This window comes from Scomber japonicus, chromosome 4 (assembly GCF_027409825.1).
Source record: "Scomber japonicus isolate fScoJap1 chromosome 4, fScoJap1.pri, whole genome shotgun sequence".
NCBI lineage: Eukaryota > Metazoa > Chordata > Actinopteri > Scombriformes > Scombridae > Scomber > Scomber japonicus.
Genome location: NC_070581.1, coordinates 17,074,563 through 17,181,818, shown reverse-complemented (window position 1 = coordinate 17,181,818; position 107,256 = coordinate 17,074,563). Strand labels below are relative to the sequence as shown.

Sequence of the window (107,256 nt, the reverse complement as noted above, 5' to 3'; positions counted from 1 at the left end):
ACACTCTTGCTCTATCCTGGTTGCCATGACAACAGGGTCTCCACACAGCATCCCCCCTTGTACATACAAATTCAGTTATTCACACACATGGACACTAACGGGTTTGCGGTATCACTTACATATGCCCACGCACGTACACTCATTTGCTGGTGCACACTGACAGGCTGTCCCTCAAACACATACACACACACACACACACACACACACACACACACATTCATGTGAAAGAATTACACATACTGGATGTCTTCACATCTGTATGTACACATAGCCTACTTAAATCAATATTTGCAACATGCCCAATTCATTATTGCCACGTTGACGTGACACCAACAACATCATAAATGGTGTTCCAGGACCATCAATGCAACTGACCAATCACGCTGTTATGATGACATAGCTTTATGACTTGGGGAAAAATGTTGTAATCTATTGTACTCAGAACTCAGAAAAAACAACTTCCAACAAGGAAAAGTACAAGGAAACCGTCATTCAAATCGGAATTCGAAGTCAGAAACTCAGGCAAGATCCATCTAGCCGAGTTCTCAGACAGAAACAGACCTAATGTCACAACAATATGACGGCAGAAACAGTGAGCAGCAAGTAGAATTACATTTTCATCAATTTTTTATTAATGTGGTTTTTGTGTTATTAAACATGCTGTAATAATTTTGTAGTTGCCATTTTCATTCAGCTAATTTGTGGTTGATGTCTTCGCGAGCATACGGTACTACTCCTCCCATCTGTTTTAAAGCTTTTTATATCTCTTAAATCAATGTTTCTTTTCACTAATGGCACTGTTTCATTGAAATAGGTCCTGAGTAGATGCTTGTGAAGTTCAGAGGCTTGCCATACACATACAGTGTGCTGCGGGCGTCTATGTCTTACCGAGCAGATACACCGGGACAAATTTAGACATTAATTATGATGTCATAGGAACAACACCAGCTCAGTAATATCAGATTGTGTGTGGACACATATGGCATACAAGAAACACCCAGACTTGGCAGAAAGTGTTAAAATCACATTCAAACTTATCCAACTTGAAGTGATGATAAAAAAAAACAGAAGCACATGATTCCCAAAGCCCTTCACAATTCTCTACTCTTGCTTTCTCTCTCCTTTGTACACCAATAAATGTGTGCAGTCATCCCTCCCATTGCCAAGACTACAAAAGGAGCTACCTCTGGCGTGATTTATTTATTGATGTTTTTCCCCTTAAGACACAATGGCAATGGTAGAATAAAAGAAGTGGTGAATAATTCAAGAAGAAGGGAGTGGACTCATTAAGACATCCGTGAGGGATGGAGAAAGAGAGGAGAGGTGGATGGAGGGAGGAAAGGACGGAGGAAGGAAGGAAAAATGAATGAGAAAGAAGGGCAACACCGATGGGAGATCAAAGGCGGGCTTGACAACAAAGTCTGCAATAAAAGTCTAAGAAATTCAATGAAAGTCCAAACAAAGAGAGAACAAGGGTGGAAAGAATAAATAGAAAGGCGTGAAATGTGATTTTTAAAAAAGGTGAGTGACAAAGAAAGCAAATTGTGAAGTGAAAAGAGAAAGATATGGTCATGGGATCACTGACCAGTAAAAGCTCTGTAATCATTAAAACAGGGGTGTTACCCTAATGTAATAGTGTATCAGATTCCCTGTGTGTGTGTGTGTGTGTGTGTGTGTGTGTGTGTGTGTGTGTGTGTGTGTGTGTGTGTGTGTGTGTGTGTGTGTGTTGGTGTGCATGTGAGTCCATGTGTGTTACTCTCTGTATCAGTAAAGATCAGCCTGTGTGTCAGCAGGTCAGCTAATCTCTCTTGTCAGCTAATGGAGCTAGTCTTGCAGATGGAGTGCTGTCTCCAGCTCTCTCTGCTTCTAGCATGTTAGCCGCTCACTTAAGCCCATAACTGATAAGGTAATTTGTTTATGGCTTCAGTCATTTGGTCACATGAAATGAAGATGTATGGCATAAATGGGAAAAAAAATGGAGCAGAATGGCCATTTTGTGCATTTATATTGGTCAAATTGTAGACTTTTATTTTGGAAGATTAAATAGATCCAACATGTGGGCAGTGCTGTTATATTTAATTTGAATTTCAGTAAATTGCATTGCAGTAAATATGGTAACAAAGCACACTGTTCAAGCAAAAAATAAAACACAGACAATAACAAGTGGTAAATGAAAAACATATCTGCATGTATACATTGTATGTTCGCACACGCAAAGCAAAAGTCTCCTTGCACTGCTGTACTCCTGCCTGTGGGCACCATTTGCTTCATTAGCAGCAGCATCAGTCATACCGCACAAAGCACGCTAATTACGGACACACCATTGGTGTCATGCAGAAAGTATAACATGTGATGCATACAAATACCCCTATGTACTCTACCCATCCTTGCAGGCACATTGTTATGCACTCTGGGTACAGCAGAAACATTTAATAATGAATACATGCAGGTTATGAAGATAATTTTGTGCAGCAGTAAAGCGTAGTGTCCATACAGTACAGAGTTAATGTCATTTGGCCGAGTAAAGATGGGCAATCATTACATCATGAAATTACGTGGAAGAGCTATTAGGAGTGACCTTCTCTCTTTCCCCTCCCTGCTTCCTTTTCTGTCTCCTGTCTGCTTTGTCTTACCCTCCCTGCTTTCTCTCTCTCTTTATCTCTCTCACTCAGCCTCTCCCATTTTCTCGTCCTACTCTGGAGCCAACAGCCTTGCTTGTGTTTTTTTTATTTATTATTTTGTCAAGAATTTTGACCTTCAATTACACTTTCTGTTTTTTCTACCTTTCTGATGACAAACAATGTTTCGGAAGTGAAGCTTAGTGGAAGTTTTTCAGTAAACGTGTTTTTCATGCAGCCAGTCATTCCTCAGAGGGATAAAATAGAGGGAGATCAGTTGGGTCAAAAGGAAATTTTCCTGTGTCTGCGTGTGTGTGTGTGTGTGTGTACTAGCACAGCCCTCGGGAATCAAAATGGAGCCAGACTGGCCAGTAGGAAGAAGCTGACATCGGTATAGTATCCATCAGTTTTAGCCCTGAAACCAGATGCAGTAGTTTAACACTCTTAGAGATGACAAATCAGCTACAACAACATAAACACTATGCAACAGCACCGTAGGGAAATCATCCACTGTAGCAGATGCTTGAATATCTATACCCTTGCATATATATAACAGCACAAATCATGACTTTATGGTGTTTTTTTCTCCATACGGGCAGCCAGGCATAAATAGCAGAAACCAGTGTAAAGCAAAAAAGCCTTAAAGAGAAAGCTAAAAATACCTCATGAGCCTCAGGTTTGAATGTATATCTACATTGTGTTTGTGTCTGGGTTGCATCAAGTGTGCAGATGGGGGTAGTTCTGTGTCAGTTGTTGCAGGTAGTAATGTCTGATGAAGGGTTGTGCAGTCCAGCATTCAGCAGACAGAGAGGAGAAGGAGGGAGTGGTCCCTCGGGTCAGGTGATAAGTGGCCCATATAGCGCTGGAGGACACAGCTGCCAGCGGCTCGTGTGACACGCAAGGACACGTGGCCACCTCCTCAGGGAGAGCAGACATGCCACACCCTGAAAAGAGGGGCGGAGTGTGTATACGTGACCTACGACCTCCATCACAACAGGTTAGATACTATTCCAGAGAGAAAAGCACTTACTGAAGAGACATCAGATCTAAAATTTGCCTATTGTGAAACTGTGACATGTCTGTTTTTCCTAGTCTGTGTCTATTTTCCAGGTTGTTAAACACAGATGCCTTTTTTTCTCATAGTTATTAAAAAAGGTAATAATTGCCTCAAAGCTTCCTTGCAAACAGCATATTGCTAAGATTTAGACTTAGTAACATTTGTCAAGGTCTCTTTAGGTTGGATGTAATCCTGTCTTTTCACCACTTCAGGGAAATGAGCTGCTGGCAAGGCAAGGTCACACTCAGTGCTTTGCTAACACATTTGCATGGAAGAGCCCCAGAGGCTCAACAACTGTGGGAAAGTGGCTGGATTTCCTTTTTAGCCTTGTGGAGACATGACAGAGTCACACATGAAATTACAAATAGCTCATGACTGAAAACAAACAGACAGGCTTGCACCAATGCATGTACAGCACAAACACACACCAGTGATGCTATCATTGTTTCATTAATCAAAGCAATACATTTTCAACTAGAAAAACTAATCAAAACAGGTCTTAAAACAGCACATGAATAACCAGTTGACTGATTTGCGGTTTTTGCACAACAGCTCACAGAATCTGGTGATTGGCATCTTTAAAATGATTAACCAGCTCCGACAACAGCTTCTTGGCAATCCCATTAACTTTGTTAGAAGTTGCAAAAGCAGCACTTCCCCTTAAGTGCTCCTCATCTAATCAAATACAAGGTCTTCTGGGGATGAGGCAGGAGATGTAATGCTCCTAAACAGTTACTAAATGCCTATGGAGTGCAAAAGGAGTGGAAAGAGAGGGGCGATGGTGGGTGTATGGACAAGATGAAAAGAGCAGAAAAAACAGGATGGAGGATGGAAACAATTGGAGGACGATCGCTCTACCTCCTGAGTCACAGCCGCTCTGTTGTCTAGGTGTCAGTGTTTTCTCTCTACTGTGTTTGCCATAATCAAGCTTTCTGAACTTCTAACGTCAGCAAAATTCCAGTGATGGAGTTAAGGGGAATTCATTTGCATTACACAAATCTACATTTTCATCTTCATTAATCACTTCTCTTTATGAACAGACTCTCTACTAATCACTCACAGTGGTAAATGAGTTCATATAAACATTGGGCCAGATGCAAGAAACACTCGTATGCACAGAATCTTTCTTAAATCATGCGCACAAGTGATTTACGAGGATTTGACGCATTCACCAATTTTCTCGTATTTTGGATTTTCTCTTAGGTACGAACAAAATGTACGAGTGGGGCACACCTGTTGTACCTGTCACGCACAACCAACCTGTCGTTCTCCAAAGCAGTAAGACATGATTGTTGCTGTCATCTAATGGCAGTGTGGCAACGATATCATGTCTTGGGAGAACTACATTTTAGCTGAGTACCACTTAACAGAGAAATGAATAATGTCGATTGGCAGGCTGAGTGAATATTATTGTCAGTATTTTAGAGAACCCTCCGCAAAGAAATGTACAAATCAGGGGCGCCCATGTCTTATTGAGGAGAGTCAAGCTCCCCCTGGCTCCCCTGTAGTTCACACCCTGAGTAATGGATTATGTCCCATTTATTAAATTGCACTTCTGAATCCATAATCATGGTGACATTACTCTGATTGAAAAAGTATTACGTTACTTTAGTATAAAGTAGTAGGCTATTTATCGATTTAGGTAGATATATCAGTCATTGGAATTGATAATTGAAACTATGATATAATGCAAGCTTACAATAGGAATAGCCGATACATATTAGCGGCTGAAACTATAAGCGACTTGTCCACTGTTACTTTTCCACAACACAAACTGACTATTTGTTAATTAATTTTATTAATTTAATTGAAATATTGGTGATCGAAGTTATAGTTTAGCTCCCAGGCTGATGACTCCCCTATCAGGACACACGTTCATTTAGAACAGGTGGGATTCATCATGTCATTTATGACTGTTTCCTGGTGATACGAGTGTTTGGTGAATCTGACGTGGCACACTCGTAAAGGTCCACCTCACGAAAAAAGTACATTGAATTTAAGAAAAAACGAACGATGTTCTTGCATCTGGCCCACTGACAATTACATTCTAGAAATTCTCTGTTTTACATTTCAGAAGTAACGGTAGTTAACGGGTAGGAAATGTGCTTATAACTGCAGTGTATTCCGTACATACTTTGTTTTGTTTTTAACTCTACAAAGAAATATAAGTGTGTGCACTGGCTCAGAAATCTATGCCCCATTGGAGCTGCTGTTTGTCTCTACATCAGCTTGTTTCTGTCTCTCTCATCTCTCTGTGTCGTCAGCACACAGGCAAAACAGCAAAGCTCAGATATGTGAACACACACACAAACACAGCAGCTCAGACCTGCACACACACACACACACACACACACACACTTACATGTTCATGCCACGACAGACTGAAGGTTGGTTAGGGTAATTGTCAGTTTAAGGGTATTTGCCTACCATTCAAATAGGGATGAGTTGGGGTAAAAGACAGCAGAGGGACATGGGAAACAATTTGCATGGTGATATGGCTACCGGGTTTGATGCATGGCCAGATTATTGTGTGTGTCTGTGTGTGTGTGTGTGTGTGTGTGTGTGTGTGTGTGTGTGTGTGTGTGTGTGTGTGCGTGTGTGCATGTGTGTGTGTATGGCTATCATTATAGGAACCAATTTGAGTTTTATGAAAGTGAGGACATTTCGTCCTCATTTTCTGACACACCTTCAAAAGGCTGTTTGAGGATTCAGACTTTAGGGTGAAGGTTAGAACAGGGCTTAGGCTCAGTTTAAGGTAAAGGTTAGGGTCAGGCATTAAGTTGGAATGATTATGTCCTCACTAAGATAGCTATACCGACTTGATTGTGTGTGTGTGCGTGTGTGTGTGTGTGCGTGTGTGTGCGTGTGTGTGTGTTTAGGTGTGTGTGTGTGTGCGTCTCCATCTAGGTGTCAATACCCCTGCCTCCCTCCACACCCTGCTATCACCATGACAACCTCCTGACTCCAGCTCAGCCGTGCACTGTAAATATTTCTCTCCCCTCCCCCCTCCAACAAGTCCCCTCCCCACCCCACACACACCCCTCCTCTCTCTCTCTCTCTCTCTCTATCTCTCTCTCTCTCTCTTTCGCTCCTCTCGCTCTCTGTCATCTATCTGCACTTTATACTTTCCACCTTCATCTCATGTCTCCTGTGTCTCCATCTCTTGCTCTTTCCCCATCTCTGGCTTTCTCCAGCTCCCCTGTTATGTCTACATGCTACCCGTACTTGAAAGAATTTCTCCTTCCTGACTGGCGTCTTTGCCGAAAGTGTCTCTCTTATTTGCACTCCACTCTCTCACTCTCTTTTACTTTTGTTCTCTATACTCTGCTCCCTACTGATTGCCTCTCACTCCTTATATCAGTATAAAACTTCTCTTTTTCTCCCCCTGAACTCATTTACTCCACCCCACCCGCCCTGTCTTCCTCTACTTCCCTATAGAAAGAAGCTTATGGAACACTGTCATCCATCTGTCCTGCACTTCATCTTCATTACATCTACCCAGCCTCGATCATACACAAACTAATTACAGGTAGTATTCTATCAACCTCTACCTTCAACTCTTATCAAGCCTGGAAGAGACTGTCCTGTCTGAGGGGAAATTTGCAGTCTGGCACAGCATCAATACAATCCCTCGACCCTAAGTGACTGACTAACTCCCATCGCATCTGTTATCATTATCATCAGTAAACCATTTCTTCTCTGTAACTAAATCCAATCATTACCAATGGAGTCCACGGTGGAGATCTATTTGAGGCAGAGCAGCTTGTGCTCTCCAACAGAGGGCCAGACTCCATCAAAGGCTGAACTGTTATCTGAGGCACGCAGCCCCGTCCCTGCTGCAGACCCCTGTCTCTGCAAATCCCCCTCCCCACATCTCTACATAGCTCTGGCCCCTCTACGCACCAGTGTATAGTGGTGCAAAGAGATCAAGGACGTGACATTTTCCGGAACGAACAACAATTTTTTGCAAGGCGCAATATGAAAGAGAGTAAACAGACAACCTGTTCCGTCTCGCCTTTGTTTGCATCAGTCTGCTCGTGTGTCATTTCCCAAGCAGACAGTGAAAGGGAGTGACAAGTATATCTGCCTTAATATTATCTTTTCCAGGAGGCAGACAGAGTGAATATAAGTGAGGATGCTGTTTCATCTCTTCCTATTTATATTGTTATGCAGAGTTTCACTTCTCCCCTTCTTCCTCAATACCCTCCTCCTGCATCATCTTTCTCCCCCAAACCCTCCTCTTCCTCCTGGGGTATTGCCTCCCGTACACTGAAGGCCCAGCTGTGGCCACAGCTCCACCGCAGTCTCTCATCTCTCTTTCCCTCCCATGTTGCTTCAGTTATGAGAAATGACAGAAACAGCTCGGCCCCAATTCCAGAGAGAGGGAGAGAGAGATGGGGGGAGAGAGAGACAGATAGAAACACATAGAGGGGCCATTGGGATACAGAGGAAGCTGTGGTGACCTTTCCCTGCGGCTAAAGAACCAGTTGATGAGCTTTTCATAGGGAGTTAGGCCAATAAGGTCTGACAATCCACATATATACTGTACACACCCACAAAACAAAGATGCCTGTGGCCAGCTGCTTGATACTAATAGTCAAATAGATGAGCAACATATTGCACACAGACACATTCAGATCGAGATAATATACCTTTGGTGATATTCTAGTAACCCATGCTATAGTGGAAGAAATCTAAATAATCTTTACCCCATGATAGTGTGACTTTAAATATGCTGATGATGCTGGTTCCTATATAGGACATTGACACAGCATGTCAGCAACTTCTGCCAACTAGCACAAGCCAAACAAACACTTTTTGCATGACAACTTTTTGCATGACAACATTTCTCCTCAGAGACTGTTTTCCTTTATTTGAACTGAAGGGAGGAACCAGGTTTTTTGACACTTGTGGAGGCAGACGGGCCCCACAGGCAGGCTGAAGGGGACAAAAACACAGGGAACAGTGTGTATGACGGACGTACAGCTATAGTAACAGCCCTGTCATCTAGCATTTACTGTTGGCTTGTTGTCCCCCTCTGAACTACAGGCTGGTCAAAACAGCGTTCACTACGCTGTCATGAATAAAACACAAAGTGTCTGGGCTGCTGGAATGAGGAGTGAGGGAAAAGGATGAGGAAAGTAAGAATGCATGGAGGGGAGGAGAGGAGAGAAAATTAAAAGAAAAAGGCAAGCAAGTATAAATAATGGATGATATATTGGCATCCACTGACAATCATCGCAGCAGTTAGGACATGCAGGTTTTATCCTGTCAGTCCGTTCTCAAGGCAGTTCTACTATTTCTGTTTGGGATTGTGTTCCTCTTTTGTGTTATGTTTAATTAATGTCACAGCCTGAGTAGACATGAGCTACGTGTATATGCATGTGTATGTCTGTGTGTGGGTTTCTGGGCTTGGCAAGTGTGCATTTGCCTCTGCACACACTGACATTTTAATCGCTGCAGGATCTCTGTTGTCCTTTACCCTCCCACCTCTCTCAGATCCCTGTATCTTTCTCTCTCCATCTTCCCACATTACCCTCCCATCTTAACCTCCACCCTCTCACACTTCCAGCCTGTCGCCCCAAGCAGGATCACACTTTAATGGTACAATCAACAATTATTAAAAGGTTACTGTTAATAAACGTCCTTTCTTTCTCTCCCAGCATTCCACACTTTCTCTCATGTGTTCCCAGCCCCACCCAACCTTATGAGGCTCAGAGGATGAGATCTTTACCTATGTGTATAATTGCCTCGTTAAGCATGTTAACAATGTCCAGACCCCCTGTCTTTTCTCTCTAGCTTTTCTCTTTATCTCCATGTGGTTTGTTTTCTGCTCTTATCGCTTTTCATCTTAATGTGACATCTGCACCCCTGAATGAATCTATTTTTGCATCTTGTTGCTTCTGTTTTTTGTCTCAGGGATTGCACCTTTTGTCTTTTCATCATATTAACAAGAGGCCTCACCCCATGTCTCCTTATGACTTCCTGCTACATCAGTCAGTCTTCTCTTTGGCTGTTATTTTATCAAATGATTTATAAAAAATCGTTACACCAAAGAGTGCCCTAGTATGACCACAAAAACACAATTGCTCAATTCTTCCTGCTGTGCCACAGAGCATGATGGCTGATGTAAACAGACAGTTTTCGAGCTAAATATAGACTCTCATTATTGCAGCTTGGGCCCTGTGTGAGGCTCTCTGTAGCGCCATGCCCAATTACCCCTGATCAATTCACTTCAACAACTCCAACACCGACTTTATTTAAAAACATATTCACAAGAGGCTAACAAGAAGAGATTCACAGACAGCACCCACCTCAGGTGTGCAGGCTTGCATGGCCTAATTTACTCAGGCTATGAGAAGATAAGGATGGATGAAGAAAAGGATGTAGGTCACAAATGGTGAGGAAAACAACATTATAGGTTGTATGAAACTTTACTTCACTGTGTAAGGTCTCCCTGACATTCAAATAATTTGCAACTCGGATGTACTAAGATGTAATGAGATGAAGGGCGTGGTTATTTTTCCAATCCAATTATGATTAACAAGTATGGAGAGCGTGGAACTAAATGTGACATCACAGATAAAATAACACCAATTTCAGTGCCAATAATGGTGATTGGGATTATGTTAATGAGAAATCTGTGGGGCCATAATAATGTTTGAGCATGTGGTATTTCATCACGGTTGGCTATTTAAATGTTTCAGCATCAATTCATGGATTCTACACATCTGTGTAATTATACACATTATAATGTATAATCATTTACATTTCAAAAGAGGCTCTGGCCATTCAGAAAGGAAGGAAGAAAGTGAACATGACTGTTGTTACTCATGAAAACAAACTTAAAGAGCATCTGTCTCCACTGTTGTCTCTGACATTTCTTTACTCCTTGACATTTTCTGTCTCTCTATCTGTACTTGAATCTCTCTCCTGCTGCTCATAATCAATGTTCCTTCTCTGTACTTCTTTTCTTACGACCCCCCCTCTTTGTCTCCAGGCCTCTTGTCTGACATTACCGTGTTTTAACCTTGTGTGCCCCTCATCTGCTCTCCTCCAACCGGCGCCTGCTCAGATGTTGTGGGCGTAGTGTGTAATAGGATGGCACAGTAGGTGCGATTAAATTAGGCCAGTGTATGGGGATTACAGCCCACTCAAAACCTGATCCCCTCCCACTCTGTGTAATCCAACCCTAATGAATATATCATGGCTTACACAGCAGATAAAGCACCTGCAAAGAACTACAGTCACAACACAACTGAGATATCAAGAGTAGACAAAAACAAACAGGCTTACTAACACCTGCCGTACTTTAGGATGCAGGGTCCGTATGGATGCTGTATGGATGCTTGTGTTTCATTACCCATCTATTTCAGTTATGGTTCATTCAAGTGAAGTGTAGGTATGGAGCAGGGAAGAGCCAACTGAAACAAAATCAATAAACTTGAATGTAAACACTCCAAATAAATGTGTGCCCAACCACACTGTGTTTACACATGTTGGACAATCATGCCTGCCTCACAGTCAGTGTAAAGCAGTCACATTCAATTCAGCATACTTACTCTAAAGAGCCTAACACTCATCTTATTTCTCATTTTCTAACTAGCCTATGTGTACTTCTATGTCTTGCAATCTTTTTTAATGACACAACACACACAAGACATACAGGCATCACTATCTAATACTTCCAGTGCAACAGTTATGGCCAAGCACTGCAACTCTATTGACTATGAGAGTGCACAAAAAAAGTCAAAATACAGAAGTTCAGTTTTCAAAAACTGAGCTGAAGGGTGAAAGTCATACCAAGGAGATATCTTCAGAGGGAAACACAGAAAAACACAGATGAAGAAGAAATTTCAACACTAGGCCTATTGGAATAGCCCTGTCAGAAGTCTTGACAGAACAGTATGATGCAACTTAAAGCAAAGCATCAGTGCTGAGATAGCCCAAAGCAGCGCGATGCCTCCCAGTTTCATTAAAAATGCAGCCGGCCTCTCAGCAACAAATCAATAAATTAGTAAACCAATGCTGTCATGTCCCCTTAATAAACAGCCTGTGCAATCAAAGCCAGAAAGGGACAATGAAACAAAGTATCACATTATTGCCATTGGTGTCAGAGATGTAGTGCTTCACAAATAACAATATTAGTTTAGAGTAGATTGAAACAAATGTATTTATGGATTGTCAAAAAACATTTGAAAGCATCATAAAGACAGAGATAAGGTGACATCATTTTACCATTGACTAATTATGTAATTCTGCCATCGTTGGTTGTTTTTTCCACAACTAAAAGTGGCAGCTCAGTAGTTTGATTTTGGGATAAAACAATCCACCAAATATATTTTTTCATTGGGAAGAGTTGCTTGCTGTAAGACTGAAGAGCTGAAAGTTCAGAACTTTCTAGTTAATTAAGCTAGTTCAGGAGTAGCTCTTTATCTCCTCACATAATCTAACTTTACTGTTAGTATTAGATTATAACTTCACATTTATCAGCTAGCACTATATCTTATGCAAGATAGCTACACATTTTATTATTTATGTCTTATTTAGATTTGCTAAAATGACAATGAACTACATACAAAAAACAAAGGTTACAATAACATGACATGTTGCATATAGGATTTCTAGCCAAGGCTGATTTGCAACCCCTGTCCCTGGTCAGGCTTTTCTGCTTTAAAATAGTCATGGCATATCATCATCACTAAAATAAGAGGCAAATTAAAAGCAATAACTTTCTATGAAGCAGAAAAGGTAGACATAACCTAATTTTGAAAGACTTTTTACCCAGAAGCCATTAAACGTACAGACAGACTCTTGTCATTAGAAATAAAAGGTAATAACTGAATAATGTAGTTAATTCTTTCATGAGGGCATCTCACTGGCCATTGTTAGAAAAGTGACTCATACACACACACACAAATGCACATAGAAGCTTCATTGATAATCAGAATACTTCATAGAGACAGATACATGCAATTGTGGAAAACACTGAACAGAGGGTCAATTTAGCATAATTATAGACACTGATGTGGACAATAGAGCTTCTTTCACAAAACTGACATGGATCCAGCATTCATGACGCTAAGGGGAATTCTCTGTTGCAGAGACAAAGACATAATTTTGTCAGAGAGACAGAAAAAAAAAACATGTGAGCATCAAGGTCAGGCATGGAGTTTCATATCTCACCTTATTTGCATTTAGTCTTTGCTGCTGCTTTCCATGTTTTAAAATATGGGCACTAAAGAAATTTCATTTACAGAATTAGAAAACTTTTGTACAACAATACTGAATGAGATAGATTTGTTTAAGTAAGACAGAATATGTCTTTTTAAAGATTTCCCTCATTTAAAGATATTTTTCTACAATATCGAGGTCCTTTTTATTATTGGTTAGGCAGTAATTGATTTCTCTGCTGGTTTCAAGTAATATCCACTATGGGGTTCCACTTTTGTAATCTTAACTGCCAATATCATATGTGTTACCCAAGGGAATTTGACAATTTCTCCTCTTTCATACCATCACTCCTGAAAGCTGTAATAAGGTAATTCACTCTGCCAAATTAAATTCATTTCCATACATGACGCCTCTGTTTGTGCCCTAGTCGCCATCACAGCTTCAATTGTATAATTGGGTTGGATTTATGAGTCTTTGTCTGAGAGCCTCTTTCTGGGAAGGCCAATAGAAGCCTCAGTCATTATTTTGATTAAGATCCCGGTGCGTGCTTCTCTGTCTACCACTGTATGAATACTGATATAACAAGTGAAACCAAAGTACTGCACAGCGGGAAGAGTAGGGGAAAGAAATAGATACATGAACCAGGGGCAGCAAAGGAAGAATGGATCACTTAGGTTGGCAGGTTTGCTGCTAAGTCTAAAAAGAGAGAACAGGACTCTTCAGTGATGAATGGAACAACATTGTGCGGAGAAATTGCCGTGACAATCCTCTTCCGCTTTGTCTCATCTTCCAACAGCTTTTATCCCTCCATCTCCATACCACCTTGGCTGGCTTTTAAATCAATCCTTTCCATCTTTAAGTTTTCCTCCCTGCCTGCCTCAACTCACCTCTGCAAATATCATTCTACCCCTTTTGCTACCCTCCTTCCCTCCTCCTCAATTCTCTATAATCATTTACCCGTGGCTAGCCTGTCAATCCATCTGACCCTTAGCTCCCTAAATCACCACAATGTATTCTCCACCAAACCCTGACAGCGTGTCTACACGATCCCCCACTTGACACTCAGTGGGCTGACTCCCATCTGCACAGTCTAAATCAAACAGCCTCCAAGCTGCAGCTGGGGAGGGGGGGTTGGGGGGGACTGGCTCTCCATTTTGACAGCATCCTGGAGGTGCACATGTATTTGCACGCACACACATGCACGGCATCGAAAAGACGTGCACACAGTGGAAGATAAACTCAAGGGAGTTCACTCATAAGCCTTTGAATCTGCGCTTGTGAGTTTGTAACTTTACAACTATTATTCTCAAAGGAGGAAACAATCATTGTTGACAATTCAGTCAAAGTGATAGCGCTCACGCTTAACCCTTGTTTTACCTCATCTTCTCTTTAATGGCTGGATCCCCAGAAAGTGGCGGTTGCAGTCTTTGATCAGTAGCAGACGCTTAAGTAATCAGGCCAGCTAGGCAACATTAGAGAATCTTTAATTTGGTGCACTGCAACAGGAGCTCTGCAGTGTATTTGCAGAGTGTTGATGTGTGTTGCAGAAGCTGTGGATTTACAAATGTGTTTATGCTCACATATCCATGTTTGTTGAGCAGGAAGACTGTGGCAAAGGTGCCCTGAGGCTATAAAAGGTGGCTGAGGAGCAAAAGGCTACTGCAGTGCTGCTCTTCTCCTAGTGTTGCTCCTAACTGGCAGATTGAGAGCAGATCCGTCCTCTCCTCCTACACAACACCAGCTCTCCACTTCATCTGTAGAACTAAAAGGCATTTGGAAACAGGCCAATATCTGCCTAACATTATCATCCCATAAAAATTAACGCAGTAAACACATCTGGTGATACATTTCCTCTCACTTTTACTCATAATCTTCTTCAATCATAATCAGAGTAATTATCTGTGAATAATCTTCCCTTTAATCTTTCTGCCTTTCATTTTATGGTTCCTTCTTTTTTTCTAAGGCCCATCCTCCCTTATGACCTTGCCCTTTTCTATATCCTAGTTGATCCCTCCTTCCCTCTCTCTCTATTCCCTTCAGTATCTATAGCAGTGAACATGCAATAAAGGACGCGAAGTGCTTTGCCTTTGAAAAGAGAGTCCATCTTCTTACACTTCTCCTTTATCTCCTCCCCTGTCTTTCCACTCTCTTTTCATTGCAGATACCTGTCTTTCTGTCCTTCTCTCTCTTCACATAAATCCCTCTTTCCATCCATCTCTTTGATGGAACAGCTCAATTAACCAGCCAGCGTCAGAGGGGAGATTACATTCTGCACCATACTGTAGCGAGGGTAATCATACACTCGGAGTCTAGCCAGCTACTTCAACAACATCCCTGCTACACTAGCAGCTGCCAGCGCCGTCTAGAGATCCGACTGCCACTGCCGTACAAACCTTACTGCATTAAGTAGTATGATAATATGACCAGCAGTGTGTCTCTGGAGCATTGTTGCCACAGAGCACGCACACAAACATTCATTCATGCATTCACACCCTCTTCAGCAGCAGCTGTATCTTAATCTATTGTGTGTATGTGTGCAGTGCAGTATGTTTATGGATGTTGTACAGATGGTAACAAGTCATTGTCAAGCGCAGAGCCTTCCCTCCCCTCCAGTCCCTCGAATGGGTTCATCTGGGACAAGCTGCGGGCTACTGAGGCATGGAGGAAGAAAGAGCAGGTTCACTACACTACTAGCACACACATGCACTTGCACAGTATGAACAGATGAAGATATAGACATACCCACACACGTAGATACCATTGTGAATTTCTTTATGTTTGTGCAAGATATGAGCACATGATGTGAAAGGACAAGGCATACATGAACATCCCACAGAAACACTCACTGCCTTTAGCAGCTGCTTCTGGCAATTCAGTTGTCTACATCATTAACACAACTGGTGGAATATTGTCTATTTTCTGCCATTGGGTAGAACAGATGTCTAACAGGCCGCAGAGGGTGACAGCAGACATCTGGATGGCATGCAGCCAGGTGAGTGCCTCCTTTCCACAGGCACACCTCCACAGTCTGCTGCGAGCACTGCCCCACCCTTATTTTCATTTCCTCTGATATCTCCTTCTGTGTAAATATCCCTTTCACACTCTATCTCCTGTTGATATCTGAATCTCAATATCTTTCTTTCTTTGCTTTCTTTTCAGCCACCTGCTTCTCTTTCTCTCCCTTACCCCCAAAGATCTGTAGTTTAAGGTTATTCAGCTCTGTCATTGCCCCAGCAAAACAGACCTACTGCAGCTGCAGGCGATAAGATTGGTAGCCTAGAAAATTGTTGTAGTCTGCTCCGCTGTGTTGTTCACCATAAAGCTGAGCTTCATCCTCCACATCAATAAAAAAAACTGTAGCAGTACATTGCAATCATGGGCTGTACTTAACATTAAGCTACTCAGCTATTAGCTGGGGGAGGGGAATGTGAGGAGAAAACGAATATTCATATTAAAGTAGGATGGAAGAGGAATATGTGAAGCAAAGCACAGAATTTGCCTGAGAAATTACCCTCTGCTTGCAAAAAAAAGGAACGATGCAATCATGTTAGTAAAGCAGCAGATTTAAAGAACATTTGCATTATGTATTTTTCATTGTCAATACAATTTTGCTTTAAATGTATAGAGATGCAAAATATTTAAAGTGTAGTTCGGTACAATTGCAATAAAAAGACATATTGCATTTAGTTTTCAAAAATACCACAAATACCAACTTTAGACAAAAACATTGTAAAATCTCAAAGAGCAAGTTCAAGGCAATATTTTAGTGAAATCGTGACCAATAAACTGCTCAGTGAGGCTGTACAGTGGCACACAATACTGCTGTATATTCAATATTAATGTCAGAGGAGACCCTGTTGCATGCAATGCTCTCAGTGTTCATTCAGCAAGATAAATACGTGAAAACAATAGAAAATAAGCATTTTCTCTAAAAGCCATGTGCACCAACAGGTTATCCAAGACACTTTTGCCTTCAATACTCCGAATGTCTTTACACAACTTAAAGTAATGCAGCACTATGGTGGAGTATAATCAACCACAGCCCGACAACTGCTCAAATAAAGGAGTGTTTTGTCAATTGTCTCATTCTTTTTTGTGATGAAAGTGATGAAATAGCTGTAATTTTATAGTTTTCCTAAATACTAACATGCATGATGAGATTAGAATAAATTTCCATAGAAAGGTTCATGAATAAAAAGCCATTAAAGCGATTCACATGAACCAGGCTGTCATCTTTTACTGCCAGTGAAAGATGAGGCAAAGGTGCGATTCCATAACAAGCCACCTCCACCTAGCAGCCTAATTAATCCTCTCACCTGCTCTTTTTCTGTTTAATGACACTCTGTCCGTCTCATCACAAAAAGCTCCTCTTACCTCCGAAGGGATGCTCCGTTCCTCTGTCAACTCCTTGCGTCCTTTTTTCCCCCACGTCTCTCTTCCTTATCTACTTGTGCCTTTTTCCTCCTCTTCTCTATGAAATTGATTGTGCCCCTCTCTTCTCTGCTGATGCTGCAGTGATAGAAAAACACACCCTCCTTTGGCCGCTCTCTCTCTCTACCTCCCTGACTCTCATTGGCTGCCTGTTAGAGGTGACATCACCCATCTTCTCAGTCTGCCTCCCTCCCTCTTCTGCTCTTCCCTCCCTCCCTCGTTCTCTCTTCACCTCACTCTCTGTGGATTCTGACCATTCCTTTATTGTACCCTCCTCCCCCTCCTCCGCCTCCTCCTCCCTGTTCTCTACCCATCCCTCTGTCCTCTCTGTCTCTTGCCCCTCCCTGTTTAAAGTCTGGACTATAGGTCCAGCCGTTGTTATTACTGCTTTTACATTCATTCATGCAGTGCCGAGCATAATAATGCACGCTGAACATTAGCATAGAGCATATAGCCTATGGCCCTTCACCACTACTTCTCCCCTCTCCTCTTGCACCAATCTAAGAGCTAATACACCACAGAGGTGAAATAATGGCCATATACGGTTTTGTGTTAGTAATCCCTACGCTCCACCGGGCTCAACTTTCATAAGCTCTTTTAATTTATTCTGCCAGTAAACCATTGACCGAGCTTCAGTTCATTATAATCCAAGACATGACTGGGATGAACATTACGTAATGCATGGTGAATAAAAATGTGTCTGAGATGTGGCAAAGATGCACTGATACCAGGGTAATAAGGGTTGGGGGGGGGGGGGGGTTAGGGGTTGTCTGACTGCTTTTGCTGTTGTGACAAGATAACAAATGTGTTAAATGTCATCAGGTGACTGTGATCCAGCACACATAATGATATGTAGAGATCTTTCACTTTACATGTTTTTTTAATCTCTTGGCAAACCTGATCACTGTGAAGTTAGATTACGCCTAAAGTCCAGCAATACAAAACTGAATATTTTTAGTTTTTAAAGTGCTGTAGGAATTGGCACCACTTGAGATTTTAAACCTCCTCTGTTCCTATTACACCGCCAAATCCCCCTGAGATGTTCTTAACAATTACGTGTTCTTTCCATTGTTTTCTGCAGACTGTGGAATGGTTTACCCATCTCTGTTTTGATTTTCAAATAATGTCTCAAGATGGCTATTTTTTACTCATTTAAAAAATTGTTTCTATTAAATGTATTTGAGTAAAAAAAACGTTTTTTTTAAAATCAAGTTTTCTTTTGGTATTTTCATTAGCCACACTAGCAACATGACTCTGTGAACGTCAATGTCAATCTGTTGGTTATTTGGTCTACATCAACTCTCAACAACTGCTAGATGGATTGTGATGAAATTTCATACAGACATTCATGGTTACCAGAGGATGAATCTTAATGGCTGGTGATCTTTTGACTTATCGTCTAGCGCCACCATGAGGTTGAAATTTGTAGTCTTGAATGAAATGTCTTGCCTACTATTGGACATATTGACATCAAATTTGATTTGTTCCCCTCAAGATGAATGCTAATAATTTTGGTTAGCTTTTCATATAGAACAATCAACTGGTCAAAAGTATGCCAACACATTGAACTAAAACAAGCAGCACGGTAAACATTTTACCATCTTTACATCAGCATGTTCAAATCTGAATTTTGCAGAGATTATTAGCCAACCTGCGGCACACTCCTTTCAAGTAGCTCACAGCAAGAACATGCTCAGACTTGCTAACAGCATCTATTCTGACTCCTTGCATGTGTTTTATATGGACTTCTGCCTTTTGACAGGCAATTTAGAGTCCTTCAATATTAAATGCAACAGGCTGACGACTGCTTTTATGCATCAGATCTGAAACCAGAGGATCAAATTTGTCATGTATGATTGTTATGTAATCTGACAATAAAGTCATATCGTATATTTACATTGTCACTGTAACATGTTGACTTTAGCATTTAGAACAAAGCACCACTGTATATCTAAATATAGCCTCACATGAGTCTGTTTTTGCAGCTGTAAAGTCAGCTGACTCATCAGGTGATAAAGGTAATTAAACACCAGAGACACAGTATTCTTCTGCCTTTAATAAATCACTAAAGCGTATGCATTCAGGCTCCCTGAGCTCTGCAGCAAGTGAAGGGCACAATGAACAGCTCACACAAACATTTTATGAATTCAGCCTCTGCTCAACACAACTATCAACACAAGCACCTTGTCACACATCACTCTGCAGACATTTGTTTAGATTATCAATAACAATTCCATATATGGTGTCATGTTATGGCACATTTTGCATGGCGTCCAGTTCTTGCATTTAGTTCTTGTTTTCCAATGACCACTTTGAATCAAGGTCACCATGTATCATGAACATAAGATAACCTTTTCTGTTTCTTCTTTCCTAACATACAAACAAGGTGCAAGAAATCTTTTTGCTTAAAACAGAACAATCTGCTTAGAGCATATAAAAGGTTATAGATAAGGTTGAGTGCTTCACGTTCCTTTAAAAGCAAAAGTGATCAGTTAAATATGCTTCTATAATAAATTAATGATCATCAATACATGCAGTAATTTCTCCAACAGTACACTGTCAGTTTTTCCTCCATAAGTCGCTACATAGCCATGAGCTAGAATAAAGATTATTTGTTTTACACAGCAAGCGAGTGAACCGGCGACGAAATCTTGCGTGAAACTGATATAGTATATTCCAAACCAATCAAATTATTGAGGGGCTAGCTAGTGTTTAGGGGTGGGAGATGGCTGCGAAATTTCATCCAGATAGAGACAGAGCGAGCGATTTTTTGAGGGGTGGGCGTCATCACTGGACAGGGCAATGTCACTTGCCGCCTGTCAGGAAAGGCTGATTGAAAACTCATGCATTGTAATCACTTGTTCTCGCTCATGTCGCTGTATGTCAGGATGCGGTGTAATGGTTTTTAGCTTCATTAAAGCACTTTGGAAAGTTTATTTGGGCTCTTGCAAATATCATTCATCTGGTCAAAATCTACCTCAACTGTACTTTAGCAAATGTTAGCACAATAACACAGTAAACTAAAATAATTAACATGGTAAAATACCTGCTTCTGCATGTTCACATTGTCATGAGCATGTGGCAATGTTGACATTAGTGCTTAGCATAAAGCACCAATGCACAGCCTCACAGAGTCACTAGATAGCACCTAGTTTGAATATTATTTGCTTTCATTTTAAGTATCTAATTCACTTTATTGTAAAGCACTTTTGACAAAATGTGTGTGCCATATAGATACATAGACACATAGCACTCGATCTGTTGCAGACAGATTGGTGGTAACTCCTCCAAAATTTCACAAGCATAGTAATCATTAATGTACAGATAGAAATTTGATCTGCTCCTGAAAAAAAGTAGGAGAAAGAAAAGCAAAGAAAGGCTAGGGTCCGAAACACATCAACACTCATCCCACATTTGTTCCTAAAACTAACATACTCAGTCCAGCTCAGGTAATTGGGGCAGCACCATCAGGTCCAGTCAGAAAACCCCTTTTCCCAGTGAGCTTCTGCAGTTTGTCTTTGTGCCTCTCCAACCTGAGGGTGCCAGCGTGCCCATCTGCCATTGCGTGCTTGAGGACCTGCCAGGCATGCAGACAAAAGCTGCTGTGGGAGCGTACACCATGGGAATAATGATTGATGATGCCAGTTTAAATAGGTGAGAACCTCTGCCATTATCCTCAGGAGAGGCTGGACGGCTGAAGAAAGGCTGAGAGTTCAGGGTCATAACTGTGGCTGGATGGACGCCATGAATGGAGACAAAAACTGGGTGAGATATAAGAGCATAGCATCTCATGGACATGGCCATGCTTAATTAATCTAAAAAGAAAGAAAGAGGAAAGAAATAAAAACATTAATGTAAAATGATTTGAAAAATAGAAATAGCAGTAATTTTAAAATAGTAAGAATAGTACCTAGTAAAAGTAGCTGATAGAAAAGCTAGTTAAAGGTTAAAGTGAAGAGATAAGTTTTTAGCTTACTTTTAAAAACATTTAGCAAGCTGGCTGATATTTATCGGTAATTTTTTCCATAGTTTTGGGGCGTAATTGACAAAGGCTGCATCCCTGATTTTCTTTCTGCTGTTACTGGAAACCTCCAATAAACTAGCAGCAGATGATCGCAGCTTTCTTGAAGGCATATATATAACAAGAAAGTTAGCCATGTAGCTGGGTCCTAGCCGGTCCTAGCCCATTAAGGGCTTTGTATACTGTATGTCAGGAGGACTTTAAAGTCAATTCTGAAAGTTAAAGGAGCACCTAAAACTGAACTAATGTATTATATCTTATCTTTTTAATAAACTAAAGCACTTGTGATCAACCATGTTGTGTTTAAGGTGCTATATAAATAAAGTTGAAGTCTATCTGTGTTTTTTCTTTTTTTGGGAGGCCAGTAAAAAGTGCATTACATGAATTGAGTCAGCTTGAGAGACAGGCATGTATCAGTTTTTCTGCATCTTTTTGATTTATGAATGGTCATACTTTGTGTTTAGTCACCTTGTTAATGTAAGACATGAAACTTTAATCTGATTCTCAGATAATACAAATACTTGTGACCTCAGATTTAATCCATGGAGTTAATTTCCCCAGATTATTGTACTGTGTTTCTTTTAGTTTTGCGGCCAACAAGAAGGATCTCAGTTTTGTCCTCATTTAACTTTAAGAAATGATTCCTCATCCATTTATTTATTGCCAGAAGACAGGCAATAATGGAGTTTATGGCTGCATCATTATTTGGTTCAGTGGAGATGTACAGTTGTGTATCATCTGCATAACTATGGAAACATACGTTATCCTCTCTAATGTCACCAAGTACCAGCATGTAGAGTGAGATTAATAAAGGACTGAGGCAGCTTCCCTGTGGAACCCCATAGCAGTTTTCATGTTCCTCAGACACATGATTTCCAAGACTTATGTAGAAGTTTCTCCTTTTGATGTATGTTTTGAACCAGTTTAACACACAGTCAGAGAGACTGAGCCATTTTTCAAGACGATTGATTAGGATATCGTGGTCAGTTATATCAAAATCTGCACTTAGGTCTAACAGGATAAGAATTGAGACTTTATTTACATCATGACCAACAATCAAATATGCAACACAAAGGAGATCTTTCACATGAGAAAACTATTATTAATTCTCTGTCTGGTTCATTTTATTTTCACAGTCAAGCTATTAAAACAAAAGCCAAAGCTATATAGAGGCAAGTGGAGGATGGAGGAAAATTAGCATCCAGCTTGTAGGAAGCCTCACTCAGGCCGATCAATAGAGATAGCGTCTTTCCTTGTGATTGAAAGGACCCTAGCAGGAGAGAAAATCCACCTCAATCCCTGACCTCTGTAGTATAAACTCATCTGTGAGGAGATACCTACCTCAGCTGTCACCCCCTCGTACTACTGGCCAAACTCTCACTTAAAGCCATTCATCTGTGAGAGACTTCTTACTTGCCCTTGCAAAAGCTCTCTGCTCATTTCCCGGTCAGCTCGACTCGACTGTAAGTGAGTCAGCTGGCAAAGTGGCAGGAGAGATGGAATGATATATGTGGAGGAAGACGGGAGCAGGGGGAGTGGGGGGCTATGAATGAACAACTTAAGGTCCGGACTTGCAGGAAAAACAGATGCAGTCAGCAAAAGGCAGAGAGACAGTTCCATCAGCTTAAAAGCGAGGGGAGAGAGGCAATATAGTAAATGGCTGCAGTGTGGGTGTGGAGGCTGAGAACAAGAGGAAAAGAGAGATGGAGAACACAACACACACAAAGGGAGAATAGAGGATAATGTGTCACAGAGGATGGGGCTGTGGTCACACAGATATATACAGACAGGTGTCACAAAAAGCTAGAAAATGAATGTTGTCATGCCCTCAAAGGTCTATTGGATCTGCGGGAAAATAAAATAAAAATCTTGTAAAATCAGGCTGTATAGGTACATAGAGGAAAGATGAAAAGAGACAACAGAGACTGATGCAACATCTGCAGCATTGGTGGAATCTGGCTGCAACGGAGGATTTACAGTTAAGAGTGATGTAAAGACTGTAATGAAATGTTTTATCTTAAGATATGTTTATGATTTAAAAGAGTGTCTGCACTATGTGTACTGTGACAGTTTAGAGAATTAAGTTAAATCTTTGTAGAGAAAAGGAAGCTGAGAAGTCTGTGATCAGTATTGATCACCTGACCAACAATGATTGGCTAACACAAACTGTTACAATGCAACAACACCTGTTGCTCCACTTGACTTGTTATTCTGCAACAAATCCTGCTCATACGCAGGAACTCAAAGATATCTCATTGATTGCACAGCTTTCTTCTGGAGGAGAATGGTGACTACTAAGACACGGAGAAGAGAACCAGAGTGAAGCGTGAACTCTCTTCTTCTTTTTTTCTTTTGGCTGTTTTAATCTTATTAAACCAACAAAACAGACAAGAACAGAAAACACAACATGAACAGAGGAACAGACACAAGCATCCAACTGTCCCCCGAAAACATACACAATGCCAAAGCAAGAATAGATACACAACCAGACAAAACACACAAAGCACAAAAAAGTACACAAATGCAGAGCTGAATAAATAAACCAGTTTAAGAAGAAAGGCAAAAGGAAAATAGAAAGACACACATGCTATCAGTTTACTACACGGTACATCAGATAATCAATTATCATTATTAATCAAATTGTTGTTCATAATTTGAACTCGCATTACTAACAGATCAAGAGAGTGTAGACTTTACTCCATAACACCAAACACTTTATCAAAACATTGGACTACTATGATAATAAAAGCTCCAGGATTCAACCTCAGAAGATTATTTATTTTTGACCATTAGACAATTTTTGACTTGTTCTAAGTCCAGCTTTATTATTCAGTGTCAGGAGGTTGTACAACAACTTTAAGACAAAATTAGACAAAATTATATTTGTTATTTGTTCTTCTTTTATGTTTTTGATTTGCAATTAGACATTGCAAAGATCTCAGACAGTTCAGATTGGTGGTCACACCTCCTCCACTCCAGTGCTCAACACTGGAGGCCACTATAGTTGTGTGCTTAATCCCTCCCTCCTATTCACTCTGTACAGCCATGACCTCAACCCCCTACATGGAGAGAACTCTGTTAAAGTGGGCGACACCACCACCATTGTCCGGATTTCAAACAACGATGAGTCTTATTATCGGGAGGAAATCAACAATCTTGCAGAATGGTGCACAGAGAACAACCTTCTGCTCAATATCACGAAAACCAAGCAGGTGATTGTTGATTTTAGAAAAAAGGAGGCAAAGACACACATCCCTGTCAACATCAGTGGAGCTGAGGTGGAGTAGGTGAACAGTTTTAGGCTCCTGGGAATTAGCATCAGAGAGAACCTGTCATGAACATCATACACCTCCACCCTGTAAAGAGAGCTCAGAAACAATTGTATTTCTTAAGAAAATGTATGAAAGCAAACTCCCATCTCAAGTTCTTGTTAACTTTTACAGAGAAGCAATAGACAGCATCCTGACTGGAAACACAAATCCTCATGAAATGTGCATTGCCCTAGACACAAAGGCTTTTCAGCAGATGACTAAAACCTCCCAGAACATCATTGGTACCCATCTAACGAGCATCAGTGATATCTGTGAGGGGAGGTGCCTGCACAGAGCACAAAGGATGCAAAGGATACAAATACCCACCCCAGCCACAGCCTGTTGATCCTGCTGCTGTCTGGCAGGAGATACAGAAATATCTGCTGTCGTACCACCAGACTACAGAGCAGCTTCTTTCCTCAGGCTGTGAGACTCCTCAATTCATCCTCTGCACAATATAAGACATTTGTTTCATGACTTATTATTTATTAATCAATTTATATAATCGCTGTTTTTGTGCTGAGCATAAAGGGACAACAAACTTAATTTCATTATACAATCTTGTATTATGATTCTTGTAATATTAATCTTTTTTAATGTCTGTTGTTCTCTGTTTCTGCATTATTAAAAAAAGCATATAAACCTTAGTTGAAGCTGCCAAGTGTTATACTATAAACTATAAAGTAAACTTGACATAAAAGGGCTCAAATCAAAGAAAATGTCCAGACAGTGTTTCTACAAAGGCTCTGTATGGTTGCTCCAAAAATCAATATTCTTCTGGCAGCAAAATAGCCCGGTTAACCATAGCTGCTTTAAAATGGGCGCTGGTCTGGACTAGTGCTGAAAAGTCACTGTTAGTGGTTTGTTTATTTGGTCATTTATGGAGAAAAAATAGACTAAATACTGGATTACTTAACTTCAGTAATCTTTAAAGTAAGAGACTGAGAACAGAAGTCATCGAACAGCCAACTGGGATCTTCATTGATGACACAGCAGAACACTGCAGACATCAATGAGACATCAACAGCAGAATAGTAAAACAGCAAAACAGCTCCACACCGCGTGTGGGTGTCATTTGTTAACACACAATGTGTTCCAGTCAAGATTCGGTTTCCTGGAATAAACAACTTTTCTGTTCCAGTCAAGATTCGGTTTCCTGGAATAAACAACTTTTCTCGTAAGTGTTGGCATCTGATCTCTTTTGGGGATACCAATATGGTAAAAACAACTCCTTACCAGGCTTGTTACAACATCCCCAAACTGGAACAATTATTGACCTTTCGCGTTTCTTGTTGTTTTCATATTTAATTTATAATGCACACATATCTGCCTCTACAGGTCCTGACTCCTGCTTGAGAAATGTGAGGATTTCCTGTTTGTCTCTGGGTTTGTTTTTTTTTGTTTTTAAAAAAAATCATAGACCTTTTCCACAGCAGAAGTTTTGACTTGTTACTGTAGCTACAGCAGTGCTGTTAATAACATTAACAATGCTTTATTCAAGTGCCCTAGTAGGCAGTGTGACAGTGAGCCAGCATGCTGAACAGGCTAAATGGAATTAAGCCATCATTCATTTCATTATTCACATCTGTGATTTTATACTGTGACATGTCAAAAAAGGCCTATTGTAAGTTGAAACTCTTTTGCTTTCAGCTGACACAGCAAGCTCACAATAAGCCTTTAGTCACAGGAGGCTTTTTCTTTTTTACTGGAACACTTGTTATTGGTAACCCTGTGCCTTTCAGGATGTGACAAGTCAATATGTCTCCTGTGGGGAAAAGCCTATTGGCTCAGATAATTTACAATTAACATTTTTCAATATTTATTGAATGATTAAACACAACAAAAAGTGAGAATGTGTCACGAGTGTTGAAGAGATGCTTGCAGCCACAGAGAGGGAAAGGGGAAGATAAAAAGATAGCAGTGGGCCAACAGTCAGGGGAAAACAATGAAAAAAGAGCATTGACAGTTTTACAGAGAGAGACAGAGAGAGAGAGAGAGAGATGACAGGCAACAGAGCCAAAGATAGAACAGGAGTGAGAAGTGGACAGTCAGAGGTAGATTCGACAGCTTTTTACTCCTAGAGCGCCTGTCCACTGACTGCATGGTTCACAGCCTGTTGATGTGGACGCCATTTGGAGATTCATTGATCCGGTTAAAGTCATTCGGCCAGAAGGTCAGCCAGCCGTCTCTGACCTGGCGTTAATCACTCACTAATTGAAGGGAAATGACTCTGATTTAGTTTCCTGCCATGCTTAGAGTGGCTCGGCTGCCAGACATGACCAGCACTTCACTCACCGGGACACATCTCATTAAGTGTGTTAACTGCATGCAAATAGCCATGAGTCAGCCTCGTACAAATGTGTAGTGGTATACCAAAGGTTAGAGCACCAACAAAGACAAGTTGCTGTCACACCGTTCAGGTCAATCACAGAGGAAATGGGAATTTGCAGTTCATGTACACTCAAATTTCAATCATTGATATTCAAATAAAGGTTTTACATAGATTTGTTTCTATGCAAACAGTGCACCATGTTGTTAAAGCAAGGAAATGACTGTGACTAGTTTACTGCTTTTCCTCCAAAAATAGAAATGACCCTTTACTGTCCATTGTTTGTTATTACAAAGCACCATGTCTGAATTACATCATTCCATGATTTGCATTTTTTAATGCAGTGTCATATGATAGATCTTTTGCACATTTGCTTTTTTAAAATATACTTACTGATAAATAAGCCGTTTCTCCCCCGATGCTACCATCAGCCACTCCCTCCTGATATATAACCTCTCTGAATGCTTCAACAGTATTACTTCCCTCAGCAGTTAAAGACCTTACATGATTTATAATATGACAGGGCTGAATTTCATGCATTGGATTGTCTCCTCTAAAATGCCACAAGGTGCCCACCGCTGTGCCACTGAGAAACCTGAAGGGGAGGGGGGTTGCTGCAGATGTAGTGTGGTAAATAGATAGCGACCACAGATACTTGGAAGCTCAGAGGTAATAAAGACTCTGACCTTTACAGTAGACAGACTGTCACTTCAGGTTTGGGTCTGGACTCTGTGGTCTCAGCTCTCGTGTGTGTGATCAAAGGCCAGCCAACATGCACCCACCTGCGCCCAACTTTTTTCCCCGCGGATGACTCTCCACTTCTCCCTCAAGGACAAAATGTACACAAATACATCAGCACATGAATGATAATATGAATGTGGTGCTCAAAAATTAGCATCTGTCCTCCTCGTCCTCACTGGCACGAGGCAGAAACAGAAGCCTAATCAGAAGGTGATGACAAAACCCGACAGATTCACAACAGCATGTAACACCCTCTCTAACCCGTCTCGCTGCTGTGAAAACTGAGGGCTGCTCCTGTCCACCTTGATATGTCAAACTTCCCCTTTGTCTATACATTTGTAACACAGGCTTCACTGAATCCACTGCACAGAAACCTCAGTGTAAAGCGAGGTGTGAAAAAGCACAGAACCACAAGTTTGAGCCTGATTAGCAAGTTTCTACTGGGGTGCTATTATTTGGAACATCTATCATGAATACTGAATTAATAGGTTAAAACAATGACAAGCTGTAAATAGAAATACTGCTCATTGGTTTCTGTCCTTGTCCTTTCTCTTCCAGTGCTTTGGAGGATCAACAAACTCAACTCTGGGAAGAAGCACAAGTGGATGAGGAATTGTGCAAAGAAAGGGAACACTGTCATCAATTTTCTTCAGTATAAATATCTCTCTAGCTAATTAGAAACATTAAACCAATTACTCTAATGAACTGATTTTGTCCCTTTGCCCGTTTGGGCTCTGCTCAAAAGCAGCCTTTTATCATTTTACTCTGTGAGTGCTGTAATATTGTGATTTATTCCAGAGACACTGAAGACAGCTGCAGTAAAATGTATTAGGCTGAGAGCTTTCTGGCTCATACACAAAGCAGTCGATATTAATGAACTCCATTCCAGCGGCCTTCATTTCCTCCTCACCTCAGCTCCTCTATCACTATTGTCTGTGCACTTTGTTTACGATCACAAAAAGTTTAGTCGAAGGTTAGTCAACACACAAAGTGAATCTTGTGTGGCCCTTTTATGGAGTTCACTGTCCTTTAACGCCTCATGTTGTTATAGGGTGAAGTCAGAAGAATATGGGACTTCAGGTAAAATGGGACAAATAAGGTTTTTCATCTCTGGCTCTTATTTATATTATTAATATTAGCAGCCAATCACCTTTTATTATTGTTATTGCATTGTTGCCACCCTTTACATGAAATAATCATTTTGATTGGTCTGTGATAACTAGGATGGGCGGAGCAAAGATGAAAAAAAAATCACTGGTCATACATATAATAAATCTGGTATGTTGATTTTCTCTTTTTGGTAATAAGAGAACTAAAACAATGAGAGTGTAACACCAAAAATGGCTGTACAATGGTGTATTTTAAACATTTTCACAGTACATTTACTCCTTATTGCAAATGGTTTTGAGTGACTGTCCCATTTGACCTGAATACATTAGGTAAAATAAGACAAAAATTAAGCTGAAATGGGACATTGTTCAGATTTGAAACTGGTATGTTTCTAGGCTACCAGGTGTCATAAAATCATGAGTCATTATGCCATCCTGTCATAATACAGATAAAACAATTGTATTTTTGTTTGTTTTTTAAATGGTTAAATCCATTTATCAGTTCAGTGATTAATTCATTGAATCACTCGTGTAACCTAACCATTCATTAAAAAAAGATTGAAAATTGTAGGCTAATTAGGCCTGTGAGGAATTTACAGGCATAATTAGTCACATCACCCCATTTGAAAACAACCATCAGTGATTGTCCCATTTTACTGGGACATGTTATTGGAGTGAGGTGGGGGTTCTTGATGTGTTTCATGTCCAAAGTTTCAAAAGTATTTCGTTGGGAACACGTTTTCTTCATAACTAGTCAAACTGGAGGTAGTTTTCTTGGTAATCTAGTGTTAAATTACATGAATGCACACTATGAAAGGGTCACTAGTGGCCACAAACACAACAAATGGTTTCAGTTCTTGAAATGGAAAATGTGAAAGGGTGAGTTAGCTGGAAACCAAAATGCACCACCATGGGGAAAGTCTGACAGGAAACATCTTCTTCAATCACTGTAATGATCCCCACCCAGTGGAGGAGCTGGCGCAGTGCATCCAAACAGCTCATTTGGCAGCACCACTGATATCTCCATTTACAACAGTTGCAGGAAAGAAATTCAAAGTGCCTACATCATTTCTTCAACAGGAAATCTAAAATCCCCTGAGTTTATCACAAAAATGTGTGTCCATTTGTGAGGAAATGTACGTAGTCTTTTTCTTTCAGGAAAAGTCCCTGCATGGATGAATTATTTTTCTCCTTTAATTGCAAATCAAAGCCTCCTCACACCAACAGATGCTTACAGAATATGCAAATCAAGCGTGGTCAATAGAAAATTGCATCTGTTCTTCATGTGTGTGTGTGAGAGTTGGGGGGGGGGGTTTAGTGTAGCGTCTGAAATCTCGGCATGACAGCACTGTAATTTCATTTATCACGCCTCAGCACACCCTAAATCAGAAATGGACGCTTCTAATCCAGCAACTGGTGTGTAAGCCGACATTTTCAGTGGGGGGCACAGGCTGGCTGTAGTAGTTTGTGGGGAATTCAGTTCCCACTTCTGTAGCACGTCGTCAAGTGTAACAAATTCAGCATGCAAGAGCTGGCATGAGAAGATGGACAGACAAGGAAGGTGTGAGTCCAACAGGAGGTGACAGGTGTAAACTGCTGACATACTGAGGCCTTTAGTGGATGAGCAGAGAGCCAAACAGGGAGGAGAACCCAGAGAGGCACGACTAAATATTAAGTGATTGTTGTAGCTACATGATAGCACAGAAAGTAGTTAACCGTAAATCAACTTTGCCAAAGGCCTTCTTGATGAACACAAGAAGTGATGTGGAGTGTTTGCCACTAAATTTAGGACTCAGTTGCATCGCTAAGAAGCACATGAACAGGTTGCAGATGCTGATTACTAGAAATTCCCACACACTGGTTGTCTTCTTCAGGTGGAGCATCTTGAGTCATAACATTGTCAGTGTAGGGATATTTCCTTTTTTTTGAGACTGTACCTATCAATACGGTCTACTGTGAGGACTACATGGATGCCAGGAGTTCCTCATAATCTAGGTGATCCACCCTTTTCCATATAAAACCTGCATCTAATCACAATTATGAATTTCCATGTTTTTAATGAATATTTGGCCTTTGCCACTGCTGTGTCATCTTCAGTTCATCAGCAAACAGTGGCCAGTGAGGGACACTGTGAGACATAATCATGGGTACAGACAATCATCTGAGACTGGAGGGGACACTGGGTCAGTGTCAGCATGAGAAATGACAGCGCTGCCGCAACAAGCTCCTATAATGCTTCCCACTGGTCTAATCCAAATGTTTCTGTCAGTACATGAAAAAAGTGCTTTAGGATGGTGTCAGTCATTCATTACACACTGTCATCTGGGACAGTTTGATTCACTGGTGGGTTTAATGACAACCACGGGATTGAATCACTTGCAACAGAATAATTTGGGGTTTCAATTGTTACATCTAAATGTTGCTATTGAGGAAATGTTTTCTATTGAGACTTGTCTGATTAAGCTGTTTTTGGTGTGATTACACACATAACTGACACATTTGATCTTGATGAAATGAGATCACTGCATGATTGAAACACTGTTAAAAGAGACAATGGACGCAATTTTATGTATTTATTCATGTAGTTATTCCACTCTGATTCAAAGGCTCAAGGCTGGGTCAGCGATTTAATAGCCAAAAATACTCTAGAATTTATGGTTAATGTCTTTTTTTAATTTTTTTATCTCCTTCAAGTTTTCTCTTCTTTTTTTTCTACCATCCTTCCTTAAAAATGCCACAAAATTTTTGAAAAGTGCATTTTTGTGAATATCTCCAAAACTTCTCAAGTTGTTCATATACCCCCCATAAAAATGTTCCCCATCATCAAGGCTTGTGAGGTCACAAATTTGCAACAAGAAACCACCAACATTTTTTCCCCAAAGGTTTTATAACCATCCTGTTCAAACAACATTCTCTTTTTTCTTTTTACACAGCCAGAGAACAAAAAAGATTAAACATAATAAACTCCCAAACCTTTTGTACAGAGAAATCAAACTAAATGAAGAAAACGTCTCTTATATTAGTCCATGTTTTATCCTCTGAACCTGCTCTTGCATTTGCCATTAAATTGGGAAGGGAGACACAATCGTGTCAACATGAGGCTCTCTGTGTGGTACGCAATATTAATCAGTCCATTTCACTTGCTGGTTTTATCTGTTTTATATGGAATAGAAACCAGTAAGTCTAGGCCATTCAACAAGTAATCCAGTAATGTCTATGATAGTGTGTGTGTGTATATGTGTGTGTGTGTGTTCAAAGGTTATCTGTATGCATGTGTCAGGAGTAGGCAAATCTAAATCAAGTGTTTGTATGCATGTTTGTGTTAGGAGTCCCAGTTTAAGCCAGTCCGAATCCCTCTGAACATTCCTGAATGGCCAACAGCAGCATATGTCTCAGCTTCTCATAGCTCTCATAGGCTGGGAGGTCCAGCTGGTTAAAGCTGAGGATAGAGAAGAAGAGAGCATTACAATTTAAGTTTCATCTTCACAATTTTGACCCTTTCAAGACATAATTATTCAAGTCTTGTATTCGTGCTGTATATTTACCAGGTATGAGCAGATGGCAGGCGGTCAGTGGAGCGATCATCACGGTGGATCTGGAACTTCTGGATGCCGTTCATGCCCTCCAGAGCAGCGAAACCCTGAAGGGGAACCTTGGACGTGCCAGTGACAAACTGTAGGAACTTGGCCCGGTCTGCCTGGTCAAAGGAGCGCAAGGCCCTCCAGAACCACTGGATCTATAGTTAAAAAGAAAACAAAAGAATATGTCACAAGAACAGTTAAGTTATAAATGAGTTTGTTTTGGTGTTCTTTGTTAGTTAAACGGCTGGAAGCTGCAAGATATGGGAAATAATTTCAAATAGCAACCAAATAGAATTTTGGTTTTGACTTGCTTCACTTCATCAAGTGTGAAAGAGGCACTTCTTTTTCTGTGAAATGTAGTGTAAATATTACTGTCTGTGCTGCAGAAGTCGCAACTTGATAGATCACATGAAATTGTTTCACAAATAAATGTGACATAAATGTGGCTGCAGTTAAATGGAAGACAATTTGTACTAAAATTAAATCTGACAATGGAAGTCGGTCTCAAAAGTTGCTAATTTGACACAGTCTCTTCTGGGTTTGGTGTTGTCAGCTCTTAATATAACCTAACGTGTAGAAGTGGGTAGACATTTTAATTATAATCTTGTACATGTGTTTCCTGATCTATACCTGGATGGAGCTGGACTGGTATTTGTGATATTCAGTGTTGGCCTTTAGGTCGTCGATGTCAATAGTGGGCAGGCCAGAGATGAGCAGCTCCAGCTCCTGCTCAGTGAAGATGGAGATCAGCCTCTTGGGGATGATCTCGTAGAATCCCTCAAGGAAAGCTGCCAGCTGCTTGCGGATTGCACCTAGAAAACAAGTTATGAGTATTCACTCTGGGACCTTTCTGTAGCTGTGACGTTTTAATTTGATTTTTTTTTTTTATATATCAAGCAGCAGAAAATTCAAAGCTTTACTGAATAATGTATTTGAGCAGCAGCTAGAGGATGTTACTTGACATAAATCAACCATCTTCCAGATACACATCTGGCTCTCTGCCGCATACTGATCAGTTCCAGTATTTCTGAGGGCTGCTACCTAGTCCTTTCTCAAAGCACTGTATCATTTAGAAGCAGCTTTTAATTCATACAGCATGAACATTTAAAACAAAATGTACATTGGTCCATCTACATTGATTTTTTTGCTGCAGCCCCCCAATTTAAGGAAATCAAATGTTTGGTGGAATAACAACAATCTTACCTGTCATCTTCATCTGGCAAACCAGATGCACATACTCTTTTTTGTTTTCCTCTGTGACCAGGATATTGGCTCCATTTGGCTTGAGGTCTCTCACTTCACACACCCCAAACTCCTGGACCTGAACACACACAAACACACAGACACTTTCAGTGCTGCTCATCTTGTTATATTTCAGCCTGATGTTTTACTGTGTCACAGTTGGCTTCCTTTAGTGGTATTTTAAGGCCATCACTCATTTCATGATAACAAAGAGCATGTGGTATTTGAGCAATTTAGGCCCGAAAGGGTTAAGGAGAGGACACTGCATGAAAGTCAAATTTTCAACTTGAAGCTAATTGAAACATTTAGAGAGCAGACACGAACCTCTGTGCTGAATGTCAGCTCGTAGCCCAGTGTGGACACGTCATTCTCCAACAAGTACACCAAGCCCTGGAAGAATGGGTAGTCCTCACTCTCCATGTCTGTGTACCTGGGAATACCACAGAAATGCATATTAATTATTAAAAAATCTAGACATAGAAATATTTATTTTTCTGTACAATTTAGCAATCAATGAGCATTGTATGAATAATGTATAGTTGGAACACTTCGTAGATATGTAGGCTACTTAGTTATAGCAGATAGTGGCTTCATTACCTGACACTCTTGCCCAGGATGTGCTTGTAGAAGCTGCGGGTGAAGTAGCACTCCAATAACCGGTTATCATAGACTGCCTTAGCCACCACACGACCCACAAACTTGAAGTAGCTGAGGTGGTTGGGGTTGCAGTGGGATGAGGGGTTGATGGTGTAAGTCACACGATCGCCGGGCGATGTGCGGAACAGCGCATACATTGGGTTGAACATCTCTCGGGAGATGATCATGTACCATTCCCTCAGCAGGCCACCAGCATCCTGGCCCTCTTCTCCTTCAAACACGATGTACCTGTAATGGAAAGGGAGCAGAGTATGACTCAGGCTGAGTGGTTCTGAATTGAGAGGGCACGCAGTTGGATGGAGAGGCAATGAAGCCTTACAGCCTGTTCTTCATGTCCTCTGGGCTCTTGCGATGCAGCTCTCTGTAGGAGTCCTCAAACACGTGATCTCTCCTCACATGCACAGCCATGTCCTCCTTCCTCAGGCCTTCATCCAGACGCTCTAGTTCCTGGCGGAAATACCTGCAAAGATGGCCAAGAACACCAGCCGGTCAGTGATTCGAAAAGCCAATAACTACACTGGACAAAATGTAAGAATCTCACTTACTTCCTCTTAACATCAAAGTCCAGGATGCGTATGTAGTCAACCAGCACTGCAAAAGGCCCATCAGCCAAGTGAGTGGTGGACTGGCGCAGGATCTGGTTAAGCACTGTGCGGTGAGTTTCTACAAGGGAAGAGGATGAGACCTGTTAGGTACTAAACGACACACTGGGACAAAGCTTTATCATTCTCCTGACTTTTTATCCTTCACACTCACCAGCAAAGCGGAGGAACTTCTGGGTGTCTGGTGGCAAGTTTGAAGAGATGTGCATTGAGGATGGTTCCCTGGAGAAGAATGGGTCTAGGGATGAAGGTGTAGCAGGTGTAAGGGGTGCTGGGGACAGTGGTGGAGGCTCATCTTTGATGTGAGACAGTTGGCTCTCCCGGGTGTCCCTCACAGGAGGTTTGCTCTCTCGCTCTGTGGCATGGACCAGGAAGAACGCTTCCACAGCAGGCTGGAGAACTGGTGAAAATAAGAGATCATCATTACGGGAACCATGCTCCTTGAAAAGACAAAAATATTGTATTAACAAATAGCATCAAGAAATGCCTTTGTTAAGATGGATTTAACCTACCCAGTACAGCATGCTGGTCATGGGATTCCTCCAGCTCTTTCAGGCACTCCCCGAGCATGTCCCACAATTCATCCAACAACAGCTGCTCGCTGAGCAGAGGGAGGTCTGGAAGTCTCTCCTCACTCTCTGACTGGCCATTTCCTTCTTCGTCTAGGAGACAAAATTCCAAAGTAAATTAAACTGTAAAAGAACAAGCTCCATGTTCACATTAGTCTTTCTATATGCGTTACATTTAGATCGCTTGAGTTACTTCTTCTGCTCCCTGTTTTAGATGCCAGCTCAAACCCTGTTTATGATATAGGGCAAAATGTTTGACTGATGACATCAAATCGATGGAGATGTATAGAGACTTGAACCATACACAAGATGCATTTATATAAAACCAGAAATAACAATCACAAAAATCTTCCCTCTAAAATTATGTAGGGGATCCAGTATCCAAACTAAGTTTGAGAACAGCTGCTCTATGGATTAGTGTTACCTTCATGATCAAAGTTACAAGTAGCAACGTGTAGTCACAGAAGAGTGAAAGGATCATAGAGACTCACTGCTGCCTGTAGTATTCCCATTATATTCCTATGATGATCATCACAGACCAAGCTGACTCCGTAACTAAATATTTTAGGAGATACATGACTACAGACAGTTTTTACTGCACCTGTTCGGTATAACATGAGAGTGAAACAAGTAATGCAAATTAACAAGGATCGACCACGCCATGCTCGGCTGCTATAGGTACATAGTTTGAGGTAAAATGTATTAGTTTCATCAGTTTATTGAAGTTTAGTTTGAAAGACAAGCATTATTTAAATGCTTAATGTCCACATGCAATTAAAGAATAAGCCTACAAAAAAATGTGTATTTGGCCTCATAGCAGTTCTATTAACTTGAAATTATAATAGTAATTATTATTTCAAGAATAAGGCTAGGTTGATATGATAATCCTGCAGTCCTAGGTTTATGGTTAACCCTAATCCTCCCATGGGGCCATCTCCCCTGTTAAAAATTAACAAATCACCTACTGACTGTAACATTAGCATTAGTGACACTACTGCAGCTTAATGGCAGTTCCAGTATGAATATGAATTGTGTCAACTGCCCTCTGTCTTTCCTATTACAGTCATATAATCTTGCATTGTACCACAACTAGTTTACAACCAGTTCCAGAGTGGGACGTGGGGAGCAGCAGCTCATTTGCTTAGACACACGAACAGCCCATCAATAACCTAGCAGACTTTGTTAAAGTTCAAGTATGTAACTGACACTAAGCGTTTAGAAATGGTACTGCAGCCCGCATTCAACACTGGCGAGAGCTGTCACTCCTCGTCTTGTAGCTGCTCTGATGGAGCAACTCTGTCCTCCATTCAGTGTTTTGAACTTTTATAAATAACAAGTAGGCGGAATAAAGTAGTAGTATTCTCGCATTGAACAGACTGTCTAAGAGCAGAGGAGAGCGTCATCTTCATACACACACAGTGAGTTAGCTGCTCCTCTCCTGTGTGACAGACAGCGGTGTAGAGTTGTCTGACTCTGTAATTGTCACGATGTATTTGAGAGTCATGCCGAGGCTTTTTTGGTTTTGTAACATCAGACATTATCTGTTCCTAGTTGCAGCTCAGTGGCAACTGGCAACCTGGATGCTCAAACGCTACTGACTTTGTATCTGACGTGATTGGTAGATAGGTGGTGGGTGGCGCATCAGGCCAAAACACAAAATGGCAACATAAACATTACTTGTGGGCTGCCACTTAGGTTTTCAAATGCAAATATTCAGGCTGGACTACTGCTGTCAGTGATATCAGTGTTTTAAATTAACATGATTCCTTAATGTCTGGTGACATATCAGGGCCATTTTATGATTACTTGTTATACATTTCTTACATACGGCTACTTTAACTTGTTGAAAAGGAGGATATGTCATCTTTAAATTTTAAAAAAGGAGGTTTAAGTGCCTCATAAGTGTGAGTGACTCATACCCAGTGGTGCAGGATCCTGCTCTAGAGGAGATGGCTGGTCCACATCCATTGGCGAGTCATCTCTCTGCGCTGCCTGGGCTTCTGACATTGACTGCACTTCAGACTGCAGAAAACAAGCCAGGTAGGACCAGAGAGGCAGAGGACGAACAACAGGGAACAGATAAGGGAAAAAGGATAGAAGAAATAATGATTAATGTGACATTTGTGACAGTTTTTTTTCTAATACTTGACTAATATTGCCATGCATCATGACATTCCCATGATCCATTAAGAGAGGAGAGGAACTGGGACTGAGTACGGGAGGGGGGGGCAAAAGCATGAAGCCATGTCAGCCAGCAAACAGATGACATCAGTGGAACAAGTCAAACAGTTTGGAGCAGGCAGTACATTCACACTTCACATTTGAACAGTAGAACACGTCGATGCAAAGACAATAATAGAGAATGCAGTGGGTCCCTAACACATCTGTCTTTCTGTTGGAGCTGTCAATGTTAATCATGGCCACAGTGAGGACACTGTCACTATGCATAAACCAACACTTCAGGTAGCAGGCTGTAAGCTGCCTGCATACTTCATTATATTGTTGCTATACCAATGCAATCCTATATCAAAGGTTTTGTTTTTATTTCTCAAAATAAGACAGATGTGCATTTCTAGTAATGGGTTAGCTTAATGCACTAAATGCACAGAATCAGTATACGCAAAGCTAATTAAGACATGAAGCATGTCAGTAGCTAATGGCCATTATCTAGAAGACCACCACAGTAACTTGGAAACAAATATACTGTGATGGTCGTAATATGTAATCAATAGGTTTCCCCACAGATGACTCCTACAGTGTGTATGCCTGCTGTCAGTGCGGCCCATGCTAACCGTGGCAGCAGCAGCCGTGCCAGCAGGGGGAGCAGCACCAGTGGGGGCATGAGGGGCCACCACTGAGGATCCGGCAGTGGCTGTGACGGCGGCAGAGGCAGAAGAGGCGGTGGGTGGGGGGGCCTGTGTGAGCCGGCGTGCCCTCTGACCCTCTCTCACCATCTGGATGATGGCGTCAGCTTCAGCCTCTAGCTGACGCACAGCGGCCTGGATGCTGCTGGCTGAGCCCAGACTTGATGAGCCTGTCCGTTAAGAGATGGAGGGGAGTGGTTTTATCACTTGCTAGATCATCAGGATTTTATATGGATGCTACAATATTGTGTACATTTTCTTACCTAATCGCCCTGTCTGTTTGGCTTTTTTGTTGGCCCGTCGCGTGTCCTCACGAAGCTGGATAATGACCTGCAGCACTCGCAGGAAAAACTTCTGCGTTGACGTCTTGGAGGTTAGCGAGCTCATACAGGGAAGTTGTAGTTCACGTCCCCCGAGGGTGCGCTTCTGTGCAGCCACAATGACTACACTCTCCGACCCATCGAACCTGTGCCCCATCCAACAAATGCAAACAAGGTAAAGGACATTGTAGTAGTAAAAAATGTACCTTCATGCAAATAAGGTACTATCATAATATACTGAAATGTTGCTTAGGAAAACGGAACTAGAGTTTATATTTAGACAAAAAACACTCTGCCACAGTTTCGATTGCATGTGTTTTAACAACCTAATATTACTGGGTAGCCCAGAGCTTCACTGGCTAACCTGCTAGTCATCTTGCCCTTCAGTCTGGCTGAGATGGAGGAATCTTCAGGAGGTGCATCAGGGGAATGTGAATCTGCTTGTGCCCGTCTCTGCTGCTCCAAGTTGTACTCTCTTAGTTCAGCCAGTAATGTACCTGAGAGAGAGAAAAGGTTTGGAAACGTGCGTAAGGAGAGAACTGTAGTTGCTTGAGTAAGAGCACAAGAATTGGCATATGTGAAGTCGCACAGCACTCACCGATCTGTTTGCAAAGAGTGTATCCGAGGTGTCTTGCTCCACTGAGCAGCAGTCTGAGCACGGTGTCTCTGGTTGCACCGTCTCCTCTAGAGAGCTGCAGTAAAATATTTGCTGCATCCTCCAGACCCTCTTCTGAACATGAATGAGACGTCAACACCTAATAAAAGACAAGAAAAGGAGTTATGGGTGGAATAAGCAGAAAAAAACAGTTGAAAGCAGTAATTAATATTCTTTTATAAAGGCTCATAAGAACAACTGTAAAGTCTCAGAAGTGAGTGCATATCTTTAAAACATGTTGTGTATGGCTTTCTCTTAATCTTTTAAACCTATTTCTCCTTGTTTTATGAATGATCACTGTATTTCCTGTACAGTACTACGTATATGTGCTATATGAATAAAGCTTGCTTGCTTAACCAATACTGACAAGACTCATGATAGGTACCCAGCCAGATAAAGATGTGTGATGGACAATCCAAATATCTCTTAATACTCAAGCCACCCATCCAACTCAGTCATTCGATAGTGACATTAACTTTGATGTGAGAGCATGCGCACATGACATAGCCTGATGGACTGGTCAGTGTATCAAGGTAAAAAAGTAGATCAGAACACAGTAAAAACATATGGTGGTGTGACAGTTTTTTTTAAAAATTGTATGAAGCAGATGCGCCAAACATCTTTCGTTACTACGATAAAAGAGCATTTAATCAAATACAGATTTTCACTGAAAAATCCACAGATCAAAAAGGTAAACTGGTTTCAAGAAGAGTTTACCTGGAATTTATGTCACCACACATGAAAATGTTTTTGTTTTACTTCTGCAACCGTTCAGTACAGTTTAAAGTAAACTAGGTCCTCTTGAGGTAACACAGCTAAGAAAATCCTTCCAGTAATGGAACTGGGGTTGAAAACTTATGTTGCCGATCAACCAGAGCTGATACATACAAACTTAAACCATTGTTTAGTGTTTGAGCTACAAATGGTATTTTTATCATCACATTTTCACCCAAAGTTACATTTTATACAACAAGTACTTACAAAGTTTGTTTCTAATAAAAAACAGAATATGTGCAAGCCCAGAGCCACAAAACAAATATGCCACTTGACTGAAATTTTAAAATTTTAACTTTTATCATAAACTTCTTTCCTTGGTTTTGTCAGTGGGTTTGTGTCAATTGATCCTCAGTGTAAGTAGGGGACACATTTCTTGAAGCAAAAAGACAAGCAAAGTTTGATGCAAAGCTACACTTCTCCATGAACAGTAAAAGATTTGTACAAATCACAAAGACAGCATGACTGACACGCTTTCAAACAATATTTTTCACATACCTCCACAGACAGCTGAAGCTGTTTCTCTGTGAGTCCAGTTGAAGCCATCTTGTCACTCTCTGTACTGCTTGTAGTGACCCTCTGTTTCCCTGTTTTGGCAAAACACCCAAATTCATTGTAAACTGCATCATTATTTTCACTTTAAAGCTTAACACATCAAGCCCAGATGAAACATTTGCATGTATACATATACCAGGTGCAAGGGTTTCAGGCTTCTTCTTTCAGAGCAAGATGCAATGTCTATGTTTTAGATGATGTCATTGTTTTCAAAACATGTGACAAATGAAATACAGATTTCATGTAGTGAAGGTGAAATGCATATTTCTGTTTGTTTTCATTTCTGTTAGTTTTTTTAGAAGGTGCCTTTAATCATAATGGGTTAAATTTACTGATGGCATTTTACTTGGAGTAAATCAACAATACCTGTGGAGATTGTTCCAGTGGACGTGGGTATACAGATTGCTGTAGAGGATGTCTGGGAGACTGCAAGACTTGTCCCTGAGGATGTACCCTGGGCTCCAGCTACCACAGAGGCTCCCGGGCCTACGACAGTGGGCTGGATGGAGCCCCCTGATGCCATTCCCTGTGTTGTGACTGGGGCTGTGGCTCCTGAGCTGGTTGCTGTGCTAGGGTTGGCTGCCTGTGGAGTAGGGTGTCCCGCAGGCACCTCGGTGGCCTTGTTGTCAGGCAGGGCAATGGATATGAGGGAGAGCAGGCGCAGCAGCTTTTCAGTGAGCAAGGAGCTCCGTCTGATTACAGGGTGGGACAGCATGTTCATCAGCTGGCCTAGAGGGGAGGTCTCCAGGCTGAATTGGGCCCCCTCAGCCTCTGCACTGCCCCCCAGAGGCACCGTCTTCATAGAAGCCTTTCCCTTGCGGCTAACATTCATGTTGTCCAGCTTGACCAGCAGGTCCCAAAAATCGGTGGAGATTCCCAGAGACTGTGGAGTAACGACAGAGGAGCCTAAGGAGTTCTGGGTGTTGGAGGCATTGGAGCTGGGGTTGCTTTGAGACTGTGACCCTGACCTGGAGCCCCCACCTCCACCACCTCCCCCAGAGGAGCCTAAACAAAGACGAGAGTCCAGGTCTGAAGATGATGCTGAAAGATCCTTACAGCGCTGCTGGGTGAAGTGGCTGGGGAATACCTGTTAGAAACAAAAAGGACTTTCATTATCATAACTTCATTGAAAGTTTCTTTACAACATAGCATAGAACGTAAATGACAGAGCAGATGTACTAGAAGACAGGTGGATTCTTACCTTGGCTAGCTGGATGAGTGTGTCCAACACATGTCGACAGACCACTGGAGCAGCTTGTGGGTGGATATGGACAGTGGAACCTCCACCTCCAGCACATGTAACACCTGCAGTAGCCCCTGACACTCCTCCTACCAGTGTTCCAGACCCTGCAGAACCCCCAGCTGAATGCCGGTCAGCATGCTTCCTACCTGATGCTCGTTGGATCTGGAAAATGTTTGTCCGGCAGCCCAATGCTGCATCCATAGAAACAGAGAGCCAGGAAAGCTGGCTGGAGCTGCGAGACTCCACCCTGTTCAGTAGCTCTAGGGAGGAAGATGAGGAAGAGGAAGAGGAGGAAGATGAAGAGGACAGAGAGGAAGTTGCAGAAACTTTTCCTCCACAGCCTCCCTGGATGCTCCTCTTGCCACGAGAGTCTTCTAGACGTGAGGTCTCCACACACACTTCACTCTCGCTGCTGCGTTGGAGGATGGATAATAGGCTGCGAATGACCCACCCACGAGTCTGAGAGTGGTAGCAAAGGTTCCTGAGCACACGGTGCAGACGGCTGGTGTTAAGCTTCGGTTCATCCACAAACAGCAACACCAGCAAGCAGGACAAGGCCTCGTGGTCCAGCAGCAAACGACCGCGCAGACGCAACAAGGAATCTACACTGGAACTGGATGGTCTGCGGAAGGAAAACATTTACATATATTTAATCTGTAATTTGTCAAAAGGGTAATATGATTTGATGATGACATTTTCAATGACACAAAAATTAAACATCTCTAAATTCCACTTCAGTATATTCACTTCACACACAAAAAAGATTTGGATACTCAAAAGTGTTTGTCAGGCAGTTGTCTCCTCTCACCTGTGATTTGTTCCTCCTCCCATCTGAAATGTGCCTCCTCTCTGCACAGCCAGGCGGGTATACTGGACGCCACGATTGCTCCCTAATCGACTGGTGAAGGCTGGTGAGCGCAAGATGGCTGATAGGGCTGAAGATGAGCTATGACCAAACAGCCTCTCATGCATCAGTTGCCTCTGGCGTGCCTCTTGCTCTCTACGCAATGCTGCTGCTTCAGCAGCAATGTCTGGGGGCATCACAGCCAATACACTGTCTTCCATGTCCTCCAGGACACTACGGCGGAGCTCTGAGGGCAGTGTCTGAATGAAGGTGACTGGATCCAGAGGGGTGTCTCCTTGTGGGGGCTGTTGGGCTAGCTCCCTGCGTTGCTGTTCTGCCCGTTGCTGGGCAAGAACCTAAGATGACCAATGACATGTTCAGTTAAACAAACAGATTTTATTGACTTCCTAACTTGGAAATCATACACTTCCTTTTTTCCTTAGAGTTAGCATTCCATCTAGCAATCATCTTTAGTAATTTCAATCCCTCACCTCCTCCTGGATGGCAGGTGGCAAGGCTGCCAGGAACTCGGGGCTGACCTCTGTAACCCCTGGTCCTCCCAGTACAGGTGCAGTAGAGGTAGGCAAGGTGGTGGCAGCAGGAGAACGGGAGGGTGGTCTGATTCCCAACTGATTTTGCAGCACCTCTCGACGGATGTCCTCAGGAAGCGCTGCCAGGAAAGAGGGATCCACACCCTCTGGCAGACTGATGCCTGGAAGGACAAAACCCCACAAAATTTAATTACGCCATATCTTAAAAAACAAAACAAAAATTAAAACCATAGAAATGGGCAGTAATTAATTTTACCTGCGAGTGGGTCCTCATCGTCATTGCTGGTGGATGGAAGGGGCTCTTCCTGGATGGCCTGAGACTGGCTGTCTGCGCTGTCACTTCTGGGCATCGTTTCTCCGGGGGATGAGACAGAGTTGGAGCTATAACCATAACAAAAAGGTCAGTAAGCAAAGAAGTGGGGTGATATACTGACACAAGAGGAATGTACTTAGACTCTTATGTGGGGATTTAACTGAAACATGCAATGTTTTTGTTTTGTCAAACCACTTCTATGAAAGACCAGATGTACTATCTCCCCTGAAAGTGCCAAATGAGAGGGCTTACAAAAACACTGCATGTCAAAGAAAGCAGGAACACAGACTATTAACTGAAATGCTGCAAAAAAAGGCTGGCTGGAAATGCTGGCCTTTAATTTTAATAGTATCTGATTTGTATTGGACTGAAACTAAAGCTTAATGCACTGTGATTAAAAGTGGCGAGACATTTTCAACAACCTGTAACTTTTAAAAACAAACATTTGTGTTATCTGGCTAGAGACATACAGGGTTCACAATACTGCCTTTGAACATAGATCTAGTCAAAGATGAAGGTACTAACCCAGTCTCTGCATCTGCCTGCCTGTCAGTCAGTCCACTCTCCCCACTGCCAGACAGCTCCTGAGACAGGGTGGCAATCTGGACAGGGTTTTGAGCAGCTTCTTCTTGAGTGGCAGAGGCAGGGCTGCTGGTATCCATGGGTGACCCCTCAAGCTGTGACACACCCACTACTGCAGGCTCCGAGGTCTCCACGATGTCTGGACTTAGGGAGGCTGAGAAAAAACAGTGAGGTTAAGGATTAGAATTAGAAATCATTAGATCAATGAACTGTAGCAACGTTTCTTAAAGGAACTGATTTGTATTTATCATGGTTCAGAAAATTGTGACAAAGCAAATTCAACATTTTAATCACATACGTGCGTCCTTACTGTTGGCCAGTCTCTATAAAGACATTTTTCAAAGTTAGTCTACCTTCCCTGCCTTCATCCAACGCTCCTCCTCCGACTCTCTCACCGATTGTGGGCGCCGGGGACATTTCCATCTGAGATGCCTCCGCTTCACTGTTTGGCCTGTCAGTTGTCGACAAGGGTGGAAGGCCTGTCCCTGCCAGAGCAGCCAGTGAGCTGGCATGCGACTCGGCCAGTAGCAAGTCAGCAATTGGCTGGTGGACCTGCTGACTGATCGCAGTCTCCAGGGAGACTAGGGCTTGTTCATGAGGGGCAGGGGTGGTGGGAGTGACCTCTCCAGATGGTGGAGCAGTGAGAAAGCCCTCTGAGACCCTTGGTGGGTCCAAACATGACACGGTGCCACCCTGAGCCTGCTCACCCTCTGCAACATCCAGACAGAAAACGTATGTGAAGACTAGGACATAGTTTTTTTTCTCTCCATACAATCTTGACTGGAAAAAAATATTGCTCATCTTAATTTTACAGTGACTCAACACAGATTACAAGGTTGAGAAACAGTATATACTTATTCTGACAATACTACTACACAATTGGTGTTACGCAACAAGCTATTTTCTTCCATGCTTGCCAACATCTACCATTGCTAACTTGTTTAAGATACCCTTACAATAGCTATTATTAATTATAGAAAGCATTTTCCATATACACAACTGCAGCTAAAACTCTTGTTTCCAAACCTTTCCAAGCACTATTTTTTGAAAGATGAATGTCTGTTTTAAACAAGATAGTACAAAGCTAGCACACATAAACAGAACTGGAATATCAATGTGCTGATTAGTTTTCTACATTTTCTTTATCGACGGCAAAGGCCTCTGCTGAGGAAGGCAGTAAGTTGTATAGTTATCTCCTGAATGGGGTGCACAATCCTGATCCCCAACAACAACACAACTTACTACCTCACCACAGCACAGACAGCAGCAGAAAGTACACTGAATACAAGAAACATATGAAGCAACATTATAAACCACAGATGTGATGTCAATAAGTGGAATTCAGGGTTCAAGATGTACAGCAGTTTGCAGCCGATGAAGATGCCAAGCTGCTTTGGCGTTGCCATAAGAAAGACAGTAGACTGTATAGTTATCTCCCAGATCTGGTGTGATCCTAAAACTATACAAACTACTACCTCATCCCACAGCACGCTCTGCTGACTGCTTGCGTCCAGGTGCCCATCACTGGGATGTGTCCATTCCCATCAAGAAATGTGAAACATTTACAGTATCAAAAACGTAATCTTTACAAATTGTCAGTACCTGCAGTGTTTTCTGCACCGTTTACTGTCCCCAATCCAGAACCCTATTGACGACAATAGTTGACAATCAGATAATTGTGGATAAAACTGCCAAATGTTGAATGTACCTTTGTCGTAACAAACGTGTCTTATTAACATACCTGCAGGGTCTGTTCCCTGGCCTGTTCTGCTCCAGAGGCCCTCCTCTCATTCTGTTTAGACTCCTCCTCCTCAGCCAACTGCCTCCTTCGCTTCTCCCTACGCTCTTCCAGCTCCTCATCTCGCAGACTCTCCAAATGCTGCAGGATAGGCACCTTCACCACTGAAAGCAGACATAAGACATCAGAATTCATCAGTGGTCCTGTAGTGTGTGTGTCTGTTGGAGGACTTTGGCCAGGTGGCGCTGAGGTGTCAACACTGAGTGGTATCACCTTGCCAGAGTTCTATAAGTTATTTAAGTCCACCTGAACAAATGCTAGCATCCCAATACCTAGTTCTAATGACTTGGCCATCATACCCAAATTAATTGTGATCAAATTCTCAAAAGTATTAATATTTTCTTAAAGCCCCATAATCACATTACTGATATTGAGATACTCATGAAAATTGTTCATCCATTGAAGACATGCACCACACCCAACAAAGACTTCGAAAAACGTACCTGCTACACAGTCGTGCATACTCTCAGCATCCAGCACTTTACACTCATCTGTCCATCTAGTTAAGGCAGTGGGAATACTAGAGAGAGTGCCTAGAGAGACAGAAAAAAAAAAACATGTTAAGAATTCAAGCCAATACTAAACCAAAAAACATTACATTAACAACGATACATGGTAATTCTCACCTGCTTGTCCCCCTGTGCTGCTCTGCTCATGAAAAAAGTCATCCAACAACTCGTCATCAGAACGGGCAATGATGTGCACATCCTCATTTCCGACCAAAAGGCGAGCTCGACCACGGGATTGCAAAGGCAGAGAGCTGGACAGTTGTAAAATGTCTGCTGCTGCACTGGGACCCAACAATCTGAAGTGGTGAGCAGAGGAGAAGCAGACATTTTAATCAGTATTGTTCCTCACATCCAAACCCATCTTGTGACACAGATGCTTTGTTAAATACACCAAGAGACATGCTTTCACCTCTGCAGGATGAGTGGAGGGTTGGGCTGACGGTTTCCAGGGTAGTGGACATGGATGGTGTGTCCACTGTTGGCAGTGAGCTGGCGCAGTGTTCGCTGACTGCGACCCATGCCCTGCGCCAGCCGGCTGCTAGTGCCTGCCACACCTAGGGTGAGGGAACCGTGGTCAGCATGGCGCACCATCAGTGGGTGGGAACTGGGAATGTTGCCTGGGGAGGGAGGGATGTCAGCTGATGGAAGAACAACAGAAAACAGTAGGCAGACATTAGGGGACAGCTCTGGCACAACCCCAAGTCCTGTATGTTCATGACAAAACAACACTAATGAAAATGTATTTTCTACGTCATCTGTTTTTGCTTGTAATTCTACTAATTTGAACTGTCCAAAGCTTTAATGAGTGATGCGAGCAGAGCCACTTTGGAGAAAGGTCTGATTGTCACATGCAGCTTGAAACAGTCTTTCACAAATCAGGATAACTGTGTTGTTTTTGCAAGGAACAAACATCCTGATTTTTTTCCTCAAATTTCTAATAGTGGGCTCACGAAATGACCCAACAAATACATTTGACCTTTGTTAATGTTTGTAACAAATGATCCTTAAAAACAGCATGCTTACCGTTGTTGGAGAACATGTTGTCAAACTCTATGATGAGGTCATCATCCCTGTCAAACCTTTCGAAGCGGATGTGAGGTGCAGCATTGATGTCAGGGAAGTCTTCATCCAACTCCATCTCTGAACCTTCATCGTCATCATCCTCATCTCCTTCTTCATCATCCTTGAGAAAAAGTAGCAGCCACGAGTTTTAAAGACAAACAACACTCAGACACTCAACACAGACTTGTTTACTGAACTTCATTGCATTAACCCATACCTGATCTTCCTCCTCCTCTTCTTCCTCCTCCTCTTCTTCATCCTGGCTATCTTCATCATCATTGCTACCACTAGAATCTTCCTCTTGCGTGTGTTCCTCATCCTCCGGTTCCAGGATATTCATGGAATCTGATGGAAGAGAGAAACACAATGTCCCTTTTAAAAGATCTAAAAAATTCAGAAGCAGTCAGTCAGGTCAGTGGCAACAACTTCTTTACCCTGATAAACACACAAAGCTCTGAGGTTTAGCTGTCTTACCTTCCCGGTTGGCCTGAAGAGTGGATGCCTGGCTAATATTGGAGGGAGCCTCATCCATCAACACATCCTCTTGTGATTCATCCTCACCGCTGCGCCCCACTGATTGTTAAAATGACAACAAATAAGACATTTGCACTGGGCTCTCTTCACTGTATACCATCTACCCTCACTGTCCTCTGCCAAATTAATCCAGGATCTAGACACTGACATACCTATAATTGTGCTGTTGACAGCACCAGCGTCTCTCTCCAGCAGCTCATCAATCAGATCCACCAACTCATTCTCAACCTTCAAGCACAAGAAAATATATATAGATGCAATTTTAGTCATAAAGTGGAGAAAATATCTAACCATTTTTATGTTATGACCATAAATTATAGATATTAGTTAGAGGTGAGGTGAGACATTGAGAAATACTATTTGAGTAATATGTGTAATACGCCATCAATCACCTGCATAGCCTGAGTGCTGAGAACCTCTGGCTGACCAGCAATGACCACTGTGTCTCCTTCCGTCTCGCCATCCATCAGGTCGCTGTCTGTTCCCTGCACCCTGTGGTTGCCCTCTACTGGCTCTGCCTCACCCGATTCTCCTGGAATAGATACTACACATCAGCAACAGACATATTTGGAATCATTCAATCTACAGTGTTGAAATAGTGTTGATACCTTGTTCCTGAGTGTTGCTGTTGCTGTCCCTGGCAGTGCCCACAGTGTCATGCTCAGCTTTGGTCTTGCTGGAACCTCCTTTGCCCCCGAACAGACTGCTGGGCTGGTTAACAATTCGAGATAGAGTCTCCAGAGGCTTCAGGGCAGCATTCACTGTGTTGGCCATGTTGGGACTAAACCAATGATACACAGAAGGAATATGGAGTCATTTTACCATTTTACTAATGCAAAAATAACACTGTAATACAGACCTTGGTCTACTACCATCTAAATTGCCAAATTAAATGATAGTGTAATCATATACCTGGACAAATCCAAGCTGTGAGGCACACGCGCCAAGTCATTGACCAGTCCTTTCTTGAGAAAGAGCCTTATGATATTATTCATGCCATTGTGCTGTGTCTTGGCTGCTGCAGTGCTATAGAAACTAGATGTGGAGGGACATGATTCCATGATGGTGCTGATGATGCACATCACTGCCTGAAGCCTGTGAAATAGATATGGCAGGAAAGAGAGCAAATGAGAGTTTGTACACATATATAAATGACAGTGTTAATCAGGGGCTGTAGTATCAATATCAGGTTGCCATACTTTTCTCTAATGCGGCTTACCTGGCATGTTTTTCTGCACCTTCTGCCATCGCTAGTGCTCGACTAAGGGCAGCCTTCACCTCATTGACTAGGGCCACCTGGGCATCAGTGCCTGTGCCGGCAGCTGCCAGGCTGGCCAGGAAGAGACGTGCCAAGGCTGGGGTGTCCTTGTCCTCTGAGTTCTGGGTGTGGGGCAGCAAGTGGTCGAGCACAAAGGCCAGGACACTGCAATCCTGTTATGATACAGGGTGGTAAAGTGGAACAATTACAGTAAGGTATGGTAATATAAAGGTGTGATAAGCTGATAAGATTTTGTTGAACTACTCACCTCCTTAATGAGCTCAGACTGTCCAGCAGTGTAGCAGTAAGAGGCGATTAGTGTGGCGATGCCCACGTAAGAGCGCACCAGCTCAGCCAGCAGTCTCAGGATGGTGGAGGTAGGCATTAGAGGCTTGCTTCCCTTTACTTTAGCTGCTTTACCTTCCTCTGACGTGGTACTTTTCTCTCCCTCCTGCTCTTTCTTTTCCTCCCGCATGTCTTCTGGTGTAGAGGCTGAGGTAGTTCAGATCAACACACATTTTACATACACACACACACACACACACAAATATACACTGAAAAAAAATGAAATCATACCATTCAAATAGTCAAAGCTACACAATTTAAGATTTTTGTGCTTTATATGGCACTGAAATAACCCCCTCAAATGAATAAGGTCATAAATTACAATCAAACCAAACACAATGTGTGTTCTGCAGCATGCTTTAAGTGGATATTTTCATCTTTATCCATTTAATTCAACTATTGGTAGACTAAATTCTTTTATTTGGGATAAATATTATAGACTCTATACATACAGACTTACCATGACATACACTACTACAACAACACTGATGACAGATAACAGTACCTGATCTGTCTGATTAACATTCTTACCTTCTCCTTGCGGTGTGCCAGACTGGGAAGACTCGGCAACACCTCCATCAGCAGCAAACACTTGAGTCTGAGAGGAAGAGACACACCTCTATTATTAGTCGAGGAGATGAGACATATCATACCATTTCAGTATACAAGCTAAACAAGACTACTTATCAACGATACTCACATTGATATGGAATGCAGACTGGGAGTCAAAGTCGCTGCCCTGCCGGGTGAGTCGGTACTGTTGGTAAACATCGTCACCAACATCCTGAAGTATCTGGCATAGGTCTTGACCACCAGGAACAGTTGCCACACGTTCTTCTGGACGCTCAGCTGCATCACACACAGACACAAAAAAACTTCACTAAAATGTTCAATATTTACATTAATCATGACTAATACAATCTTCAAAGAGATAATTTCAGGGTCTTATTAATATGTCTTACGTTCTTCAGGAGCATGGTAGGCAGCCAGAGCATTAAGCATGTCATAGATGACCTCCTTGATAGTGTCAGGGATAGAGGGTAAGGGGGACAGTTTCAGAGGGGTCGTCTTCACCAGCTGCACAGCATTGGGTCCCTTAATTCGAAGGTTTTCAAACTCATCATCAGAGGCTATGGAGAAACAATTGAGCGTGAGGTTTGGGTTAAATATTCAATCAAAATGCAAAAGTTACTGCACTTACTTAAAAAAGCTTAAACACTCACCTGTGCCAGCTCCACGGGGTGCAGGCAGGGCAATGCGGACACAATTGCTGGCAGTTTCAGCAAAGCACTCAGGGTTACGGCAGGCAGCAGGGCCCAGGACACGCAGGATATAGTTGATTTCCCTGGAGCCAAGGCTGCCAGACACCACTCCTGAGGTAGTACTACCTGCTCCGCTAGTCACAGCTGACCTCACCACCTGTGGTAACAGATTGTTAAGGAATTTGTTTATTGTATCCACAGTACACAGAAACACCAGTCAGAGAATATCCTATTTATAAAACAAATTTGTGATGAAACTTGACAGTATTGTCACATAGTTTTATCTTCTCTTTCATCAATATGAGAACAGACTCTTGCCTTCTCCATGGTGTGCCGGAGTGTGGCTGGATCTTCTATGATGTGTCTGAACAACAGAGTAACAAGCGGGGTGAAGCCATTGAAGCCAGAGCTCTGCGTCAGGCCAAGAATCATCCGTGTGCTCTTCAGCTCAGCAAACATCATAGCATAATGGTGATTGCGTGTTAGGCGCAAACAGAGACGTAGTGTGGCGTGGAGGGTGTCTGGGTCCACAGGCACACTAATCATACTGACACAGGCACGGATGAGAACAGTGGTCATGTCCTCAGTCAGGCCTTGTACAACAATATCGGAGCCCTGAGAGTGGTCGGACTCCAGGGAAGATGAGGGGGCAGAAGTTGTCTCCTTCAGCTGGCTGGAATCATCCTTAGGTGCACTCATCTCCACTGCTGCCCCAGAGTCAAGGTCAGTCTGCGTTTCCTCTGCTTTGCTCCTGTCTCCCTCTTCTCTCTCTGAGTCTGTAATGCTGCCAGTCTTTGCAGTCTTGGGCATCCGAGGCACTCTCTGGACCGTCAACATCACTGGCCTCCTGTTACCAGTCTCTTCATTTACCTGCCAAATTACAATGGTTTTAAATGAGACAAATAACCTCTTTGAACTGAAAACAACCAAAAAAAGGTCCAAAAGATGTTTGCCTATACCTGCACCATGGTGTTAAACTGAACAGTGTATCTTCGGCGTCCAGCTGTGAAGCGGACACTGCTCTCCCCGGCCCTCCATGCTGTATCAATGGTACTGTTGTTTGATGCACTGTAACTACACCAACGGCCTGAGCGGTCATCAAACCAACGCCAGTTATTCCCATTGGGTTGGAGATACTTAAAGCAGACAGAGAGAAAATTTACCAATTGTGCATCAGTGGTAACAAATGAGGGGCACAAAACATTGCCAATACCTTACAAATTAATACACACTTTTTATTCAACAACCATAAGTATACTTTTACTATAACTATTTGGATTTACCTTGTTCATTTGGGCTCTGCGCTTTGAAGAGACTGCCATCTTCTCATAGAAGTCAATGATCAACAGTACTGGTGTGATCCATCTGCAGAAAGAGAAAGTTGTTTAGTATAACATACATTCACACAGAGTATATTCATAATACAAACATAACATTAAGGCTCTCATGATGAAAAAACTGATTAACATTTGCAGTTGTTCTAATCTGTCTTCTCTGTAGAAGAGTACCATATAGGGCTGTGCAGTCACTCACTTTGGTGTCTGGATGTCTTTCTGTTCTTTTGCTGCCTGCAGACAGGGCTGCACAACTTCAAGCAGCTTAATCAGCAAATCAAGAATCCCACTGTTCTCGACCACTCTGGCACAGACAAGCTTCAGCTCCTTCCAAGGCAGAAATGAACAAATGATTATTTGAGATCTGTAGATAACCCCTGACAAAAAAAAGACTTCACCCTCTGCGAGTGAAAAATCTAAGGCTAGAACTTTCAATGTGTGTGTTGTTACCTCAAAGAGCAACGTGAGAAGCAAAATTCGAGTTGCCAGCTTGGAGGCCTGGGGCAGTGTGGCCATCTGTCTGGTCCACTCAGACACTGTCTTTGTGTCACTGGTAGTCAGGGGCACAGCCGCCTTGATCAGCACGTCAGCTGCCTCCCACACCTACACACAACATGCACACAATCAGGCTGTTACAAGCATGTTGTAAGATTTGAAACCATCTTTTCACTCTTACTTGTAATAACTTACAAAACTCATAGCTTAAAAAGCTGCATCTGCATTCAAGATGAAATTCAATAATGAAACATCATATGATCATATTCGAAAGAAACATTCAACTGTATGCAAATCAGTTTAAAGGCCATCTGCCAACTCTCACTTTGATATTAAGGCTTTGAAATAAACATGACAGAAATTACAGCATTGGCCTGACAAGGTAATAAGGCCAATGCTGTAAACTCTGATCTCAGCCATACATAGGAATAAACATGAACATCCTCCATGGCCCCCATAAATAACAGGATCTTAAGTCTAAACACATATGTTGTTAACGTGTACTTATGCACTGACCTGGTGGACGACCTGGCCCAGGATAAGGTCTCTGTACTCTGGGCCACTCCTCTTGATGGCAGTCATCAACAGGTCACAGAGGCGGTAGACTGTGTCAGGCAGCTCATCTAGAAGATGGAAGCAGCCAGGAAGCATGGAGTCTGTGAAGGTATGCAACTCCTGGGGGTCAAGTGGCTCAGCCTCCATGAAGCGCTCCAAGCAGCGGGCCTCCTCCTCCTCTGCCCGCTCCCTGGCTCTTCTGTCGTCCTCCTCACGTCGACGTGCTGCTTCCTGAGAGACACAGAGATAATCTTAACAGCTGTTCAGCTAAATGGCCAGTTACTCATTCATTATGTTTCATTTAGCAACAGGTGGTTTTGACTATTTAACTGTTTCTCCGTGTAATTTGAATAGTGAGGATGAAGCACCTCAGGAGAGTCAGAGCGCTGCTCCATGCTGACCTCTTGCCCAAGTGACATAGCAATGGCCCTCATCATCTGGTCCTCTTCAGACATAGTCAGGTCCTAGAAGGAGCAAGAGTAACAATGTCAGCTGCCTGGGTTTGACTTCTAAAGAAGTTACAAAGAATTAAAGTTCATGTGTGTTTCTGTTTACCCTTACTGCTCCACCAAGAAGTGGTGGAGGGTGTGTAAGCAGGTACTCTGTGGCCTGCTCCATGGTGCTGGTATTCAGTAGTGCCTCCATGGCATGCTCTCTTGAGAAACCCATATCCATGAGCTAGAACAGCACACAAAAGAGGAAATAGCATTAGTTACAAGAGTAGACATTATATTATATTATATTATATTATATTATATGATTGTACAACAAATGAAGAGCAAATTAAAAACAACAATAAGGGCTGAAAATGTCATGTCATTGTCACGGCAGGTAAGGGAAAGTCAAAGACAACAGCTGAATGGACTGTGCACACAGCTTCTCTGATACAACCAAACAAACATTTTTCTTTTCCACAACACTTTCCTGATATTCTTCCTCAAAAGGTTTGAATCATAAATATGCTCAAAAATGTTCTCTCCCTTTTCATGGTAAATCTGTCTTCCTTCTCCAACTTCTTTCTATTCTTAATAACCTCTCCGTCTCCCTGATGGCTCTTATACCTGCTGGAGTTGTTGCTGGCGGACCTGTTCATGCCTTCCTCTTGATCTTCCCTGTTATAAAACAAACGGTGGCCCAGGATTCAGTTCATGCAAAATATGTGGGATGACGTTTGGTAAACACAGCAGCTCTGTTTCTGTTTTTTGCTTAGATGGCCACCTAGATATAGAATTATGCTGTTAACCTATACTGTCAAAAACCACCCCTGCAGTAGTAGAACAGCAAGCTGAAAATACTGACACAGCTGCAGGAACAAATTAAAGCCGATAAGCAGAAGAACGCGAAACAAATGAAGAAAAAAATATTAACACATACACAATTTGTCCATAGTTGTCTCTGGGCAATTATTTCCAAAGATGCAAGGCCCAGCAATATGACAAAGTGTGTACACAGAGTACAGTATCCACACAGTGATGAAAATAAAAAAAGACACCACCACCATGGTGTCAGACAGCTTTCTCGCATACCTGTGTAAGCTGAGCCTGGTTAACCTGGGGTTCACGGCGGGGAGTAGAATTGGTTGAATCATCAGCTGATCCTGCTGCTGGCCCTGCAGTGGTTGTTCCAGTGGCTGTTGGTGCCTCTCCAGCTGTTGTGGATGCTCCAGGGGCCCCAGTAGGTGCCAAAGGGCCAGTGGAAGCCGCTTCATCATCGGGGCGCACTGTCCCCTCTCTCTCTTTAGCCAAGCGCTCCTGGATAACAGGCTCCCCTCGCAGGATGTGGCAGAGGATTGCCAGCATGGATTCAGCCATCCTACCTCCATATACCTTCAGCGGCTTTCTATTCCACAGGCTGCGGATGCAGCTGAATGCAGCCTTGAGGAAGAAGAGACAGTGTTTCAATAATAGGATACCAACATACATTCATACCAAATCCTCATCCTGAGTTTGAGAGATAAAATATGATTGCCAATAGGGTCATGTTAACTATGATCACAAGGAGAGCCCAAGTGAACTGAACAACTGTGTCCCTAGCAAGTGTATTCTCTTGATTATCATTTAAATGCCATGCATAATGTGTAATCAACATGTTGGTTACACAAACTTATAAATTCTATCTGAAGGCAACAATACAAACTCATTTGATATCAATAGTTAGTGCATTCTGACCTTTTGGGTGACTATGAGGAACCGCAGGGCACTGAACTGGGGCATGGTGGGTGTGACCCCAGGCATTTTAGCTGGCAGGGAGTGAGGGGAGTCCAGCACAGTGCTTGGGTTCACCATCTTCTCGACCAGCATTAACCAGGCATCCAGGAACTCTCCTGTCCCATCTGGTAGATCAGTATGCTCTAGACCCTCAGATACAGGCACCTTACCACCCATTGACAAGGCCCAGTTGAATGTCCTGCACAAAAGATATACAACCAATGAAACTGCTGTTAAGTAGAGAAATTAGATGACGTATATTAACAAGAAAATGATAAAACACTGTTCCTTACAGGTCTTCGCATTTTGCGACCATTTTTTGAGTGCGAGTGTTTTTGCACCTATTTTTTTTTTTTTTTTAAATTTCATGTTGGAAAAACAAGGAGGGAGTCTGCCAGGGTGTGTGTGAGGGGAGAGCTCGGGAGTGATTAGTCAATTTCTCAAGTCATGTCATCTCCACTCGTAGGCGTGTCACTGTGGCACTAGTAAAAAGTTAGTCTGGAGCCCTGCCTTATCTTTATGTGTCACTGCATAGAATGGCACTTACTCGAATAAGGCATCGTGTCCACCGGAGCAGAAGAACTTTTGCAGCATGAGGTGGTAGGGATACTTCCTCTCATCAAAGAGCATAGGAGATGTGAAGCCCACAGAGCAGATGAAGAACGTCAGCCTGCAAGATGTGAGAGAAAAAATACAATCCATGAAACACCAGAAATGTTTCTGGTGAGCACGAGATACTTTTCTCGTGCTCACGAGCAGCCAAAGGTAGCATAATTAAGGGTAGTTGTGCTTCCTGTGCTTAAGCCTCAACGCTGCTTAAAGAATGGCAGCAGAAGTGGATTTATTCTCTTTCCTCCAAACACTAAATATACCTGAAAGTGTCATCAACAAACTAAAAGATGATAGATAAGATAAATGTTAACTTTAGTCACATAAAGTAACCAATACATATAGCCTAATGTCCTAATTCTCCTTGCATTTTGTGTACATTCACATACGTATATCCACAGAGCTGGCAAGATGTTTGTAACTGTTCATGAATGAAATTAACTACGTGATCCAAGGTGGTGTATCCCTTGCACCGAAACAGACTACAAGACTTCAAAATTAGTTTTAAATGTCTTTCAGGGCGCACTCACACTAGGGCCAATTGTTCCCTACCTGCTGAAGCACCAATGTCCCCCCAAATATTGGTATTTACAAATTAAAAAAAAACACAGAACATTGGTGAAATATATTCACTAAAACATAGGCAGACAGTTTACTCTCATAAAACATGCACAGGTGTGTGTTCGCGTGCTGTGCGCCGGTAAAACACAACACAGCCGATCAATTAACACAACGCACTACGATTAAAAAATGCAAGCTTGTTCTTCTGAGTCATGCCTGTGTAGTATGCAGTACTACTGATACTTGTGTAAAAAAGACTCAGCAGACGTACTGATTCAACTCTTTACTCCAGTAAAAGTAAGAATGTTTGATCACTTCGAGTGATCATTCACGCTCACAGGAATAGACTTAGTTTAACTGAATTTCGTTAGTTTATATAATACAGATTTGTAAAATATTACTTTTATGAGGGTCACAGTCACAAACTTTCATAATTGTGGTAGCAGCGGTGCAGCAGATGTAATGAAGTCCACGCAGCACGCTGGATGCAAACTAATATTAAGCCTATAGCCTATTCATTATAATGTCAATGGATATAAATTGAGTTCTTTTGCCTTAATAATGAAACACAAAAATGGTCAGATTGTGAACCCATGCATAATGTCTCTTCTTTCAGACATCATGCGTGCATGCAATACTTTCTGGTGAGCACAAGATACTTTCATGTGAGTACAGGATACTTTCTCGAGCTCACGAAAAAGTATCTTGTTAGCATGAGAAAGTATCTTGTGCTCACCAGAAACATTTAATTATTTTTATTTTCCCCATGTCCCTTTACGGGCTCCGTAGAAGACCCACAGGCTTGCTGCACACTTTTTGAAATCAAATTTAATTCTTTTTAGGAGATTTCCATTGTCGACAGAGAAAATGTAATACTCTTTCAACAGCAAAATGAATGTACATTAGGGCTGAGCTTTTGAAATCAATCAGCTGTAAAATCATATAAAGTAATCACAATAATGAAACATAATGTTATACTTTACATTAAATAAAACTGTTAAAATATAATGTAAAATATTCATTTTAATTACAATTTGCTTGGAGCTGTTAATTTTGACAACAAAAATTGTTGTTGTCGTTCTTGCAGTCACAGAGTAGGCTATAGTTAATTCTCCACATCATGACACATTCACGTTACAGCCCATCTACTTTGCATCCATTTTAACAGTCCATTAAATCTGTAAACATGAGCTAAGTGATGACCAAATTAAAAGTCTGCTCCTCTCCTTCAAGTTGGCCTTTGCAGATCTGCACTAACATTATTATCCAAATTCCCCCGTCTGAACTGCCTGTAGCTTTGCATCATCTCTACTGTTTTGTGTACTTCTTTACCTTTGTTACCTTTGTGAGAGCAGGTGGCCTGAACCAATCAAAACATTACAAGAAAAAGAAAGCTGGACTGAGTCACAATCGAAGACCAAACCATATTTAAACAAATGAATCCTGTGGGAAGATATTGTCATGCAACTAGGCATGACCTCAAAATTTAAGACGCACCATAATTAAAATAAAACATTTTATGACCTTAAACCTGCAGAGTGGAACATTTACATATAAATGAATGTCCGTTACATCCAAGCCTTTGACAAATGAGTTCACAAAATGCTGATTAAGACTATAACCACCAGATAAATGTCTGTACCTCACAGTATACCAGAGTTTTTAAAATGGTGTGAGGTCTGACTTTCCTGCGCTGGCTGGATAAATGAATACTGCACATACTCTACAGGCCAATCATGAGCACAAGAGACTTCTTTAAGACTTTCTGCAGAACATTATGTTCTCAAAGTGAAGTTGACCTTTGACATTTTCTATGTTAAATGTCAGCAATTCATTTCACATTTGTGTCTTGCCACAATTAGCTTTGTCATAATTGTATGCATTCTTGAGTTATGGCCAAAAATATGGTTTGTGGAGTCACAGTGACCTTGTCCTTTGACCACCAAATTCTCATCAGTTCACTAAAGGATGAACTGATGGGGACGAATATATGTACGTATGACCTGAAAACATAATGCCAATGGCCATGGCTGTCGCCAGTGCGGAGGCATAAAAACAACATTTGAAACTGCTCTTACCTAAATCGAGGGGTGGGTGTGTAAGGTGGGGGCTGCCAACTCAGGCCCTTGGTGAGGAGCTTGGTGAGGGCAGAGGCAGTGGCCCTGGCAGCAGGCGTAGGAGTAGTGCCTGTGCTTGTGGCATGGTGGGAGCGGCGTTGGCGTACAGGGGAGCCCACACACAGCTTCACCAGCAGGCCAAAGAGCTCAGCCAGAGCCCTGCCTAGTCGAGATGAAGCTAGAGATAGACAAGGAAATGAGAGGTCACAAACTGACTAGGAAAGACATTTCAATTTCAAAAAATGTATTGTTACAATATTATCAGATAGAAAAACTTAATCTGTGTCATGGAAATGATCTTACCCGATAATAGCGGTTTAATCTGTTTTATGCGGGTGGCCATAGCTGGGGTAAGTTTGGACTTGGTCTTAGGGTCTGTTGCAGTGGGTTCGTCCGTCTCCATGGGAGCCAAGGTGTCCCCATCTAGACCCATGCCTTCCAACAATCCACCAGCAGATGAATCCACAGACACTGCCTCAGACTCTGCTAGATAAAAGGTACAGATAGTCTAAGTTGTTGGAGGGTGCTCCACAGACATGTCAGTTCTGTTTTCTGGGAAAAGAGATTAATAATTATATTACCAGTTCTCCTGGAGCCAGAGGCTGCCGGTGTTGTAGTGCTGCCAGAAGGCTTCTCCTCTTTGGGCACCAGTTTCTGCATGTCAGCCTGGCCAAACTCACAGCCTGGAGGCAGACTGTCGGGCAAAAGGCAAAGTGTTACAAGGTTACAGCTGACCACAGTTAAAACAAATGGGGTACAGGAAAAGAGATTCACCTGTTCGGTGTGCAGAGGGACAGGAGAACGGTGCTCTCCCAAACCAGGGAGCAGTATAGCTGACTGAGCTTGTTGAGAACACTCAAACCCAGCTGAGAGCCCCATTGGTTGACTGAGATAGCCCTGATCTCACTCTGCATAGAAAAAGAACAGACACAGTCAAGGCCGGTGTATCATTCAAAGATACAAGGGAGTTAGAATAATTTCATCTACAGCTACAACAGCAAGTGCAATTCTTGATAATCATCAGCCCTCAACTGGTTAACTCATTTGCAATTTGAGCTCAACCATCTACACATTAGCACCAAGGGATATGAATAATAGATTAAATCCTTGAGTCAAAACAAGTTGTGAAGGCAATTCTGTAGTATTTAGGTCCTATAAAAATTATTCACCTCTCTGCATTATTTATTGTTTACAATTACTGGCATACGGTGGCTGTAATAAGCACGTTTGAGCACAAAACTAAAATAAAAAACACATTTAAAAAACCTCAATATCAATACAATATATCTAAATAAAGAACATAACAAAACAAAATAATTGGCTGCACAGGTATTCACTCCCTTTACTTACACACTTAAATCTTTGATGAACTGAAATTATTTCATGTCAAGTATCAACTGAATATAATCAAAAGATTTTATCTCTATATTAAAACGTTTTTGTAACCATCACCAAGAACAAATAGGATCAAATACAAATATGAGTCAAAAAATAACAGCCGTATTTACCTGTCCTACTCTGCAAGTATGGACAAACATGAGGATGTAGGCGTGCGCTGCAGTAAGTGCATGTAGTAGTGGTGTGGCACGGGCTGACAAGGTGGCGTCGGTTACATGACCCGCATTAGCCAGCTCTCTGAGAAGGACAGATCCTCCAGGCACCTCAATTGGTCGATGCAGTGGCTCCAGAGACGTCAGTATACTGTCCAGTTGGCACAAGCCCTCCTGGAGTACCTTAGGCTCATGTGAGAGAGTCTAAGGGGGAGAATTGAGTAGAAAATAAGCTTACATCTAGATTCAGCAAGTGGAATAGTAAGTCGCCCAGGGACTGCAGTCTTTTGGCCAAATCTGGCAACTCATCATATTCATATGAATTAATGAATACTGTTACTGATAAATAAATACATATACACAAAAAAATGAAAAGTGATGTTTCTCTGTGCTTACCAATATAGACTTGCATACACCAGCCACAGCTTGGCAGGCAGCAGAAGTTGGAAAGTCAATGGGCAAGTTGGGCAGCCCCAGTATAGAAACCAGAGGTAGCAATCCCTTCTGGTTGACAAACTCCTGACAGTGGTCGTCTGTGGTATTGTTGCTTAGGATGGATTCCACAAACTTCATCTGGAAAACATGTGCATCACAAGTCAATGAGTGAACATAGATATGAATCATACATTGCTTTATAACGTGGAAGATTTCATAATATACTCAATTCTGAAACAGCAAAGACTCAATAATTACCACATTCAGAATATAATCCATTAGCGGAATAGGTATCCGCTCTTCAGTGCCCACCACCCTGCAAGAAATCACACATAATCAAAAGGACTGCTACAACCTAAAAACTTTTAAAGTTAATCAAACGACTTGAAAAAAAATCAAAGTCTGTAAAGAGTTGTTGCTCTATTCTATTGTGTTATGAACTCAGCGTCATACAGTTCAAGTGGCACTGACTGTCTGTTGCTCTCTGGTTCCCCCTGCTGCTGGCTGAATGTGTGAAGGGCCTCCTCTTCCTCTTCATCCTCACTTGATGCTTCCTCGGCAGCATGGCTGGAGCGTGCTGGTGGCACAGCCACAGTACCATCAGCTTTCTGGATAGAAGGTTTCTGGCAGATGTACTCAGGGGCTCGACCTAGGTTGCAGATCTCCTCCAGTAACTGCAACACAAATATAGCTTTTAATATCCTGTCAAATTATTGATTACACAAATTATTCGTAAAACGTAAAAGAGATCTTGGAAATAAAAAAAGATACATACCTTAATAATGGCAGTAGTAGCATCAGTCTTCAAAGTTGGTTGGTGCCTCATGAGCTCGTCTACAGCACTGCCCAAGTTGGATGCAGTGTCACCTGAAGCCATACATAGAACATGTCATCTACTAAAGGTAGGGTCTACATAGGAGGAGCTAAATGACACAGCACATACAATCCAACTCACCCAATGGATCAGAGCTGCGTCGCCGTCGCATGGCAGGCAGGTAGTCAGGGGACAAAAGCACTTTGAAGAGGCGCTCAAAGGGCTGGCACTGAACAAAGGAGTGCAGACCTCTTGCATTCAGGCACAGGGCACTGAACACATTGGGTAGAGATCCCAATACCTCACGAGTAGCAGGAACCTGGAAAAGACAAAGAGGTAAAAAAATGACAACACATCCAAAGCAAATGAAGAGCTCAGCACAAAGGTAATCGAAAAACTCTACTGTCTGGACAGTTGAAATAATTAACAATTTAATATATGAAATTTGTACATATTCGGAGACCATGAGAGAAAATAAGACAACACTGCATACTGTTAGAGACACACACGTAAAACACACACAAAAAAAACAACCAACAAAAAACTACAGCACAAAAAGTGGATTGTTGGAAACTCACGTCTTTGATGAGAAGGGCATGCAGCATGACATCAGTGAGACCATTATCCTGTAGGGAGGAAAGCAGGGATGGCTCCTGGAACACAAACACCGTCACAACCTCTGTGGCTAAAAGCCCAAAAGAGAGAGACGAGAGCAGGGGGCGAGAAAAAAAAGGAAATCATAATCCAGAACAATGGTCACAAATTTCACATAACATTGATAAAGCAGACAGTGAAATGTAAACACATTCAATTCCCCTTTCCAGTTGATACACAGTTGACTAAAATATAAACTTAGCATTTCTTAAGTAGAGATCACTTCTCAGGCAGGAGAGTGCTTTTCTGAAATTCATGAACTCACCTAAGAGGAACAGTGAAGGGCCATAATATTCTGCATTACTGATGATGTGCTTGAGTGAGGTAGGCAAGGACCCGTCCATTACTTGTAAGAAAAACAGGACACATACACAGAGACAGTCAACACTTGCATTATGAAATGTATAGATCTTAAAAGGGAAACTTGGCTATATTCAGACAATTTCGACAACAACTTTTGCATGAGTTGAAGAAGAGATTTCTGTCAGTGAAACTTTGGTTAGACACAATAACAAATGACCAGATCAAGTGGAATGTAAAGAAAAACATTCATTTCTCTGTATGATTCTTTCAATAATGTTGTCAGACACTTATTGCCCCAATGGATTAAATTGTTGCCCTTTCACTCAATACTGGACCAATTTCAAAAACTGTTGTCCCCATTACACACTTAGACACAAAAAAAAGATGGAAAAATAGGGTCTAGATTCAAAAATACCATTAAGTCAACATGAAAATGTATGAAAAAGATAAGATAGATCTTTGATCTCAAGTTCATCTATAGATTAAGTAAGAGGATGCCAATGACTCACCATGGCGGATACCATCAGAAAAGGCAGGATCCTGGATGGCTTTCTTCAAGAAATTCAGCATCGACTTTAACAGAGCTGCCCTCTGGGGGATACACTGCATACCTAGACAGACAAAGTGTAATATTGATGATATGATCATACAATATGAGTAAGGTAGTGACAAAAGTGGTGTGTTTGTGTGTGTGTACCTGCACGAGGCGTGTTAGCAGTGCTGCTCTGCACTCGGTGGTCCACCTCTGGTCTGGAGCCAGAGGATGTTGATGGTCCAGGGCTGCTTTCCATGGCAACTTCTGACACTGTTACGATTAGTGCACAATGTTTGCAAATCAACTCAGTAACGGACAATACCTTAGAAGTTAAACTATAATGTTGACTTATAGCTATTCATTTGTGATGGTGAGAACATTCCACAGGTCTGAGAAGTGACTTACTCTCCATGTCTGTATCCATGTCCTCAGATTCCACGGCTGCGCTAGGCCTCTGAATCTTTGGCTTGATGACAAAAGGGCACTCTTTCCTAGACAGGTCCACCTCATGCTACATGAAAAAAGGTAATGTGGAGAAGAGTTAGTGAGTCTAGAGGTTTCAGTGACTGTAGTTGGTTGCCAGAAATAGAAAAATCCAGGAAGTGCATAACCAACCTCTAGCCTGCAGATGAAAATGGAAAGGCCGCTGTGGGACTGAAAGGCAGCCATATCAAGGTTGGTGATGAGGTCCACAACACGCACTGCTCGTGTCACAAAGGTGATCTGGTCCTGCTCATCACCCAGAAATTTTATCACCTACAAAGTAAAAAACAATAATGAGGGAAGACTTAGATGTTTTGAAAAGAAAACTATGTTTGATAATGTATTGTAATCAGAATATACCTTCAGGAGGGCTTCCATCATCCCACAGGAGACAAGGGCTTCCCCTCCAGCATCATAGCTAGCCAAATGGTAGAGGAAGGAGAAGAGTGCAGTTGCAAACTGGTGTGGGTAGGGTTCCATTAGAGGATCTAGGAAATAGAAATCATAAGTCAAAAAACAAGCTTCCATTTCAATAGTTCTTGTGTCACACACTACTGTATACTCACCAATCATTGCTTGTATACAGTTGCGCACCAACACAGGCAGGAAGCCATGGTATGAGGCAGTGCCCGTGCAGTCGATGATGTTGGAAAGCTTGGGTGTCCTCTCCAGATGGACAATCGAAGTTAAAGTGCGCAGAGATGCTGCCTTGATATCCTGAAGAGCAAAGGGAACAGAAAATGAAAAAAGGACAACGCAAGCAAATATATATATATATGTATATATATATAATTTTACACATTCAACACAGACAGTCTGTGTAAAGACATAATGATTAAACAGAAAGAGCATACTACTTTCTTACCACAAGCTGTTTGTCTGTAATCTGTAATACATCCACCAGCTCCTCTATCAAGCCATTATACAGAATACTGTTGGCTGACTCTTGGAGTGCATTTGAATACACTAAAAAGAAAGAAAAAAGTCAGCAATTAAAACTTGCAGCAAAACCCTTCGTCCCTTTATTTTAAGAAGACAGCTTCTACTCACCCAATATAGAGATAGCGTGAAGTCGGGCCTGCACTGCCTGCAGCCTCTTCTTGTGATTAGAGAAACCATGGGCCAGTCGAATGTGTGTGAAGAGCAGGGTCTGCTTGTCCTTAGGGATGTTGTACATCACTGTCAGCGACTCCATGATCTCAGATGGGCTTTCTGAAATCTGAGAGACACAGAGCATCCTGTGTAAGTTAAACAATTCCAGGTATTATTTACTCCCTTGCTAATGACAACTCCAATAATGTGACCGTACCTTGTCAAGCTGCTCGATGTGAATATAGTGTAGTGTATTACTGCTTGTCTGCAGAGGAAATAAGAGTCAAGTATTAGAAATATTTGAGCCCTTAATACCATATAGCAAAAATATTTTTATTATATAACAAATGCACAAATAAATTTTGTGGTCTTTACCTTCCTCTCTACTTTGACCTCAGGGCCTGGTTCAGCGTAAAACTCGAAGTGCAGGGTGGTGGCACTGGGAGGGTACTTCTGCTCATGTACCAATAGGGGGCAGCAGAGTAAGGGGAAAACGTTTAAATAGTGCTTAGTTTCATTTGACAGTTTAATTTTTAAACATAAAACTAACTGTACCATAGCTGTAGACAGTTTACAGTTATTGAACATAATCCAAGACAAATTCTTACTGTCATAAGCAGATCCCTGCAGCACTCAGCCAGACCAAAGCCATTCTCCTTTCCTCCCCAGCTCTACAGAAAGGAACAAAAAGACTAAACAATACAGCTCTTTCTCTTGAGGGACAGCTGGAATCATGGCAATAAAAACAATAGCATTCATTATACCTCAGCCAGGTGTTGCAAACGGGCCAGTAGAGGAGTCCTTTTGTCAGATCCCAGTCTTGTGATGTAGTTGGAGCGCTTACTGAACACATAGAGCAGGTTCAGCACAGACAGGACCACCTGCATGTCACATGACGCTAACAAGGTGGTTAAGTGCTGCAAAGAGGGTGGGAATGGAAGACAAAAGGAGGTTAAAGTTAGTGTGTGATTACTTTACTTTATTTTAATCCATGATCCAGAAAACAGAGACTTGGTAATGATCGAGACGATACTCGGTTCAAGCCTACCTCTATGGAGCTGTACAGGTGCCTGGAGAAGCTATACTCAATGAGCAGAGCTGTGAAGTTGAGCACTGCCAGAAGCAGGGCTTTGAGCTGTCCATTGTCAGGACGGTCACACACCAGGAGCCATGACATATTCTCCACTGTCTGGCCTGCATCACACAGAATGCCATCAAAGCGGTCTAGCAGATCCACCCAGTGGTACAGCTCACACTGTTAAAGACAGACAAAAACAATTTTCAGTGATCTAGTAAAAAGGTATATTATTCCAAACCCTTTTGTTTTCTTAAAAAATAGGGGTAATGCCTTCAGAATAAGGGAGGGATTTTGGGATGGATGAAAGCAAGTACATAAGTATATAAACCAAATATATAACTGATTTCCCACAATATAAATATTGATAGCTCAGGGCATCCCAATGGGCAAGCAATCTTAGAGTTCATCAACATTGAGCTGGTTAAATAAAAAACAACAAAGCAAACATTTTTCTCTCAATTTTTTTCTGGTTTGGCTTTTTAGTGCAGACAGGGAAAACTGAGCATTTGGTAAAGGCTGACATGAGGCTGCTCAGTCAGGGGGAGGGCTGTGTGGCAGTAAAATTAAGAACTTCATGTAACTTCTGTCTATTAATTGACATTGGGAGATGACGATAAATGGAAAGATCACAAATTAAACAACATAGCTATTATTATTCATCTGTATTCATGCTTATTTGGTCAGATGACATTACTTTATTAAAATAGTAATTTTATCAGTGCCAGCTGCAGCAGCTTGAGAATGACAGCTGGTTAATATGTAGAATATGTGAGCCACTACTTCAGCACCATTTCATACTCATTCTGTTGTGTGACAACAGAGAGAGAAAGACATTCAATGAGAACTAAATTGTGAATTCTGCTATACTGAGCAGTAGGGGACTGAACGGAAGTGGGCAGACATTGAGCAGAATAATGACTAACATGCTTTGTGTGACAAATAAATTCTTGTCTCTCTAACGTTCGTTGTAATTATTTATTGTAAATGTGAACATAACTGTTCACGCAGCGCAGTCACTGACCTTTATTTATATTTCTCTACAGGCAGGGGTCAATGAAAGCTGTTTTAAAAATCTGACAGCTTAGTATACATGTAGTTGAGACGCCCTGAGAACCTGTCAAATTCCGGTAATACACCGTTTATTTCCATTATATTCCACACAAACCTTGACCAACAGGGACCCTCCTAAAAAACAGTCCAGAGCCTCGCCCTGTCTTTTCTTAAGGGCTTACCTTGCCAATATTCCAGGTCTTGATGTGGTGCAGTTCAACCAGTAGTTGCTCATCACTGCATGCCTTGAGCTTCTCTATTAGTATCCTGCAGTCCGCAGGCTGTGGGTTCAGAAGAAGAGCAACAGGATTAAAGACAGTCAAGCAGAGCTCATGGACCACCTATGCATCTTTTCTACCAGCTGAGTATAACATGCTTTGACAATATGACATGCCAAGTCGTTAGAATTTAATAGAATAGAATAGAATTTAATAGAATTGGCCATGCCGTAATATTTATTTTCGTCCTGCTTGGGACAAAGACCAAACCATGACAGTCTCCCCCCGAACAAAGATGTGTCACAACACTAGCAATGGCATGTTTATTGAGTGGCTCAACATTTGCTGTGATACAGGTGACCAAACAGAAAGATCTTTCAGTTTAAGTCCTTTAATAAGTAACAGCTTCTGTGGTTTGGAAATTAATTGATCTTTTTCTTACTCTTTTCATAAATAGAAGTCCAACCGTTTCATCCTTGAACACAATCTCAGAGATGTTACTGCTATGCAAGCTCAAAATGCTCTGCAGCTCGTTAAAAACATACCACTACTAAAACTTTTGTTGTGAAACAACATGGATGTCAACATGGATGTCATCAAGGTTAGAAACAGACTTCCTATTTCCGTTTTTCATTGATTTCTTGGTCAGCACATTTTGCAAAGGAGAAATGGTAAATGTAAAGATGCACTGATTGATCACCAACCAATCAAAAATGACTGTCTGTCAGCTTATTACCCATGACCGGTGATCAGCCAAATCAGTCTCATATGTGATTTTTTGTGCCAGTCAAATTTTCATGTGTCTCACACATAGCCACACGAAGTTCACATCAAAAACACAACAGCACTAACAGTCACAGTCTCACACACACTAAAATTAAATGATATGAACTGCAGTAGAGACTCGCTGTTGATTGTTAACATTACAGCACGTCTGCTGCAGTGTTTTTTTACTTGTTACCCATTTTATTTCTCTGCAACATTTCACACATTGTCCATGACCAGTTTACATGCCAGGACATGTTCAGCTGTTTACATGCAGTTTACATGAAACCAGGTGATTTTATCTTTTAAAAAGGAAAAGTAGACATTAATGTTTTACTGAAAATCACCTGAAGTGTGGCTCTGCAATTAATACTTGGGCTGTCTTTGTTTATATGATATTTAATTTAACCTCTTTCTCTACATCTTTATTTTATCGATATTTTACTTTGAGTTGACTTCTATGAACTTAAACATTCGAATTTCTGATCGTTTCAGACATAGTTTGGAATTTTAAAATGCTTGTAAACACTTTAGTCTGATCTACATCGGACCATAACGGACATCTCAAATTCGGATAAGAACACCCAGATAATTTGTTCATAGTCGGCATTTTAATGCCATGAATACTCAGCCATCGTATCTACATCAGATTTTGAATTCTGCGCATGCTCGAGAATTTCCACTGGGGCTTTCAACCGGAAGTGAAAGATCCGCTCTTTTTATATGCATTATTAGAAGGAAAATAATGCACGAAATGTACGCTACTGTAGCATCGTCCATCTCCTCGTACACCGTCTTTGTTTGAATGCCGTCAGATAGTTAGCTGTCGCTGTTAAGTAGAGGTCAACTGGAAGTGGCTCTTTGTTGATAGGGCTACAGCGCCACATAGCGCAACGGAGTCAGCCATGCTCCGGCCATTTATCCGATTCTCTGAACGGCATGTATACGCATATAAGTGATCCGGTCTTATGCATGTCTTTATCTGATACGATCAGAAATTAAAATTGTTTGCTGCATGTAAACGTACTGACTGTGTTCATGTTTCATATGAACAGTGTTCTGTTATGAATTTTCCATTAAAGAAAAATTACAAAATGTTTGAATGCTATCAATAGCAGTTCTTAGGAAAAAAGAAAATGGGAATCTGCAGGTCAGATTAAAAAAAAAGAAAAAACCCCCAAATGGAATTGACCAAGAAAATTGCAATCAGTGCATCTCTATATAACAGGCATATATATATATATATATATATATATATATATATATAGCCATTAGTGCAAACCGTGAGCCTCCGACACATCAAAGTAAGCAACAAGATTTTTACCAAACATTCCCGTTGTGCTTGGGCTTTGCCCCCCGTTATGGTAAAGCTCAGCCCAGGTATCCCAGTTGTATGGAAATTTAGCACTACTGAGGCAAGAAATTATCACAAAACAAATATTAAGCATACTCACAGCTTCCGTAGGGGTTTTCTTTAACTTGCTTCTGTCGACCTTCATTGTCGATAATCTCTATTTGTTGCTCCTATTGAGAAATGTACATACATAATCGGAAAACGACACCTGATGTAGAATTTCAGTGCATTATAATACGGAATTTGCAAGACTTATCATTTATAAATAAGACAACTATTACATTTTAACTCTAATCTAAATGAGACATTCAGTTACACAATTAACTCGCACATAGCTTGAAAATGTACTTACAGAAAATGATTTGGCAAAACCCACTTAACAGCATGTTCCAGTCACGTTACCTGCAAAATTAGGGGGGGAAAAAAAGGTCAAACTAGCAACAGTGTCTCAAATGCTATATTATAAACTCAAGTCAAGTACATTTTATTTGTGTGGATCATTATCCAAAATTTGCCTTAAGGGGCTTTTCAAACGGTACACCAATACAACATCCTCTGTCCTTAGACACTCAAATTCGAAAAAACCTTGATTAGGGAACGAAATTGAAGTCATAGTAACAGAGGAGGGGTTCCTCTTCCAGTACTGATAGACATGAGTCTGAATTTCTAAAAACTGTACAATAAGTTATTACATGCATTAATCTCTGGAAAGGATGGTTTACTAACATCAAGAGAAAGCAGAATATTAATTCAATTTATAACACTGCATCCTGATAATATATATGGAGATGTGTACATGGTGTACTATAAATCCACATACACAAATAGACCATCAGTTACCAATCTTGAATCTTGACAAAACACTCAAATATTAAGTAAGGGCAGCGGATATTAGTATTTTTCCTGAAAATTCTGCTGTAGATAACGAGCAGGACACAACAACGACATTTGTTTAGGTTATTCAGCGACGTCTGCTCATCACAAAGCAGACCGAGGCAGAACATTAGCTAATGGCTAGCTAGACAGATACGACAACGAGTTAACTAATTAAACACGGTTGTGCTCTGTTTCATGGCCTAAAAAATATGTTCAACGTATCTTGTTGTTGAAAATTAAGTGAAATCTCAATAAAAATAAATCGCAACCTCACTATGTTTTATCATCATCAGCATAAGTACTTGACGCTGACAGGTTAAAGTTATAGCTACCTAGCTAGCATGCTAACGTCACCCATGCTAACAGCATAACGTTATTTACCTAATGTTAACAAGTGACTGTAAACATGTTAGACTACCGTTACTGGTCACAAACGAGACCGGTTTGCTTGATGGCTGGCTAGGAACATATCTGAGAAAACAAGAAACACCGGGAAGCTCAACTGACCGAAAAATCGATCGGTTACGTTTGCTGCGGAGTTGATGTTAGCCTCTGACAAGCTAACAGTGAGCTACCGGTAACGTTAGCAAGCGATCCTCCGTTGAAACACTTCAAAGCATTAAAATACCACCAGACCTCATACAAGTCAGCCAAGTCAGAAGCAAGTCGCGTGTGCAGTCAACGGCAACCATCTTAAATATGGCTAATTTAAGAAATCAAACAGTCTTAGCCATTTGTGTCACAGCTGTCAATCCACATCTCACAGGTCCACCATGCTGTCCTGACCTGACTCCTGACTAATTTAGGTCGGGGCTGCGCAGGCCGCAAAAGAAGCCCTACTACTGCCCCGTCCCCGCTTCAAGCAAAACGAAACTGCAAACACCACTCGGCGACTGTCGACAACAACGCGGATGTGTGTCAAATACCTGGAAGCAGGTAGCGTTACTTTACCGAGGCTCTGATTCTTACCCGGGTCCTCGGCTACACGGTCGTAGCACGCGTTAGCTAGCAGGCTAGCTGCCGTTAGTTGGGTAGCAGGCAGAAACGCATAATAACTCGCTGAATCATTGTCGGACGGGTCTAACGTGACACTGCGACTTGTGTTTGTAGTTGTCGTTCAGGCAAATTGACTACCGGCTACCAGGTCGGTACATAAACGTGTTCATCCGTCCGTTGTGTTATTTTTCAGTGTATCCGCGCGTGCTTCCATAGCACTGAGGCACTAGCTGCTGGCACAGTCATCATGACTCTGGGTAGTGTGCAAAAAGTGAATAACGTTAAGGCTGGAGTGAGTGGCCACTGTTTATCGATGCAGTGCAGATTCATAGAGGGAAATTTTCCTCCGTGGATCGCATCACTTTAACATTTTATGCGGTCCTTAACATTTAACACAACACAAGTCTTCATGTGACAACAGCCGCAGCAAACGTCCAGAAGCACTACAAGAATGATGAATATTACACAAGCCTTCATTTTATTTTCACAGACTATCAGCATCAACATGGGGGAATGCATTTTAAAATATACATCACAAGTAATAAACAGGCAGCTGGCTATAAACACTGAACCAAAAAAACACAACGCATTAACACTTAAATTGTGATCCCAGCTACAGTATTTAATACAGACATTGAAACTGAAGCCCATATTACAAGAACACATTTACCAAAACTGGAGTACATATTGTTATGACAAAACCATCTATTAATAATACCCAGTTATTAAAGCTCAATAGTAATAGCAATGATGAAATTTACTGTTGATAATTCATCAGATAGTTCAGTAGATTGTTTTGTAATTTTTGGTTAGCCACACATTGTGTTACTAACCAATAATGCCAATCCCAAAACACAGTAATCAAGTGATTCGCTCATTCTCCTACAGCCAGTCAAGTAAATCCACAAAAAAACACAAACCTAATGTTCAATACTGAGCAATCCAGTTGTTTTGGGTTTTTTTAATTTTAAGAAGCAGTTTTAACTGTTAGACCAAATCACTCATATTGCCTCTAAACTCAAAATTTATAATAAAGAAGTTGTGTGATTTTTGTCTTGTAAAAACTAATGTTAGCATTAGTTACTTACCATTGTAAAGCAAGTATACTGGCAGATGTGCAAATCTCAATTGCAGCACTTAAATGTTTCATAGGCATTTTGACCCATAAATATTTTAGTTGTAATGATTTGATTTCCTCTCATGTTTATTGTTCAACTATATAAAATATAATTCTTCATTCTATATATTTAATTTGGTCATAAATCTTTATTATTACTATTATTTTAGGGACAACTGCCAAAAACATGTAAAAGTGTAAAAAAAAGAATTTCACTATGAGATCACATTTTGTTTCTAACAGATATCACATACAGCCTTGAAACATATCGTACTGGTCAGGCCCCTAGAGTTGGTGCCCTTTCCGATGTAATTTACAGTGCCACGAGAAGCACAATCTATGCCGCTGAGGTCTACTCTACTGAGATGAACTATTGTTGATAAATGCAAATTACTGTACATCATGTCAAAATCATCTGGATGGATAGATAAGTCTACAGGAGAGAGGAAAATAAGTGTACATTGTTTAGGGTGAAATGCCCACTTAGGGAAGCAGTTCAATGTTTCATTTTAACGTGGAGTACTTCAGCCAGTTTAGATTAGTGAACAAAATAATTTAGTTATCCTTTATTATGTGTAGCTACTAACATCAACTTTAAGTACAGGTGAACTTATTTTAACTTATTTTTTGAATAATATGGGCTTGGAAGCAAATAATGATAGCATATTACTGTATTCATGTGTTTCACCAGAACATTTTTAGTGAATGTAGGAAACGGTTGTAGTACCTACCAGAAACTGCTTTGGTTCAATAGGTCCACCATTATCTGTGGCTTGCTTTGCAGTTTCCTCAAACTATCTGAAAACATTAAAAAAAAACAATACCCAATCAGATGTGACCAAATAAGAAAAGCAGCATGATACTTTGTAAGGCACTTAATAACTGAGAGGTTGACACTTAAAATACAACACATAGCTGGTAAAAAGTGCAGGTACACCCAACTATATTAGGAAATACTGTGATATACTGTGCTCATCAGTGGGATGAGCACTGGAAAAGCAGACGTCTATTAAAAATTGCACCATTTTGATTCTTGTGGTCAGTCACATACTGTTTAAGGTTTCCCTTTACCTGATATTTAAATTTAAACCTGAAACAACTTTTTCTTTTTTTAGATTTTGTTGGCATAGACGCCTTTATTTATCAGTTGACTGACAGGAAACATGGTAGAGAGAGCGGGGTGTGACATGCAGCAAAGGACCACTCGCGCTCCAACCACTCGACCACCTGCGCACCCAAACCTGAAACAACATTGTACACTTTCAAATCTCACCACTATCTCTCTGGCTTTTGGGTCTGCATTATTTCTTTTTTTTGTCACACTGCAAGTATGTGTACTTAAGCCAAAAATCACTTAAAACTGTGAACCGAATCTACCTTCGGCTACAAATTAAAGTTACCTTACCTTGTCTCCGTGTTAGCTCTCTGATAACACTTATTAATGAATTACCCTTTTAAACAATTGACTTGACTTGTTTGATATCTAGTTTGGACACATGGAGGTGTGCATCTTTGAGGTGCGGTTGTCCATTCTTAATAGAGGTATAGCCTGGAAATGTAATCTTATCAACCCCAATCAACAGTCCAATCTAGCCAAGCAGCTACTATCCTCATGTCAGACTTGCTTCTGGCTATGCCCACACATGCCATTGTTCAGTCAATCAGATTGATTGTAAATGTCTGCATGTTTTATGAATACCTCAAAAATGTCAGATGTGCTTCATTTAATGCAACATGCATCCTTAACACCATCATTCAATTGTCAAGCTTTATAACTAAAATCACAACATGTATATAATTAAATACAACTAACTGCAGTGCCAAAAGACAAATATTAAAAGTGGTCCAATTTTGGAGTACATGTTCATATATTTTCAGCATAAATTAATACATCTAGGCAGTATACAGCATTCTTATCCACAAGTCCACTCATATTATTGTCATGCCATCACGATGCCCTTTGATTGAGAGGATGACAAGTACCACAGACAAACGCATGCCCGAACACACTACACTGCCAAAAAGGGGATGCTAACAGGTACCACAGATTCACTTTGCCAACTTTACATTAAAATAGTTGGGGCTGTTTTTAACTGAGAAGCGTCACTACTTGTTTTCACAGATCTGTGAATGTAATATGGATTAGTTAGTGGGCTTTAAGCTTATTTGACAGATCTGCAATTACCATGTAAAAATATCGCAGCATTAACAATAGCTAACTTACTGGCGTTATCATCAAAAAGCACAGTAAAGGCCGTGAATAGGTGGCTCGGCAGCGCAAATGTTAAAAAAGTTAAAAGCTTGTTAGGTGACGTCAGCTACATCCACTAACGTTACCGGTGAAGGCTAACAGTGTTTCGGTTGAACTGGTGACCGTGTTAACTGGTGTCTTTCTCACATAACAAGATACGCTACGAGAGGCGAATGAGTCTTATGAGCACAATTTAACTTAGGTAAATTGTTAGCGTAATTTGGATATTAAACACAGATGAGCATGTATTTAAAATGATTAAAACTACCACTGAAGGCTTTTAAGAGGACACCTACGTGGAAGTCACCAGTTAACACGGTCACCGGTTAAACCGAAACAACGGCAGTTACTTTAACGGCTACAGCAGTTACTTTAACGGCTAATGCAGTTTGATTCACATTTTAACGTCCACTCTCATCGGCTATTTGTGGGGCAAATGAGTGACCACTGTCCCAAGATACTGGTTTGAGTTGTAGCTAGGCAGAGGTGCGCGCGCACGCACGCACGCACAAACACACACACACATACACACCGTGTGTGTATATGTATGTTTGCGGGTTTCGCGCGAGCTAACTAGCTAGCAGTGAGCTCCCCGCACAATGCTCCATCAGCTACATTAAAAATGGCGGTTTACACTGCAGAAGAGCCCATACTTTACCCTTAAAAAGACACTAGTTGTGTGGTCTCGGAGCCTGGCAACTCGTGTGAATCGCCAACGGCGGTTGTTAAGGAAGACAAATGTGTGCAGCAGTTAGTCAAAACCCACGTCGATACTCTGGAATAAGTCTTTTTGCTTACCTCGGATGCGTGTTACATTACTTCTCCATCTTGCACTAGCGAGTGGTAGGGCAGCTCAGATCTCGCGAGAACACCTGCTGCTGCGTTTACCCGGGGCACTCCCTTGTAATTGTTACAAATAACATAACAATGCTAGAAGAGGGCACACCGCCCAATTACTGGTATTTCCATACTTAACCTTGTGATAAAATGTGCACACGAAAGCACACGGCAGAATTTTCCAAGCTTTATGAAAAATATATTTTTAATTCAGTTTAATATGAAACTTTATTCAAACTCACTGACAAATCAGAAATAAAGAGTGGACATTTTAATAACAAAATGCATTTAAACCCCTATATGCTGTATGGAAATAATGTTTAGATGTGAAAACAATACAATAATTCGTAAAAAAAAAAAAAAAAAACACTGTAGTAACCACTTATTTAAAAGTAACATCTAATGTGGCTTAGTAACATCTAAATTGTATCGACTACGTGTAAAATTTTCAATGGAAGAAATCATTAAATGTAAATGTGTTTATTACAAACACAATTTCCTTGTTGTATCTCATTGACTTTTCAGCAAAGAAAGACCGACCATGGATATTTTAATGAGCTCTCCAGTAGACTGAAGCATAGTGAACACAAAACCTTTCATTTGGCCCACAAAAAAGAAAAACAGAATTCCTTTTGGTGATTCGGTGGTCCTCAAATAAATTCAATGAAAATAGATATTTGCCCAAAGTATATTTTATCTGTTCCAGGTCGTATTTAAACATATCATGTTTTAAAACACACAGTACACACCAACACAAGAGTGAATATCAACAATAATTAATATATAACTAAATGGAGGAAATTAAACGAGGGCATTTTTTCCTCAGTAGACTTCCAATATTACACTGACAAGACAACATGAAAAACAAAGCATAACAATTACTGCGTACAAATATAAAAAAAGAACTATTTTGGATAATTTCCAAATACAGCAATGTATCATGTACAAGTTATGTTATGAAAGATTTCAAAGTTTTTGAACTATAAAAAGAACTTAAATTACAACATATATTTACATATCAATTTATATCCTGCAACTTCACAATGTTTTCACACAGTAAAATCTACACTTCTGCCAACATTTTGTCACGAGTACATTCTGTGGAAAGAAAGCTTGTGTCTACATCTGGCCCAGAATGCTGCCAAAAATTATATAGGGCACAAATTATTGCAACCTGCAGGAAACTAGTCTCTTCATCTCACAATGTTTTTCCGTTCTTCCAATGTAGCTATATAAATTACAAATATTACAAATATTTACAATGAAAACCAAAATTATATTTAAAAAAAAATATATAACACAATACACTTTTTTTTAACCCTTTTGATCTTGAGTGGTTGAAATTTAAAGTAGGGACCAAGAAGTATGAACTTCCAAAAAACGTGGTGGTGAGAATATACTCAGTTAAAAACAGGCTAAAAGATGACAAAATGTTGCCTTGTTAAATAAATATAATCAGAATAAATATAAGCGCACATGTTACTCGTGGCATCAGTTTAGAACTTTTCATGTGTAGAGCTACAGTATATTGGAGGAGATATACAAACACCAGTAACAAATTCCTCAAAAAGAATGAATACAGCATGGCATAGTGGGTGCTGACACTGAGCATAATCTGGATTTTTGCAAAACTGTTTACTGTGAAAAGATTTATCTTTAGTAATCATCAAACCACACAAGAATGTTTTATGAGGTAAAAATTAGGTTAAAAAAAAACAACTAAATACAACACTACTACTGCATGACTGTGCGTCTGTGTGCCTGTGTTTGGGATCACATTTTACCTGGTAAAAAATGTGTTGTTCTTTCCCTTTTAAAATTCACAATGGACAGAACAATGTCTTTTCATAAATACATCCTCCAAAAATAACCTAAACAAAAAAGAGCCATTAGACTTTGATGATTTTTTCTATGCTAGTCAATCTAGCTAGATAAATTAATGTTCACCTCTCATTTCTTAATGCTTACCACCATATGCCATTGCCAATGTCATATAGTAGTATATCATTAAGAGTTTTAAGTGTTAGCACATTACAGTGATTTGTTCAAGTCACAGATGTGCTTCTGCAAATACCTGTAGGCTGATATGGGTGGAGTGGAGTGCCAAAACAGGCTGCAAATTAGCTTGGTGTAGGGCAAGATATAGTGAGATTCAATAATAAGTGAAAAAAGTAAACAACTTTATCTAGAGTATAAAATATAGATTACTATATCTACATCCTTTAGACCTACTTTCACAAAAAGTAATTTTCTTCATTCCAATTTAAATCTTCAGCCACCTTCCAACATCTTTCACAAGAGAAGTTTGCCGTTGCGGTGAATTTTCAGAATTTTTCCAAGTCTCTGTTTTGCTGTTGCAAGTCCTTTCTTTGGACGTTTACCTAAATCAAAGTGACAGGGGAAAACATATTAGAAAATGTGCTGCCACACCGACATTAAATTATATGCTGTCACGGTTTTAAGTTTATGCTTACCTTGACCAACTCCTGTTGTGCCTTGGCTGACTTGCCCTGCAGGAGATGCACCAGAGTGAGAGCTGCTGTTTTGCGGAGACAAGGAAGGCCGGCGTGAAGTGAGGAATACACCGGGGGCCATGGCTCCGCTGCCTCTAGGGCCCCCGGGGCCAAAAGGTCCTGGTCCCGCTGTGTATTCATGGTCCAGCAGACTGGCAGAGTAGTAATCCATCCTCCTGTCTGGGCTGAAGTCTGCTGCTGACTCTGGAGCAGGTGGTGGGGAAGGTGGGGCTGGCTCAGTCTGAACAGGGGGAGGAGTGGCTACAGGAGCAGGAGGACGCTGCTTTTTGGTGTACTTTCTTTTCGCAGGTTTCTGCTGCTCCTTAATCACGACCAAAACAATAAACAAACAATAGTCACTTATTGAGAGTAAAATAAGCTACTTCTCCACAGTATTCACCGGGTATATAATCCAAGACCAAATAATTAAATCTGTGCTTTGTGTCCCAACTCACTTGTTGTGCCAGTTTGGCAGCAGCTGCTGCAAGGCCAGTTTCCACAGATGCAACTCTAGCTCCTTCTCTGGCTGGTCTCTCCTGTTTTGGAAGGGTGGGCATTACCCTAGCTATAAATGAAAATAAATTATGAAGAGATCAGCCATCAGAAAACTGAAAAGCTAATTTGATATGTCTTGCTGTCATGATCAAGACAATTACCTTTCGGGCTCCAAGGTGTGTCATCCCAGTTTTTCTTCCGTTTCATCTTAGCCTTGTTAGCATGGTCCTCCTCATCAGACTCCAAGGACGGGTAAACTTAAACAAAAATATGATAGCCATCATCAAACACTGGGGTGAACAATAAAACTAAAAAATGTAGTCTGACTAGCACTGATTTGTACAACATCCAGTGGAAATCATTAAATGTATTGCTCACCATAGTCTGAATCTTTAAAACAGGTTCCCAGAGTTTCTTGTTCATCTGGACTGTCCTCATCGCTAAGGTGACGAGCTGGCCGCTTAATTGGCCGTTTTCCAGGCCGCTGGACTACAGGTTTCTTCTCAGGATTTCCAGTCTTTTTGACCCCTCCAGTCACCCATACAGCCCTACCACCCTTCTCCTTGACAGCCCGTAATCCCTCGGTCAGGCCTCCAGAGATAGATAAGGGAGATGAGGAGGAGGAAGATGAGGACGAGGAAGGGGGGTTAGCCATGGAGAGCATACCCTGGATGGCATCACGAGTACTGGGAGAGGCTGGGGCTTCCTCACTGAGAACAGGACAGAGTTGAGCAATCACTCATCATTTTAAAAATAACCTCTTAATCATTGCGTAGAGCCTGAGCCATTGCAAATATTTAGACTGTGCAAGTTTCAAATGGTACTGGATTCTCACAGCAACAGTGATGTATTCTTTCCACTTTGGTTAGAAACAAATACATACATTTGAACATGGATTTAAAATAAAAAAATCTAACCTGAGTGCTGCAGAATCCAAGCCTGCCACTTGCTTGCTGGCCTTCAATAAGTCCAGAATGCCCCCCGCACCACCCTTCACTCCATGAGCAGCCAGAGCTTCTTCATCTGTGGTGTAATCCTCCTGAAGTCACATGCACAAACGTGATACTGTTACTATGTGCTGTAACAAAGTGTATAATCCATGGCATGTAACAAATTGATGGGAAAAACATTTTGTGTTACATTTCACTGCTTCAACACTGAAAGTTAATTAGGCAGTCTTTGATCAGAAGTCACAATCTGTTTATTATTTCTTTATAAATGTCAGGACTACAATGAGAATCATATTATACTGTGTACCTGTTGCAATGAGTAAGCAGTTATCACAAAATAATATGAAGAACTATGTTAGATACGTTTGCTGTTCCAAAATACAACATTTAAACTGGAGATCTCATCAGTGCAACAAGCCAGTGCATTATGATATGATAAGTCTGGCTTGATATAACTGCGAGGAAATAAGGTTTATAGAAATTAGTTTGACAAAGCAGCCACGGTTATCTGTTGAACAGGGGAAAAGAAACTGAATGTAAGCAAACAACGATGTCAGAAACAATGTTTGTGATGAGCTGTGACCAGTTTGATACGAAACTTTGAAGTAGAACCTGTTTTGTTTTGTGTGGCAAACATAATAACGCTCAACGCAAAGTCAACATGTAGTTAAGATAGTGAAATCATGTCAGCTCCTGCAAAGGCATGTGTGAAGTAAATTCCTTATAAGTCATATCAAGACTTAACTAATACTGCTTAAACATGGCATTCAGTATTGGCTTGAGATAACTTGATTAGTATATCCATAATAATCTCACCTCAATGTCAAAGTCAACCTCTCCTGGTTCCCTGATGCGATTGGGGTCAGAGCAGGGTTTAGCTCTAGGCAGCTTCCTAGGAAGACCTGAAGGCAAATTTTCACACAATGCAAAGTGGCTTAGAAACCTACTATTAACCACAGCATATTACTTGCTACATTTAGTCAACAAGCATTCAATCAGCTTTACTGACTTAGCTAACTAGGTAAATGAATTAAACAGACACAAGTCCACAAAGTGCCTGCTACATTCGTAATACTCTTGTTTGAGGTCAAAATCTCACCGCTTAGTTTCTTTTTCTTGCTAGATCCTGCAAGCTTGCGTCGCGGAGGAGGGGTCTCATCAATTTGCAATTCATCCTCAGACTCCAAGTCAGAGAGACTAGATCCCTCCATGGCTAGATGTTTGAACTTTCCAGCACTTCCTGCACCATTATTGTTGCCTTCCTTCTTACTGAAGACAGAGAAACAGCAGGTAAAAACACCAGCATTCGGCAGGACCATTACATCATAAAAAGTAACAGGAAGTCAAAATGTACCCTTGGATTTTTCCGTTGGTCAGCACAAGTTTTAGTTTGCTTTTATTTAACTTCCCTTCAAACTCTTCCAATGGCAGCTCCAACTGGGAGAACAAAGGAGATAAGAATTTCAAAAAATGGTGAAGTTGAAAAATCTAGACACAAAAACTGCTGGATAAGCATTCTTATTGTCACCAGTATCTCTTTACCTTGTTCTTGTTTTTGGACTTGCCAGGTTGAAATTTCTTGAGTGTATGTTTGGTGTGGATCTCGAGGAGGTCAAGTTCTCCTGCTTCTGCCTTGAGTAAACCCTTCTGACTCTTCTTCTTGGTTCCTGGTGGCCCAAGACCCCCCAACACCTCCTTGGGTTTGGGACCTTTCTTTTTTCCAGGGGGACGTCCTGAATTTTGAGAGGTGGTCAGGGGAGCTTTAGAGAGCGGTGAACCAGGGAACTGAGGTCCAGTGCGGCCGATGTTTTGCTGAAAGATGTCCTATGAAGAGAGAGGGAATGTACCCTTTAGCCAGTAAACAATGACAAAAGCACATTTAAAAATGAAACAAATTTTCTAGTGATGCAACAAACCCTCCATTCAACAGTAGAAACATGCAAACTTTGAGTGACCCTTTATTTACCTCAACCAGACGAATCTCCTTGGCCAGGTCCTTCACCAGCATTGGGGTATTGATGGTTTCTGGAATCTCAATTTCATGATCTGCTAAAGCCTGAGTGTGATGAGATAACAATATTATAATTTTGCAAAATTATATACTATATTCTGTTATACCATTACAGTGTATAATGCATTTTTGTGTCTTGTTTATGGTAATAATGTATGTTTACTTTCAAGGTGAAAATGTCTTATGAATCACCATTTCTATTATTTTTTTCAGTAATAATCTTAAAAATATGATTCCACCCTGTGTTGATTTGAACTTTTATTGTTTTGTACAGAAACAAATTCCAGTATAGCAATGTCACAATTAGTAATGTAGGAAAATGGACAAAGTAATGAAACAAAAGGTGACGATACGACAGGTGAAATTGCAAAAGGATAAAGCATTCTAGTGTTGCACGGTCTACCGGTACCCACGGTGCCAAAACGTCACGGTGCCTACTATACCATAATTTCTAAACAACGGTACTACAGTTGAAGACGGTGCCAGTGGGACCCATAGTTTCTGTAAAAACAAATCTGGCTTGTGAGCACAGCTGTCCCGCGCTCCCGCGCTGTGGCGCTCGCCACATCTCTTCTCTGCAGCTGCAGTCACTCACAAAACACAGACAGTCATGGCAGAAGTAGCAGACCTGAGCGTCATGATAGCAGAGCTTCAGTAATGGAACTGGTTGTTCGAATAAAAACCAATTCTCCCGCGGCCAAACTCAAAAGCGCTTTTGTCAAAGTGAACGCGTTATCGCATGCAGCGATCTGGCGATCTGGGGAGAGGGGACATTTGGACTTATAACATGTTCAATATTCATAAACTTTGATAAATAGGCGAACAGCACTCTGTGCAGCAGAAGAAGTACTTTGCAGCACAGAGTGTCCCGGCTGACAGGCTGTGAGTTGACGAGTCACACTGGACGGCAGAGAAGAGATGTAGAGACGCTAATACTTTACACGTCTGTTTAAACCATAGACTGTATATAAGAAACATGATTAAACATGATTTTAGTGGACTTTGTTGCATTTAAAGCAATGGTTCGGTGTAATTAATTCAAGTTTATGTTGTCTTTAGTTGGACTGTGCTGATTATTCTGGTCCACAAGTATTTTTTTTATGTACACTGCAATTATTTTTTACTTGACCAGTAGTTACAATGTAATGCATTAAATGTATGTTTATCATGCATCAACCAATATTTAGTAATTCTAACTTGTGTAAATATATTACACGTTCATAAAAATAATAATAGTAATAAAAAAGGCTGTGGTATGGTGATACTACCCGGAACCGGCTGGTCTAGTATTGTGGGTATTCATTTTGGTATCATGACAACACTAAAGCATTCATATTCTGGTTACCTCTTTACGGGTCCAGCTGCGGAAGGCGTTGTTCAGGGCCTTTGCTCCATGAACCAGGTAAGTGGCAGGGTGCCTGCGGTTTTCTCTCAAACCTGTGAGACAGAATTACATAAGGTACAAATTAGGGATGGGTATTTGAATACATTTTCTTGATTGATCATCGGGAAAATTAACGATCAATCAGTTTTTGCCAAAATATAACGTTAAAGGACTCCAAAATGCACCCAGACGAACCGAGAGAGAAAGAGGGAGAGTGAGTGACAGTTACTTCACAGTTATGCTTATTTAACTAGAGCCTCATAAAGCCTGGTGACAGTCAGTCCAGCAGCTGAAACGCTCTGACAGGACTGAAGTAGCCGGGATGCAGAGGCATTGTCGCGCTATCCTGGGTAGCTTGGCCAAGGTGCAGGGTTTACAATGAACTGTGTCATTTTTAGTTTGAAAAGGTCCCACGCCAAACTTCGCCTTGACCTCTTCATGTTTACGTTTGATATCTACGCCAACTGGTAGGTAGCTGAGCCGTTTTCTCTGTCAAATATCGCCCCCCGTTGGTAAGATGTCTCATTGCTGCCACATAGTGAAATTCATTGCATTGCTTCAAGACTCACACTACGCAACACAACTTCTATTTGAAACCAGCGTTTGATCGATAAAAATTTCATGTGGTCAACAACATTTTTAACGATCAATTATGGATCATTGATTAATCATGCCCATCCCTAGTACAAATACATAGTTAACACAGACCACTGAACTAGTTCACATAAAGACGTTATGAAATTGATATATTCCTTACCTCTGAAGGTATCAAGAAGGTGCTTTCCAACATACCAGCACACGGTCTCAAAGTTGGGAAATCTGAACAAGTCTGCAGTGCTTAATCTCTTCTCTATTTCATACGCCCTAAAAAGGTCAACACAGAAAAACGAAAAGTCAGACATGAAATGATAATCAAATATGGAAAAGAGTATTTCAATAGTAGTTTTGACTTTAAGTTCCATGAGAGCATTTATGTTTGAGTTTCCATCATGTCTGACAAGTCAGGGAGACTAAACAAAATACAGAGCCAGTATAATGTGTGGGAGACTGCGGGTGAAAACACCAATGGGAAAAGTGTCTGTCTGTACTATAATAAGGATTTACCCAGTATTTTTCTTTTAACTGGTTGTTTTTCTGCTTTTAGTATGTTACCACATTTAGAAAGTAAAGTTATGTTTTTGTTTCATTTCCCTCCCTCATTGTCTTGCTTTTTTAGACTAGTGGAGATGTCATGTACCTACATATATTCAAACATTAAAAACATCAGAGAATACTTCATTGTAAAAGGGGTATAGGGAGTGCATGCATTTAATTTGTCAACTAACCGAAGCTGCATGTCAATGTTAAGACTATGCAAAAAGTTCCCCCCAAAGGCCAGGCAGTCCACAGGAGTCAACACTGCATGAATCCAACCTGCAAGACAAACACATGACAAAAATGCAAACATAGCTAGATCACAACTGCGAGTGCAACAATTGCTCATTCAACTTGAACAACTACTTATATTATAGCTTACCGGTTGGTATGAACAAGGTGTTTCCTTGTTTGACAGAGCACCTGTAACACATATCAACCTGGTCTCCAAAGAACATCTCATTCTGGTTGGATGAGGAACTCCAACGCTCAAAAAGTGCCAGGTTGGCTGGGGTGGGGGAAACTAGGTAGAAGATTTTTTCGCCCTGACATGAGACATAAAAGAGAGAAGCTCTTTAAATGATAGCAGTTTATTTTTTTTTAAGATAAAAAGTGAGTCAAATTCTGAATTAGCATTTACACAAAAATACTTATGTATGGTGTGATCTAACAATCGCTGCAAGAAACAGAAATGTGAGTGTTTTGCTGTCAGTGTATCTGTAACTTGTTCCACTCACCCTCAGAACATGGTACCACACTGATGTGCCTCCAAAGTCAATATGGAAGTCTGTGTAGCTATCCTTAACTCCCATTAGGCAGTACTTCTGCACATTGGGCCGTTCAAACACAGATTCTTCAGGCCAGAGGTTTTCCACCCATGACAGTTTCCTCACAATCTTTGGAGTCTCCACCAAGTTTGAAAGCCTAAAACAAATCCAACACTTCAAAACATCTGTAATAACACAACTTCCCCATATGATGTTTGTATTTACTAACACTAATTCATTAGATCAACTGAATTTGATAGAGAATAAACATGAAACTCAAGTAACAAGACTGTTGTAATGATTACGGCTGGGTTGGGAGATTTCAGTTACAATATCAATTTTGCTTTTATATGAAAGAGATTCTCAGAGAACTAATGCTGTAAAATGGAAAGGACCATCTACCTGCTGCATTATTAAAATATTAATGTTCACATTAATGTATTGTTTATTTAACAATATAGTGTAACTCTAAAGTGAGTGAGTATTGAGTGATCAGATAAGTGCTTTCATTAATGTAGTGTATAATAACTTTAGTTTTAGCTAAATAGCTTTAGTTTTTAAATTGAATAACGAGGCAGTAAGTGTAAATGTGGTGGCTATAAACACACCTACTGTAATGTAAACATATCCAAAACCTACACTTTGCTGTGATTGTCTCACAAAGCACTTGTGCAACAGGCTTGGTGATGCCTTCAGTGGAGCCGCTTCTGCCAAGTTCAACGAGATCTTGTACAACAAGATCTCAAGCATAGCGAGCTCTGCCCACAAGATCTCCTGCAATGAGATCCAGGAGACAGATCTTGTTGAACATGGTGGGAACTGCTCCACTAAAGGCACTGAAGGCAAGGGAAGAGCCATAAATTAAAAGATCAATCCCAGATTTTATAAATCAATATTGGAAGATTTAAATGAAGATCAATTTGAATTTGACTTTTGTAAGCTGGCCCTGGTAATTATGAACTGCTATATCAATGAGGTAAATATCTTTATGTACCTGGTCTCAGAGAACTCCAAGCTGATGACATTCAGTACTCTGTCTCTGTTGGGACTGTTATAGTATTCAACAAAGTCTCCCAACCGCATCTTCAGATCACATTGACGAGACACGTCAATCACATCAATCTCTTTGTCTGCACCTACGGGTAGAACAAAATGCACTTGTTTGAGAAACATGTACATTCATTAGTCATGACGAACACAACAGAGAGAATAAATCTGCATTTCATAAATACACATTAACCCAAAACTCTTAAAGAACAGTGAAGATCTATGCATCTAAATATATCCCAACAGGTGCATGAAATTTACCGATATAGTGCTCTACATCACTGACGCAGAATGATGATGGGGGAAGGGTCATGCCTAGACCATCCCGCCTCAGCACCATGACAGGAACACTGAATGAATGCTCCTCAAGAAACTCCACTGTCAGGTGGGCCCCAGATGGTTTTAGCAAGACTTCATCCGCACTGTCATAGAAACACAAACAGAGAGATGCAAAGTTTTGATTTTGATTACCTGAGCAAATATTAAAAATTGAATTCTTTACAAATTTGTTACATCAAAGCATATGCTCTCCAACCAGCCAAATAATGCAGTTGCCTGAAGATCGAAAGCAAAAATTTAAAAATCCTTGATCAGTAGACACCATACATGAAGTAAGCACAATAACATTAAATGATGGAATCAATTGCAATAACAATCCATAAAAAAGTATATGTACATGTTCATACCTCATGTATACTATACTTAGTTATTGAGACAATATATTACATACATGTAATACCAGTACATAATTTCAAGGAAAATTCAGGTATACTTTAACTTGGCATATTTCCCATTTATGATTCCATTGAAACTCTGGGTTTGTGCTGATTTTGCACTCGCCATCTCTGTGGCAGAAATTCAGGAAAATAAGGATTCATGCAAAACAGCATTAATCAGGGCAAACTGTGCGAGTCTCCCCCAGCTTTCCAATTAAATTAAATCATTTTTAAATGAATAATTAATACTGGCTAACCTAAGCATGTTACATTTTCATCTGTACTCGCCCTTTAGTATACATATGTGACGCTGACTTAGGAGAACTTGGAAAATTTAGACATGTCTAAGGATGAGAGTGATTCTAACTGTGCAAATACAGCATATGAATTTGAAATTTTGAGCAACCCTGCCATCAAGGAGACGTTGTTTCACCTCTCAAAAATCAACTGAAATAAAAGACGGAGGCCCACTCAACAAAGCAGTCACCAATCCATACAATAGAAAAAAGAATTTATGAAAGGGATTGCAATATGTTTTACCTACATACAATACATTTTCCTTCACAAACTATAATCTGAAATTAAAATTGTAGTTGAGATAAAAAGTCAGAATTGTGTTGAATAATGAGACTCGAATACTAGTGTTTGGGTTAACATGCAGAGTTATATTACCTGGAGTGTCACTTTATAAGCAGTAGTCAATTAAAACTGCACAATGCATATTTTGTCCTTGTATTTATTTTATGTACACTTACAATGCAACTACTTCTCCAGCGGGAACACATTCTAAGTTTGCAAGTTTCCCTGAACATAAATCTCTATGCTGTTACACATACACATATAGTAGTATAAAATATGTATAAAAAATTAAAACACTGGGTGTCGGTCCGGTGGGGGGGGTCGTCTAATAAGAAGCAACACAGAGCTATAAGGACGGTGTGCTCTCACACGCGCTGCATTGATAGGCACACAAGCACACGTGCAGTCACTCTCTACAGCGCACTCTTGCTCGCTGCAGATTCCGAGAGATTGTCACTCATTTGCGGGCGTCAGGGAGCCACTATTAATATGCGGGAGAGTTGGGATGTCTGCATTTGCAGACAGTAAAATTCCTGTCAACAGTTTTCACTCCCTCGTTGTTGTATTCAATGACGAAACGGAAATTAACCCACACCGGAGATTTGAATGAAGCTAATGCTTCTTCAAACTTTTGTCTCTCAACTCCTCCGCTAGTGCTGGCCATGCCTCTTTGTTTTCTTTTTTCCACTTCTGTGTGTGAGTTGCACTTTGAACCCAGCTACATTTACAACAGTGTGAGAGGGGGTGAGTGGGTGGAGGCACAACAGTGATTGGACATTAACTCGCAGGGAGGGCTTTTCACCTGCCTGGACAGGCGCGCGCGCGCGCACACACACACACACACACACACACACACACACACACACACACACACACATGTTGATAAAGAAAGTTGAGGGATGCTCGCACAGTTTGTCCCAATGGACACTACTTTGTGTCTTTGTGTGTTGTCACATTTATAGGAAATATAACAGAATTTTCCTTTAATGTTTTCCAGTTTTATATCGAAATTTTTGAATAATAAACCATTATCTCTCTACAGGACAGCAGAGAAAAGCTTACTTTGGAAAGGTGCGACTCCGTAGTTCCCTAACAAACTGTGGGCTTCCGGTCTTGACAGGCTGACTTGGATCTCTTCCTGCACTAGCACCTCCATCTGTCTGCTTATTGCCGCCTCGGCGTTTGCGCACTGAGAATAAAGGGATGTCAGAATACAAAGATCAAACATTGCACAAGTGTGTGCATGTAAACCAATAAAAACACTACAGTTTCATTGAGGTATACTTAAGAAATGGCAACTTACTGACAGATGGCCCATGGGTGACCTGGCAGTTGGGGCAGTGATACAGGTCAATTTCAGCTGCTTTGTCCTCCTCAACTCCAACACAGCTACACAAAACATATTATTATATCAAATGAAGAATTCACTTAACAGACAGCTGAATCAACCATGATGAGTCCAACACAAACAATAGCCACACAGAGGAAAACTCAGATACACTATAACCACATCAACGTCATACAGAATCAGACAGAATAGTAAGTATATGGCATGTTAACAACAATATAAGCAAGAGTGTTTATTGTGAAAAATAACCTACCTTCCATGGAACCAGTCTTGACAAATGTCACACTCGATCATGAAGCGTGTCACATCATATGGCAGGCGACACAAGCAGTACACTGGCACCGATGCCATACTGAGAGAGAGACTGTGTGTATGTGTGCGGGTGTGTGAACAGGCTATCAACAGTTACTGGTGTGAAGATGTCAACATATAATTCAGATGGGACGGGCAATTTAAAAAACTGACGGCTCTACTGATGATGTACTGAGGGCAATATGACTGTACTGTATGAACTGTAAGCCTGTCGCTTCTTTGAGAGATCCCTGTCACAGATACACACATGCCCACCGGGATTCACCAGGAAACCTGTTGAGATAAATGAGAACGGCAAAACGTGTTAATAGTTGACAATGAGACACAACAATAATGCAAACACAGAAACACTTCACACACTAAAAGCTAAAAACTTAACTGCCTTGAAGGGACGTTTCAACAGTTACCACAGCAACCTGAGATGTTAGCTCAAAGTAACGGACAACTAATGCTTCGTTTCAGTAGCGTTTATCATTATAATTCCAAAACTAAGTTAGAGAGTTAATAACTGTCGTAGAGTAATGTCCATCCCGGGTTAAAAATTGGATTTTGCTTCTGTTAACCAGTTAATAACAGTAGGTCGTAAGGTTAGCTCGTAATTTGTAAACACGCTGGATGTTGTTTTGCTATCAAAGCGCTAACGTTTTTAGCCAGCGAGCTAACGTTAGCCACCGATGTAGCTAACCTAAACATTTGTCAATATGTTAATTTTAAATATACAAAAACACACTGGCTGCAGTAAAAAAGAACATGTGACATAGCTGACGAATTTCAGACAAAACAAAAAATGCGTTGTTTGAACGAGAAACCTCCCTAAAGTGATATTGAGCAACTCACCGAAATGTAGCTGCAGCTGGGCCGAGCATTCAAAAGCCGCTGTAATCCCTACGCAAGCTCGGGGGCAGCTGCGGCCTTATTATGCAACGTAAATTATTAACAATTTGCTTCACCACATTTTTGTTTAACAACTCTGCATCGCCCAAAATGTAAAGGCAAGGCTCAGAATTCACCACTGGATCTGAAAATGAGTACCCGAAGCGACCTAAACGAGCACAATAACTACAAATGACGGCGTACTTAAATGCACCAACGCCATTTCAAAGGCAGCAGCGTCAGACTGTTGTTCGTCGCTGTCCGCCGCTCAGTGAACAATAAAGTTGTGGAGAGTCAAATATGGAGTTGCATTCAAGTGAAAACGTTGCAGAAAGTTTATGCGACAACAAAGTTGCAGAAACAGGATAAATCCTTTAAAGTAGCCTGTCAAATATTATGTTTTTTTAAATATATAGATACACGAATTAATGACAAATGCATTCATTAATAAACATGCCATTATATTGAAACATACCACGTAATCAAGACTCTTGGAATGTGTAAATAAATATATTAATATAATTACTTAATTTATGATAATATAATTACTTGTATTATTATAATTAATTTTATTTTTTCCTGTTCAACAACTTGTATGTTGAATTGGACTGATGAGGCTACATTTGACTACTAAAAGTAAAATAAATTACACCACATCCCAGAGGAAATAAAATAAATGTAGTTAATCCCTCTGAGAGAAAAGATATACGAAAGGGAAGGGGAAAAAATAAATAATGTGAGATGTAATATAATGATTCAGACTGCACATTTATTAATTTCACTGAATATCTGACGTTACATTTCAGTCAGTTTTGGTCTTCCTGTTTTTTTGTATATTTAAGTCCTTTTTACTGCATTGGCCTTACCATCATTTTAAAATAATTATAAGTTGTTTCCATTCATTTCATTTCAATATATAATTATCATCTTAAGATACATTGTTTGGTATTAGTGATGGATAAAACTGAAATTCTCACCCATTTCTTTTGATAATCAAATTATTACAGTTTTATCATGATTTCATATAGTTTTGTACTGATGCAGTGCAGAATTAAAATGAGTCCTGCTTTTAACTACATTGCTAGACAATGATAAAATAACTTCAACAAAAAACAAAAGTAGACATGATGTTCATTGTGATGGATCCCTGTCAAATATCTGCAAATAGATTTTCACTCTGTGAAGTAGAGATTATGTGTTTTGTGGAAGGAAAGAAAATGTGTCACATTACATAGAAGTTGTACAGAAATGTAACAACCAAATGCCTCATGTGATCTCATGTAAAAGTCTGTTATGGCAGGTAAAAAAAACCTCACAATATCATATGATGTTTAACATCATTTATTTTGATTAGTTACAAAACATAAATAAAATCAACAGTTGAATTAGTTACAATTTACAGAGGCTAAATCACCAGCAACATACTTTATATTACTAGCTTTCTCTGTCCAAATGTCCTTTTATCATTGGTTCTCAGTCATGCCATGTTGGGACTCCCCAGGTTTTAGTTGCATCAATTATAAGCTTATTGAAAATCTGACCTGTAGCCCAACAGGGAGGCTTGTGTCATTCTGTTATGTAGTTTTCAGATTATCATGGTTAAAAACTGAAATAAGATGTCAAAAATGACCAAAAGCTGTCTGAATATAATCTATAAAGACCCTGGCCTGTCAGGACTCAGAGAGGTATATAAAGGCAGGGGAGTCCCATGTAAACAGGGATGAAAACCAGTGTTTTATAGTTTCAAATAACCTCTGATTTATAATGATGAGAACACAATTTTACAATTTGTACAACCCCATCTCAAAATACAAAAATAATCTTTATCTTTTAGATAACATTTTGGTAACACTTCAAGGACAAAGCCAGCTCCATATCATGAAACATGATAATCAAGCTGCAGCTTTCGGTCAACATGTTAGTATCAGACATGACAGCACAGTATCTCACCTTCACTAATAATGAACTACATCTCTGTGAAAATGTGGGTTGTCTTGAAAAGCAACAAATACAGAAAACCATTGTTATACCCTAGATTATGCAATTGTAGTTTGTGAACAACCGTAACCTTTAGCACAAACTATTGCTCCGTAACACTTCATGTTTTTAAAAGTCTTTGACTCACATATAGCAGTCTTTAACAATCTGTACAATCTGATGTTTTCTGTGGCACACAACCTCTCTATCATTAATATAACAGAAACACTGCTTTGACTGCAGGCTACTTATTACGTCAAAAATGTTTTCAAATGGATCATTGATGGTCAAGTGTGTGCATGGCTAAATGCACTGTTAACCCAATAAAATGTAATATATCTTCTGATATAGTACTGCATCTCTCTTCATCAAGTGAAGTGAATTTAGCAATAGAGGAATGGAGCAGTTTTGTCTTAAGTAAACCTTTTGCAGTGTGCAAAAACCACGTGTATGGCCCACAGTTCATCTTATGACAGATGTATTCACATTGACAGCCTGTGGTCAAAGACTAAATCATTCACAATTGAAACAAGAATTTGTACAACAGCTAAAAAAAAAAAAAAAAAAGACAAATAGCACAACAGTGTGGGACATCAAACCTATGACCAGTATATGGTCTAAGCTCTCACTTGTTTTGTTTCTTGATGAAACAAGCCCATGACAGGCAGAGTAAACATTTTCAGCTGAGTACAGTGACATTTGAGAGGCCGCTTTGAATGAAAGAAACAGGGATGCAATTTATAATGCAATATACTGTGGGACTATCACAAAGCTTTGTCACACAGAAAAAATATACACTCACACACTCGAAAATGCAGTAATTTTAAAAGGCAATATGGGAAATCACCCATATGGTCTCCCCAGTCTATAATAACTTGGCAGTTTTTTTTTTTCATTTTTCATCTTCCTCCTCAGCATGACACCATGATATACTATGATATGCGGTGCTCAAACTGAAAGCAAAAATGTCTACTGTGAAAGCATGTCATACTGAAAGCCAATTTACTCATGACTGATGAATTATCTCAATAGGCTGCAAATAGTAAAGTGAGATTCATAAATATACAGCAAGTGCAAGCAGTTTGCACTCTGGCAAGTCAAGTTAGTCATAAGGTCATGCAGTCTTGGGCTGACTGTACCCAGGTATCCACTGAACATAGATGGCATGTTTCAATTCACCATCATGTAATCAATTTATCTGAATTTATATCATGTCACTTTCTAACATACAACTGCTGAACATAAAATAATACAAACTAAGCACATGCTTTACTGGTGCACTACACTGCAACAGTTGAGTTGCATTGTGGTTTTGATGTTAGCCAGATAAAATAACCGTGCTCTACTGTGTAACATGCTGTTGTTTTAATTGTGTTTTCATTGCCCATTAAAACGCCTTGTGCTATAGGCTGACGGTTTAAAAGATCATGAAAATTTAATCTATGTGTGTGGTTCTTGTCAATGTGCTCCTACAAAAATATTTTATGACTTACAGACAAATCAATACAATACATGCTGATCAATTTAGATGACCATTACTAATTGCACTTTTAAAATTGATAGTCCTTTCACTGTAAGCATTGACAAATCAAAACAAAAAATGTCAACATATTGTCAAATATTTTGTCCTTCTTGTCTCTGCTTAGGGAGAGTTCAGGTCCAACTGAGTTGGTTAGAAAACAAAAACATGAACGTTAATTTTTGTCAAAAGACATAAGGGATATGTACTAGGATAACCCACAAACACTCACCCACACTCATAAATGCGCACACGCACACACACATTAAAGAATTTATACATCTTAACACCCAAACATACCATTCTTCATAAACCTTAGGTGCTGTGCTCCATATTACCCTCTGTCTGTACATACTAGAATCTATCATATCTCACATTCACTCCCCATCTCATCCAGTAGTGCACTGGAATCCATATACTCATAGCAGTCACAACTTTCTCTTGCACACACATAACTAACACTCCAAATGGATCTGCTTTACATCTCGCTCCAACTGGTATATCCAACTCTGCACCTTCATATTGACCTCACACTTTGCCTTGGTTTCATTTCTGTCCCAGAGGAAGAGTAGAGGTGGGGGGAGTTGGGTGAATTTTGGCACTGGAAGGTAGAGCAGCAGTAGAGCAGGAGGAAGAGGAACAGGTGGAAGAGGATGAGGAGCAGGAGCAAAATGTCCCCCCAGTAGCAGCAATGCTATCTGCAGGTGCAATGGTACCACTGCCAGGCAACAGAGACGCGGCAGTGGACACTGGGGATGTGGGCATTTGGGAAGGCAGCAGCGGTTGGCTTTGAGGTGGTGAGTGGGGCAGCTGGGCAATGGGTTGTGTCTGTGGTACTGACTGGGACTGTACGGGAGTTTGCATCCGGGGCTGTGGCATTGGCTGGCGGAGTGGTGACTGTGGATAGGTCATCTGCTGGAGAGGGAGAGACTGATGGAGGTGTAAACTTTGCTGCATCTGTGGCACTTGAGCCATGTGTGTTTGCGGTGGTGGTCCCGGAGAGTGTAGGGTGGACAGGCTCCCTCCACCTGTGTAATGGGAAGGGGATGCCAGAGGCAAGCTGGTAGGGGGTGCCTGGGGATTCAGTGGTGCCACGGGAAACCAACCTGGTGGAGCCACCTGTTTGGAATATAGTGATGACTACTGAGGGAAGACAACAAAAACAATCCTTTGGTACTGTTTGATCTTGAAACAGGTGTGAGTAACCAAAACATTCATTATATTCGAGCCATTTTAGCCTGAGACACTTATTACTCATCAAAATTAACTGAGCACCGTCTGCTTCTCTTGATCAACTTTAATGAGTAAGAACAGGTAATGTGTCTTGTTACAGGAGAACCAAAAGGTATTCACAGCGTTCATGTAATTGTTCATTGTGTGGTATTAAAAAGGATGCATATTATGGTGTGAAGCCCTACCTCAGTCGACTGGCTCCAGCCTCCCAACTCCTGCACCTGCTGAATCTGCTTAATTTGATTGAGTGAAGGCTTGGGTGGGGCAGGGCCCACCGTCTCCTTTGTCCAATTATCAACAAGTTTGTGCAGTTCATCTGTGAATGTGCTTTTTCTTAGAGGACTGTGATCTGTGGAAAAATTAGAGCATGCATCATACTGTACACTGAAAATAATGTGTTGTCTTGACTTATTACTGATATGACAAACTGTACCTCTTTTAGCAGGCAGTGAGGTGCGGTGCTCTGGGTTGCAGTGCACGGGGAGTCTACTCTGTTCACCACCTGAGAAACTACTGGACTGCTGAATCCCTAGATGAGACATACAAGAAATAGTTACACAGAGAGCAAACACCAGAAAACAAGACAAATTTGGAGAAAAATAATTGTTTAAGAAAAGCCTTACCAGAGTGTGTAACTCCGTTGTTATCCATGTGAGAGTGAGGCCGGGGCCGGAGCTTAATTTTTGCTGGCCTCGGCCTGCGTGGAGAGAGAACAGGGGGTGCTGTGGGAAGAGGAGGGGTTCGTGACAGGGAAACAGGCAGACTCTGCCTTTGGTCTTTGAGGGAACGAAGCTGTCTGTATAGCTCCTGTAACTCTCTGTTCTGCTTGGCCTGAAGGGTTACCACCTCTTTGATGTGCCTGTTGAGGAGAATATTCAATATAGAGATGAGAAAGTGGTGAGAATTGTGAGTAAATGCAAAAAAGAAAATAAGTCATTACCTAAAACTCTTCCAGTAAAAAAAAGTTTTTAATTTTTCCCCTCACTGACTTACTTTTCTCTGAGTTTATGCAGTTCTTTTCTCAGGTCTTCATCCTCCAGCTCACTCTCATCATCATCATCACTGCTACCCAGGGGTGAGTGGCTGTGCCCATGACCTCGAGGCAGGTGGGCCATTGCTGGGGTCCTCTTGCTTTCTTCTTTGTCTCCCTCCTTCACCCGAGATCTTCTCCTCTCCCTAACCAAATCAGGAGACACTGGGGAGCTGCCTATCTGCCTATCCTCTTTCTTGGTCTCAGCCTGGGTTACAGAGAAGCGGCCAACTTTCCGGTGAGCGCTGCCATGGCCTGATGCCGCATCCTTTGGGGGCGAGGACTGGGGCACTGGAGTGACCTGATGGCAGAGGAAGTGGGAGCCATAAACTGCCTGTAGCCTGTCTAGACTGCAATGAAGATTCAGACTAATGAGTGGCAAAATAAAATTGCTACTATAGCTCCACCTACTTGAAATCGTCCTTTGCGTGACTGAGGTGGATTTACGGGGGGCACCTCCTTCTCCTCTCTAAGTGCTTGAACGCTGGAACGCCCATCTGATAAAGAGATAGGGATGAAAAACAGAAAGGGGAAACAAGGACCCAGAGACAAGCACACAGAAACACATATATAAAGACCACATATATGACGAGTAAGACACACACAAAAGTAACAAACACAGAAAAGTAAACATGACAGAGACATATAGATGCACACGGACAGACATGGGGCACAAACACAAATTCACAGAGTTAAATATCACCCACCAACGTTCCACAAGATCAACTTTGTGACTTACATGGCTTGCATGCAGGTCAATGTGTAAACATAGTGTTGAGTTCTGTGGCAGACATTTTCCTAAATTATAAATAATAAACTGAAGAATAAATGTAAGTTGTTTGGCAGTAAAATACATGCTTAACAGAAACATATTATGAGTGTGTTGGGAGGGGTGGTAAATGCTGGTTTAATTAAAAGCAAAATTAGTGTAAGACATTAAATAAATAAAACATATTGTGAGATGGCAGTTGAATGTTTACAACAGTGTACCCCAACCCACCCACACATCCACTCTCTCATTCTCACTGACTCACTATTGTCCCACTCATATACCAAACACCCAAGCCCAATATCACATTTTAAATCTGTGGTCAGAATCCACAATGATATTGTACAGTGTGTTTGATATTTGGGAACACTAAATTAGCAAAGTGTGTACATGTATATTCAGTACATCATTTAAGCCCAACATGAAAATATGCACCGTGATAAAGGTGCTTCTTACAGATAATGCTATTAGACACGCGTGTAAAATATTACATACATGCTCATGCATGTGCACTGTAGTGAAGGATCTAAACTAGTGCTACACATACAAACACAAACACATGCAAGATGGCGGGAATACTTAAACAGTGTGATGCAAATAGAAAAGTAATCTACATAAATGCAGTAGTGTAGCATCTAAAGCATAATAGTAGAGTCTCATGGAGCAGTGCTATACTGTATGAGCTGACACAGAAAGTGTATACTCTGAATGACAACTCATTACATAACACCAGCTTAGCAACTTAGCATCTATCTTATCTGTGTTATGATGTGAGTTGCTTTGCTTCGTGCTGTCTACTCTGAGCCAGCAGGTGGAGGTGAGGTGAGATGGTTGCTGCTGGCAGTGCCTGCGGACTTGGGGGCGGGGAAAAGGTGTGTCATATGACGGGATATGTCCTGGGCACAGCTGGGCTTTACTCCAGAGCTCATCTGCACTGGGATGGGCATCAGTTTTCTGATGCCAACCTCTTCCTACACTGTGCCAATCTCCCACCCTCCTCTATTCTCGCCACTGGGTGAGTAACCCATGCAAAAAGAAAGATTGCCAAGAAAATGAAATTTAGTAAAAGGAATTCAGAAAGAAATTAAAATAAAAAACAATAATGTATGTAAGGATGTCAACACTAACATTACATGGAGGCTATACTGCAGTCACATAACAATATACAAAAACAGGATTATTTAGCTGTAAACATTAACATCCATTATCATTAACATTTATTAATTCCTGATAGTTAAGAAAGTTATTTTACTATGTTAAAACTAGGACTAGATATTAGATTAAAGTCCATGCCCAACATCCCATTCTCTCTCTCTCTCGCTCTCGCTTTCTCTCTTACTCGCTCCCTAAAAGGACGCTACCTTGCTGGACTCTGGGCTTCTTGAACAAGCTGGCGGAGTGGCGCAGTTTGCACGCCCAGTTTTTGAATTTGCGAGTCCAGGATTTCTTGCTAACAGGATTTCTGATACTAGGACATGTCAGGTTTAGGCCAAAATATCCACCTCCTGCATTGTGCTGCTGCTGTCCATGCCGGAGGGGGATCGGGCGCTGATTGTGGGGCCATGATGCTTCTCCAGTGGTACTGGTGTCAGACTGTGGGGGTACAGCCTAGAACGGTTTGGACAATTAAGAGTGGCTATATTGAGTTGAGATGTTCAAACCAAAGAGACACTCAAACATTTAAACACAACAAATATCACAGACAGCTGAAAAAAGAACAGAGTGGAGTCACATTTACACAATTATGGAAATCCACTGGAAAATTACTCGTAAAATCATGTGAATTCAGTACAGAGAAAGACAAAATTAATAGAGATTTTACTAAAATTACTAAAATTCCAATTTGTGGTAGCCACTCACAAGAATGGTTGGTTCTCCTGGTACAGGTGGGCGCTGAGGCCCAGCAGTGTCATCCTGATTGGGATGCAAGAGAGAGGCAGGTGGAGTGGAGGAGGTGGAGGGCAGAGATGGGCCAGGCTGCTGCTCCACCGGGCCCAGCTCAGCAAAGTTAGATGCTTCCTCTCCTCCTCCATCCCTCTCAGGGTCAGGGGATGTGGAGGAGGAACGAGAGGTGGTGGAGGAGGTAGTGGAGGATGAGGAGTGAGGGGAAGTATCTGAGGAGGAGACAGGTGGGGGAAAAGACAAGGGGTGGAGTGACTGTGGCTCAGACGACTCATCTCCTCCTGCTGATGTGGAGGCAGCTGATGCTGATGTTGGGGCAGACGCAGCTCCCCCAGCCAGCGCTGCCCCGCTGCTGTACTCCTGATACAACAAGTTCCTCAGCTTTTCATCCAGTGTTTTTATGCGGTTGTCTACAAAATCAATTTTGGGGGGGCCTTCACTGTCTGACTCTGCCACAGAGGAAGGCTGAACAGGGGATGGTGTCAATGTGAGGGAGAGGGGAGGCAAGGAGGTTTCAGCAGTGCTCAGATGAAGAGGTGGCAGAGAAGAGTCAGAGGAAGGATGAAAAGGGGCAGAATAGCTACCTGTATCCTCTGTGAAACTTGTTTCTCCGGTGGACATCTCTGACTCTGACTGCTGTAAAGAGGACTGTTTCTGTAATGAAAACTGCTGCTGTTTCTGAGGTGTGTCCGTGGCTTTAACCACCTCCTGTTGCTGCTCAGGGTTTTGCAGCTGTTTCTGTGGCTGTATATGTTGTTGTGACAGCTCAGCAGGGATTTGGGTTTGTGGTGGAATCTGCTGTTGCGGTACAGGACTAACATTTAGTTGTGCCTGTTGCTGTTGTTGAAGAAACTGTTGACTAATTGACAGGGGCAGCATTTGGCTTTGATCTGGCTTTAAAGCCATAGTACCCATAAACAGCTGCTGCTGCTGCTGTAGTTGCTGTTGCACCATTTGCTGTTGCTGTAAGTGTATTGTTTGCTGTAGGTTTAACTGTTGCTGCTGCTGATCTGTGAGGGCCTGCTGTGGGGGCACAATATCAGTTTGGGGTACTATAACCTGCTGTTGTAGCTGGTGTAACTGAGGCTGCTGCAACAGTTGTGGGGTGTACTGTTGTGTTTGTTGTTGAACGAGGGGTTGTTGGGTCTGCTGTAGGGGCGCTGGTGGCAAAAACTGCTGCAGAGGTACAGACTGTTGCAACAACTCTGGTTGGAGTGGTATTTGTTTCTGCATTAGTTGTTGTTGTTGTAGCTGCTGCAGAGACTGTTGGAGTGCTCGCTCCTGCTGCAGCTGAATTTGTTCCTGGTACGCCTGCTGTTGTTGTGATGTTACCTGCTGAATCTGCTGTGCCTGTTGTTCAAGCTGCATTGCCTGTAGTTGCTGTTGGGTTAGTTGAACCTGCTGCTGCACTGCAGACTGTACTTGTGTTTGTGGTTGTAATTGTTGTGGGGCTTGTTTGGCCACCTGGTTGAGCGTCTGCTGCTGCTCCATGCTAAGTTGGCTTACGGCAGAGGAGGTCACTGCAGCAGCAGAAGGAGGGAGATGAAAAGAGGATACAGACTGGTCTACTGCAGACGCACATAGCCTTGGAGCAGTCACTGTATCCCCAATACTTTGACCTACAGTGGAGCTACCACTGGTTCCAGGAGAAGTGATGACATCAGGCAGAATGGTGTTGGGTGTGGGAGACACAAGAGAAGGAGCAGTGGGCAAAGGGGGGAGGTTGGTAACAACAGGTAATGCTATAGATGAGGGAACACAGGGCATTTGAACAGAAGCTGGGGTGAGGACTGGCAGTTCAAGACCACCTGAAACAGGGACAGAGGGTTCAAGAGTGGAAGCTGGCCCAGAGATGTTTTCAGAGGCAGTGGTGTGAGGGGAAGGAATAGCAGTGGTTGAAGGGGCTATCGAGGAAGTGCCTGAGACAGTGGAGACCGGAGGGGAGGTAGCAGACAGGGTGGGGCAGGGGGGAGAGGCCATTCCAGTCAAGGACTCCAGACACTGGGATCCTTCACTTTCTATAGCCACCGAAAGGAACACACTGTTAGTTTCTGTTATGGTGCCATATCAGTCATGTTAAGAAGCCACAGCAATGTAATTGACATCACCTTTCTCTGTTTGTGGGGACTGGGGTATCCTTGTCTCTGTGATAGGTGGTGGTGTGGCTGCTCCCTGGCTAGAAAGAGAGTCTCTGTGTCGGATGGTCTGATTGATGAAGAAGCGCCAGCGTCCCACTGGGGAAGAATGGGGCACTGAGTCCACTGAGAAATCATAAAGACATTTAGGAGTTATTACAAGTTTTGCATTTTCTCTTTTTGCAGTGCCACCTTTTTTCTGAATAACAAAATATATCCATAGACTCACTTGTAGAGCTAGTGGGAGTGCTCACATGCAACTGGTCAGTGGATCCAGTCTAATTGGGAAATAAAGAACTCAAGTTCAAGCAAAATATGAAAATAAGAGTGGAAAGTCTGTAATAGACAGAAAATGATGAAATCAACACACCTGTGAATGTGTTTGAAGAATTTCCTGGGCTTTTTTAACTATGGCTCTAAGCTCCTCAACAAACATCTCTTTTTCCATATCAAGGACAAAGTCCTCCTCCACCTACAAACAAAAGGCAACAAAATCAATAAAGCAATTATTAAGACATGGAATGATTTGTATTTTTTTAATTATGCAGACTATGCTAATGCATGTCTACCATGTAATCTGCTATGTCTTCAGGTGCATCTCCTTCAATGTCAAATTTAAATGTCACCATCTTGTTGGTATGGGTCTCCAACTGGCATTCCACCATGTTGTCCCCACTTCCGGACACCTAGGGAGGACAGGATCAATATCATGGTATACTTGTCCTATTCTGAATCTATTAATATACATAAATGTATTAATATGTTCTGTCATTTGTTGCTGCTTTTTCACCTGGAGCATGCTCAGTTGAAACTGATGTGAAAGTTTTTCAGGTCTCTGACAAGAAGCTCTCCTCTGAGTCTTTAATTTCTCTAATTTCCCATTGGCCAAGAGCTGACAAGTTTCTTCTCCATTCGCTGGCATAGACCTGTGGGTGGTAGGGGAGCAGAGTGGTTACACATTGTCCTGTGAATGACAGGTCCCAGAACAAGACACTAAATGTAAATGTATGTATTTAGTAAATGTATGATTGATTGACTAAATACATAAATGTATGTATTTAGTCAATCAATCAATCAATCTTTTTTTTTAAAATACAAATAAAAATTGATTGATTGATTGACTAAATACATAATGCAACTGCATAATAGCAAAGGTCTTTACTGTAAGAAAATGTCATTAAGCCACATTCTTTCACAAACTTTTTGGCTTGTTATTATTAATAACATTTTGACAGAACATTTACATTTTAACTGGTGCAGCTCTTTAGGGTACTGGTTTAGAGGCACAGACCAAATGCATGTTCTGTAATTAATCTTGCATGATGCTATTCAGCCAATGAAATCTGTGCATTCTGATAAGCATTGTGGTTCAAGATACATACACAGTGTATGCACACACACAGGGGAGAGATGAGAAGAAAGACTATAGTTGGAGAAGCGAGTCAGAGAAAAGTAATTTCACATGGCGTGCTCTAAAAAGAAAAAGGTTGACAGCGAAAACAGAGCTTTTAATCAAGAATGGGCAGACTCTAGCATGCCCATTCTCACAGGCAGCTCAAAACCAGTACGTGTCATATGTTCTGAGACTGTGGCAAATATTAAAAGGCAATATGAAGTTCCACTATGAGACAAAGTACAAATCTTTTGAGCAAACATACCCACTCAAATCTGAACTGAAGTCACAGAAAAACATTCTAAGAGCCTAATATAATCAATCCACTTTATTCTAAGATGATCATTTTTTAAAAGAGCTCTGTAATGTATTTCACTGAAAATGAAGCCCTAATTTTGTAGCTATTACACAGCAAACTATGTATATAGTTTATGTTTTAATGTCATAGTTCTCAGTCCCCAAAGAAAATCTTGCCCCTGTTTTCTAGGGCCAGGCCTAATTAGTGCACACCCCCGGACTGTATAGTTACTGGTAAATGGAGCTAGGTTCGGACAGTAATGATATCAGACATACCCTGATGAAGAATGATGTTCTGTACTTGACAGGTATGGACAATCCTGTAGAGTAACATGGACACAGACATGAAGACGTCCACAGGTACACAGAAAAAACACACAAAAAAACCCATCAGCAACATCAGATGCAAGTGACACTATAATGTAATTACTGGTAATATTACACTACATAACAAATGTACAGGTAGGTAGATATATTAATCTCTTAAAGAATAAAAATGTGTTAGTTTAAATCAAAAAGGATTTTTCACATAATTAGATAGCAGTATTTTCATTCATCCTGCCAATATATCCTCAAAGTGAAATTATTTCTTAATTAATACAGCCAACATTCATTCTTCCTGTACCTGAGCAATGCCCAGCAGGGAAAGGTCGCAGTCTTGTAGTGAGGCTTGGGGCAGTTTGGGGGCATTAGAATCAAGCGACTCTAGAGTGGTGACAGGCGAAGGGGAGGCGGGTATAAAGTCGGCCTGCCCTGGTAAGGTTACCTGGGCCGCTGGTGGAGATGTAGGCAGCTCTGGCGCAGGGGTGGCAGCAGGATGGTGGAATGGAAAGGATGGTAGTGAAGTTGGGGGGCATGAGGTGTGAGAGGGGCTGAGAGGTATTTGTTGTGCAGGAAAGACAGCAAGGGGCAAAATAGGCTGTTCAGCAATTTGTGTCTCAGTGTGTGTCTGTGTGTGAGAATGAGCCTGTGTCTGAACATGTGTCTGTTTCTGGGAGTGTGATTGGGCCTGAATGCTGGTTTGTGTGTGTGTGTGTGCTGGCAGCAACTGCTTAGTGTGGTGCTGCGGGGAAGGTGGTGCACCTGCCACCACATGACTACAGAGGGGCAGGATCCTGGTCTGGGACTGATGCTCAGCCACATTACTTGGGGCTATCTGTGTAGGAGGATGAGTTACCAGATGTGACACAGGTTGATACTGTGGGGGCAGCTGACTCTCATTAAGAGGTATCAAGGGCTGCTTTAGAGGAACTGGTTGCTGGATGGAAGTTGGCGTGGGTTGCGCTGGAATCTGGGCCAGTAGAGGCAATTGTTGCTGTGACGGTGGTGGAGCTAGTGATTGCTGCGCTTGAGAAAGCTTCTGTATCTGTTGTTGGTATTGCTCAACAGACTGAGGAATAGCAGGTTGGGGGATGTTATGAATTACTGTAGGGTCAGCAGTGGTTCCTAGGGGCTGCTGCTGAGCCTGAGGAGTTGGATGTAGTCCTGTTTGGCCAGGAATACTGGCTTGTCCAGCCTGCTGCACAGCTTGAGAAGTGGCAACAAAGTTTGCAGGGTCCATAACGGAACTGAGACTGGCTGTTTTAGTTCCAACACTTCCAACTGAGCCAGGAGACATAATCATCTGCTGATACTGCAGAACTGGTTGTTGTTGCTGCTGCTGCTTTTGTTGTGTAATATGAGCTGCATCCTGTTGTAAAGATGGCATAGCTTGGTGGGTAGGCTGAGGGACATACTGAGAGGTTAAAAGGCCAGCAGCAGCCTGAGCTTGCACCTGACTAAGTGGTTGGCTTTGAGTTTGCTGCTGGAGCTGGGGCTGCAGGAGCCCTGGCATTTGAGCATTTTGATGAACAGGAGTTTCATGTTGGATCTGACTGGAATTTGATGCAATTGCAGCTGGAGGCTGGATAGTAGCTTGGCTTTGTTGACCCAACATCTGAATATCAACAGTTGAGCCCTGGCCAAGTGGTGGTTGGGACTGACTAATTGTCGGGTGCAAGGGCTGAGTCTGCATTATTGGCTGAGCAGTCACCTGGCTCTGTGTAGGAGTAGCAGGGCCAGGATAACTAGTCTGTAAAGGGATCTTCTGGGTCTGAATGGCTTGAGTCTGTCCTTGGATCATTGCCACTGGAGGGGTGACTTGGGCCTCAATCATAGCATGAGCTACTTGGGCTGTGGACTGGGCTATAAATTGGACTGGGACCTGGCCTGGGTTCTGGGGATGAGCTTCACATTGTCCTTGCGGGGTAAGGACTTGAGCTGGGATAACACCGGACGTCTGGACAGGGACCTGTGCAGATTGAATGGCCATAGGGACCTGGGCCTGGGAGACTATTTGAGTTTGGTGCTGAATCACTTCAGTGCTGGCTGGAGCTCCAACTGGGATTTGAGGCTCCATTACAGATGTGTGGTGCTGAGGCTGAGCGACATAGGCTTGCTGCTGCCGGATCAATGTTGCTTGCTGTTGTTGGTCCATCACTTGCTGTCCTGGGAGAGGGGTATACTTGGTGGTGTTTAGTTGAGGGATACACACATGCTGCAGATCAGTTGGGTTCTGCTGAATTTGTTGCTCACTGTTACTTTGTTGAATAGCAGCAGCCTCTTGTTTCTCAGCTTGCTGAAGTTGAATAATGGTTGCTTGTTGCTGCTGCTGATGCTCTTGAATCTGCTGTTGTATCAGAGCCTGCTGCTGTAATATCTCTGCTTGTTGTTGTTGCAACAGGACTTGTTGCTGTCGTTGTTGTTGTAACTGTTGTTGCAACAGAGCTTGCTGCTGCTGCTGCTCAATCTGCTGCTGAAGTTGGGCTTGTTGCTGCTCCTGTTGCTGTTGCTGTAGCTGAGCTTTCTGTTGTAGCTGCTGCTGCTGCAAAATAGCCTGTTGTTGCAAATGCTGCTGTAAGAGTGCTTGTTGCTGTTGTTGTTCCACTTGTTGGAATAAGGCTTGCTGCTGCTGCAACTGATGGTCCTTTTGTTGTAGAGTTTGCTGTGGTTGCTGCTGCAATAAAACTTGTTGCTGTTGATTCAGTGGTTCTTTTTGTATTCCAGCTTGATGTTGTTCAATTTGTGGATATAATTGGCTCTGTTGTTGTTGCTGTAAAGGGGGTTGTTGTTGTGGTTGTTGTTGCTGCTGCTGCTGCTCCAGTTGATGTTGTAAAAGTGCTTGCTGTGGTTGCCTTTGTTGCACAAGAGCTTTCTGTTGCTGCTCTTGCTGCTGTTGCTGAATAAGAGCTTGCTGCTGTTGTTGATCCAACATTTGCTTGTGTATAAGGGCTTGCTGCTGTTCCAGTTGTTGCTGTTGTAGTTGGGCCTGTTGCTGCTGCTGTTGAAGCAGTACTTTTTGTTGCTGCTGATCAAGCTGTTGCTGGATATACGTTTGATGTTGCTCGAGCAGTAAAGCTTGTTGTTGCTGCTGCTGCTGTTGTAATAAAGTTTGCTGTTGCTGATGCTGCTGCTGTAGGTGCTGTGGTTGTATCATGGTCTGGTCACGAGGATCCCCTGTTGGTTGCTTATTATACATCTGAGGATGTTCCCCTGCCTGTGGTAATGACATAGCTCGCTGCTCCATACCAGTTTGTGTGGGTAACACCTGCTGCTGAGGAGTTTGCTGGACAGATGGAACAGGCTGCTGTACATAGATTTGCTGCTGAGGCTCATGTTGATGTTTCTGGACAGCTGTAGCTGAGAGGCTCTGTTGATGCTGTTCCATTGGTGGCTGACTGGCACTAACTTGTTGTTCAAGCAGAGTGGTCTGGGCCTCCATTTGCTGCTGTGGCTGCTGCTGAAGGGTGGAGGTCTGTGGATCCATCCCTATCTGTTGTTGTTGAACAATAGTCTGCTGAGGGATCATGAGAGGTTGTGTTTGCTGGGGTGCTGCCTGGGGAATGATGTCAGTGAGCTGCATGGGAGTGGCAGGGGGTTGGGTCTGCTGAGCGAGGGGCACAATGGTCCCTGCTAGTCCAGCAGGATCACTGACTGACATGGATGTAGTGAGAACATTAATGGGTGCTTGTGGAGAAACAGGAGGTATGTATGACTGTGAGGGGACTATTGATCCATGGGGAGTGGCAGTTTGAAATGCATCTGATGGGAATGTTTGTGACTGTTTGGTGATATGACAGAATGATGATTGGTGTTGAAGGAAAAGGAAAAAGAAAGTAGCAGAACAATTAGGTAAGAATAAGCTTTGGCAAGGAGGGTCAATTATCATCACATTTAATTTTATACAGCAGGGTTTCCCACAGTGTTTTATAGTGGAGGCAGTTTCTCTCACCTGAGTGTCTGCCTCAGCTTGAGTTAGAAACATTTTGATTAGCTAAAACATTGGCCTTCAGGTAAAAAAAAAAGGCAAAGGTACTTTTAAAACTGCAATGCCATATTTTTAAAGGAAGAGGTTATTTGAGTCTTATATCTTACTGCCTCCTACAATTACTGGGGGAAACTCTACAGCATACAGTCAGCTGGACAACATCACAGCATTGTAAGAATGATTTGTGGTTGAGTAAATCGTTATTTGAGGGGAAAGAACCCAAAAATGTGACTAGTGGGAGCACAGCTTTACTTCCATAATAATGTTATAATGTTAAATGTTATAGGCCCAGTGTAAACACAGCTTTCATTTTAATTCAAGTTAGTATCATCACCCATTTCACCTGAAAATATTGTTGAGGTACACTTGGTGATACCTGTGGAACCATGTTAGCAGGCTGAAGAAATGTCTGACCAACAGGTACCCCTCCACTTTGGCCTACGGACATGCTGGACATGCTAATGCTCTGACCAATAGGCACATTTGGAACACTTCCACTCTCACCAATGGGAAGCATTTGAGGATGAGCCAATACACCAGTGCTCTGAAGTGCAAAAAGAGTTCATAGAAAATGCGATCATTATAGTGGTTTCAAACAATAATAAGTATTTCATTATTAATTTGGTATAATTTATGAAAGGTGAAAAGAACATATATACATACAGATGCAGTGGGGGGGAGAGTAGCCTGCGAGTGGCTGTATGATTCCCCTTGCTGAGAGTACGCCTGGCTCTGTCCACTTGCATAAGATTCACAGCTGACAGATCCAATGCTCTCACCTTCTGAGTAGTAGACATTTCAGAAGAATTCAAGTATAAAAATGTAAATTACACACATTTGTTTACATTACTTTACATTTGTTCATTCTAACGTCCACTTTATCAATTATACAGTTATGATTATTACTATTAACTCCCCATGTGCTGCTGGCATCAATGATGAGGGTGAATACCCTACCTGGCAGACTGAGGGTTGTCCCACTGAGAATATGTTGCTGCCTGACATGCTGGTCCACTTCAGGCAGCTCCTCAGACTCCTGCCCTCCTCCTCCTCCTCCTCCTCCTCCTCCTGTCTGTCCAGGTGCTCCTGGCCCCTGTGAGGGCAGGCAGGATGGATGGGGAAAGGTGTAGGAGGTGAGAGTGGAGTCTCTTCTTTCTTCAAAACCCTGCTGCTGTTGGAGAAGCTGCTGCTGTCGATGCTCACGTGACTTTTTGATCTGATTTACTCTGTCCCGGATGGATTTCCCCACTACCTTGGCATCACTCTCATGGAAGAAGCCTGATTTCACCTGTGATAAGGGAGAGAGAGAGAGAGAGAGAGAGAATTAATTAATGGCTAGAGGTTGGCTGAGGGAAACTAGGTCATAGGA

The 107,256-nt window shown here is 41.5% G+C and overlaps 2 protein-coding genes across 5 annotated transcripts; both read right to left on the bottom strand.

The window, feature by feature from the left end:
- Positions 1-31,351: 31,351 nt before the first annotated feature.
- On the bottom strand, positions 31,352-75,199 carry huwe1 (HECT, UBA and WWE domain containing E3 ubiquitin protein ligase 1). Of its 3 annotated transcripts, none has more exons than XM_053316934.1 (82): positions 75,159-75,199; positions 72,841-72,907; positions 69,473-69,522; positions 69,221-69,290; positions 66,966-67,064; positions 65,704-65,910; positions 65,420-65,572; positions 65,264-65,326; positions 65,031-65,120; positions 64,873-64,920; positions 64,614-64,782; positions 64,429-64,529; positions 64,130-64,280; positions 63,924-64,051; positions 63,696-63,836; positions 63,486-63,591; positions 63,243-63,350; positions 63,055-63,156; positions 62,508-62,588; positions 62,167-62,273; positions 61,730-61,907; positions 61,550-61,641; positions 61,228-61,448; positions 61,033-61,090; positions 60,736-60,912; positions 60,298-60,543; positions 59,564-59,697; positions 59,371-59,483; positions 59,093-59,275; positions 58,751-58,967; positions 56,050-56,172; positions 55,464-55,701; positions 54,822-55,169; positions 53,851-53,973; positions 53,664-53,759; positions 53,257-53,526; positions 52,696-52,848; positions 52,445-52,572; positions 52,195-52,276; positions 51,871-52,047; positions 51,230-51,781; positions 50,873-51,068; positions 50,612-50,779; positions 50,350-50,498; positions 50,181-50,247; positions 49,573-49,796; positions 49,266-49,477; positions 48,959-49,141; positions 48,655-48,827; positions 48,439-48,578; positions 48,199-48,274; positions 47,987-48,085; positions 47,730-47,857; positions 47,474-47,633; positions 46,860-47,088; positions 46,568-46,746; positions 46,385-46,474; positions 45,885-46,045; positions 45,746-45,788; positions 44,497-44,853; positions 44,087-44,297; positions 43,505-43,629; positions 43,189-43,409; positions 42,662-43,053; positions 41,812-42,475; positions 40,977-41,697; positions 40,554-40,642; positions 39,225-39,381; positions 38,991-39,123; positions 38,570-38,772; positions 38,235-38,476; positions 37,362-37,464; positions 35,386-35,535; positions 35,028-35,273; positions 34,817-34,934; positions 34,591-34,731; positions 34,212-34,499; positions 33,939-34,044; positions 33,576-33,693; positions 33,003-33,184; positions 32,337-32,527; positions 31,352-32,230 (listed from the first exon to the last, which is right to left on the bottom strand). In XM_053316934.1, the coding sequence occupies exons 4-82, from the start codon at positions 69,263-69,265 to the stop codon at positions 32,128-32,130; spliced, it is 13,746 nt and encodes a 4,581-aa protein (XP_053172909.1). In that variant the 5' UTR covers positions 69,266-69,290; positions 69,473-69,522; positions 72,841-72,907; positions 75,159-75,199; the 3' UTR covers positions 31,352-32,127. The 3 variants fall into 3 exon arrangements, with proteins under 3 accessions (XP_053172909.1, XP_053172910.1, XP_053172911.1); XM_053316935.1 differs by having other exon boundaries at positions 38,570-38,785; positions 38,992-39,123; positions 65,031-65,108; XM_053316936.1 differs by having other exon boundaries at positions 59,093-59,272; positions 65,031-65,108.
- Positions 75,200-75,473: 274 nt separating this feature from the next.
- On the bottom strand, positions 75,474-89,539 carry phf8 (PHD finger protein 8). 2 transcript variants are annotated; one of them, XM_053317698.1, is made up of 22 exons: positions 89,291-89,539; positions 88,395-88,726; positions 88,097-88,182; positions 87,856-87,982; positions 85,760-85,920; positions 85,446-85,587; positions 84,422-84,608; positions 84,067-84,229; positions 83,876-83,963; positions 83,308-83,414; positions 82,512-82,603; positions 81,122-81,211; positions 80,698-80,979; positions 80,510-80,592; positions 80,255-80,424; positions 79,972-80,057; positions 79,123-79,244; positions 78,584-78,915; positions 78,367-78,462; positions 78,166-78,275; positions 77,672-78,032; positions 75,474-77,578 (listed from the first exon to the last, which is right to left on the bottom strand). In XM_053317698.1, exons 2-22 carry the CDS (start codon positions 88,490-88,492, stop codon positions 77,490-77,492), a joined length of 3,072 nt encoding a protein of 1,023 aa, XP_053173673.1. In that variant the 5' UTR covers positions 88,493-88,726; positions 89,291-89,539; the 3' UTR covers positions 75,474-77,489. The 2 variants fall into 2 exon arrangements, with proteins under 2 accessions (XP_053173673.1, XP_053173674.1); XM_053317699.1 differs by lacking the exons at positions 75,474-77,578; positions 77,672-78,032 and having other exon boundaries at positions 78,242-78,271.
- Positions 89,540-107,256: the final 17,717 nt, after the last annotated feature.

Excerpts from the sequence above, each read along its gene's own strand:
- phf8 (XM_053317698.1), bottom strand. The coding sequence starts at position 88,492 with ATGGCATCGGTGCCAGTGTACTGCTTGTGTCGCCTGCCATATGATGTG. Across the intron at positions 88,183-88,394 it reads CAAGACTGGTTCCATGGAAG|CTGTGTTGGAGTTGAGGAGG; the intron begins GTAGGTTATTTT and ends TGTTTTGTGTAG. Across the intron at positions 77,579-77,671 it reads CACAACAGGAGTTGGTCAAG|GTAAACGTCCAAAGAAAGGA; the intron begins GTAAGCATAAAC and ends ACTTTGATTTAG.
- huwe1 (XM_053316934.1), bottom strand. The coding sequence starts at position 69,265 with ATGAAGGTCGACAGAAGCAAGTTAAAGAAAACCCCTACGGAAGCT. Across the intron at positions 64,052-64,129 it reads CTGTATACAAGCAATGATTG|ATCCTCTAATGGAACCCTAC; the intron begins GTGAGTATACAG and ends TCTATTTCCTAG. Across the intron at positions 34,732-34,816 it reads GACTTTGATGTTAAGAGGAA|GTATTTCCGCCAGGAACTAG; the intron begins GTAAGTGAGATT and ends CCATCTTTGCAG.